General features: G+C 43.1%; 6 protein-coding genes and 1 long non-coding RNA gene across 8 annotated transcripts in view; 3 read left to right on the top strand and 4 right to left on the bottom strand.

Annotated features, from left to right (window-relative positions):
* Window positions 1-4,174, top strand: part of ppm1na (protein phosphatase, Mg2+/Mn2+ dependent, 1Na (putative)) — an 11,188-nt gene extending 7,014 nt beyond the window's left edge. The window contains exons 3-6 of the mRNA XM_042063161.1: window positions 2,531-2,648; window positions 2,740-2,854; window positions 3,047-3,110; window positions 3,279-4,174. Of these exons, the coding sequence (XP_041919095.1) occupies window positions 2,531-2,648; window positions 2,740-2,854; window positions 3,047-3,110; window positions 3,279-3,317 (336 nt within the window). The 3' untranslated portion in view covers window positions 3,318-4,174. The remainder of the gene's footprint in view (window positions 1-2,530; window positions 2,649-2,739; window positions 2,855-3,046; window positions 3,111-3,278) is intronic.
* Window positions 4,175-7,415: 3,241 nt separating this feature from the next.
* LOC121683520 (4F2 cell-surface antigen heavy chain) lies at window positions 7,416-16,655 on the top strand. The gene is given in 11 exon segments (XM_042063156.1): window positions 7,416-7,568; window positions 7,881-8,298; window positions 8,622-8,786; window positions 12,214-12,311; window positions 12,674-12,751; window positions 13,272-13,327; window positions 13,534-13,729; window positions 14,179-14,286; window positions 14,482-14,523; window positions 16,158-16,291; window positions 16,293-16,655. Coding segments are annotated over 10 exon segments (1,608 nt in total). The 5' UTR covers window positions 7,416-7,568; window positions 7,881-7,889; the 3' UTR covers window positions 16,615-16,655.
* An 18,633-nt stretch (window positions 16,656-35,288) lies between these two features.
* On the bottom strand, window positions 35,289-44,296 carry LOC121683536. Its single transcript, XR_006022817.1, has 3 exons — window positions 44,286-44,296; window positions 42,344-42,350; window positions 35,289-35,359 (listed from the first exon to the last, which is right to left on the bottom strand). It is a non-coding gene; the product is annotated as an uncharacterized LOC121683536 (long non-coding RNA).
* Window positions 44,297-50,808: 6,512 nt separating this feature from the next.
* ptgir (prostaglandin I2 receptor) lies at window positions 50,809-96,631 on the top strand. Of its 2 annotated transcripts, XM_042063164.1 has the most exons (3): window positions 50,809-51,178; window positions 51,292-52,424; window positions 92,594-96,631. In XM_042063164.1, exons 2-3 carry the CDS (start codon window positions 51,585-51,587, stop codon window positions 92,879-92,881), a joined length of 1,128 nt encoding a protein of 375 aa, XP_041919098.1. In that variant the 5' UTR covers window positions 50,809-51,178; window positions 51,292-51,584; the 3' UTR covers window positions 92,882-96,631. The 2 variants fall into 2 exon arrangements, with proteins under 2 accessions (XP_041919098.1, XP_041919097.1); XM_042063163.1 differs by having other exon boundaries at window positions 50,809-52,424.
* A 6,697-nt stretch (window positions 96,632-103,328) lies between these two features.
* On the bottom strand, window positions 103,329-113,105 carry calm3a (calmodulin 3a (phosphorylase kinase, delta)). The gene is made up of 6 exons (XM_042063171.1): window positions 112,937-113,105; window positions 109,890-109,920; window positions 108,312-108,455; window positions 107,259-107,365; window positions 105,406-105,541; window positions 103,329-105,184 (listed from the first exon to the last, which is right to left on the bottom strand). The coding sequence occupies exons 1-6, from the start codon at window positions 112,937-112,939 to the stop codon at window positions 105,156-105,158; spliced, it is 450 nt and encodes a 149-aa protein (XP_041919105.1). The 5' UTR covers window positions 112,940-113,105; the 3' UTR covers window positions 103,329-105,155.
* Window positions 113,106-114,037: 932 nt separating this feature from the next.
* si:ch211-261a10.5 (potassium channel subfamily K member 13) lies at window positions 114,038-116,825 on the bottom strand. The gene is given in 3 exon segments (XM_042063107.1): window positions 114,038-114,669; window positions 114,672-115,094; window positions 116,441-116,825. Coding segments are annotated over 3 exon segments (1,440 nt in total).
* A 1,929-nt stretch (window positions 116,826-118,754) lies between these two features.
* On the bottom strand, window positions 118,755-141,067 carry si:ch211-136a13.1 (HHIP-like protein 1). Its single transcript, XM_042063143.1, has 9 exons — window positions 140,656-141,067; window positions 131,588-132,237; window positions 130,917-131,060; window positions 124,266-124,594; window positions 123,395-123,521; window positions 122,965-123,110; window positions 122,133-122,214; window positions 121,402-121,484; window positions 118,755-121,148 (listed from the first exon to the last, which is right to left on the bottom strand). The coding sequence occupies exons 1-9, from the start codon at window positions 140,947-140,949 to the stop codon at window positions 120,160-120,162; spliced, it is 2,844 nt and encodes a 947-aa protein (XP_041919077.1). The 5' UTR covers window positions 140,950-141,067; the 3' UTR covers window positions 118,755-120,159.
* Between the last annotated feature and the right edge of the window lie 3,112 nt (window positions 141,068-144,179).

Raw genomic sequence — 144,179 nt, 5'->3', positions numbered from 1 at the left:
TTGTGAAAAATATCATATTGTTCTCTAATGATTGCACAAAGTAATTGAATCAATATGTCATGTTTTAAGAAGGGCTGTCAAAATAACTGATTCATTTCGATTAATTAATTTGAGAAAAAATAACTGATTAAAAAACATAGCGCAGATTAATCGATTCTGTATGACCTTTGACCCCGAGCCGTTCTAGTCAGTAACCATTAGACTGTAAATAGAAGGAGAGAGAAGAAAATGTGCTGCCTAGATCTTTCGAACATTTACTTTTAAAAAACGGCCTGATGGTGCTGATAAAAATAAAGTGTTGATTAAAATAAAGTCCTCTGCAATGTCTGCAGCAAGGAATTTGCATATCACCGGACTTCATCAACTCTAGTCTAAAGTCGCACATCAATGCAAAGAAATAGTGTTGACATTGAGGGGAGTGTTACAGTTTTTCTCAGTCGCTTTGCTGCTTTTCTCAGATCAGAATGAAAATTCTCATAACTATTAGTTCAACCTCCACAACATTTAGTCATTTGTGCACATCATAGTAGCAATTTCTCTTTCCTCTGAACAAATTGCAAATGCTTTTGAACATGAATCAGTTGCTTTGTCATGTTAGTCAAAATGAACTCTACTTATGGATGCTGAATAGTCGTTTCCTATAAAACTAATTTCATTGCTTGAGTCATTACATACAAAATTGGTGAGCTAGTTATCAAATTCTGTCACAATGCTGTAGAATTGCAAAGAGCATATACAGTAAAACTGTGAAACGTACAAATTCAGTGTCTTGTACTCACTTACTCCCCTAACTACAGCAATTTGTAACCATACTGTAGTTTTCAAATGGCTGTACAAGTACTGTATAGTGTTGTCTTGAGCATTTTCAGGTAGTGTCACCGAGTTCTGACCTTTTTTTGCATGGGAAAACACTGAGAGCATAAACTGTCGTAATGAAAACATGACAAAGCCATTTGACTATCTTGTTCATAAACGATGGTGTCAAGACTTCTCATTTTGATGACACTGGCAGTTTCATTGACATAAATACTTGCTTTTGAGGAATGGACTATCCATTTAGAGCAAGTGGCATGCTTTTGCAGGTTATCCACTAGGTTTTGCAGTTTGCACTAATTGTTTTGAGAAATGCACTAACTGCTGTGCAAATGTTAATAGTGATGTGAGAAAAGCACCAAAGCGACTGAGAAAAACTGTAATTTATTTTCATTGTGTCCCCTAGGTTATATCTGTGGCCTGAAATGCCTTGTATGTGAAAAAAAAAACTTCTTCCCGAAGCACTTTTGAATTTATTTCCTCAGCATGTTAGGTCATATCATAGATTATTATGGCCATTATTTGAACAGTGAAAATAATAATAAAAGAGTTTTTGAACTTTAATGTCACTAATGCTGATTATTCAATGATTCATTTGAATTTAAATATTTAAAATACTTTCACAGCAAAAATTATATATGTGATTACAGAGTATGTAATTAATTCGATTACATTTTTTAATCGATTGGCAGCCCTAGTTTTAAGAATATCTACAAAGAGATGGAGGTCTACTACGATGTTGAAATGATCTCACATTGTGCAACCCATTATTAACCCAAGTGTAAAAAACAGCAGCCTGATTATCTCTCTCTTTCTTGAACATTACTATCAACATTATAAATAGTGTTATGAAACCATGAAACAGGATTATTTGATTGACTTGGTTGATAGACTGATGATTGTTTTATTGATTAATGGGTCCTTGAAATAGGATGAAATGAAACCACTTATAACCCAAAATGTGACCTCATTATGTCAGTGGGGTATACTACGAAGCACGTTAGACATATCTAGGCTATGTAGACATATCGAGGCTTGACAAAGCCTTGACTCAGGGGTATACGTTAAGTGATACTACGATTGCAGTTATGTGATATATTTGTCAAACTAGGCTTTCAGCTCAGATCTGTGCGCGTTCTCGTTGGGATGACGTTGGCCAATCGTGAAACGTGGAGACCCACAAGACCGCCTCTATTTAAAAACAATTACTTCCGCATTCATGAGCGATAGCTTAATCTACACTGCGGTAATTTTTTGTGTCTAACCTATAACATCAAATAAATCAATTGTCATCAGTTGTTGTATGGTATGCACGTCCATAGTGGGATATTTGCACGCACAGCAATATTAAAGCACATTCGAGATCCAAAATGTTAGTAGAGGCGGAGCTCCACCTGTCAGATATATGACAGAATCCTACACGTGAGAGAACTTTGTTTTTAAGACAATTGATTGGTCAGTGTGCGGTAGATTACACGATTTGAGCTATAACTTAGCACATAACCTCCTCCCGACCAGGTTTGGTTGACAGCATAAGATACCATGGTGATATAGCGACACTAAAACAGATCCACTTTCGTGTCACAGCATAGCCTGGCTTTGAGCGCAACATACCTCGCTAACCCACTAATAGAGATTCGTAGTACACCCCACAGGAGAGCTGGTAAACAGCATAACAGAACAAATGTGACTAACCTCTCTTTGTCTCCCCCTACAGGGCAGTCTGGATAACATGAGCATCATTATCATCAGCCTCCCTGGCGCCCCCCATGTTTCACAAGATGCACTGCAGCGTGAGGCCGAGATGGAACAAATCATTGATGTGAAAGTGGGAGGTCAGTTTGTCATGACAACAAGAGTCATTAAATAAAAAAATGATAGTGTTTATGCGGCATGAATGGACTATTTGTCTCCCTATCTGAGTAGAGGCTATCCAGCTCCTTCAGTCCAGAGATGAGGAACCTGATCTGCTCTTTGTCATGAAGTTCCTGACGGCCGAATACATCCAAGGGCTGCCACCAGGGGGAGGCATCACATGCAAGTAAGGGTGGCAGTGCCATGCTGTGCTTAAGTTACACAATAAAAAAACATCACAAGCAAGTAAGGTTGGCAGTGCCATGCTGTGCTTAAGTTACACAATAAAACACATCACAGACAGAATGGACACAGACAACGGGAGATATAGAGATGAAACATCAAAGCTGAAATGTTTTTGTTTCCCTCTTTCTAACAGGAGAGACTGCATAATAGCTTCGTATCAGAAACACGCGGCCGCATGCAAGGCTCAAGAGCCCATGGTGAGTGCTCAGAGCATACGTCATTATTAAGAAAACGAATTTAAGATTTCTGGAGAGAATCGAGTCCTTATAAAGACCTTGGTGTTCAAATAATGACAGGACTGACCACAAACATATTTTTTTATATGAGGCTATTTTTATGTGACGATGTCACTTTTGTCATTCCAGGACACTGGAGGCTCCGATGATTCCAACCAGAGCAACTAGAGGCAGTTCCCCTGGAAACAGGATCAGAGGCATCATGTTTCCATGGCGACATTTTCTATGCTGTTAATCCACAGATTTTCAGCTGACACCAGAAAAAAATTCTCCAAAAAAAAAAAAAAGAAACAAAAAATAAAGAGCAGCCAACTTGTACCAGAGAGCGACATTGCCAACAAACCACTGATACCACTGGTGCATCCACTTCACACATAACACTGGGCCTCCCCACAGCCTCGCACTCCAATAGAAGACTAACCTGTCTTAAAGCTCAGTGCCTGTTTAGTAGTAGGTCTGTGACCACCGCAGACATAACACACACACACACACATAACACACAAACATAACACACACAGATAACACACACACACACACACACACACACACACACACACACACACATAACCACCACCTGTAGTCTGTCAGCACACTGCTGTGCTTTGTCTCTGTAAAAGCACCTCTGATCTGAACCCCTCACACTGGCCCCATCCTGCTACAGCTAACGCTTCAACCAAAGGACTATTGAGCAGCACAGTCTTGCGTCCTCAGACATACAGTAGGAGGGAGACGTGCTACTACTGTAGCAAGACAGCTTAGACCCCTGGGAGCTCTTAACACTCTCCTAAGGTGCAGGAGAGGTGGTGCAGCTACTCCTGCAGAGCTTGACCGGTGCCTGTTTAGCACCATTACACGTACACACACTCAACAAATTAATCTACACTTAACTTTGACACCAAGCTGCGATGTTTGGAGATAGAGTAACAGACTAGCACACATGTTATAGGGGTAATGGGGTGGGGGGATAATTACGTTTAAAGCCTCACACAGGGTAAACACTTTGCTGGGCCATGTGGACATGAGAAGGCGGGGGGGGGTTGGGGCAGGCGTCACTTTGCACATGTGCCCAGGTATAACAAGCCAGGGCTGGAGATTGAGGAGGGTTTGAGGAGGGGTTGTGAATGGTGTGTACTTTGTTCCTTTTATTGTTTGTTTGATTAATTGTTTGTTTTCAGTTCCTAATGTTCTTCTCTGCTTCATTTGTAAATTTTCTTGTTTCCTAAACTGTAGAAAAGAAAGAAAAAATATAAAATATTTATTTATTAATACATGTTTAATGAATAAAATATTTTAGTAATGGACTCTTTGAAATTGAGCTCTTTGTTTCAATCACTTCAAAGTGCTATTGTCTGACATCATCTGACACTTTCAGACACATCCTCCGCGGATCTTTGTCAAACGGAGGTCCGACCCTTCGGGTGATTCAGATATGGTGCTTACATGCGGACATTATGCGTGAACGACACCGACGCACATGAACAGAATCTCCGCGTGGTTGAACACGCACATGAACAGAATCTCCGCGTGGTTGAACACGCATGAACAGAATCTCTGCTTGGTTGAACACGCACATGAACAGAATCTCTGCTTGGTTGAACACGCACATGAACAGAATCTCCGCATATTCTTCGCTTACATAATGTCTGTCCGAAATACTAGGAGGGGAGTAGTGTAAGATCCTGGTCGGATTTCCAAATGTCTGGTTTGTTGTTCAGATATATAGCCCCACCGCTTGACATCCGCAAAACATGCGGACTTACTTTTCATGCAGATCTTTCGTTCATTTTAGAACTAGTGCAGTGCCCGTTCAAACATGCTATTCCTGTAGCCCAATTACATGCCTGCAGGTAAGCCTGCTTTGAAAATAGGATAGGGAAAAACATAATTCCAGGTAGGCCTAAGCATTCAATAATGAATAGGCCTACAGATAATATAATAATATAATAAATGTGAAGTGAGCAGAATTTCACATCACACTCTGTCTACCACTCGTTGCTTGTCGCTTTGCATGTGTGGCATTCTGATACGTTCTTTAATTCGGGACCATCATCGCTCGTTTCAATTTAGAAACCTTGCAGTTGGAACTTTGCTCGTTTGCTTATTCAAAGTCTAAAGACAGTCCAAAGTAGCCTGGGCTAATCATATAGCATCACACTCTGTCTGCCACTCGTTGCTTGTCGCTGGTTATGCTTTGCATGTGTGGCATTCTGAGACGTTCTTTAATTCGGGACTATCATCGCTTGTTTCAATTTAAGCCCTTGAAGTTGGAAATGTCGTTTGCTTATTCAAAGTTTAAAGACAGTCTAAAGTAGCCTGGGCTATTCGAAGTGTCCATTTCGGGCCCCTGGGCCCAGATGTATTAAAGGCCCCCCACTTATTGTCGTATATGTGGGAGGGGGGTTTGGGGGTCCTCCCCCAGAAATTTTTCAATTTTTTTGATGTGATTTCCTGGTGCATTTTGGGGATGGCCAATACTAAATTTAATCAGATTCATAGCCTTCATCCTGATTTGTTGATATTGAGCCAATGATTCCATGCAAAGGCTTGGGCTCCAGGGCCCCCTGACCCCTTGGGCCCCTGGGCCTGGGCCCGGTAGCCCGTGCAGTAATCCATCCCTGCCTACTGGTCGGGGTTCGAACCGGCAACCCTCCGGTTACAGGTCCGAAGTGCTAACCAGTAGGCCACAGCTGCCCCTCGCCCTGGGCAAACAACCTTCTTGATCATTGTATCACACCTGCCAGGTAAGATCAGACATGTTAAGTTTTTAACCGTGTAACCTACACTGATCCAGCTCTGCCAAAATCCTCACTGGTAGCTTACAGTACAGTGGTGTGTGGGAGGGGGAGTGGCTAGCTGCGAAAGCCAATGTGCTTCTTTTACCGATATATTTAACGATATCTTTTGCATTTCTTATTCAAACAACGTCAAATTTGGCACTGCACTTACTCATGGCCATAGCAAGACCCCTGCCAAATTTCCCTCACGGGATCAAAAAAGTATATATACTTATACTATATACTTATACTGCCAAGTTTGAAATCAGTCTGACAAACGGTCAGCGAGATATGCGTGCCACAGACACACAGACATCCAGACACACAGACGCTTCTTGCATTACAGATAGATGTAGAACACACATAAGATGTGGGATATAGAATGCAGTATTTACAGTACAACAAGTAAATAACATACAACATGAAACCTCTGTATAGGTTTGCTCTATATTAAATGCCTATAGATATAAAATCTTGGATGTGAATGAACATACAGCATTAAATGTATGTTGACCTATAATGAGAACAGTGTCTGTGTTAAAGTTGGCCAGGCTGGAGACATACAGTCTAGCAGTAATATGTCCAGAATGTGAGAGCTGTGTGTGGATCCTGCCAGCACCTCTTCACTAATTGGCCCAGTCACATTTTCACACAGTTTCTAAACCTGTTACTGCTTTACATGCAAACACACAGTTTAGAGGAACGGACTGCACTGCGTAACTGTTCAAGGAGTCTATAGGCTAGAGTTGGGACAAAGACTGCAAGGAGAGGAACAGTCTTACATACTTATCAGGTGAGTTATGAGTTTGGAGTAGGCTAGTTATGGGAGATGCATTTGACCTGTTTGTTGTTAAAAAAGCTTTTAGAACAATGGTAGCTTTGCTTAATGCGACATGAAAATAAATAGTTTTAAATTTGTTGCACGGTCAAACGATTGTTTACTATTATTTGTTATGTAGCCTATTTAAGTTATCTAAGTAGCTTGATAAACAGAATAAATTGGCAAATCAACAAAACATAATCATCCTGTAATGATTAATGTGTTGATGACTGTGCTAACATTAAGATAAACTCTGTTCTTTTCAAAATGAGAAATAGCTTGTCAATTGTCATATTTTGTCTGAGACTTAAATAGGCCAGCAACAATCTGGTACTTTTATAACTTGGAACGTAGCAAAACGGTCCACATTTGCCATGTTATGTTGAGGTAGCCAGAACTTTCCTGAAACGTTACATGAAAGTCTCGAGTGCAACGTAATTATGGGACTATTGATAAACGATTACCAAACGTCCACTAAAGGTGGACAAAATGTAACTCCATTTACGTCATGTGTTAGTAGGGATGTCGCCTAGAATTTAATAGAATAGAATAGGCCTATCCTAAATGTTCACACATGACATTCAAAATCTCAGAAGAAAGAAGAGGTTAGTGTACCATTCTGACGTGTCCTAGTTAGGATTTTGGACCCACATTTTTGTGGAGGCACTTGGCTACTGAGTGAGGGGATAGGTCTAGGCCTATATTGTCGGCTAATTGCTACGGCTGCTACGCGCAGGGCGTTGAACAACACACACCTGTGTTCAGACTCAGAGCAGAACGACTACCAGCTGGCCTAGACAACCTCGACTCCCGCAGCACCCGAATGTAGGCCTAATTTTTTTGCCTTCTGAAAACTGTCTTTCCCTTTTCCTACGGTCAATTCGCACGTCTCGTGTGATTTCGATAGTTATTTATTTCCAACAAGTCCATAGAATTGCCATGTATGCTACACTTAGGCTGCGTTTTAAAATGAAGTAGGCCTAGGCATGCTTCAGAGAGGTAATCGTAACCTAATGAATTCGCACAGGAAAGGTTAATTTGAACTTCAACTAAACCTAGCTTACTATCTAGGGCCACTCTCGCTTTGCTTTGTAACCTTTGTAACTTTCCATCAAAACCTCACTCTGAAACGCGCAGCTGGACAGCATGCCTCTCAACGCGGATGGTGACGTGGGCTACGGCAGCGTGAGTGCTGGGCCGGGGACGGTAGGCCTACCAGGGCTGGCGGGCAACATGGGTGGCACGGAGACGGTCCCCTTGCTCATGCCGGAGCCGGAGCCGGAGCCGGAGCCCGAACCGTACAGGTGGAAACCCCTAAGCAAGGAGGAGTTGGAGATTACCGCGGGCAGTCCGGGTTGGAAGAAATTCCGCTCCCGCCTGGTGATCCTGTTCTGGCTCACCTGGCTGGCCATGCTCGGTGCCTCCATCGCCATCATCGTGCAGAGCCCTCGCCCGGTGGCTCCCAAGCTGCGCTGGTGGCAGAAGGTGGTCTTCTACCGGCTGCAGCCGGCATTGCTCATGGACTCCGAGGGCGGCGCTGTCGGCGGATTTGAGGGTGAGAGAACCAGCGTGCTGGGTCTTCAGTCGGAGAAACTGATGTGTTCATGGATAAATGAGAGCAATTAACTTAAAAATGTACAATTGCTTTAATATGTAGAGTGTGTTAAAATGGTAAGAGTTGGAACACAAACCCAACATACTGTATGATTCAACAACTGGTCCAGAATATAATTTGGTTTGAATTAGACCCCAATTGATGCACCCTTTTTAAATAAATAAATAAATAAATGTACATTGTATTACCTGAATAATACAAATTAGTAGGTTAGGTGTTTTTATGGATAAGTAACTTTTCTTCCTGCATCTACCCACATGTAGTGATGCGTGAGCGGCTCCCGTATCTGAAGTCGGTGGGGGTTGGAGCGCTGATTCTGGAGGGGGTTTTCCCCAAGAGCATCTCCCCCTCCAACCTGACTGAGCTCAGTCACAACATCGGCACCATGCCCCAGTTCCAGCAGCTGCTCAAGGAGGGACACCATGCAGGTGTGTGGCTTATAGCCTGAACCGGCCCCTACAGTATAGACCCTTTCAACAAGAAAAACAAAAACAATGCTTGAACATTCTATTTTGTTCCCAATCTACTTCCGCTTCATTAAGATAACATATGCAACTGAAGCCTTGTGGGAACAACTATGATGCTGATAATGGAACTCTCTTGAAACGGTCTATACCTACCCAGGGATGGGAAGGTGATTTGGCCCTATTCCAGCCCAAATACTGGCTACAGATGATAAAGTGATAGCAGCCAGTCACCAGAGGTGGAAAAAGTATGAAAATATTGTACTCAAGTAAAAGTACCAATACCTTGATGAAATATTACTCAAGTACAAGTTAAAATACCGATCTGAAAATGTACTCAAATAAAAGTAAAAAGTAGTTAATTTAAAATGTACTTTAAGTAAAAGTTACTTTAAAAGTTTTTTTTTTTTTTGGGGGGGGGGGGGGGGGGGTGGGGACCAGAACAACCAGTTTTACCAAAGACTTTCTAATGAGGAGATGCAGCACTCAAAAAATCCTCCATAGTAAAAATCCTCCATAGTAATACATGGGGTTAGTTTGTAACGCCAATATGGCAGTTGTCTACACATCATATGTCTACACGTATCACAACCCTTCCGCGGCAAAACGTCGACATGTGAATACATTGAGCCAATCATGTGGTGTGTTGTAAAATACATTGAGCCAATCATGTGGTGTGCTGTGAAGACATCGTGCCAATCATCTGTTGCGATCTCGCTGCTGGAGCAAGATTGGTGTCGTAAAGCCTTACGCACACGCATTTCTGCTGAAATAGATGCACGATAAGTGCCCAAAAACTGTTGCAATATGGCCGCCGAGTGGAGGTACTTGCGTGAAAAGGACGTTGAGAAATGGAGATCTATGTGAAAAATCACCGGAGTTCTCCTTTAAGTTTGAGCAGTTGCACTCATCCTTGGGTCATTTGCACTCATCCTTGGGTCGCTTTGCAGTGAACAGTAATCCAGCACAACTGAAAAGCCCCTCACAGGCAGCTGAGGCAGGCAGGCCAATATTGAGTTGCAGAGTTTTTTTTATATTTGGAAACGAGCAGAAGGTTCAGCAGATTAAAGGGCGTCGTACTGGGGGGGGGAAGTGGGAAGTATAGGGCCCCAATGGAGGAGAGGGCCCGTGAAAATACAGGAATACAGGGGGCACAACTTTTTCACCAGGCATTAGTAATAACTCAGGTAATCCACACATAAAAACAAACAACTCCATAAGTAGAGTCATGTAATGAAGTGGAATAACACAGGGGAAAAGTATTAAACACGCTAAGAAAAAGCACTAAGGCAAGGAAAGGGAAGGAACGAGCTGGAATCTGTATAGAGAGTAGTTATCCTTCTCCTAGGCCTGAATCTATCTGTGCAAATTAATATAAGCTTGGTTAGTAGCCTACATATTGATGGGCTATAAAAAGGTTTTTCATTACCAAGGTGTCACACAAGAAACATTTCATGATGGATAAAAGCAAAAAGCTCTCCCAAGACCTTTGCAACCTTATTGTTGCAAAACATATCAATGAAACTGGTTACAGATGCATTTCAAAACATCAGAATCTTCCAGTAAGCAGCATGGGAGCCATTATCTGCAAGTGGAAGAAACATCACTGCATCATCAACCGGCCATGCACAGGATCTCGTAATATTTCTGACCAGGGAGTCAGAAGGATGGTCAATTCTAAGAGCCAAGGACCACTCGGAGAAAGCTTCAGAAAGACTTGAAGGCAGCCAATTCAATTAAATAGTTCTGGAAGTAACTAAAGATCAGGATTCACAAGAGGGACCCCTGGAATCTGTTTAGAACAATGGGCCAAAATCAGACCTGATACTGCGACTAATAAGTTTTGTCATACAGGAAATGTCTTGAAGCTGTCTTTACAAACAGGCTTTTCCACAAAGTATTGAAGAAATTTCAGTAGGCACGTTCAATCCTTTTTTTCTGTGTCATTCCACTTTAATACACAAAACTCTTATGTTTGGATTTTTTATATGTGTGTTAATATAATGTGTGGTGAAAATTTCGAATAGACTCACTGGAAGTTTAGGCTAATTACTGAAAAAAAATAAGCGTTCAATACTTATTTCCACCATATATTTATTTTACCTGAATATTTTAACTTCCAAATTAAGTGTCAAAATGAATGTCAGACGAAATTTAAAGTTTGACTGTTTTGTATACAAAATCCAGTCAGTGAAAACTGTGTAAGGTCACTCTCACTCTCCCTTGCTAAAGAGCTAAATGGTTTAGTCCGCCTGCACGATTCAGAAGGTAGTCTATCTTTTGTTTATTTAGTTGAGCATAGCTAGTGGACCACTAATTGTTTTGCTGCTGGTGCAATGTCTTTCTCCAAGAAAGCCAAGTCAGGTTACTAAAAACAGGAAAAAGAGAGACATCAAAATGAGGGGAAACAACTGCTAATAAACTTCTTTCCAAAGAAAGGTGAGCACAAACGTCAAAACACGAAATCCCATGGTGTTTGCTTAAATATCTCCGCAATCATTAGTGCTAAAACGAACCGAGACAACCGATTGGAATAGGGGAAAATACACTTTCATAGGTTAGGCTAATCTGATGCATTTTGTGATCCAGTCTCCATCACTTTCAGAAAGACTGCATGGCGCCAGCTTAATTCATGTCCTGTTGTAGGCTACATGCTGATCATTATCACTAGGCTAGTGGTTTAGCGCGCGATTTTTTTTTTTTATTATTTTTTTTTTCTCTCTCCCTTTCCGTTTTCGTTAGTCTGTTTTTTTTTTGTTACTGTTGTTTTTGCTACTGTTTTTTGTAATGGATGGGATTTTTGATGTAGCGAAGTACAATACTTCACTCAAAATGTAATCAAGTAAAATTTAAAATACCGATTTTATAAACTACTTAATAAATACAAAATACACAGAAAAACTACTCAATACAGTAACGTGAGAATGTATTTCGTTACTTTCCACCTCTGCCAGTCACTATAAGCCAATGAAGGGGGTGTATTTGGGGCTGTATAAGCTTTGTGATGGGAGATTAATTTGGGTCTATACCAGCCCTTATAGACTGGTTTCTTATTTACCAACATTACTAGATGCACACTTGCTGGTCACATTATAAACTTAAAACTAATAGGTTAGGGGGCCAGAGCCTCATGGAGAGATTTGTCATTAGAGGGCAAATTGGGCACTTGCCTGCCTCAAGAAGAACTTCTATGTTTGTTTCCTTTTACATGAAGTGAATTTGAATGTGAAATGCTTAAAAATGAGGATGAAAAAAGTTGTTTTAAATTAAAACAATAGGACCTTCATACATGCTCACACATGCACAAATATTAACATGCACTATAGGCCTACTTGTGATCAAAAGTAAAGTAAAATGTAGGGTATATTTGTCTTTGTGCATGTGTGTGCAGGTATGAAGTTCCTATTGGACCTGTGTGATGTGGAGGTACTTGAACAGGAACCAGCAAACACATCGGAGGGCCTTTCTGACTCCTCAGGATACGTACAGGTGTGTGCAACTTGGATAACCTCTTCCCATGTGTACCTGGCCATGGATCTATGGTTTCGTTATAAAGTTTCTTCGTGTGTACCTGGCCAAAGATCTATGGTTTCATTATAAACTTTCCTCATATACCTTGCCAAGATATTTGGTTTCATTTGGGAAATGTCAGTCAGATGTATGAAACTGAGAATCAGGAACTGAATCAAATTAAATTACAAGCAAATTAACTAGCAAACAGATGGAAATACCTAGGCAAATAGCATTAACTGCTTCTTTTGAAAGGAGCGATTAGCCTGAATCCAGCTGTGGTGATGTCCAATCTGATGTGAATGCTAACCCTAGTGATGTAACTCTTTCTTTTGGTCTAGTACTCTTTGAAGTTTTGGCTGGAGCAGGGTGTCTCCGGTTTGGCAATATGCGATACAGATGCTGCCTACTCGGAGAAGGTAAAACCTCACTTCACATTACACATTTAGATGTGCAGTGAAAGAAAATGGTATCCAGTCTTTTTGCTCTTAGCACTTTATTTAGGCATGTTTTAGGCAAGCTTCCATTGACATTCATGAGCTACATGAATGTAGCTTGAATTCTTAATCCAAGATGGCGGCATGTGCAAAACGCAAAGCTCAACGTCTCTCCACTGCATTTCATTGGCTCTGTACCTGTACTCTGTTAAATGACAATAAAGTTGAATCTAATCTAATCTAATCTAATCTAATGTTCTGAGCCAGATTTGGGCCAGGTCTCTTATTAACTAAAGTAACATGACTGTTATTTAGCAGACACATTTATCCAAAGTAACATGGACTCGCAACGGTGGGTTTGGGATGCCAAACTGGGCTGCCTGATTGCCCAGCTGTTCCGCCACGGCTCCCGCATGCCTTCACCTCTTCTGATGAGATGCTGGGTGGGTGGGAGAGGCCTACTGTATGCAATGACTGTGCTGTGATTTATCCTGCCTGTTAGACTCTGATGGAGTGGAAGGCCTTGCTGCAGCAGTTCAGTGAGCAAGACAACGAACGGTACTTATTTCACCTCTATGGAGACACTCGAGTGTGTGTGTGTGTGTGTGTGTGTCCGTGTCCTCTGCATAACTTCCGAACTCTTTGTCCAAACGACAGAGCACAAGTGAGGGCCTTGTTGGGTTTGACGTGAAAAATCAAGGATTAAAAACAATCTCTGTGTTGTGTGGATCTCTCAACCTCACTTGTGTCTCTCCACATGGAAGAGTTCTGGTGGTGAGGGAAACGATGGACAGCTTTGTGGCGTCGAACGTGTCCAGTGGGGGGGTGAACGCGTCGCTGGTGGAGCTGACAACCAGGCCACTGCTGCCCCCCTCCGCCCACCCCCTCTCAGCCGCCGAGGTGGCCAGCGCGGTGGAGGAGGGCCTGCAGACCCCCCGGACAGAGTGGCCCAGCTGGACGGTGGGTAGTGGTCGAGAAAATAACAGTAACACAAGATGTTAATATGTAAATAGCAAATACACTAATATAAATATATATGTAAATATATTAATTAATATGTAAATAGCAAGTATGTATGTATACGTATGTATATGATGAAAATAATAATAAAAAAAACAGTAACAGAGTTGTGTTCAGATATGGCAGAGGAACATTCTTGTTGATTGCCTGGTTGCTCGACATGTTTATTAAATGTTTTTACCAAATTAACATACCGTACACATTCAAGTTCAAAGAAGAACAGGAACCAGGAATATTCACCAGTGGCAAAATGTTAGGCTAAACATAACACAAAGGGGGATTAGTTGTATCATGGGGTATCTGATCTCATGTTATTCACATTATGGAGAGGTTGTGTCCTAATTTAGGCTCTATCACTGTGTGTTTTTGTGTGTGTGTGTGTGTGTTAGGTGGGAGGGCCTGTGTCTCCAGAGCTGCAGAGGATCTCCATGGTGCTGTTGATGACCCTGCCAGGAACCCCGGTGGTCAGTGATGGTGAGGAGGTCACCCCAGCAGAGGTGAGTCACCCACTTTCCTCAAATAGTCTGGTTGCCCCCTACAGGCCAAAATGAGTAATGCAACATGTGCAAAGCGATTCAGTGAGAAGTGGGAGTTTTCTGTGGGGGCTTCAGAGGCTGGGATGCTGTGATAGTTTTGAGAGAGTCTCAAATGTAATGTGCTATTTCTCCCTCTCCCACCCCATCCCCCTCCAGAACACCACAGTGAATGCCATTGGAGATGAGATTTTCATACAGGTGAGTTCACGACTTCAGTTGCAGGTAAGAGGCCAGTGCGGAGTGATCCTGCGGACTTAGCTATAAGTCAGCATATGCTTAAAGCAAAATCAGTCAACTTTGCCTGGACTGTCTGAAAGCATTTTTGCCAAGCATCACACTAAGCTTCTCATCCCCCCCCCCTTCTGTTGAGAAAAAAAAGTATGTTGTCCTGTGCAGCCTTTTAATGGCTGTGTGAAGATGCACCCAAAACAAGTAAACGATTATTAAATGTACAGAAGGGAAACGCAGACAAAACCCCACCTGTCCCGACAGCTGTCAAGTTAAGACCATGTTTGTGCTGTCAGCATCTACCATATCTACTCTCTGGCTTTCCCAGGTGTGCAGGTGTGTTTACCTTTCTGTTTAGCCCAGGATTATGGGCCTGGTGTCATGAACAGGACGGCTGTACAGACCCTTTCATCAATAAAAACAATGCTTGAATGTTCTATTTGGGCCCCAATCTACTTCCTCTGCATTAAGATAACATATGGAATGTTAAAACGGAAGTCTTGTGGGGCCAACTATGATGCTGATAATGGAACTCTCTTGAAAGGGTCCACAAGTGCAGTGTTTGTCAGTGGTTGCCCCAAGGGCAATATGTCTGGCGTATGTTTAGCTTTTCGTTCAGCTGCAACCCCAGAGAAATGAGAAATGGAGAAAGGCTCTTTTCACCAAAACAAAACAAAAACAAAACCAGCTGGCAGAGCGAGTACTGTGTTATCAGACTCTCTTTTGCAAGCAACCAAGAGACCCCCTTAGTGAGATTCCAGTTTTTGTCTTGACATGAGAACCCAAGAGTGAAGAATTGGCTGCCCTCCTAGTCCTCATGTTGTGAGTGACCTAAATAAAAGATAACGACAAACATTCAAAGTCGTAAGCACATTAATTAGATTGCATCAATGTCTCTCATGGCCTCCAAACTCTGCACCCACAGTCTGTTACCCTGGAAATCCAGAGTTCTCGCGAGAGCACAATGGAATTGTCTCTGTGAGACACTCTGGCAATGAGCAATGATGCACGTTACTTTTTCCCCTTGCATTCCGGGGAACCAGCTAAACTGATGAAGACGGCGCTGCAACGTTGGAGACAGTACACATTGGTCGTAGTGTTATCCCATTGCATGCAGTGAGATTTTTAAATGCATACTTGTTGCCGCCCCTCGAGTTGGGCCATTACATTGTTCATGGCCAGGACGCTTAATCTTTCTAGATTATCAGGGTCTGGATTTTCCAGCCTACTGGTCTGTATGGTTTATCACATTTAGTGTGATCCCCACTCTGCACCCACAGTACTAGTCTGTTTGGTTTCCCACTCTGCACCCACAGTACTAGTCTGTATGGTTCATCACATTTAGTGTGATCCCCAGAAACCATTTCTTTTCCTTTTCCTCCTGGCTCGTCATCATGAGGAGGGGCAAATAATGTTTTGAAAAGCATCTGACTTTCTTCTTTCTATATTTCTATCCGATTCTTTCTTTCATGTATTTGTTTGCTCTCTCTCTCTCTCTCTCTCTCTCTCTCCTCTCTCTCTCTCTCTCTCTCTCTCTCTCTCTCTCTCTCTCTCTCTCTCTCTCCTCTCTCTCTCTCTCTCTCTCTCTCTCTCTCTCTCTCTAGGATGAAGGGAAGAAATGGCGTTCCGCGATTGGTCTGTTCCAGTCCCTGAGTGAAATGCGTGCTCGGGAGGAGGCTCTCCTGTTCGGCAGCTTCACCTTCCTCTCCTTCAACGCCTCCACCTCTACCTCGCCCACCGCCCCCGCTGGCCTTCCTGCGCTCGTGGGGCTGCGTCCACTTCCTGGTTCTGCTCAACCTGGGCACCGAGCCCCACGCGCTTTCTCCTGATTGGGCACCCAGCCTGCCCGAGGGCGGGGTGTTTGTCACCAGCACCGGAATGGACCGCTTGGGCGCCGTCTCCCTGGAGACGCTGAGCTTGCGGCCTCATGAGGCCATTGTGATTAAACTGTTTGAGGGGCGGGAGCTACTCCTAAAAGCCTGCCCTGTGATTGGTGGAGACGAGGCACAAGATTTATTTAAAATACAATTATTGGACACATGGTGTGGGGAAATGCATTGAAGAGATTCTAAAGTGAAATAAAGTGTGCATTGCACTGGTAACATCTCAGTGTGCTTTTGACATTATCCAGCAGGTGGCGCCAAACATGCTTTTATTGCCAAGAGGCTGCACTTGCAACGTGTGAGTGTGTGTGTGTGTGTGTGAGAAGAAAAAAAAACATTTTGAAGAAAAGCATCTGGCTTTCTTCTTTCTATATTTCTATTCTTTCATTTATTAATTCATTTTAGCTGTTAATGATGTACTTTCATTTAAGTGTGTGTGTGTGTGTGTGTGTGTGTGTGTGTGTGTGTGAAATACCTGACAGTGATTGTGAAATATGTCTGAGGGCTAACTGGTACTGAGGTAAATGGGAGCATGTGGACACTTGCTGCATATCAGTGATGTGATGCTGTCCCATGTGAACTCCACACAGAATCTTATTTCAAAACATTTGGCGGAAGTCCTCTATGCTTCAAGGGCTTGATGATGGATGTTCCTCTAGCACTGCTTGCTACATGTTTTGTACAAAGCAGACAATTGTGTGTTTGAGAGGTAGGGGTGGGGGTGGGATCTCTTTGGCATTTGTGTGTGTGTGGGGGTGGACAGGCTACATTAAATCTGTCAACTAATTTTCCACTCGCGCGCCGCGCACACTCACACACATGTTGAGCATTGTTCATCCAAGGTCTTTGGCCTCCTCTTATCTTACCGCAGCCAATCACCTGGACTGAGCAGCTCATGTCCAACTGTAACAAACAAACACACACTCCCGGACAGGCTCTCAGAGCTGACAGTCATGGCAAAACTCTTTCACAGGTGCTCCCTGCATGTGTATGATATGGCGCATCAGAGGACAGGGTTTACAGATTATAGCCGTGGAGAGGAGATCAAAGACAGATGGTCACTGAGGTTATCGCAAGTCAAGGACCAGAAATAAACTTGTATCAAACGTTATTTGATGAACATTATATGCTTGAACGTGTAATTGAAATTGGGAAAAGGAGTGTGTTATAGAACTAAATTGCCTGTTGTGGTGTCTTCAATATAGAACTCAAGTCTGTCTCGGTCTGTAACCGTCTGTGTTTTCAATTGTGTCTCCTTATTTGTAAGCTATATGCTTATTTTGCATGAACATGGATACACCATATTAGCCTAACAGTTAATGGTTAAAGAATTTTGAAACATAAAAAAAAAAAATGAAAAGGTTATTATGAACTTCACCTTAATGTGGGAATAACTGGTGGGAAGTGGGGGGAAGAGTTTGCTAACAGAACTGCCCAGTTGTGGGCTTGTCACAACGTTGTAGTTCATTTGTTTATATCCAAAAATGTTAATGTGAACTTAGGAATTTGCCGTTATTGTCACTTGAAAGCAGCAAATGCAGTAGTTTATTTAAGAATATAGTGAGCGTATGTTTTAACCTTTGTTGTGCCATCCATGTTTTTCACACATCCCGACGGCAAAGCACATGAAAGCTCACAGTCGGAAAAACGACTCAATCACGCAACTACAGTACGAGTGCATAACTAAGCATGTCTAACATGGGTGATGTGGCCTTGCAGTGAGGAGGGGGTGACCTTTATTGAGAAATAGAACATACATGAGAATGACCATAAAATAGACAAGATATCGATAGAAAAATATTATTTGATGAATTCTCTGCTTTTATTTGTAGATGAAACATTTTGGGAAAAGGAGTGTTTTATAGAAATAAATTGCATGTTGTGGGCTGCCACATTACATGAGATCAGATCCCTGATAGGACACTTAGAGCAGTTTTAAGCTTGTCTGAAAGATGGGAAGTGATGAGGCTTGTTGAGATATCTGGTGACCGCACACTGGTGATGGGTGGGCTAAAGCAGTTCATGTGTTGGTCATGTCATTATGTTTCATGAAGCATTTTAGCAAACTTGTGTAAGTCGCTAATTTCTGCGCCACCTCCAGAGTAATTTTGATGCTCATATTAGGGGAGATGAATTTCTCCCCCTTGGTCTTCCTACTAGCTCCAACTACTCACCAGTATCACGGGAGGACACTTTTTAGAAGTGTTTGTTTTTAGGATCTTTTTCCACAGCAATGAAAACACAGGGGGCTTTTGAGAGGTTGTGACAGTGAATTACACAACTATACTACTATAGGCCTAGTAGTAGTAGTAGCAAAAGTAGTACAAAAACCTTTAGGTTCTCCCAGTCTGCTGTTTCATGGCTGCTGCTGATATGGTAGCCCCTTTGAACCCCAATAATCTGATCCACTGGTCTCCCCCATGCCCAGTTATCTGGTGGCCTTATCACACTTCACACTGGGACCAGTCTGAGTGCTTTTCTTGGACAGCATTGTCAGTAAAACACCTCAGAGTTGTGCTTTTATCTCAGACTGTCCTGAGACCCCCCCACAATTTACCTCGGCCCTGATTTAACACCAGGGTCAGACTGACGTACACAGCTGTCTGTCTGAGGCATTCCCTGGACACCAGGGTTTTACCGGAGAAGCACTGTGGCTATGTGTTCGCCAGGGGCCAGAAAAAAATGTATTGTATGTGACATAATAATTGCATGTTGTACTGTCTGCCTCCTCTATGAAATCGAAAAGCAGCCGCTAATGGTGTGCATGTGTGTGTGTGTGTGTGTGTGTGTGTGTGTGTGTGTGTGTGTGTATTAGTGCTTGTGTGTGCGAGGGGCAGTCTTAATGCATCACAGCGAAGTGGACCAGTATTCAGTCTCCACGTCTGCCCTTCTGAGGAACTTCCCTAGTCAGCAGCTTCCCAGCAGCCCAGCATGATGGAGACTTCCGCCCAGCATGTCATTGGACCTCAGTGTCTTTTCACCCAGCTTTCACCCCTTCACACACACACACACACACACACACACGTACACTCATACAAACATGCATACACTTGCACAATTGTGGCGTGCTCGCTGTGACTCACCGTGAGTGCTGCTTTCACCCCTCTTTCCCAATGGACACATTCCCATACATTACAGATCTGGGAACTTTTGCTACAAAGTTGTGAATTTGTTACACGTACGTGGCGCGCCTCCTTTTCGGGGAAAGCAGACCCTGACTGCGAGCCGTCTTTCCCATCGGAATCAATTATATGATGCTAGTTTGCTTTCCCATCGGAATATGATGCCAGCCGTCTTTCCCATCGGAATCAATGATATGATGCTAGTTTGCTTTCCCATCGGATTCAATTCAATGATATGATGCTAGTTTGCTTTCCCATCGGATTCAATGATATGATGCTAGCTTGCTTTCCCATTGGAATCAATGATATGATGCTAGCTTGCTTTCCCCGAAAAAGGGGTGTATTGCAGAGAAATGTCTATGTATGACGATGTGCCGGTTGGACTTTGAGGGGTTTGTCTATTCACTCCTATGCATTCTCCTGTTTCCCAACATACACATTCTCATCGTCCCTTTCCCAACATTCAGCGATTCACCACCAACATTCTCAATCTGAACGGAGAAAGAAAACATTCCTTCTCTTTTTATCTTTTTGTTTTCTCTCATTTTCTCGTTTTCTCTCAGGGAGAGGGTGGTGTACAGGTCAGGGTTGACATTTACAACAGTGCAGTGAACCAGAGAAGTGCTTCCACATGTTCCACAAAGCCCCCCAACACACAAATATGAACACAAACACAAGACACAGACACACACACACACACACATGCAAATCTACCCTTACTCTACCCCCCCCCCCCCCTCTCTCTCTCACACACACACACACTCACACTTCTCTCTCTCTTTATATATATCTGTCTCTCTGTGTATTGGCCATTCCATGTCTCTTTTGTAGTGTCTCTTTTCTACCCCCTCCCCCATTTCCACATTCAAATACATCAGCTCCCTTTTCCTCTTCATCCCACTCTTCCTCTTCCCCTCTCCCTGCCAGACGAACATGACTGGAAAGGCGAATTACGCGGTAACTTACCGGTTGGCACTAGTTCCCCTGTGACGTGCATTTAATCAGTGCACCAGGTCCCATTCATCAACACATCAACACGAGAGTGAGAATGAGGGCAAGCAGGGAACACTCTGCATAGTCTGTCTGCCTCTTCACCCCCTCCATGTTTGGATACTGTCTGTCCACTAGTCACTTTTTACCACTTTCTGCCTCACTGTTTGCATGCTATATTAGCACATTAGCACATGCATAACCCCTCCCTCCATGCCACAGCCGAACTGTGGCCACACTTATACCTTTTCTTAAAATGGTTATATAGGCCTATATAGATATATAAATGTATAGACTTGGACTTACTCACCCTGCTGGCATTTCAACATTGATTCAACGGTTAATAACAGTTATAAACGTTTAAAAAAAAAATGTTATAACGGGTGAATCAACGTTGAATTATGTGTTGGATTTGCAAATTGAATCAACGTTGATATCGCAACATTATTTCAACATCCGCCATTTCAACATTGGTGCTGATTTCCTTGATTTCTTATTTTACAACCATTTGTCAACATTTTACAATTAGCATTAAAACAGTGTTTCAACATTGACACAACAACTGACATTATTTCACCTATAATTCAACATTGATTTTCTTGACCTTTTTACAACCAACGTTGTTTCAATGTTTGTCTACATACCCTTTTACAACCATTTAGCATTAAACATTGTTTCAACATGGTTTCAACATTGACGCAACAACTGACGTTATTTCCCCTATATTTCAACGTTGAAGGTCGGTCGTGTGCCGGCTGGGCATTTGCACTATCACCATGACCACTATCACCATTGCACTATCACCGTGACACTCACTCACACAGAGCACCTTACCTTACCTTACTATGCACAGAGAATCACAGGCTCAGTCCCTGCCTCAGTCATTGCAAGCGCCTCTTGATTGATTAATCACCACTATGTGGATACTGTTTTTAGAATTGATTTAGATTAAGTGTTAGTTAGTATAATTTGTATTTTAGTATATTTAGTATATGCTTTATCTTCTACTGTCCTTATTGCTTGGTTGTGTTTTTATATTATATACTTTTAATTACTTTTTCTGCTGTTAGTGAATGTGTGTGTGTTGTCTGTATGGTACTGAGACCTTGAATTTCCCCTGGGGATAAATAATGTATCAATCTATCTATCTATCATACACACATGCATACACTTGCACAATTGTGGCGTGCTTGCTGTGAGTCACTGTGAGTGCTGCACCACTGGAGTTCATCTGCACTAACTGTTCACCACAATGTGCTGTTTAGTGTTGCCATTCATTTGTGAAATCCATATGTTTCACAAAGGTCCATAATGGTAAAGTAAATTCATTGGAAAGGCGAAGCACTTCATTGAACCATCAGGGTCATCTGCCAACATGTGGCAACATGCAGCAGACATCATTTAAAATACTTTGGAAAGACTTGTTGAACTGCTGTCTTACTGTAAGAGGCAGCTCATGCATTTCTCAGTTCATGCAACAGTTCATGCATTTCTCAAAACAAAGCAAAATGCACCACATAGTGTGTTATACCTGCAAAAGTGTGTATCTTGCTCAGAATGTTGAGTCAATGCCTTAAAATCAAGTATTTATACCATTGCCTCTCACACTTTTTCAGACCAAGGACCACTTTGCATACAGGTTGGTTCAATATTGCAAACAACTCATCTATATTATATTTTACCACGTCTGCTCGCCAACCACTTGGGATAGCTTGTGGACCACCAGTGGTCCCCAGACCACACTTTGAGAAACACTGAATTATACCAATGAAACTGTCAATGCAATCAAAATCTGTACACCATTGGTTTTGAACAAGATAGTCAAACTACTTTGTCATGTTGTCAATATGTCACAGTCTACAGTCTACTCTGTAAGTATTTTCTAATGAACAATGCTCAAGGCAGCACTATTTTCTGTGTAGCATAGCTATTTTATAGCTAAAAAGTTGATTGCAAGAGAGTGGATGTGTTTCATACTGCTGATATGTTTTTACTGTTGACAAACATTAGAGTATAAAGAAAACAAAGGCTTTGGCAGCATTGTGCAAAGGGGACATGACAGTAAATCACCCATTCAGGTAAGAGCTGTGCACTACTGTAAGCCAGATTTAGTATATAAATAATTCTTGTTATACATTCTGACGTTCCTGTTTGTCAGGTCACATACTGTTTATGTAGACAAACTATGACAACAGGTTATGACAGCTACTGTAGTTCAACATGTCATGTTAGTTTTTCATGTCATGACTCAAGCGATGAAATAAGGATTATTTATTTTATGGGGTAGGACTATTCAGTCTTTGCTTATCTTCAGCATGGTCGCATAGGCAACGACACAACAGCTCTACACTTAGTTATTTAGTTATTTTCACTATTAACTGAGAAGGGGTTACAATAGAAAACATAGCCTAAAAAGCAACTCTTACCCTAATAATGTCAAAATTACTGAATTTCCCTCACGGAATCAAAAGAGTATATATACTTATAACAATCCTATTAGAATGTATTCGAATTTCAGCCCAGAGTTGGATAACATGTAGAAATTCGCTGCAATTTCAAAACCCGATAACTTGGGATCGGCTTACTGTACAGAGGAATGCTTATATCTGTTTATTTTGATGGTTTGTTGACTAAAGTGTTCATGAGATATACCAATGAGAGTAATAAGTGTGGAAATGGAAATATGATTTAATTTAATGTATATCCAACGTCAATTTTCTCACAAACCGTTTATCACAACACCTAGCCGCTAATATCATGGTAAAGCTCAGGTTCCGCTCTTCCACGTGATATGTGTATATATGTGTGATAAGTATACTCCGTGAGCAATTCAACAGAGAATAATGGGTGTGAATTTCGACACATTTTGCGTCCGTTGGCCACATAGCCAGGGGTGGCCAGAGTTTATGTTGTGGTGGCCGCAGCAACCCCTGGTCACCCCTTGGTGGCGCCCCTGGTGACAGTGTGTCTTAAAAATAGCTGTGCTTTATATGCACCTTGCGCCTTAGACCAGTTTTTTTTTTTTTTATCAGCGGCGTTATGATTTGTAGTGGTTGTAAGATAGCGATTCAGCGATAGTGACCATGCACCTGACAAAAAACATTTAATTCAATTGACACGCCCGTGGGCACAATGTTAATTGATCTGGAGCGCATGGCGAAAAATTCATAACTGCTATGGGTGTAAGGTAGGAACAAGCCTTGGGTCACGCTTGGCACCGATTGTAAGATAGAGCCCATGATGTGCACTTCATTTAATTTAATTTAATTTATTTATTTAAAGGACAGTGCACATTAATCAACATTTCTGTAAATGTGCCAGTGTTAGCCAGCAGGCTAATTTTCAACTGTAGTCCATTGGCAAGATGTTATACTAGGCACATGGCGGCTAAAAAAAAGAACATATTAAATCACACAGCAATTGATATACAACAATAAAACATAGGACTGGCTCAATTAAAACACATGCACAAGTGAGGAGATGATATGGTGTTTGAACGAACAGCTTTGAGAATTTCAATTCTAATCTGAGAATTGCACCAAAGCATTTGGTCTCTCATTCTCATTGTTCATTTCTCCTGGATGTCGGGAGATGCTTTATGCTTGTTTGCCTGGAGACATCTTTGTGTTTGGACACCACTGCATATTAACTTACTGTATATACAAGGTTAGGTCACTCAAATGAAAGAGTCCAAAGGCCAGGACATGTGAATCACATTGAATGATTAAACAATCGGGTATAGAAGCTCCTGTATATTTTGACAACGGAGACACCGTACTCCACCCCTGAAGAGTATTTCAAATGTATTTAAAAGCTCATGAGGCTGGGTATTGGTAACCTGACTCTCACCAGATGAATTTCGTTCCGCCTAGCTCCACTCATCCATCTGGGATCGATCCATTGGAGTGGTGCTTCAGAAGGCTTGTCCGTCATCTATTGACGTGCTACTTCAACCACTCACATCAAAGCCAACCCGTGACGCTGAGAACAGTCTCACAGTCGCTTTTACGCTACGTCACATCTATGAAACTCCCGCCCTGCGTCCTGATTGGCTCTACCATACAATCTCGTGCTGAAATCACTCTCAACGGAACCGATCCCAGATGGATGTGAGTGCTAGGCGGAACGAAATTCATCTGGCGAGATTCAGGTTAGGGTATTGGTGAACAAGCCCTCACATGTTGCCCCACATCTGTCTTTTGTCCACACATCCATTCAGAAACACACATATCTGTGACATTGGTTTCTACAGGATTTGTGAATGTAATTGTTGACTGATGGCTTTAGAGGGGTAAAAACAGTTTGGTGTATACAGTATAGTATGGTAGCATTGTAAAGGAGTGCACCCGAGTGGGTGGTTGGTCAGAACTGACCAAATGGGACAAAATTAATTCAAAATGTTTTGAAATTGAAATTTTCTTAGACTACCGGCAGGTTTATACAGTACAAAACAAAAACAATGATAACCAAAACAATGATAACAAATCAAATAAACAAAGAAAATACAGAGTCAAAACAGGAAATACACGCAGGATGCCCAGCATTGCCCACACATAACTAGGCCCTCTGAGGTCTTTTGGCATGACCTCTCACTATAGAGGAATCTCTCGTTTGAGCTATGCAGCCACCATTTAAACCACAGGTCTCAACCATGCATAGACACAAATCAAGTAATGTGTTTGCACAATATTTCAGTTATTGCACCACATAAGCTATCAAACATACAGTGCGCGAAATGAGTGCAGAAAAGTTCTCTGTGCCCTGCACCCAAGTTTACCCCTCATGTACCCAGAAGCACAGCCAACAGGTAAGTATGTTCATACACACATCCATACATACCTTTCATTTTCGTAACAAAACAATGGCATAGGGCTCTTGTGTCATGAGCATTCTCTCTCCCTGGTAACAACCTTAATTGAATTCTATTCTCTGCCACTCTGCTCACTCTCTCTACTCTGCCTAACGAGCTCCACCTGGCTCCGCCCTGCTCTGCTCTAATTACTCTGCCAGCTGCACTGCATTTCTCCACTAACCTCTCCCAGTATATAAAGCCCTGTTTTTCAGCCAAGCCCTGTCAGATCGTCTTCAAACCTGGACCAGTAACCTGCCTGCCTGCCTGCCTGCCTGCCTGCCTGCCTGCCTGCCTGCCTGCCTGCCTGTCTACTCTCTGACTCCTACCTGTGATTCGGTTCCATTCTTGACTGCCTCCCTGTTCTACTGCCCCGGTTATCCCGACCTGCCTTCCGGATCTTCTCGATTACTCTCCGATCTTCAGCTCGAATCTGCCTTCTGTCTCACCACGTTTAGTGCCTAGCCCTGGTCTGTACTACTGCCTGCTGTTCATCTTGCTGTTGTGTGTGTGTTCCCCCAGGCCTCCGACCACCAGACGAGCGAGCCCAGACGCGTCACCACCCTCAGCCCGAGACGCCGCTCGATCACTGGGGGACACACACACTCAGCACCCTGGACTGGAACCCCCCGGAAACTTGGTGACCCCCGGAGCCCAGGTAACCCACAGGACCCTGAAAAACCCCAGAGCCCCGAGAACCCCTGGAACCCCTGACACCCCTGGCACTCCTAGCACCCCTGGAACCGGAACCTCCAAGACCTCACGATTCTCTCACTCCTCTTCCCCCCTGAACCCTTCAATAAAAAGACTCTGAATTTGAACTTGCGCTCTTGGGTCGTCTTCTGTCCGTGACATCTTGTTATAGAAGGTTTATCACTTATTCTGAGTTAACTTACCCAGGTTTGTCACTAAACCACATACTTGGAATTAGCCCTGTCTGACCCCTCAGGTCAACACCAACACTACAATATCATGGCCCACTTAACATTACAGCATGATTACATACTGCAGTACTTGGTTTCAAATCAGTTTGTAAAAGTCATTGTCTTTTACAACGGGAAAGCCCCCTTTTTCCATGGATGACAGATGCGCTGCACTCTGTCACGATCACATATACACAGCTGCGCTTATAAATCAAGACAATACTGAAAATGATGAAACAGTCTTTTCAAAAGGCATGTCTGTTTATTTTTAAAGAAGAGGAACTAAAAAGAACTAACATGCCCTATTACCCACAAGGGCTTGCATGACTGTTGATGAGTGTTCAGGGAGAAACACAAGAATGTCTGTGCACAAGAATGAATACGTGCAGTCTAACAGCAGGCCTGTCTGTTTCTACTGCAGGGATGAACGCCTGAATAGTCACTAAAGCCTGACACAGTCACAAAACGCCTGACACAGTCACAAAAGCCTCCATATGGTCATACTTACACATGCTTGGACTGTATGAGTAAAAATAAAACACTGCAAAAAACAAATCTAACCAAGTATTTTTGAAGTCAAAAATATCTCTTTTTGAGTCAAATATATCTCATTACATTTAATATATAAGACATTATCATCCAACAAGCAAGCTATATATAGGACATGTTTTTAGACAGACCAGACCAGCAACATCTTCAATACACACACACACTCTCTCTCTCTCTCTCTCTCTCTCTCTCTCTCTCTCTCTCTCTCTCTCTCTCACACACACACACACACACACACACACACTTTAACCACATGTTCATCTTGTGAGGTCTTCTTTGTTATAGATGCAGGTTTGGATATAGCATTACACATTATACCAGTAAAATAAATTGCCTTTTGTTTATTCAAACTCCCACAAGCTCACTGACTTATTCATGGCATACTCAAAGTACTCTCCTTTCTCAAACACAGGCTGAGAATACCACAATCACTGATCCTATTATTTGCCTGTCAACACACCTCTGGCACTGGCCTGGCATAGCTCTGTGTCAGGCTCACCCGTGGTGTTGCAGTTTTTTTTTTACAGCTGTTTTTACAAATGTTTCAAAACTCTTTGTCTATTTTTTAAAACTCTACACACAAATCCCACTATTGCTCACACAAAATGCAAAATGCCTCAAATCTCCAGCAAAATGACACACAACATTCAAAATGTCAAACACATCTCTAAAGCAAGCATTCACCTTACATTATAAACACTTTTGTCATATGACATTTTGGATACATTATGCACCTAAAGCTCTTCTGTCTTTCATGGGCTTCTATATTTCAATACAAGAATGAAAGTCATCTACAGAGAGAAGTTGAAATACACAGTAAACATGTAAGCAATTTTGACACCAAAAATAGTGATTTTTCACAAATAATCTGCTGTTGGGATTACAGTATTTTTCAGCCAACAAGAACAAAACAAAGCAAAATACAGTGACCGCCGGATGTACTGTATGGAGTTTTGAAGCTTTGAAAAAGCTGATTTTGACTACTATTGAATTACTTAGTTTGTGTGTGTGTGTGTGTGTGTGTGTGTGTGTGTGTGTGTGTGTGTGTGTGTGTGTGTGTGTGTGTGTGTGTGTGCGTGTGTGTGATGGTGGGGGGGCAGTTGGGCGTGTATGAATGCATAGACCTATACATTGTACATTGAGGACTGAGAGTGAATAAGTGGCGAATAAGTGTGGCATTTTGATGGGTTGTGTTGCTAGATTTTTGTGTTAGGTAGCGAATTGTGTGTGGTGTTTTGCAAAAAGTGTTTTAGAAAATTGAAAACTGAGTCAAACACTGAGAATTAGTGTATGGTTTTGGAGATTTGGTGTGGGGTTATGTAAACATGTTTGAAACACATGTTTAGAAATTTGTGTGACAAGCAAAGATTTGGTTTGTAAGCAGTTAAAAAAACTGTAATCCACTGTGACCAAGCTGAGTGTTGATACTTGTGCTGAAAAGATGATGAACTGCTTTGAGTTATTCAGTAACTAATTTTGTTGATACAGTTTGACGCACGGCGTGATAACATGTTAGACCCTATATTTCACAAACACCATAACGACTAATATTCCACCCTTTTGATGTGACATGACATGACCTCTTTATATACTGACTGCATACAAGCAACAAGGTCAGAGGCACAACATGTGGGCCAAACGTGAAAAGACCAATAAAAGAGGTCATGTACCCAATTCCCACTTGGTTAACCCCACAACTGCATCTGGCAAATAACTAAAAGAGGCTTTTACTTGGAACTCAGAGGGGAAAAGTATGCTGTGTGCGACCACAATCACTATGTTTTTGTTTTCTGTGTGAAGATGATGTGTGGGATGATAATTCTAGATCATCGTGACTCACAGAGCTAATAACCTTGATTATTTTCCCAGGAGTTGGCGAAGGTCACATCTCCAGTCTCGTGTTCCATCTGACACTCTGCTTTAGATTAACTTTTGAAGGGAAATGGATAAAAAAGAATGAGACAATTTCACTCGTAAATCAATTCTGCATTATCACCAGACCGCAAAATTGCTCTGGAAGACACGTGGAGCATTTATCACAAGTTCATGAAACATTTCATGCTGTTTACTTTAAGTCATAAGCTGAAGGGTTGACACTCTCAGGCATCTAATCATAGCACTTATGAAGAATTAGAACTGCTTTACAGTAATATGACACAATAATCACCCGCATTTTTCCAAAGACAGGTTGGACTTTGCATGCTTCAACTAGTTTGCATATCTTTCCCAATGAGCAAGTCTGGCGTTCATCACACATCAGCAAAATATTTACATGTAACACACATCCCACAATAGCAACAACAATATTCCAAACCTTAGATACAGTATAAAAACCTCTACTTCTGCTACCAAGCGGTTTTATCCCAGGTGCATCGCCTTGGATAATATCAGATGTGATGTTGATGAAAACAGATCGCAGAGATTAGATACAGTAATTTTGTGCTTTTTTAGTCCCCCCCCCCCCCCTTTTTTATCTGGGCTTTTTGCTGTTTTTTTTGTTTTGTTCAGAATGCTCTTGTGTGTTTCATGGATATTTTTTTCACTGTAAGCAATACTGTAAAACTTTTTCTGTTCTGTAAACAGTATTTCTACTGAACCTCCTGTAGTAAACAGTAAAGGGAAAAAAAAATGATTTGCTTTTTACTGAAATGCTTTTGAATGTGAACATTACATGTGGACATACAGTTCCCAACCAAGAAATTTAGTGTAAAAATGGTGGATTGCATGTTTTGCATGCAAATACATGTGAAACTGAAACATAAAAGTCTATGCAGTTTTTGTAATGTCAACAATAGCCAGTATGTTGAAACCTGGTGTACTTTGATTGACTGCATGTAGCTTGTGAAGTGAAAACAAGTGTTATTCTTTCATTTAACTTTCATTCACTTAATTTCATTTTGAGTCTATTTTCCAGTGTTTTGGTAAAGTTTGTGTGTATATGTGTTAGTATATATTTAACAAAATGTGTTTTTGAGAAGAAAATGATCCAAATGGCCAGTTGTGTTTTGTAGGTGTGAGTCTGTGTTAAGAGTTTAGAAAAAGTATGGATAGGCGCTTGTTAGCGATTGAAAAAAACATAACGTAATGATTTTAACATAATTATATGAATTAAATTTAAAAAATGTGAATGAAATTTAATTGTGAATTAATTGTGAATAAATATATTCATTGTTGAAACACTGTTAATGTTTTTGAGAAAATATATGTCCATTGTTTTTAGAATGAAATGTCCCACTCTTTCCTGAGCAGTTGTTTAACTAGACAAATCTAGACTGAGGTCTGTTTTGTTGTGTGTTTCATGATTAATCAAATGTGACATGTCTGGACTGCAGGCAGTCCAAACTGATATATCTACTGAAAATAATCAGAAATGTAGAACTGACGTGTGTGAATAATTATGTGCCAATGAAATGACTGAAAACAGCCGTTATGAGCACCCTGCTTGATCCAGCAACAACTGTAAGTACTCTTTCCAAAGCACACACACACCCACGTACACATATATACCCCCCCCCCCCCCCCCCCCCCCACACACACACACAAACACACACACACTCCCGCAGGACTCCAGCCTCCTCCTCCTTCACAGTGGACACAGATCAGTTGATCTGACATTCTTTCCATCAGCTCTTTGCCCTCAAAGACAGTCCAGCATCATTACGAGAGGACTCGCGCAATCCCTGGCCCTGCGCCAGCGGACCCAAAATAGACCAGGGCCCCTGACCTGGTGCCGGGTCCGGCCCAGAACTGTGTCAGATATGAGGTGTGGAATGGCCAGTTCATCCTGACGTGCGGACGTGAGTTCCTATTCTCCCTGGTCGAGTGTGTTTACCGGAGTAAGGTGAAGTGGAAGGCGCCGCAGGAGGAAAACAGATGTGCTCTGACGGCAAAGCTACAGGCGGCTCGCTCGCTCGCTCTTGGTTTTCCTCTTTTCCTCCAGCAGCATGTGCTGATGTTTCTGATACGGAGGCCATTGTCCAGGACTCGCCCACGGGAGAATTTAAACAGAACAATTCGCCTCTCAAGTCTCTCTCAGGCTTGCATGCACACACACACACACACACACACACACACACACACACACACACAAACACACTCTCTCTCTCTCTCACACACATACAAACACTCTCTCTCTCTCACACACACACACAAACACTCTCTCTCTCTCACACACACACAAAAACACACACTCTCTCTCTCTCTCTCACACACACACACACAAACATACTTACAAAGCAGGCTATGTAGTAAAGAGTTGTCTTCATGCAGATGGTATTTCTATATAAAAACACCTCCACTGACCCTTGTGTCAGTGCCACGCACCCTGGCCTCTGCCATTCCCAGGATGCTGCTCAGGGTGCCAGTCAATGTGCCCATCATTCAACATGCCCATCACACACTGTGCCCACCTCAGTCATCCCAGCATGATGTTCAGGATGCCAGTCAATGTTCCCATCACACACTGTGCCCACCTCATCCATTCCCAAGATGCCATAGAGCATAGGTTCTCAAAGTGCGGCCCGGGGGCCAATGGCGGCCCGCGGAAACATTTCTGGCGGCCCGCGATAACATCTGATAACATCTGTAACACTGTTAAAACTGTACAACTGTACTGTGTGCTTTGAAAAGAATGAATCTCCGTTTAGTGGCCGTCAGGTTTTCCTGTGGTGCTTTGGTAGCTGGAATTGGCCCTGAATAAGGCCTATGCTGATAAAAAGCAAGGCCCACTGAGACTGTTTGTTCTAAATAAGCTTGTACTTAAAATGGACTGCACACAGGACTGTTATATCCCACATTAGTCTGTTGAGGGTAGAGATTGTGTGTGCATTGCAATTTTTCTTAAGATTTTCACAAGTATTGCCAGGTTTAGCCTCAGTTATGAATTAAAATGTGTTTAATGCAATAAATATAAACTGTAGAGATTTTTTTTCTCCCCCCACCCCCACCCCTTTGGCGGCCCTCAGTTCAATGTTGGGTTCCTGAATTGGCCCTCATCAATCAAAACTTTGAGAACCCCTGCACTAGAGTCAACTGAGGCCAGTCGGGCATCTGTTATTGTGATTTATGGTTATATATTCTGGTTTATGTACATATCATGATGGTGTACATTCTGGTTTATGAGCATATTATATTCTACATTGCGTTTTATGGGAATAATGTCCCATGGTGTATGGTTTATGAGTATATTACAGGTGTGCTGATGTGTAGGCTACCATCTGTGTAATCATTGGTCACTTATTAGATTGGGCTGCTGAACACGGAGACCACTGACCCAGTAGAGACGTGAAGTGTGGGGGTGGAGGAGAACCTTAACTTGGCTCAGACGCCACTACTGAAACTCACTACTGATTAATAATACTAATACTACTAATACAGTTTTTTTCAGTCGCTAACAAGCGTTTGTCCAACCAGTTGTCACATTTTCAAAACTCTAAATACAGTGTTTTGTGGCCATACCATTCACACATTTCATGTCGTTTTCACACGATATGCAGTCAGTGAACACCTTTCCACAATGCTTACATTTTCTTAACAAACAAGCTATACCTCCCAACAAAATTATGGATTGTTTTTGCAGTATTTACGAATGTTGACACACAACATCCCACAATAGCAAAGACAATATTCCAAACCTTAGATACAGTATAAAAACCTCTGCTTCTGCAATGATATCAGTTCAAAAACAATATATCTCAGCTGATAATAAACAAACAATTGAATAATTGACACACAACTGATTTATGTTGGGTAAATTGGGCCAACCACAGCTGATTCCAGTCTGGCTTAGACTCAGTGGCAGGGGTTATTTTTTTCTATTACATTGACACTTACAGTATACAGTAAAAGGAGGACTTTGAGGTAGAAACAGAAAAAGAAAAAGACAAACACTGTAATGTCTGGACGAGGAAGAGGAAGAGCAAGGGGCCCAGGGAGAAGAGCAGGCCCAGTGAGCATTCCAAAGGCTGCAAGAACAGTTATCAGTAATGAAATTCGTGCCACTATCATTGACCATGTAATCAATGCGATGTTGATGAAAACATTTGGCCTAACCCTGAAGATCGCAGAGATTAGATACAATAATCTTGTGCTTTTTTTTTTAGTTCCCCCCCTTTTTATCTGGCTTTTTTGCTGTTGTTTTTTTGTTCAGAATGCTCTTGTGTGTTTCATTTATATTTTGTTGTTCACTGTAAGCAATACTGTAAAACTTTTTCTGTTCTATCATACTGTAAACAGTATTTCTACTGTACCTCCTGTAGTAAACAGTAAAGGAAAAAATAAACTGATTTGATTTTTACTGGAATGCTTTTGAATGTGGACATTACATGTGGACATACAGTTCCCAACCAAGACATTTAGTGTAAATATTGCATGCAAATACCTGTAAAACTGAAACATAAAAGTCTATGCAGTTTTTGTAATGTCAACAATAGCCAGTATTTTGAAACCTGGTGTACTTTGATTGAATGCATGTACCTTGTGAAGTGAAAACAAGTGTCATTCTTTGACAGAATAATTTCATTTTGAGTCAGATTTCCAGTGTTTTGGTAAAGTTAGTGTGTGCAGAGAAATATGTGTTAGTAATATATTTAACAAAATGTGTTTTTGAGAAGAAAATTATCCATTTGGCCAATTGTGTTTTGTAGGTGTGAGTCTGTGTTAAGAGTTTAGAAAAAGTATCTGAAGTATGGGTAAGCGCTTGTTAGCGATTGAAAAAAACTGTAATAATCATTATAATAATAAGCTGTATCTGTATAGCACCTTTCATACACAGAATGCAGCTCAAAGTGCTTTACATTTGGAGCATTTAACACAAAAATAGAGAGAAAAGAGGTTCTGCTGTGGCTGTGGATGTGAACTACTGTGGATGGGACAAAATACTGCTAAAAGTCACAGATATAAATCATAATAATAATAATAATACTAATACTACATGTAATATCAAAATAACTTTTCTGGAGGGCTACAAGCATGTGAATGAGGTTTCCTAAAACAGCGCTGAGATTACAGAAACTTCAATGTGAACTACCGCAGGGGAACTCCAACCCAGTCCAGTTTCAGAAATAAAAACATCTTTAGAGCTCCTAAAAGCACCGGGGTGGAGACCCTTGGTGGCTGCTTACCCTGAGACTTGGAGGGAAATGTGTTGTCAATGGCAACACAATGGGTCCGGTGGGACAGTCTCTGGGCACACAGCGGTCAGGGCTCAATTTAGTATGCAGACATTTTTATTTTCTCTTTTATCTTTTTTATCAACATCTCACCAGTGCCACGACCTGTAACTGTATTAAATCTGTAGTGAGCACTGTGTGTGTGTGTGTGTGTGTGTGTGTGTGTGTGTGTGTGTGTGTGTGTGTGTGTGTGTGTGTGTGTGTGTGTGTGTGTGTCTGTGTATGTGTGTGTGCATATGTGTGTGTGTGTGTGTGTGTGTGTGTGTGTGTGTGTTTGTGTGTGTGTCTGTGTGTGTGTGCGTGTGTGTGTGTGTCTGTGTGTCTGTGTACCTGTATTGCGTGTTACATTTGAGACTGTCTTAAAACTACCACAACAATCACATTCTCTGAAAGCCCACAGGGAAATCCCCAAGTTCCACTGAATCACCTTGACAGCGTTCTGATCTATTAATCCGACTGCCATGCATGCAGCACAACCACACTCATCTCACTGAGCCGAACACCTTCTCAGTCATTACATTACATTACATTACATTACATCACATTTGGCTGATGCATTTTTAACCAAAGCGACTAACAACATGGTAAACAGTTTAAGTTTTGAAGCAATTCTCTCAACAATTTTAGGACAATTTAAAAACGGTAGAGTACAGTAAGAATAAAAGCATCAGTGAGAGCTGTTTTTAAACAGTTGAGTGTCAGTTCAAGACAGGTAAGTGCTAGGATCAGCAAGACTTGTAAGTAGTGCTATGAGAGGAGATGTTCTCTAAAGAGCTGGGTCTTCAGGAGTTTTTTGAAAATGGAGAGGGATGTCCCTGCCCTTGTAGGAACTGGCAGTGTGTTCCACCAACGAAGAACAACAGATGAGAAAAGTTTGGATTGGCCTGAGCGTACCGGTGGTAGAGCTAGACGTCGTTCGTCTGAGAAGCGCAACGGTCTGGAGTTAGCGTATGTCTGTATGAGGGCATTCAAGTAGGTGGGAGCAGAACCGGAGACAGTCAGCCGAGTACCGGCCCCAACGTGGGCCAGCCCTGGCCCTGCTCTGACACATCCAACACTTACATGTGAAGAATTCAGATGCAAAATAAAACCCTCTAAATCCATCTGACCACTTTTCTTTTATTTATTTTTTTATTATCAGGCTCCTATAGGTTTTTGCCTACAAATTGATATTTCAGACCAGGAATGGATTGGTGTTTAGCGGGTTTTGAAGTGAAATTATTTGATTAACATTTGCTGGTGTGTGGAACATGTGTGGAAAGCATTCACTCACCATGGTTATCTAATTTTTGACGGAGGTAGCGTTTAGAGGCTTTTGCATCTTCATTTATTCACTTTGATCCACAATGACTAGTGCCACTTAACAATTACTACTATATTCAGATGAGAGTGCAGAAGTTGCAAGTACTACTAGTCAAAGTGTAGTCAAAGGAGAATGTGGTAGAAGAAGACAGGGGTAGAGGAGGAAATGGAAGTGCTTGGGAAGTGCATGTTAAGTGTAGTAAAAAAGCTATCGAGTTAGAGTGCTGCCTGGAACGATAAGTTGTTGAGATGGTGATCTTAGGTTGAGGGCTTGATAAATTGTAAAAATAAGAAGATACCTAGGCACTCATCAAGTGAAAACATTTAAAATGCCTTTATTTCATGGGCAGATCAATATTACAAAAACACTTTGACGCGTTTTGGCACAAAAGCCTACGTCAGAAAGTGAGAATCCCATCCCAATGAAGGATTTTGAGCTGCAACGCGTCAAAGTGTTATAAAGGCATTTTAAACTTTTTCACTTGATGAGTGCCTAGGTATCTTCTTATCTTTGCATGTTAAGTGTGTTGGGTTCCATTTGGAACAAGAAAATATAAAAAACTTCAGGCATCAGTGAGGAATATGAAGCCTGTAGTGGTTAATATGTGTGAGCTTCTGGTTGTTGGTGCATAGGTAGACAAAAGCCAGTCATAACAGAGTGAGTTTGGAGTATGTATGCAGTGTAATTACATGTACAGACGAGAATGATTGTGTGTGTGTGTGTGTGTGTGTGTGTGTGTGTGGTACAGTGCGAAGGAGAAAGTGCGTCAGCAGAGGCGTCTGAGTGACTGTTGGGATGTCTGAGTGTGTCTGGTAAAGGAAAGATGCTCTGGCCTGTAGCCTACAACCCATTCCCATTCCTGAGTAGATTGTTAACACTAATAATTACACTCTCAATGCATGGGCACGATGAAGACTGCAGGGGGCGCTAAGGGTCATTATACAATGATGCATCAACATCATACAGTAACTTGTAAAGTGTAAACTGTTATGCTGCATGCGTGAGTGTTTGTGTGTGTGTGTGTGTGTGTGTGTGTGGGGGGGGGGGGGGGGGTCCTATCCTATGCAGAGAGGAGAGTTAACACATACAGTACACAAATGTATGAAATGTATGAAATTTGAACACACACACACACACACACACGCACGCATGCACGCACGCACGCGCATACACACACACGCATACACACACACACACACACACACACACACACGCACAGACTGCATGTGTGTGCCAATGTGTGATTGGTAACATTAAGGTGGCGTGGTAAGTTGACTCACAGAGGCAGGTTGACTCCTTAAGCTCCGGCTCTGTGGGAAGACAGTTTCATTTCCTTAAGTCAAGCTAAATAAGGAACAAGAAGAACAGCCTCCTTTCCCGAAAAGGGAGTCCAAAAACAGATCAATGTCAGTGATCAATTTGACCTCTGCTTCAGCAAGCCCGTGTGAAACATACAGGAGCCAAGGTCTTATCGGATTTTGTCACTTATGATTTATCAAAATCATTCTCCCACATATTACTTCGATAAAAGGCCTCTGAAATGGCCATCCAGCAGACTGCAGTAAATCCACTACATGACAATTATGTAATGTTTAGATCGTCAGCGTGTGTGGATGGTGGTTGTGTATATATCACACCCTCTCCCTCTCCTTCCTCTGTGAGCTGGTACAAGGCCCTGAGTCATGCCGTATCTGTCTGAATGTCTGGGTATTTATTTGAAGCTTTCCACTGTGTTTGGACCAGAGGGCTGAGCGGGTGCAAACCACAGCAGCTATCTTTTGTGCCAAACGCAGGACATGTGCGACCTCTCTCTCTCTCCCTCTCTCCCTCTCTCTCTCTCTGCTTCTCTTCTCCTTCTTTCTTCTAACCGTTTGATCCTGACAATGTATTCATGTTGTATATGAACAGTAGCAGACAATCCAAGGCATGCATACACAAATATTTGCTTATGTCACATGTGTTATGATTTTCCGTTTATGTTATTCTCCGGACCTTGTTATGATAAAGACCAAGTATTTACGCATACTGAGTACATTGTGTCAAATGTGTTTTGGTCTTAGACCCATTTGCTAACAGACATACTGCTTCTGTTTAATCTATCTGATTCTGATTGTGTGCATGTACATAGCCAACCCCAGCACTGTAATGGATGACACCAAACCTGATTATGTTTTGTCTGCTTAACAGAGGCTCTGTACATTTTAAATGGATTCCCTAATTTCTCAATATATTGAGTATGAGGTCAAATATGTCAATAAATTGTCAGTGGACTCTGGCCCAAGATTCAAGCAACCGTTTATTGAAGAAGTGGAGGACAGACATTCTCATCTTCGCTCTCCATTCACGTTCCTGGGCTCAGAGCACCAGTGGGCTGGTCTGTATGTAAATTTTGAGGCGTGACAAATGTACAGGCCAGAGCCAAATAAGGTACCACCTGCGAGTTTGCGTAAACTCGGAGCTTCGTTGGGATTCGCCCGTTTTATGGCGGGAGTTTCGAATTGTGGGATTTGCATAGAAAGGAGGTGTCGATGGGGTTTTGAAGTTCTCTGTATGTCCATTTCACCCACTGAACTATCGCTATTCATCTATGACAAGGTAAACTCGGTTTTGCATTCTATGACCCCTTTAAGTGAAACACAAAGGTAGCCACAATCATGCACGCAACACACAGTAAGGGTAATCACACACCAACACCAGATAATTCGAGGCACTACCAAAGACTACACACGCTGTCCAATACATGACATGATAAAAATGCAAATGCAACCCAGTACACAACTAATTAGACATCACACACCCGGGAATACACCCGCATGGCATTCTGGGTACCTAGCACAGTCACTAAAGCCACCTTCGTTACTATATTGAATGTATGGTTTTGGGGCTTGTGAAAAAGTGTCCATAGTCTTGCATTTTTAAAAGACAAAAACTTTCAAGATATTGTTTCACAGAAAACGTTCTCTTTTTTTAATCAAACTGAACAAAAATGGACACCACACAAAACCCCCAGCAATATGGCGGCCACATTCTAGTATGCCACCTAATAGAACTTGATGGACAATGCAGTATCTAGCTTTCTAACACTTATGGCTTCAAGCGCAGATAAAAAAAGTCATTAGTGCTTTAAAAGATTAGTTTTCTCAGGTGACTGCCATCACTCCTTCTTGGCCCAATACTGCACTCTTTGCAGTGCACAGTCAACCTGAGACTTCCTCATCCAGGCCTCCTCAAACCTCTCAGGCCACGTCTACACGAAACCAACGGGTGTATTTATTTTTCTTACCGCTTTCACATCTCTAATGATACTAGTAAAGAAAAAACTTGCAAGCACACACAGAGGTAAAAGCGGCTAAACGTGCTGTAGTGCTTATGCCAGACCAGTCGATGGTGCCGTGATGGTGCAGAGGCTTCACATTTAATTTGTGTAGAAGACAAAACATTATTGTTAAATCAGTCACATGAAATAAGAAGACTAGAAAATTCAGTTTTCAATTCAACTGTTAAACTAATAAAGTTCATTTTCAAGGTATGTGACTGCTATGTGGAATTTGAAATGCTTTTACATTTTACATTAAGTCTGGTATAGAGCATGTTACACTGGATAAAACATTAACATGCGTTAGTCATAGGTTGTAATTAAGCTAATGTTTAAGCAAGCTAAGCTAAAGGTGTGCCTCTAACTTAGCCACAAAAGGCTGATACCTTGTGCACATTAATCATGACAGGGAAAGGAAAAAAAAACATTTTAATATGACAAACAAATAGTTTGGTTTGTTCTGACAAGCAGCGTGTCAGGTCGAGTGCAGTGGCTGAGTTGAGGGGTGGGGCTATGACATCATAAAATTGCTGGCTTTTCTGTCGACACGGCAAAAGTTAACCGGCGGTTTCAAAAAATCCCACTTCGGAACCTGGTTTCAAGAAGTGAACAGTTACAGCCTCCTAAAATGCCGGGGTCGTGTAGATGCAAGGCCTAACCGATAATTAAATCTCCGGTTAAAAAAAAAAAAAAAAACAGCATTGTGTAGACGGGCCCTTAGTCCTCTACAATTGACCGATCCCTAGCCCGGCCCATCAAATGCAAATGAGCCAATTGCAGTTTAGCACCAGCCACAGAAGCTCAGATTTCAGCCTTTTAGATAGCTAGCAGCTAATTGCATGCTAACATTGGACCAGGGAGGTTTGTGTAGAGAAGTCTAATATCTATTTACTTTAAGTTAACAAAGTTGGAGAGGCACTGAGATGTAGTCTATGTTTTCTTGTTTATTTGCATTATTGTAATATTGCATATGCATACAAACCTATCTAACATAACCTCAATATCAGAATACCTGTCAATTTGTCATTCAACAAAGTTAAATTTGAATTTTGTACACATCCCTCCATGAGACACTGAAGTCCTGATGGATACTAAACGGAATTAGATCCTTAAGTCTCCAAAAGTGCATCTTGAGCGTTGTTTTTTTCCAGACATGCTGACAGCTCCCATTGCAGTTCTAGCAAGCTCTAGTAATGTTTGACCAACCTAGCAACAATAGTAACAATGGGAGGCGGGGCTTGGGATTGGTCAATACCAGTAGACACCATGGCCTCCGAGAACCGGCCTAATTCCCAAGGACACAGGCTAGTCGGCCATTGGATTTCCTCAGGAAGTCCTCGGCCACTGCTGCCCTCTTAGGTTTGGCAATAGCCACCCACAAGGCTCACGTCAGCAACAGGGAGTTCCCGAGCTATTCCTCCTTCAGGCTCAGGCCAACCTAACAGGACAGCAGTTCAACTCGTCCAGTGATCGCTTTGTCCCAGCAGGTCTCTTCATCAGCCTGCACATCCTCTTCTGCAGTGCACCTTGAAGCTCAAATGTTTTGAAATGTGGGTCCTCTCCACACAACTACAGGGGCATGTCCCACTGCTGCCACCAAAATGTGAAAGTGTCCATAGTCTTACATTTTTAAAAGGCAAAAATGTTCAAGATATGGGCTCTATGCACTCCATTTTGGATTTGCTTCCTACTGGGCAATCAACTTCCTGTTTACACTGTACACAGTAAGCTATGACAGAAGATGGTAGATTACTGGCCTGTCAGTTTTAATACAGTTGCTAGTTGAACAACATAGCTAAAGCTATCTAACCAGTTCAGTAACATCAGTTGTTGATTATGGTTAAGAACATTTTAAACCCTTTTCCCGTTTGCTGGAGGGAGTGGCACACAAGATTTTCACAAAGTTGGTCTACATTACTGCGAGACAAGGTCCTGAAGACAATGACTATAGAAAAAAGCCATATTTCCCAATGTAAACAAGTTGATATGCCAGTTCAAACCATTGTCTATTGTTTCATAGAAAACATTTATCTTTTTCAATTACCAAACTGTTTAAAAATGGACATCACACAACAACTTGCACATCTCAATTGATCTCTCACACACCAAAACCCTAGCCCTTTTAAAGTGCACCAGAGTGGGTGTGGCCCAATTAACCAATTATCTCCACCTGTAGACAGGGATGGATTACTGCACGGGCCTACCGGGCCCAGGCCCAGGGGTACCAAGGAGTCAGGGGGCCCTGAAGCCCAAGCCTTTGCATGGAATCATTGCCTCATTATTAACAAATCAGGATGTAGGCTATGAATCTGATTTAATTTAGTATCGGCCATCCCCAAAATGCACCAGAATACAGGAAATCACATCAAACAAATTAAAAAAATTCTGGGGGAGGACCCCCAAACCCCCCCTCCCACATATACGACAATAAGTGGGGGGCCCTTAATACATCTGGGCCCAGGGCCCCAAAAGTTCATAATCCGCCCATGCCTGTAGACTATTACACAGCTAATAGCCTGACAGGTACATGTGCAAAAGAGCATTCAATTAAAACAGTGTCCTAAAACAGGGAACAGCAACACTTGTGGTTAACAGCAAATGGCAATATGTCTTAAAATTAGATACTGATAAAGTTGGACATAAAATAAATAAGAATGGATAAAGAAAAGTTGGAATCTATATTATTTATTTTGTGTTGCTGGGTTGCTGCGGAGAGAGAATGAAGAGACTGAGGGCCAGATGTACTAACGCGTTTGCGCCCACTTCAGGTGTATTTGTTTCGCAACGTGCGTGTAAAATCATTGCAAGGTATGTACAAACAGGCCGCAATGATGTAAAAGTGCAAACTGCCTGTCGCAGGAGCTGAACATGGCTAATTGTGTTTTTCGTGTCATGCATATGCATTCATGGGAGGATCCAGGGGAAAGTGGGAGTATAGTGTAAAAAGATGGGAGGGGAAGCGTAAAGAGCGCTTAATTATGTATTCCGCGGTATGTAAATAGAGTGCTCCTGAAAGCGCACGTCTATTCTGCGCCTAAATACTTCCACCTTGTAAAAGCAGGTGTTAATCCAAATTGCAGTTCAATGCGTCAATAAGACAACAGAATCGCTATTTAGAGCACCAGTTTTGTAAGTATTTGTACTATCAAAAGCAAACTTAACTTTCGTTGGCCTTTTGAATGTCTTACTTTCACTTTCACGCCATTCACTTAAACTTTCCTACTTGCTAGATTTGACCAATTTTCCATAGCCTACGTGCAAAAGTACTTTGAGTACTACTACTGACCTTCATTATCTCCCTGCTTGTTGACATCTTATCATGTATGGTATAATTTCATGATCGCTAAATGTTTGATTCTTTTTAATGTTATCATCAGTTAACCTCATTCAACTGCGCTTGTATAAGCTCTGCCATTCAGTTGTGGACGTTCGTAAATTGCGTTTATGGGCAGAGAAAGGCAGAGATAGGCGCAGTTTACACTAGTTTTATAAATACGACGGAAACTTGGGTCTGACAGCGTTCGCAATTTGCGGTTTGTCCATGACGCTGATAACGCTACGTTCGCAAATGTACGTACATCTGGCCCTGAGATGTTAGAATTCTGGGTAACACTTTACTTGACAGCATCAACAAAAGAGTGACATGACACTGTCATGAACAAATGGCACTGTCATGACACATGAACCTTAACCCTAATCCTAGCCCTAAACCTAACCCTAATCCTAACACTAACTTGTTATGACAAAAACCGAATGACACTTAATAACAGAAGCGTTATGTCATAAACGTTTATGACTTGTTTATGACACATTCATGACAGTGTCATGTCACTCTTATGTCGATATTGTCAAGTAAAGTGTAATCGAATTCTGTTAAATGAACGTTTGACTTACGTGTCCGGTTTGTGTCCAGTGTTAGCTTTGCTGTTTGTGTTATGTGTCATTTTAATGCCTTCGTTTAGCACCTTAGCAGTCTTTAAATTAGACCTGTTTGTTATTTACCTGTATGTACCAATGTGTTTGCTATCTGTATGTGTGTGTTGAAATTAAAGACTTTGACCAAAACAAACTCTTGTAAGCTGCCCCCTTACTGACATGAAACCAACATGTCCTGGCACATTAGTCTTCATCAGGGTTGGCCTTGGCTATTATACAATGAAAGTGCCTTGGGGAGGACGATTCAGTGTGCAAAGAATGTATGGCAGGTTTACACACTGCCAAGGTCATATAAATAATTAGCATTGGAGTCTGTCACTGTTTCTTTATGTGAGTGTGTGTGTGTGTGTGAATGGTGTGTGTGTGTGTGTGTGTGTGTGTGTGTGTGTGTGTAAAAGAGGCCCAGAGAAACCGACCAGACAGAGGTAGGGATACCAAACAAGCACCTGGGACTGAGTCACACATATAAACACTCACACACATGCACTCACACACACACACACACACACAGCAAACACAACAAACAGAGAGAGAGAGAGAGAGAATTTATACACCCTTACACAAGCATTCACTTGTACAATACACTTGTACAAACCCCCATATACCCCCCCCCCCCCCACCCCACACACACACACACACTTATCTACAAGACAGACAGTCAATAATCACCAACATATACAGCCACAATTAAACAAAATATGGTACAAAATATGACCGCCGCCCAGTCCAGCACATTTTTTCCACAAAAAGAAATCACGCTGAAAGGCCTATATGATTCTAACTGTCTCACTAAATTGCATTATCCACACTCAATTCTCACTGGTATCTGCTAGACAACAAGTACCATACCATGATTAGTTCATAGATTTCACATGTAAAATTATTTTTATACAACCCCACCTCCATCTTGCCTGTTCATAATTCTGAGAAATTCTTGATTGTTTGTGTTATGTTTATGTTATGTGTATGGGTGTGTGTGTGTGTGTGTGTGTGTGTGTGTGTGTGTGCGTGCTTGTGTGTGTGCCTGTATATGTGCCTGTGCATGCAAGCGTACATATGTCTACTGTGTGAGTATGTGTCATACGTATGATTACTGTGAATGTATGTGTGTGTGTGTGTGTGTGTATCTGTTTGTGCACATGTGTGCACATGAAATGGGTTAACATGACCCCTGGAGGCAAACATACGGAAAAAAATGGTCATCCTAGGCCCTACAGTTCTCAAGATATTCACAGAGAACTGTGTCTGTCCTACCCTCCTTTCGGGGGGTCCAGTCCAGCGGGGGGGCATGCATTCGGAGGGTGTCATAATGATCCTACACTTTTAATTTCGTGCAGTTTTGACCTTGTCAGCCAGAGATATTGTGATGAAAACACCTAATTTTTTGCTTTTTAATTTTTAACTAAGTGGCGCTATACATGAAACAAGTGGTAATGGGATGGGTTGACATGCCCCCTTAAGACCAACATACATAAAAAAGGTGGACCTCCTAGGCCCTACGGTTCTCGAGATATTCACAGAAAACTGTATCCGGCCACCTACAGGCCAGTTGGTGTATAGTAATATAAATTCATTTATTGTCTGGCCCCCCATGAACGGAATTCCACAAAACTTGGCGTGCATACAGAGGGTGTCATAATGATCCTACACTTCCAATTTCGTGCAGTTTTGACTATGTTAGGTCACAGATACCTTCAATTACAACACCTCATTTTTACTTTTTTGTGTTTAACTAGGTGGCGCTATACATGAAATGAGTGGTTATGGAATGGGTTGACATGGCCCCTTGAGATCAACATACAAAAAAAATGGTCCTCCTAAACCCTACGGTTTTCGAGATATTCACAGAAAACTGTGTCTGCCCTACCCTCCTTTCGGGGGGTCCAGTCCAGCGGGGGGCTACAGATCAAAACGAAAAACGATGGTTCCATGCTATCCATGTGGGGTTACATGCCCACCAAGTTTCGTGTACCCCGGTCTTTCAGTGTCATCATTGACGGAAATTTGGTCATGCGAAGAAAAAAAAAAAAAAAGTCTGGAAAGTAGCACCCCCCTACCCTCCTAACCTAACCCTAACCCCCCCCCCCAAGTCTGACTCTGACTCGGGCTGCTCCCCCCCATGTTCAAATATTGTCTATTGGGGAGGTGCAGTGGGGCTAAAGATGCATGGCTAAATAAGGACACATCTGGGCTCTGCGCTGCATGGGAGCCAGTGAACACGCTGTTTTGAAAGCAGTTACAAAATAGGCCTAATTGTGGAAAAACAAAACAAAAACAAAATAATGAATACATCTCTCTCTCTCGCATACACACACACTTTCTCTCCCCTCTCTCTCTCTCTCTCTCTCACACACACACACACACACACACTATCTCTCTCTCACAATCTCTCTCTCTCTCTCTGTTTGATATGTGTTCATTCAATGACTTGCAGATATTACAACAATCTGTTAAAAAAATTGTGGTCATTGTACTGTTCATTCTGCAGAAAAATGTGAGGAGGGACACATACAAATCCCTATAGAAGTGTATTATTGATAGATAGTTCAGATATCTACACTGAATCTGCATCAGAATCACACTAGACAAAATTGCTATCGTCATTACTCTTTAGCAGAATTAGATGAAATTGGGTGGAATGGAATGTGTTTTGGCATCACTACTTGACCCCTCTGTGATCGGTAGGGCTTTCATCCACATAGAAATGACACAGCATCTTGAAATGCCTTGATGGCATAGTCCGTGAGCAAAACACTTTAAACCACCCCCAACCTGTTTCCCATTGAAATGCAATGTAGCATAAATCCCCGTGGAGATCTAGTGAAAGTCCCAGCCAATTACCTTAATAGCTCTAATAGATGACAAATTGGTCAAGATCTACTCAGTCTCAGTCAATATGTTAGTCAATGAAGTGAGCTCGAGGGCATCTTGACCTGAGATGACAAACCACCCAAAAAGCACACACACACACACACCACTGAGGAGCGTAGGCTGAGAGGTACTCTATCAGGTGAAAATAAAATAAAAATAAAAAAGTAAACAAGTAAACGAGGTGATATGGTTTAATGCTCCCACAGAGTTCCGGGGTTCTCGTAAGTCTACCGTTCCGCTATCTGAGGCATTTACAGTAGGTCACATGTGAGGTGACCAGTCCGTGACCTTGCTCCGTCCTGATGTCAAGGCTCTTATGAATAGCGGTGTGAAATAACTGTCATATCTGCGCAGCTGTCTGACCGCACTTATTCAAACATCATTCAAAGGTGTTAAAATTGACATATCAGTCCAATGAGATAAGGTTCCTCTCTCTATGCTCAAAGCCCACCATAAAAGGTAGATGAGTAAAGCGCTCATGCTTCATGACATAATACACTACAATTATTGTAGTCTCAACCCTTCAAGTAGCCTTGTAGGCCTACACGAGTTCTCAAACTTTTACAACCCCAAAACATTGTAGTAGGCTAGTACCATTGTAGTAGGCCTACTACTATGCATGTTGGTGCACTGACTCCTCTTCAGTTTCCACACATTTCGTTCAATTTCCATCCTTAGGCTACTTGGAATAAGTTCAGTGTTATGTGAAACAATGTCAAATAGTCTATTATCAAAGTTGTGAAATTGTCTGCCCAATTTTGCACACAGACACACACACACACACACACACACACATCCTGCTTTAAACACGTGTTCACGGTTGTGGCATTGTAAGCACGATCGGTTTGGAAAAGCCTGCACTGCACAAGTGACCTACCGAAATAAATTCTAATGCGGATCCGAGAATTTGAGGATATTGAGAGAAGTTGTATGTTCCATTGCAGACAAATGGACCCATAACACCGTGGACGTCAATTCCGATGTCAACATAACCTACCCCAGATAGTGCAAATAACTCAAGTAGTTATATTGTAGACTATTTGTGGAGGTTTCTTTATTTGGAAAGTGAAATCCGCGTCTTCCTCTCGAGTTAAACTCATGCTTGTCTGTGTCAAGGCTGTGTAGGCATATTGGTGTTGTGTTGTGGCTATATTGTAAGAATGTAAAATTAATATAACGAGGCTTTTGCGCAATATGTGTAGAAGAGCAGAAAGATGAACAATGTGCCTACTGTACCACTTAAAGTTTATGAGATGGAAACAAAAGGGAACAAAGTTTAAGATGTCCATTTAAATTGTAGTCGGAACTCTTGTGTGTTTTAAATCCGAAATATGGTGGAATGTGAGATGACTGCTATTAACTATAAAGAATGCATCTGCACTGGAAACAGGAAACTCAATCGTAACACTGCTAAGGTCAGGCAGAAGCAGCAAATGTACATCTTATCTGCTGAAGTCATTCATTTTTCACAAGATAAACAGAGTAAGCAAGTAACAAAGTAATTTACATTTCAGTAATTGTAACTGCATTACTTGATTTAAAAAAAGACTTTATTACATGTTCCTTACTGCTAAAAGTAGTGGAATTACAGTAACGTGTTACTTTGCACTGGTTATGACCGAAAGAACAAAACAACATTCAAGCCTCTGTAACTCTTTGCCAGTACATCACACAGTCACTTTGTTTCTCAGAATTATGCAGGGTCTGAGCTTTCAAAAGAGGTCAAGCATTTGATAATGGGCCAAAGTATGTGGGAACAGTGCCCTCCTAAGGTGATGTGTAAACGGACCAAATAAATTAAAATGTGGCCTGATTAAGTAACCTGACTCTCCTCAGATGAATTTCGTTACGCCTAGCTCCACTCACATCCATCTGGGTTCCATTGAGAGTGATTTCAGCATGAGATTGTATGGTAGAGCCAATCAGGACGCAGGGCGGGAGTTTCATAGATGTGACGTAGCGTAAAAGCGACTGTGATTCAGGCACTCAGGGTGCATTCAGGTGCATTCAGGGCATTTCAGAATGACAAGGACCGCCCCCATGGCTACTTTGTTTTTCCGACAGTAAGTGTTCATGTGCTTTGACGTCGGAATGTGTGACAAACACGGATGCCACAACAAAGGTTAAAACATACACTCACTAATCCTAAACAAACAACTGTATTTGCTTAAAATATAGTGTAAGATGCTTGTGAAAGAAAGATATGCAGCTTTCAAGTGACAAAAACGGCAAATTCCCAAGTTCACATTAAAACTGTAGGACATGAAAGGCCACATGGACTACAAACGAACTACAACGTGACGACAAAAGTGATGACGAGCCCCTAACTGGGCAACTCTGTTAGCAAAATCTAGCCCCAGTTTCCGACCTCTGACTCACACATTATGTGACGTGATTGACGCGGAATGATGATGTTTTCACTCGGAAAAAGATTTTTTCCGAAGCCCATGAACGCTAGGTGAGACTGTCAGCGTCACGGGTTGGCTTCGATGTGAGTGGTTGAAGTCATGGAGGTATTATATATAACTGGAGAGAGTGACTAAGTCCCGCCCTCCATACAAATGAATGGCAGAGGCTAGGCTAGTAAATCCGGCCAATTCATAGTCAACGCCATATTGGACACTGAGGCTCGGATCCAGTCGGCTCTGACCATGCGCCAAGTTCTAAAGCTGGAAATGACGCATGAACCAACGTCGATTTTTATTGGATATTCTGTAAAAAGAGAGTCGTCCTCCAGTAAGAGGGTGGCGATAATGCACATACTTTGCTTGCCACGTAACAAGAAGAAGAAAAAGTTGCTCGGGAACGCGCGTGGAGTCCAGTGGAGTCGCCCTGATGCGCAACTGAATGTCATTGGATAACAGCGGCTCTATCTAAGAGCGGTCTGCCTGACGTCCTGCTGCTGCAAATATGCATTCGAACATGACATGAAATATCCGTTGTCGAACTATAAATAAACTATTTGGTTTTTAGTGCCATGTGTAGCGCATTTTTACAGTCTATGATTGTTGTTTTTTATTTTATTGTTTGCCAGCATGAGTGGACAATTACGTCCCCAAACTCATCTAAAATGTGGTGTCTGGAAATACTTTGGGTTGTACACCGCAGATGGTAAAGTAACGTTAAAGAGAATGTTGTCTGCATATATGATATCCAATCTTCGCGCTCACCTGTCGAGTTAGGCTACCATCCAAATGAGGCAGCGGAGTCAGAGGCACAGTAGACGGCCAGCATCGCCAGGCGTCCAACATCGTATGATTGCATACTTTCCGTAAATCCTACATTATGTCCGGGGTCTGCTATTTAGCCTACTTAGGCTTCGCAAAGCACAGGTATTTATTTGGGGTAGGCTTATTCGAGGCAGAACTTTATTTCTTACATTGTGCGTTTTATTGTGAGACATGCGTTTTGTTTGGAGCGGCATACTAGGCTATCAAAAGCAGACGATTTTCGGTTTTGGTATGGGATTTAATTTACTTTTGGACTTTTAATATATAGTTAAATGTTGAGACTGATGGGCACTTAAATCTACGGGGTATTTGATGATCACTGTAAAGTTTCGTGTAGTTGAAAAAGTGTTGGAATTTCCAGCTGTTTATTGCGAGACAAGGCCTTTCCTTCATTCATTGAACGTGCGCTGTGCTCTAATGGAAACCTTATTGCATAGCGAAGTAGCCTAAATTGAGTTTTTTTTTTAATTATGCATGGTTTACTTTTTATTAAATTCGTAGGCTGGAATGCCTCGCGGCAATAATTGTGTTTAAATGCAGTAGCCTAGTGCTTCAGCCTCTGGCAAGCTCCAAAGGGGGCGGCTATAGGTTGAGAGCAACGTGTTGGAGACCCATGGTGTAACGAGACAAGGTCTTTATGCCGCTGTTGTGTAATTTATTGTCTTTAATCATGTTTAGGCTATGTTTGTTCGGGACAAACAACAACGAAACAAGATCAATACAATTTTCTTTATTTGTCATATGATGGATAAACAACCACAATATGCACGTCTTCTCATAGGCTCCTCAAGAAATACGCACTGAATAACGTTTGGCTGTAGCCGCCGGATAGGTACCCGCCCACCAACATGTACGCGCATGAGAGCTCGTGCCCAACACGGATTTTCGTGCATGGAGCTGGTTCCAAATGCTCCATGCAGCGCCATATTTGAAAATGGCGTATGCTAACATGCCGAAGCTAATCTGCACGCTCTTGACCCCCTGGTTGAAGTAGCACGTCAATAGATGACGGACAAGTGGCTTATCCAATCTTATGCAAGGATTTTTTAATAAGGCCCAGCCTTCTGAAGCACCACTCCAATGGATCAATCCCAGATGGATGAGTGGAGCTAGGCGGCACGAAATTCATCTGGCAAGAGTCAGGTTACTGATCAAGTATTTGAGTTGCTAAAATGCCATGCGGTTCTGAAGTAGCCTACAAAGGTTCCCTATGTCCATATCCTCTCCTCTGCCACGTGTTTCGAGGCACCGGTTTTTCCTTTTCAAAGGTGCACTTGCGCAAGGCAGTTGGATTGTTTGTGCCGCAGCCACACTGTCTTTCTTCGATCCACAAATCAAGTGTGGGATCTATTTTGCCTTGAGATTTGCTTAATCGCTTTGAAAGAATACCTGTACAACGTTGAAAGAGAGCGTTGAAAGAGAGAGAGAGAGAGAGAGCACTATTTTGTGCTTGATTGTCATCATGCTTACACACACACACACACACACACACACACACTTACATAGCGCTGCTATCGGGTGAAAACCTATGTCCAATCCATTAGCTTTCAGGAAATTGAAAAAAAAAAAAAACATTAATTAAGAACATATTTCAACATTGCGCCGTCAAAAAACAAACAAACAAAAAACTAATATGGAGTTAAGAGGTTTCCAGAAGTGATGGGCTATAACCATAACCTAACACCTACAGTACTTGACAATGATATGGTAAGCGAGAGTAGACTGTATTCCCTACCCACCATATACAGCGTTGGCCACTGATACGCTACATGCAGGTTATCCCCTGACCGTAAATTAGATAATATCATTTAAGCAATGATATAGCATCCATCTGGTTCAGACAATGAATTGTTGTGTGTCTGCGCAACTTTCCCTCATTACACAAACCTGGTCAGGTCACTGCCAGATTTGGAAAGTATGACACAGAATTACATATTTAGACAGTGTTTTCTGCTAAAGTACAGGTAGGTTGTTCATAAAATATTGCTGATGAAAGGGATTATAACCATGCTTGTCAGCCACATGCAAGACAAGCCGTGAATGACGTGAATCTTAAAGTCGAAGTGTGACGCGCACGTCCCCACCCTCAGACATGCGAGAGCTGGCAAATTGAATCCAACGTGGAGGAATCAGAAGCATTCTGAGCGTGGAGTTAGTCCGGTAAACAAACGCACAAAACTCGTGACAAGTTTAATTTCCTTCTATCATATTATTCGATTATTAAACAGAAACCTTCATTTGATTGGCTAAAAACTTTACAATTAGGAAAACAAGCGGGAGAAGTTGACATCAATTTGACAACTTGAACGAGAGAAAAGGAAGCGGCTATAGGACTCAACGCGTGATTTACAGCTCATGTGTCAACATCTGGTTTTAAGGACTGAGAACTAAAGACAATCTCTTCAATCCCGACCATCTCGAGCTGCCGACGTTCTTGGACATTATTGCGAACAAGATGATGGCATTAAGAGACAGCACACTAAGGTGACTGACCTCTTTTTAAATTGATAATTTCGTAATTAATATCTGATCAGAACCACTTTTACTGCGCAATAGAAAATTAGCTGATAAGTTACTCATGCTTTCTACCTCAACAGCTGGGTGAGCCGTGGAAATGCATCTGTTTCGAGATGAAAGTTAGTCTATCTGTCCGGATGCAAGGGTGCTATTTTCCCACTCGCAACCATGGTGGAGTTTAGTATCCAGAAAGACGCAGCACCGTGATTCACTGCGAATTTGAGACAGCGCTTTACTATGATCTGACTTTTCCTTTTAAAATTTGGACGGGACTCTCGCGTTTTTCTCCACCCCTTCCGGACCATTCCTCAAGGGAAGATGCTTTTTATTTAAACTCTCCCTTTGTCCTCGCTCCCAGCGCACACAAGAGATCATGCACAGCAACCAGTCGTGCGAAAAAATCACCAGCATCACCGTGGACGGGAGCCCCGTGGTGAGCACGCTCATGTTCATCGCGGGTGTGGTGGGCAACCTGATGGCCCTGGGCATCCTCGGCGTCCACCGCAAGGAGCACCGCGCAAAATCGTCCGTCTTCTGCATCCTAGTAACGGGACTCGCGGTGACCGACCTGCTTGGCACGTGCTTCCTGAGCCCACTGGTCTTCGTGTGTTACGCTCGCAGCTCCTCGCTGCTGGGCCTGACCGGCGGCAGCCGGCACCTGTGCGTCTTGTTCGCCTTCGCCATGACGTTCTTCGGGCTGGCGTCCATGCTCATCCTGTGCGCCATGGCCGTGGAACGCTGCCTGGCCATCAGCCACCCGTACTTCTACTCCAAACACGTGCGCCGTAGCTTCGCCAAGCTGGTGCTGCCGCTCATCTACCTGGTCACCTGCGCCTTCTGCCTCCTGCCTTTCTTTGGCTACGGACAGCACAAGCAGTACTGCCCCGGCACGTGGTGCTTCATCAAGATGGAGGTGGACGGGGACGGCGAGGGTGGCCTGATGGACGGTGACCGGCACACGCTGGCCTTCTCGCTGTCCTACGCCACGCTGATGGCGCTGCTGGTGGCCGCTGTGTTCCTGTGCAACGGCTCGGTCATCATCAGCCTGTGCCGCATGCACCGGAGCCAGATGTCGCGACGAGGCTCGGTGCTGTCGGCCGGACGCAAGCGCAAGATCATGGTGTTCGGGGGACAGGGCGACGAGGAAGTGGAGCACCTGGTGCTGCTGGCCTCCATGACGGTCATCTTTGTCATCTGCTCGCTGCCCCTTACGGTGAGTACTGACTGCTGCACTGGATGTCACTGTCACACACACACACACACATACACACACACATACACACACACACACACACACACACACACACACACACACAGTTGTGATCTACTTGTTGCCCCTTACGATGAGTAGCCACTGCAGCACTGGAGGTCACACACGCACACACACACAGACACACACACACACACGCGCACACACACATGTACACTCATACACATGCATACACTTGCACAATTGTGGCGTGCTCGCTGTGCCTCACTGTGAGTTCTGCACAGACACCAGCAGCTGGGACAGGAATGGGGACGATTCAGTTCCAAAGCCATGAACTCAGGAGTCAATTGCCTTCTGGGAACGTCTCAACACACCACACACACACACACACACACACACGCACACACGCACACACACACACACACAGAAATATGTGCACACACGCACAGCATGATAAGTGGTGTTCTTATTCAAATGCTGTAATGGTGGCAGTGGGGAATATTTAACTTATCTAGAACTGTGATCTTAGTAACTGCACAACCACACACACACATTACACACTACACACACACACACACACACACACACACACACCACACCTGCTACGTGCTCAATTTTGTCCAGTTCCTCTGCTGAACTTCTTCTTCAGTACTTCTGACTGTGTGCGAGTAGATAGATAGATAGATACTTTATTGATCCCCAGGGGAAATTCAAGAGTATGCAATGTAATGAAATACAAGCTGTATAAACTGTGTACAAGATGTACATAAACACAGGCTTTAAGTGGCGATCTGCAGCTGTCGCTGCACTGCAGGGCCGAGGCCAGTGTATGTTAGTCAGCATGCATGTCAGCTCAGCATGACAAATCATACGGGTGAGACAGTGCAGTTCTCCTTTTTCTGCGAAACTTTTTTTCCCCCCTTGAAATAGGGAGCCATCTACTATTTTTAACAACATCCTGTTGAAGTTTCACAAAGACGCCTGAAAAAGGAAAACGGCTCTGTGACATCAGTCATTGGAGTGGAATTGGGCCTTTACCACTCTGTGATGTGTGATTTCCTACACCCACCCACCCACACACAAGCAGTTTTCACGTTTGTTTTTACAGTAAGCGTTCGCCACCTTCGTCTTTCCATTCGTTCTAATGTGCTCTCAGATTGAGGTGGCGTGTGGCGGCCGCAGGCATTTCACACTCGTACGGGGGTGCGTTGCACTCAGCGGAGTTAGAGGTGGTTAGCAGGAGGGCATGCTACCAGCACGGTCTTTGAGAAAGTGATTTTCCCATAGCCTGGGGATTGCAGGTGCTTGTGTTTGGGAGCTGTGGTGCCTTGGAGCGCACATGTGTGTGTGTGTGTGTGTGTGTGTGTGCGTCTGTGTGTGTGTGTGTGTGTGTTCAGCGACGGTTGGAGTGTGGGTGTGTCAGAGGAGCCTTGAGGGCGTCTGCTGGGACAGTTCTGCTTTTTAGCAAGGTTGCATAACAAGCGCCTTGTATTTGGACAGGCAGTCTGCTGCACCCTCTCCTCTCTTTGTCCCTCTCTCTCTATCTATTCCCTTCTCTCTCTCTCTCTCTCTCTCTCTCTTTCTTTCTCTCTCACTTCCCTTACCTGTATTGTTTTTCTCTAGCTCACAAACGTCTGGTTTCAATTACTAATGATGGTAATCTGAGCTTTTTTCCCTTGGTGTTGGTGTGGTTTGGGGGTTTTATAGCCATCCTTGGTCCATTTGGTTCAAAGGATTTATAAAAGTAAATATGTCTCCCTCTCTTTTGCTCTGTCGCATCCTCCTCTCTTCCTCCTCTCTTTTGCTCTGTCGCATCCTCCTCTCTTCCTCCTCTCTTTTTCTGTGTCTCTTCTTCCTCCCTCTCTCTTTCCATTGCATCCTGTCTCCTGCTATATTGAAATGGTGTTCAGGGTTTCCCGCAGCACATCCTGTCTCCTGCTATATTGAAATGGTGTTCAGGGTTTCCCGCAGCACTTTGCAGGCAAGGCGGCCGCCTTGGCACAACAAGCCTACTTTGTCCTGTTTTCTCCCTTTCATTCCAGACCGTGACCAACGCCAATCTCCCTTCTCCGCAGAACGCATTAAAAAATAAGAAAAGTGTCATGAATCGAAAAATAATTAGATTTTATAATCTTTACATATGTGATATGCCTCCGAATCAGAGCTAGTGAGCGGAGCTGAGCGGTGCAAATATCTCGCTCCTCGTTCTCAAGAATCAGTCAAATCGCGAACAGCCACAGCTCCGTTTAATTGTCAGGTGTGATGAAATGCGTTCATATTCCACTTTTTATGTCATAAACGTTGCAGGCCTATGGAAAGGTTTAGTGGTAGGGTTGTCCAATGATCAAGTTGTTGCTTCAATTTGTGTTTTAATTTATGCGACGCACCGATGCTGGGTTCATCCGTTTGGCGCAAGTTTAAAATATTTAGCCGACTGCGTGATTTGTCATTTTCGTTCTTTTGGCAATTAATCCAAGCTTGTTTGTTGTTGCACTATCAGTGTTGCAGTCTTTTAAAATAAATGTTCTGAGTGAAATATATTGCCGTTGCTCTTAGTTCTTTGGGACCTGGGAGCTAAATTGACCTGACGCGAATTTGACCGGAGAAGCGGCCGAGTAAACAGTCACCTGCTCTCAGCACAGTGTTGACTGACAGTGACAATAGACGGGCCTAGGCCCGTCCAGGCCCATCCGTGCCTACGCATATGCTTTCTTAATTGTTTAGCTAACTCCATCCCATCAACGAACTTAGGCTATATGGCCAATATCTTTGAAATGTAACGGTCTTGGTTTTATTAGTGGGCCTGCCTCAGACTCGTGGTGTGAGCGGTATGGGAGCGGAACAGAGCGGCCACGCCGGCCTCTAAATTAAAAAGCGCTCCGCACTCAAATTTCATCCATATTACACAAGACTATAAAATGATCTAAACTTTTAGACTTGCGGAACAGGCTGCAGGTCTGACAGCCTGCATGAAGATAAGCATTAATGGTCCAATAGTAAAACAGTGCAATTACCAAAGGGCCCTTGAAATGATATTTTTAAAGCCAAGGAGGATGGCTTGTAACAATGCTAGTCTTTGTTAAAATTGCACAAATTACACAAATACTTTGAAATATTTGTATACTGTTGTATAGTTTGTTTGGTGTTGTTACTTTGTTCTTTGGTAACTGTTATTTTGAGAAGCTGGTTATTTATTTATAATGTAGTGTTTAATAAATAATTGTTAAATATACAGAGTATGTAGTGTATCGCACAAACAAGACGCCTTCTCTCAACACTTTCTCTCAACACCTTCTCTCTCTTTTTCTCTCTCTATCGCTCTCTCTCCATCTATCTCCCTCTCCCTCCCTCTCTCTCTCACTCCCTCTCTATCTATCTATCTATCTATCTATCTATCTATCTATTATCAATCTACTCCTCCCCTTGCTCCCTCTCTCTCTCTCTCTTTCTCTCTCTCTCTCTCTCTTTCACTCTCCCTTTCTAACCACTAGAAAACCTGTTTGCCCCGGTTGACTGGATCGAGATTAACACAGCTCCTCCCACTCTAAGGCACCCTACACTCAGTGTGTGTTTGTGTGTGTGTGTGTGTGTGTGTGTGTGTGTGTGTGTGTGCGTGTTCTTCTGTCACGGAAGATGCACACACACAATATCTACAACACACACCAAACCGCAGTGGATCTCTTAACTGTTGTTGGTAAGTACCAGCGAGGTGATGGGCTGGGAATATTTTGCAAAAGAAAAAGAGAAAAGAATCAAAAACAAAAGAAAACTTCACAGTACACACACACACACACACACACACACACACACACACACACACACACACACACACACACACATGCAGTGATCTCGAGTCTCCTGTAGGGTCCAGCCTAACTTACATGCACACTTACGCACCCTTACACACAAAAACACAGACATACACACACACACACAGTCCAGACTAAGAGTGTATCAGGGCCACTCAGAGGAGGACTCTGACTCATGGGCTTTTGACTCCTGGGGATGTAGTGGTGACTAGTTATTATATCAAACGCTGGAGCATGTGCTGTTGTTGTGATGAAGAGCTTATTAAACACAGCTGCACTGAGAGATGCACTATAAAAGCTGAGATAACTGATGAGGGAAAAGCCACTTGGACTTAGTTTACAGGGACAGTGTTGCAACATCTCTTTCAAAGGCACAGCATTTACTGGAAAAAGTTGCAATAACATTGAACGCTTAAAGTCCATTACACTGTTTTATCAAATTATCCTCCCAGTCCTCTTAGTGTGCGTCTAGTGTGTGCTCTCAAAAACACTCAGGGGTTTCACACACAGGGAGCAAATTAAGAGGTTCAGTCGGAGACGTACTGTACATTATTCCAAAAATATTCACATCGTTTGGCAACACAGAAGGGAGGGAACGGTGTAATTTGTTTGGTTATTGAAGTCAGATATCAACAGCTTTTCACCAGAACAAAACGTTCTCCCCCTACACAGCATTCTCAGTAAAGTGCTACACCAACATTAGCCAAAACAAGATTCCTACATGCTAAGTGACATGATATGACATGATATGACTACAATTTGACTCAAACCCTAGAGTTTCACTCACCTCCAGAGATATGGCTTTCACTAACTATAACGGGTTACACTAAGGTTATAGCCTCAGAAAACTGCCAAACACGACATAGTTGACTCATTTGTGGAAAAAAAACTTCTTCCAATGATTGATCAGTCATTAGGCAGCTGCATACGTAAGAATCCTATTCCACAGCAACATTCATTTTAAAGCAATAAACTAGCGTTAAACAAATACTCTGCCATAGATGTAGGATTTTACAATAAGCTGTTAAGCTGATGTTAAACAAGACTTTCACAGTTTGTACAGTATTTTAAGGTTAAATAAACATCAGCCAAAACTCTGTAGATTTTTACAATGAAGGGTTTAAGTAATTTGAACAGAACTCTTGCATGGATAAAGCATGGCAGTCCACAGGTGCAGTATTTGACTAAGAACTAAGACTGCTCAAAAAATTCCTCCAGATTTCCCGCTCGGAGAGGGAAGCGCTCAGTCAACCAGCACCTCTCCTCCCACCGCAGCATGGGTGCAAATCGACCTTTGGTCAATACATGGAGCAACCTAAAAACTTCTCAATTACCAAACACATCTACACACACACACCACACACACACACACGCACACACCCACAAACACACACACACTGAGAGGGAGAGAGGGAGGGCGGGAGAGAGAGTGAGAGTGTGTTCTCTGTCAAACACTGCCAACCAGGCATTTCTGTATGGATTGCACGCACACCAGATTACTTGATGTAACAGAACACCAACTGTACACAATAACAGTCCAGATATTAGCTCTCTCTATCTCTTTCTCTCTCTCTCTCTCTCTCTCTCTCTCACACACACACACACACACACACACACACACACACACACACACACACACACACAATACCACTCCAGTCTGGTTGACTGATGTAATTGTTCCTAAGCTGTCATGGGTCTATATAATACCTTTTCCCCATGAGCGTGACTCATAGTTCAACCAGTTACAACACAGTCCGGGAACACGATAAGGAAGATTTCAAAGCAAAACCAGGAAGACAAGAAAATGGCCAGTGTAATCACGGAAGCTTTCTGCTATCTTTGTGCAGTTTGGTCCATTATAAGATTACTAAAAAGGGAAACGGGCGGCCTCACTACAGGTGATGGTTGGAGTTCTGACAGAGCAGCGTTCCCAGAAACACAAATGCAGAGTGCGAGAGAGAGAGGCCCGCCGACAAAGTACAGGGCTGTTTGCCTAGCAAACATAGAGGAGGAAGAACTGTAAGATTTTTTCTTCAGCTAGTTAATTTCTCTCTCTCTTTTTCTCACTCTCCATACTCTCTCTCTCTCTCTCTCTCCATACTCTCACTGTTCTCTGTACTCTCACACGTTGGGTAAACTTCTCTCACCTGTCGGCCATTGTGCAGTTGAATGCGGCGCTGACGCGTCACGCCAGCAGCGAAACACGCCAGAGTACACGTCACCTCACGTCACGCCAGGGCTTTCCTGTCGCCCTCGTCTGAGGCCTGGGAGTTATTTTTGGTGTAAATTAGAGGCGTAATTTCGTCAGGTTGATTCTATGGAGCAGGCGAGGACCATGCAGTGAGGGAAGCAGCTTGTTAAGGCTGACGGGTATTGAAAAGGCCCAGGGCCGTGTTTGTCAGCGGTCAGTAATTCCCCTGGCAGCCAGCGCTAGGCTGGAAGTGTACGCAAGAGCGACGTCATCAGAAGCCAACGAGAGGAACTGCGGGGGCTGCAGCCCACACGTTCTATCAAACTCTGGTCCAAAAACCCCACACCCATTTGGATGTGCACACGCTCAAACACACACACACACACACACACACACACACACACACACACATGGTAATGCACGTACACACACTCTCACACAGAGGATTAATCACAGAATATCACCTCAATGGACATTTGAATTTTGACCTTTTCTGATGAGGCTTTTTTTTTAATGAGCACAGCATATGATTTAGGTATTTTTAAAACGTTGAAAACGTAGCTTTTTCTATGCATTTTGGCATTTCTCCCACATGCATATTCCATTTTGGGTAGTTGAAAACGAATCTTTTGCAAAACGCCTTCAAAGGTTAAGAATCTCAGAGAAAGGTATTTTTGGTTTGTAACATCACACCTTTATCTCCTTTGCTTAAAGTTCTTTCAGGCTTTTGATTGGCTAGCATGGCTTTATGGTTCGGGTTACATGATGTTAAGTCACATTCTTATTTTCCTTCTTCATTATTACCATGTCATTCTTTTTTCAAGATTGGTAAAGAATGTGATCACTTTAAATCCCTGATCAGATACTATGGCTATAGTTTAAATGTGAACACCCCTGAGAGTTGTTCTTGCTGAAAATACTCCTGAAGTTCTTCTAAACCCTAAATTGGTGGTGAAGATTAGGGCTTAAAGCAGCATCTCCGCCCCCCTGTCACACACACATATTAGAAAAGCTGTATTGGGTTGATACGCCTGCATAACAGCACGTTAACACTGCATCCGTGGTTTTGTGTCATATAACCGCACTGTCAAACACCCTCATGCAAACAGAAAGGGCTGAGATGATGGATAGAGAGGTTAGTGTGGGTGCTCCAGATAAAGATGCCCTGTTTAGATGGGTCACATTTGTGTATGTGTATGGGTGAGAGAAGTATGTTATTATTAAACCTTGAGCATGAATACAAATAGAATATTAAAGAAAGAAAGAAAGAAAGAGTCTGAAGAGAATGATGTGTGTGTGTGTGTGAGAGAGAGAGAGAGAGAGAGAGAGAGAGAGAGAGAGAGAGAGAGAGAGAGAGAGAGCTATGTGTTTCTCTGAAAAGTGCTTCTCTGAAAAGTGCTTGGGGAATAAGAAATGGTAATAGTCATCACCTCATTTGGTGGTATATTTCTGGATGCACTAATAGCAGATGATGAGGTGACATATCTCATATTGTGGTATTATCCATGTATGGGTATTGATGTGCTGTCGCTTAGTCTTATCAGAATAATCTGATATCCTGAAGGAAATGACTGTCTGTCTGCCTTGTGCGTGTGTGTCTGTGTCAGTTTGTTGATTTTTAGAAGAGTGACATGTAGTCAATTTCTCTCCATCTCCCCTCTGCGTCTGGCTGGACTCTGAGGATGCTTGAGCTGTCCAGAACTCATCAGCTCTAAGACGCGGCCCCCGGGGGCTCTCACACTTGATTTCACAGAATGTGAAAGTGAGCTACAGATACATCCTTTGTCTCTTTCTCACTTCTCTCTTTCTGTGTGTCCCTCCCTCTCTTTCTCTATCTCTATTTCTCCCTCCCTTTTTCTCTTTCTTTTTCTCCACCTGCATCTCTCTCTCTCTTTCAGTCTCTCTCTTTCTCATCTCTCCCTCCATCCCTCCATCTCTGTCGCTGCTTCACTGTCCACCCCCCCCCTGCCTCCCTCATCATCTGCCCTGTGTTGTTTGTGTGGAACTGTCAATTTGCCTGTGGTCAATGGAGCGATCGATAGCCAAGGATATCAGAGGCTCTTCAGTTCAGACCTCACAGAAAAGGAGTCTGCCGCCTCAGGACCGGACACGGCCCGGAGTGGGCCCAGACCTGGTCCAGACAATCTGGGGTTAACACTTCACTTGACAGTATTGACATACAAGTGACATGCCACTGTCATGAACGTGTCATAAAGAAGTCATAAACGTTTATGACATTCGGTTTTTGTCATAACAAGTTAGGGTTTGGATTAGGATTAGGATTAGGGTTAGGTTTAGGGTTAGAGTTAGGGTTAGGGTAAGGATTAAGGTTAGAGGTTAGAATTAGGGTTATGGTTCATGTGTCATGAATTTGAACACACCTTGTGTGTGTGTGTGTGTGTGTGGAAGTAGGTTGCTGTTTTGATTAATGTCTAGAGGAGGCTTACTTAACAAAGCTAGTAAAATATCACCCTCTTGTACAGCAAATAACTGGCCTTGGCTACAAATGTCAATATCTGGTGCTTATCTTCGGCAGCCTGGGCCATGTGCATAGGCTTGTAATTAGGGAACCTAATAGTTAGTTGGCTTTACAAAAGCAAGGGCAAAGCAAATTGCCAAATACTGCTCAATATCCTCCATTATTGGAAGTCGCCATATATGGAGAAGAAGGTGTTGTGCGGACATAAATAAAGTATTTAAAATGTGTGTGTGTGTGTGTGTGTGTGTTTGCATGTGTCTCAGCGGAGGATTATTTGTTATGAGATCCCCCAGCAGCCTGGGCAGTGGACAAATGAAAACATAGATTCCCCAGTGTGCTGCTCACTCACTCACACACACCTGCACCTACACCTATAGCTCTGGCCGTCGCCATAGCCGCTTTATTAAGGGGTTAGGCTCTCAGCTGGCTGGGTCTGGATCGATAGGGACGGTCCAGTACTGGCGCTGAGAGACCTGTGTCGAGGGAGGAGGATAAGTAACGACATAAGCGCATCCGGTGGCCTAATCATCAAGGCAACGAAAAGGTTAGCCTTTTGTTAGGGCTCCTCCAGGGTCATCGTGCTTCACGGGCTCCACAATTAAGGGTGGGGCTGGAAGGATTTCTATTTGACAGGAAGTTGTCATGGTTGTTGCGGGAGCTAACCCAGGGGAGCTAACCCGGGTGAACTAACCCAAGAGAAATGAAAACCCTGCTGCAGTTGGTCTCAGTTCCCTCGGCCGTGTCTCTATAATGCACCTCATTCAGAGGTGGCCCTTGCTAGTAGGCTCTTGCCCATTGGTTGGTGTTGCTTGGAGGACAGACAGGGAGATGTTTTAGCTGTTGAGCGGGTTTAGTCTGTGTTTGGCTTGTATTGTCACCCAGCCCAAGCACCTTACAAAAGGAAGCATCGGTGAGTACTCACCACAATGCACTGCAAGGCAAGGCATATTTGTTTATATAGTGCATTTCATACACTGGGGTAATATGCTTTACATAAATAAAAGCAAAAAATCAGTTTTTATAAAAAGTATAATAGGGTAAGAGTTAAGAATGTTTATGTAATACAGATTACACAGTCACAAGAACTTAGAAAAACTGTATTGGGTTGATACACCTGCATAATAGCACTTTAACACTCCCCTGTAGTCCCATACAAGTTCACTGACGGTATACAAGTCCTTTCCCTTTCTTGTTTCGCCCTGAAGGGACTTATTTTCCCATAATGACCGGCGTTCTATACATTATCCCGCTTATTATACGGCTACTTGCCAAAACGAAAAAATAAACTCCATGATATGTCTCTTTACACTTATTTGTTACCGTTTCGTTGTGGCTTTTGCTGAGAAACAAATAGTTCGCAACACACGCTGAACTTGAATCAAACATTCTTTAGAACACAGCTGATCAACCGTCTGCTTTCACTTTTGAATGAAGTTCCAAGCACAAACTCCGTTGCCATTGACAGCGGTCATTCTTGTTTTCAGAGGTCCTTTCCCAAGAAATAATGACCGCTAGAACTTTGGGAAATCCCATTCAAGTCAATGGAGCATTCTACTTGCATTGTGAAGAGCCGTATAATAAATCCAGTTAATCAGCAAGCAGAATTAAAACATCATTTGGGAAAGAAATGGACTGGATTATCTAGATGCATCAGTCCTTTCTGTGTAATATACTCTAGATCAGCATTCAGATTTAATTCAGACTATGAATACATTAGATTAGATCAAAGCTATAATTAACGTAAGTAAGTAAGTAACGTAAGCTTGTTAATAAGGCAGTAATCAAAATGACCCCTAAACTAATATTATGCTATGTCCTCAGAGCTGGGCTGCTGCTATGCTTCATGGGGCTGATTACCTACCCTAAAAAATGTAATTATTAGAAACAGCTTTGGGACACTCAGCTTTTGACAGAATAAGTTCTTTCACATTGAGAAACATAATAATTTAATTACACTTTGATTTCGTATTGTGGGGGATCATGAACCCTACCCTGTTAACAGTCTGAGGAAAAGCAGCTTTGGGGAGAAGGTGTTGTACGGGAGAAACAAAAAGAAGTCCGAGGAGGTTAGACTGCTCTTGGTGCCTGGGGGTTATGTTCGTGTGGAGAGAGAGTACGAGAGTGAAGGCCAACAAGGGTTTGTCAGTAACACTGTGTGCAGTTACACTGGAACTTGGATGTGAATTTAGCACAGGGAGGCAGTCTTCCCACCACCCAGCCTTAAATCCTACAGGTCTACGAGGTAACAAACATTTGTGTGTGTGTGTGTGTGTGTGTGTGCATGCGTGTGTGTGCATGCATGTGTGTGTGTGTGTGTAAATATATGTTTGTACATGTATTGTAGATGTGATGATGTGATGGACTGTGAGAGGAGTTTATTGTAACATACTGTACAACACTGGACACTGCCCAGAAAGCAGATAATTGTCCACTCAGGGGGAGTGTAAGAAGAGATTTAAAGAAACCGTATGTAAGATTGTGGCCAAAACTGGTATTGCAATCACTTTCAAAATACTGTAGAGCGGTGTATCCCCTCCCCCTCCCCCCTGACTCGAGGTTGCCAACCCGGATGCCGAAACACGAGTGACTTTGTGATTAGTAGATAGGTAGAGGGTGGCGCATCAGGCCAAAACACAATATCAACATCAGTTGAGGGCTGCAACTTCACTTTTTAAAAGACAATATCCTGGCCGGACTACTGTTGTCAGTGATATAAGTATTTGAAGTGAACATGATTTCTTAATGTCTAGTGACATATCAGGGCCATTTTATGATTAATTGAAATACATTTCTTACGGTTCCTTTAAACCAGTAGAGACAAACACTGCATGACTGATTTGGCTCAGATCATGATTTGACTGATTTGAGCTCAGATCATGATTTGACTGATTTGAGCTCAGATCATGTTTAGATCATGGTGATTTGGAATTTCAATTTAATTTCACTTATGCAGTAGAGCGCCAAAACATTACACATGTCACATGGCGCTTTACAGAATGTTAGACAATCAGAGAAAAGAAAAGAAAAATAATTGAATTGAATCCAAGCCATGAGTCCAGCTTCATGCCACAATAATGTTTCTTTGTGTTTCCTCGCTGTCAGGGTTGAGTTGTTTATGGTATGGTAATTTATGGTGAACCATCTACAGTAGTGGGATCCATTAGTCTGGCTTTAACGATCACAGACACAATTAACCCCAGGATAAGTCAGCCTTCTGAAGGTTTGCATCAATCCATGCTACTGTGGATTCTGTTTGTTTCTGTCTTCATGCTCCAACCTGGTCAGGATTAGAAAGGTCAGAGAGATAGATTGTACAGTCATATCACACAGGATGTCACTTTTATAAACCAGCATTCTTCAGCGTGATCCTTCCCTTTGTGGCTTCGATGAAAAAGCTGTTTGTTGACAAGGCAGTAGAAATGCTTCACAGAACTACAGTCTTCAGTCACGGGTTGCATTGTGCAAGAGCCATTGTGGCAACTCATCTCCGACCGAATAAACATTTTTACTTCCGACTGGTTTCATGTTGAAGGTTGTTGTGGGAAAGAAGAAGAGAATGCAGCAAGTGTTGGTTGGGAATACTAAAATAAAGGAGAAATCATGTGCTCTCTGGAGTCTCTTGGTTTCCTAGTGTGTTAATCTCATACAGTGCAAGGGAACTTTCCTCTTTGTCTTGGTGAAGGTAGTACATGTAGGTCAATGATTCTGCTAAATGCTATGCATTGGTGTATAGTCACAGTCACACACTTTTTCATGGCATCTATTTCCTTGTGGCAGCTAGACCATTAAATCTGTCATAGTCTACATGCACAAAACATTCAAGACATTATTACCATGAACTGTTTTCCTGATGAAGTAATAGCTTGGTAAGCTATTCATATGGTTAGCCTTCATACATATGACCCTCAGTATAAGTATAGTATATACTCTTTTGATCCCGTGAGGGAAATTTGGTCTCTGCATTTATCCCAATTCGTGAATTAGTGAAACACACTCAGCACACAGTGTACACACAGTGAGGTGAAGCACACACTAATCCCTGCGCAGTGAGCTGCCTGCTACAGTGGCGCTCGGGGAGCAGTGAGGGGTTAGGTGCCTTGCTGAAGGGCACTTCAGTGTGCCTACTGGTCACGGCTGCCCCTGTGTGCCACCGCACATTTACTAGAGCTTTTACGGCTGATCGGGGACTCCTGCAGATGAGGAGGATGAGCTGTGAGCATGGGCGTAAAATATATATTCATATAAAATAATAATCAATATATATATTAATATAAAATAATAATCAAAATATATATTCATATAAAATAATAACTCCCCCTCAGCCCCAAATAATCATATCATCATGATGACTGAAACTGCAGTAGAGAGTGTGTGTGTGGGGGGTGCTCATTACCCCCATATTGAACTGATTACTAGGGAAAGGCAGATTCTCCACAGGAGGTTATACATTTTGTTATTTTGTTTTTGGGCTGGCTGACATAATGCTATTTGATATTGTGGTTGCCATCGACACAGTCTCATTCCCAGGAAAATGGAAGTGTTCACCTTACAATATAACCCACGGACAGAGTCGGACAACACACCAGTGTGGTTTCTGGTTTACTGAGGAAAAGCGTATTGTTTGTCAGTTGAACCAGATATTACATGGAAGCCTACCAAGGATCATGTCATGAATATGCTTCCTTCTAATTTTGGATAACGCAGAATTTTAAACTAACTCATCTCCCATGGCAGTAATGATCTGCATCATAACGGAAGGATGTTTGATATTAAGCCTGTGACTTCCAGATTGAAGCAATTACAAAAGAATCAAAAAGAGTGGTATTTGGGAGAAGCAAAGATAAGTTCATGATAGACTGCTCCTCTAGGGACAATGTGAGAACAGTTGTTTACTCTATATTTTTCATCATCTTGATAATGTTACTGAGGGTGTTGTGCACGTAGATCGGGAGGGAGTGGGGGCGTTTCAGATCATTTGTACATCCGTTACAAACACAAATAATGCAAACACAACGCAAGAGCATGACTCAAATACATTGACATTTGCTTCATTATGACTCCTGGGGCTATGTCGTCTTAGCCCATTGTGGCTCAGTGAATCAGACCAGGTGAAATCTAACAGCTGAGATTAACAACTCACCTCTGTAGCCCTTACCTGAGTAGAGCTTACCTGTACACAGCTCACCTGTGGAGAACTGAACTGCATCAGGCACACCTGCTGTATGTAAACTGGCATATTGGGTGAATTTACATAAACATAACTTCCTTGGCTGGGGCAGTAAAATAGCTTGATTGACCTGGAAAAAATGAGCTACTAACAAGGGAACAAGGCCTTAATGTACTGTATAATGTTTATAGAGAAACTTAATTATTCATATTATTCATTCTACACTGTGGTCAAGTCAAGATAGCATCCCAAACATTAGTGCTTGATGAAAGACTGAAGTGTTCAGTGAATGTATTCCTCAGGTTATTAAGACATCAGTAATTGTAATTGTCTGAATCCTTTCCCCTTTCAGTTCCTCCATATAGCGTTCCAAGAAAGACAAGTGGCCATTATTTAAACGCCTATATAATTTATTATTTATATAAGAGCAAAATCAGCTGACCCACCACTGTTTGTAAGATCTTCCTCATAGTATTACATTTGCAAATAGATTTTGCATAGTTATTAAGCAAGCTTTAGTTTTTGACTTTAGATTTCACACTTTACCCTGCATTTAGATTAGGCCTATAGCACTGCAGCTACTACAAGGAGTAGTACTACTGCTGGTACAACTACTAACAATAAGAGCTAGACTAACTTCACGTGTGTCCCCGACTGGATCTGAATCTACTGCAGGCACATTTATGAAACTTTTTGTTATTGTTCCATGCTGCCATGTTGTTATCTCATATCTCATCAGTAGTACAAATGTGTCTACTTACAGCAATCCAAAGCCTTAAAATATACTCACTCACTCACTATCACTCACTCTCTCCCCTTCTGCAGTCCCAGACCGAGGGGAAAATCTCCTTTAGATTCCAATCTGGTCATAAATCTCAACGGGCGTCCAAAATCACCATTAAGGTCTCGTCTATTCCTCCCCTGTGCCTCCCCACACAGATATGGAACTTTTATTATGTTCAGTTATTTATTATTTTTTTTAGTTTGTTTTCCACGATTGGACAACCCTTATCCCACCTCCGAAAAAAAACAACAGCCATCCATGGGTTGCGTTTCCCGAAATCTGAGAAACTGTAATTTTTCGGTGCTCTAGTTAGCATGCTGATTGTTAATGCTTTTTGTATTGAAACATGGACAATACACTTACATAACGTTTCTATCCAAATATGTATCTACTTACATATGTCAATTATACATTTATATTACAATTATATTACAGGGCCCACTGTCCCCGGAGCAACTTGGGGTTAAGTGCGTTATGGCCTCCTTACACCAAACAACTTCTATAAGATTTGGGAAACATTCTTGAAAGATTGGAGTCTTTTGAGTAAAGCTTGAATGGGGGGCATTAGTTAAAAGACTACAATCTTTCAAAAATCTTTCCCAAATCTTGTCAAAGTTGTTTGGTGTAAGGTGGCCATAACTCGAGGGCACAAGGGTGAAAGCATTGAGCCCACAACTTTTCAGGCTATTACTACAGCTCCTTAACCACTACACTACCACCGCCGGATAATTCAGTAAGACTTGACTTCAGGGTGTTAAGTGTCTCTCTGCTGGGTGGTAGCGATGATCTCTTGGAAAAAAAACCCCACAGATAAAGACATTTCTTGAGAAAAGGTGTCATAAGGGCAAGCTTCAGATTGGCTTGAGATACTGCAGCCAATGTGAGATGATAAGCATGCTGAACTGTTGGGAGGATGTCTCTCTGAAGGGTCCATCTGAAGAAGTTAAACTGGCACTGATGTGGAGGAGATTATGAGAAAAAAAGATCAAGGGTGAAAAGGAGAACTCAACACGTAGCTCTGTTGTTTGTGCTCACAGTCCCGCTACTGACAGCCCCCCGTGACCACAAACAACGTGTTGAAATGGACCGGAGTTCTCCTTTAAGCTAAGTTTCTCCTTTAACATCCAATCGAATTGCTTGCTTTCCCTCTGTGCTCCAGAGGAAATGTGCTGATTGGCTTACATTGTTCATCGAAGCCTCTATGTTTCCCATTTATGCTTATGTTTATGGTTCTCGACAGACCTTCTTAGCAGAAAAATCCTGGCCAAGAGATTGGGGAGGCTGGGGTTGGTATGACATATCCGTTGCCATTAATCATAGTACGACATGTGTGTTGCCATTAATCATGGCAGCCGAAGGAGACTTCCTGGCTATCGAATAAACTGAAAAAGTTTCTTCCTTAATTTGAGTAACAGTTCACACTTGTACTCACCAAACACAAGCTATACTTTTTTTTAATTTCACCCCTAAATAAAGTGTTTTCTCATCTCTGGGATTGCTGTGGAATCATTTAGCTTATTTCCAATGTGATCAGGCGATCAGCTGTGCCCCGAGTCGAGTGTGCTCATCAGGATAGCATCCTCCGTTGCCAACGCTGCCAAACACCACAGCTGCAGGGCATGTGTGGGCACAGGGCACACTGCGACCGCGTGCCAACTTACATTTACTATATATTCTATATACTGTACTATATTATACTATACTACTCTATATACTACTATACAGTAGAACGATTGGCACCTTTGGTAGAGTTGACTAAAAGCAAGTATATAAAACAAATGATCTTTTAGTGATTTATTGTAATCTCACAATGAAAACAATGAGGAAAAATCCACCCTTGAAGGGAAGCAAATGTATTCTGAGAAAAAGGGAAATATCATAAAGCAATAAATATTTTGTAACAAAAACACGTCACCCACAATAATTGGCACCCTGCTTGTAATTCCTTCTTAAGCCTTTACGCCTCTTAAGCCCTTTCACAAGACAGCTCGTAATATTCTCCTATGACACCCCATAAAGTTGAAGAATAGAATCAAGTGATTTAAGACCATTCACAGTCCGCCCATTGGATTGCTTAGACCGAGTGCATAGAATAGGAAGTTTGGCTTGCTAGCTGGCCATGGTCCTGGGATGCCAATAGCGGAAATCACATGCGAGTGATGTCTAACACCCCCTATATGGATGAGGGGTAATTTAGATTCTTTAATTAACGTATACTATGTGTGGAGAGCATTCACCCGCTATCATTACCTCATTTTTGGTGGTGGTGTTTAGAGGCTTTTGCATCTGAACTCTATATCTATACTGTATATGGATGCGTTTCTCTGCAATAGATTGGTTGAGTTTCTCTGCCAGTTTGGCGGTTTCTCACCATGTAAATTGGATATGTGTGCTGCTGGATTGGGTTTGTTTCTCTGCTCGTTGCTGATGTCTCCCATGTATACTGGATGTGTGTGCTACTACACTGACTTTGTTTTATCAGTTAAGATGTGTCTTCCTGCCAGCTAAGATGTGACTCAGTCAGTCTGTCTGTTCAGATGTGTCTGTATCAGCCAGTTTAGATCTGTCTCTGTACAGTCCGCCTGTTGATTTGTGGGTTTTCTGGCCATTTGGATGTGTTTCTGCACTTTATCTCTTCAATCTGTCAGCAGAGTTGGCATGGGTGCTCTTTGAGTGACCACACTCGCACATGTGGCGTTCTTAGTCAGGGAGAGAAAGAGAGAAAGAAAGAGAGAGAGAGAGAAATGAACTACTGTATATGAAGGCAGATATGTATGTCAGATAAGCATGCAAGACTAGAGAAGGACACATATAAACCTATTTCATACAGTCTGTGATATAAACACACACACACACACACTCAAACACACTCAAGTTTCACAATCAGGGTAAGCGCTTTTGTTTAGGCCTATTTATATTGAAAGATATAAATTTTGTTCCTTGATGTGTTAACCCTTAGAACCCGATTGACGCAAAGTGCGTCAAAAAACACACCCTTTCTTCTCTGTTACATTGCTCCGTAACTGTTCATCACAGCGAGATGATACCTTTATTGCGTGACAGAGCAGAAGTGAGGCTTTCCAACGAGACTACACACTTGTCTCTACGATCAAGTATGAAAATTTCCTGCGCACCCATTACTCTCGTTTGAATTACTCGCGAACCCGTGGTCGCATCGATATGGCAAGCATATCAGATGGAAGAGAGGACACAGGGCTATCCAATGGTACCATGTTTATCGATCTTTCTGGCTTAGAAAAACAGACTAAGTGACTGCAAAATAATAACGTCATGTACACAAACCAACGCTGCACACCTATTACTCTCGTTTGAATTACTCGCGGACCCGTGATCGGATAGATATGCCACGCATGTCAGATGAAAGAGGACACTCAGAGCTATTTGATACCATTTGATTGATCAGAGCATTTGATACCAAGTACATCCTTCTGGGTTATAAAACAGACGAAGTGACAGCAAAATAATAACTTCATATAGCTGGACTTACCACGTTTTTGTCTGTTCTTGTGGCAAAGCATGTTTATAATCAAACGCTATGGTGTGTTTCTCTATGGCAAAGCATGTTCATAATCCGGTTTTGAGATCCTAGCAAATTCCTGCATGGCATCCAATTCAAGGCTCACATTGCATCTCAATTTGTTCAACAAAGAAACACCTTTTTTGCCTACTTTGTTCATGGTAATCCAGTAAAAAGTTGAGAATCATTATGAGTGCATACACCAGGCAAGCAGGCTAACACGCAACCTCGGGTCAAGTCAGGTTAAATCAGTTCGTGTCACAGATATGGAGCGCAGAAAGGTCATTTTTCATCACTAAATAAAAAATGGCATTTATTTCCGTAAATCACACACCACATATTTCTGTAAATTGCTCAGCCCCAGAGTATCCCTCCAACATGGCAACTATATTGCCCGATTCAGAACAGTCTGCCCTACACACACATGAAATGCATGTAGAGCTATGAGCTTGCTGTGGTGAGATACATGTCGAAATATAAGAATGTCTATAATACGCTTTTTATATTTTAATTCTTTAAAAATCAAAATAAAATCATATAATATGTGTGTGTGGCACTTACAATAACCAGAATAAATCCTTATGAATAAAGGTAGTGAAAATGCCCTAAAACAGCTTAGGGTTCTAATGGTTAACAAACATTTTAAAACTGGTAAAACATCACACATTACTTCATATAGCATATTACTGTATGTGTTGGACAGAAAACGTTAGTGGTTAAGTTTTACAATTATATCAGTTATTATGATGTTCAAATTGTATCTGGAAATTTTGTTGATAGGCTGGCTATTACTAGGTTTTAAACATACTGTATCTGATGTATTTCTTCAGCTAAATAAATTCAACCAGATCAGCTTTTTTTATAGACTTGACGGTTGGCCAATAGTTAATTTCCTTTAAAATGGTAATAATTCTGTGCTTTTTTTACTGAGGAAGTGGTGTAGTGGTATTTTGCCATTTTTCCCCTTTTCACTGACTACTGTAGGTTTACAGATTATGAAAACTGGGTGGCTGTGCTAGTAAACACTTTTGGACAAAGGAGATGTTGGACCCATGACATCAGACTTAACAAATGAATAGTCATTTATGATAACATCCAACATAATCACATATTGTGACAATCACATTTTGAGGTAGACAGACATGTATATGGATATTGTCAAGCCCTTACCCTGACCCTGAAAACTACCCGCATACTCACACTTGCACTGTACTCTCTGTCTCTGTCTCTCTCTCTCTTTATCACACCCACACACACACACACACAGACATAATCACTCACACTCTGACACTCACACATATGGGTGGCATGACAGACTGAAATATAAAAGGTGACCAACGGAGTGCGACCGCGTGTGTGTGTGTGTGTGTGTGACTCCTTCATCACTGCCAGTCCAGCTGTTGAAGCTGTTGGGCAGAGTTTCAAAAGCAGAAAGCACCGGTCAGTCAGTCAGTCAGCCAATACATGCCAGACCTGCTCTGTCTCATTTATTACTTTCATCTGCTGAGACGTTCGCTGGCCTCGGGCCGTGCGGGGGAGAGCAGCGATCACTTCCCACGTCTGAGTGACTGACTGACTGGCTAGGCCAAGTCTGAATACTTTTGCCCTTGGTCAACGTCTTTTTGCCTGCCGACAGCAATACCATGGAAACCACAACATTTATTGTGATGTCACAATGGTGAACTGTGATGGCTGTAGTAACAGGAGCTAGCCTCAGGCTGTGCGAGTCCTGATATATGATATACAGAGAAGTCCCGGGATAAAGTCAGTGGACTGTCGAGTACCCGTGATCTGCCTGGATGTGTGTCACTCAACCAATAAGCTTCCTGCCACACACTTTACTGTGGGTAATGCATATTATAGGGATTATATAAATTATATAAACATTTTATTATATATATACATTATATAAACGCAACATGAGCCAAGTTGTGTTTATTAGTTGACTTATGGGCTTTGCTGTTACGTAAATGGTATAGTTGTACACCAGAGGTCTCAAACTTAAATTACCTATGGGCCACTTATCAGGTGGTCCTCTTATGGCAATAGAGAATGAGTAAAAAAAATCTTCTGTTTTCTCAAAATGCACATTAAGAACCCTGCTAAATATAGCTTGTTGCAAATTGCAATTTCACATTAGCCTACGACTGTGAATGAATATTCATGAAGTGAATGAATATTAGCAACTCTTGCTTAGGCACACTGTTCATCAAACATTCTGCCATTGTATTTACTTTCTAAATAGCATGCCTTTTCTGGGCAGACGGTATTTGCAACCTTGGCTTTGCTTCACTTACCATATTACCATTTTATAACTTTGCTACAGCTTCATGGCTGTATCTCATTTTTTTCAGACTCTTGGGAAAAGTTCTGCTAAAAGATGTGACCTCAAAGTTTTCTCCCCCAGGCTACTCTTGTACATGTTTGGTAGTGTAATGGTGGTTTAGATTTTCTTTTGTCTCTGGGCAAAACAGACAGGTTGCTGCCTCATTAAACGGACACCAGGCAACGTTTTCGTGTTCGAAATGACTTATCTTCGTAAGTCGGTATATGGTTAAATGACTCATTACAGGGCGAATGAAGACTTGCCAATCCCGCTTGCAAGTTCAGTGTATCGTACCCGCCAATCGAAGCAGGATCAGTTTACATCCTGCATCCACAGCACAGGCAGGCTAACGAAACGGTAGTGATTGTTGCAAATGTGTGTATAATGGCAGAGCCGGAAACCCTTGACGGAAGATGCAAAGAAAAGGAAAAGAGCTTCACACCGAACTAGGGGGAGTTTCGTAGAGAAAAAGCATCAGGCTTGCCTCGTGTCCCTTTAAACTTGATGAAGAGGAAGTCTTTGCTCACTTTATTTGAAATCAGATACCGTTGGTCAACATTTTTCTTTTACTTCAGAAAGACATATTTGCTTATGTTTATAGGAATAAACCCACAGCAGTGTCAACTGACGTTAGCCTATGCAGCTTCTGTCTGGTTACATTAGTTGAGTATTCTTCAGAAACTAATGGGGGAAAAAATGCATAATTGATGTGCAGACTGAATGTCTTTACAAATGTAAATCAACCAAGAGGATGCAAGACATTGTCTTGTGGGCCGGATTTAGCCTGTTGGCCACGAGCTTGAGACCACCAATTGTACATTAATCTGTCACAAATACCTGTCAGCAACTATGCTAGTTCTGTGGGGAAAATATTTGAGTCTTAGCTAAAAGGTCCTGCATCCTGAACAACAGCTTATTGTTCATTCTGGAGGTGTTCATTCAGCGAGTGTGTAACCCTAGATGCTACATCTAACCCTAAGCCTACCCCCTCCCAAAGCAAAGATTTACCTTTAGATGTTCCTGAACGTCAGTCAGTCTGTTGTACACACACGGAAACAGACAATGGGAAATGCCAGTGTTTTTGATGGAAAGGTAAATATATTCAAATCTGTGTTTACCTGCTGTGTGCATTGAGAGATTCTGGAGACATCGGTGTGTGAACAACATGAAGTAAATATTGCCCAAATCCTGTTTCGCAAAAGGGGACAGAGTGTCTTTTTTATAGTTTTATTATTTACTCATTAAGTTGTTCAAACAATACACAACTTTTACGACTGAACGGTTGCAGTTGCTGTGCGTTGTGCCAGGGATGTGAAGGTGATGAACCGTGTGTTTGGAGGTGTGTATGTGTGTGTGAGGGGTATTTTTCAACACCCTCCCACACACACCCTCACACGCAGAGGAGAGAGAACAATAAAGGTGTTGTCACTGTGATGTGTCTGGGATGTTTGCCGATGGCCTGGTCCTCTCTTGGCTTGCCTGTGTGCTCAACTGGCGAACTCCATCAGCCTCCTGTGTGGCCGGCCTGCCTGTGAGCGTCACCCACCTACCCACAAGCACAATCACCAGCTCGAGAACACACACACACACACACACACACACACACATAAGCACCAGCTCGAGAACACACACACACACAGGCATCAGCTTGAGAAATACCACACAGACCCAGCACACCGATTCGCTGACTGCCCTTTCTCTCAGTCTTCATTCACTTTCATTCATTTATCAGATGCTTGTATTCAAAGCCTCAGTCAGTATAAATAGTTACTCCTTTAATCAGAAAAAAAAAACAGTTATTGCTTTAATCAGATTGTTCCGCATTTGCTTCCTCTCAAGTTGGATTAGTACTCATTGTTTTCATTGTGAGATTATGATAAATCACCAAAAGATGATTTTGTATGCCACTTTTTACTCTACTTTAGCAGGGGTGCCAATAAATGTGGGGGACACTGTATCTCGCCTTGCTTGTGGATGTTGTTGTTGCCGTTTGTTTTAATTGTGTTCTAGTTCTTGGGCTGCCTTCCCGTAATGCAAATCAACTACTAATGCAAATGTTCAGGGGGCATAGGGAAATAACTGAATGTTTTATACCAAACTATAAAAACCACTGCATTAACTTATACCGTACATGATCACTCCTCTCCACTGGAGCAGAAGTAGTCTACAACCACAGAGAGACAAAAAAAAAACTACATGATCGGTGTAACAGCAACAACACAGAGATTGTGTGTGTGTGTGTCCAAAAAGCAGGATCTACTCTTTTCCCAGATGCCCAATTTTATTGCAGGAGTCTTTATAAAGATTGACGATGTGCAAACAAAAGCCAGTCCCCAATAGCACCAGAGGACTTGCTCCTCATTTGAAGCACATATGCGCGCCTGGCACACTTCAAGATGAGGAATGCGTTCTGCAGAGATTTCATCTCAGCAGCTCCATAGGCTATGATTAGAACCATGAGACCAGAGATGCTGGGCCATATGAGGCCTCTCGTGGTTCCGAATCCGGTTCCATGACCTGTGTTCTGTGCCTGTGTTTCTGTTTGTGAGGCGTAATAAGACTTTGCAGTAACGAGGATGTGGGAAACACTAGGGACTTCCCCGTTCAGCTGAGTCAACATAATTTAAGATAGTTTAAGAGATATAAATAATATATTGTGGTGCAGGATATATTGAAATTTCTGTTGTTTCATTAAACAGCTTTTTGAAGGTAAAATCAAAGAACTTAATCTAAGACGCATACTGTAGGTTGCTATGGAAACAATGGATTTGTTTTCTATGTCTAGATGTATATATTCAATTCCCAATCTGAATAAATAGGACAGCACTTTGCTGAATCAATGTTCTTTTACTTATTCTTTTACTGCATGCTTGTTTTATGAATTCAGATTTATGAGATATGAAGCATCTCATTGATGTCTGAAGTTGCCTTGTGCCCTTCCCTGGGTGCAATGTTGAAAAATCTTGCCCTCAGTTGCCCTGGTGGTGCACCCCATCCATAAAAGGGTTGTAACGTCAGATGTGCTCGGCCAGAGTTACCCAGGGATGGAGATCAATCTCGGAGCCCTCTGGCCTGTGCTGAGTGTGTGTTTGCCTTTCATGGCCTCTTGCCACGGAAACAGAAGTAAACTTGGATCGGCTGTTAGCATTGAGCACAGTGGCCGAATCAATCACATCCTGTGTGCCACTCTCCTCTCCTCCCCTCTCCCACTCCTCTTCTCTCCCTCTCTCCTCCTCTCTTTTCTCCTCTCCATCCTCTCTCCCTCTTCTCTCCATCTCCTCTCTCCTTTCCTCCCTCTCTCCTCTCCCTCTCCTCTCCCTCTTTTCTTCTCTCCTCCTCTTCCACTTTTCTCCTCTCCTTCTCCTCTCCTCTACTCTCTCTGAATCTGGTTTTTACTGACTGATAACTAGGCCTAATAGACATCCGGTGGTTTGAATGGAGGTTCTCCCAGCAGTGTTTTGCAATTTTGTTTGCTAGGAGGGGGATTTTTCCCCCTTTGTTTAAACATTGCAAAACCACTTGCACGGTTATGGTGTAAGATATTGTTAAACTGCTTAAACACACCCTGATAAGTAAATACATCTGATATGAGATGTGAAGCCACAATTGGATGTTAAGTATTACAAGCTCATCGGGATCTACGTATTTTAAACCTGTGCAACTTTTATGACATTTTGTTAGCTTTCCAGATATTTATGTCCTCTAAAGGTGTGAGTTATCTTTTTAAAGTATAATTTTTGGCCTTTTTATGCCTTTAATGATAGTGACAGTGGAGAGTGACAGGAAGCGAATGGGAGAGAGAGCAGGGGTGGGATCCGGAAAGGACCACGGGGCGGGAATCGAACCCGGGTTGCCGGCGTACGGTGCAGGTGCCCCAGCCAGTTGCGCCACAGCTGGGGCGTGAGTTGTCTTTTAAAAATTCCCATACTTTCATCTCTGAGGTAGTCTATTCTATACAAAGCATCCTCTCAATGGGGAGATCAGTGGCTTGTTGGTTGACTGTGAACAGTAAATGTGGGGTAGCTGTGTGACTGATGACTGAGCATGTTGCACTTCCTGAGAGCTAAAATAAGTGATGGCTTGCTCACTCTCTGCTCACTCTGGTTGTGACTGTGATCTACAGCTGAAACAGGTTGGTATTATTACCTTCTGTGGCATTTCCCCTCAAGAACACATTTTCTGTTTCCGGAACTGTTTTAAATTAATTATTTTTTTATTTTGTGTTTGTATAAAGTGTCCAACGTTATCTGATGCTGGGCTGTTAGCAGAATTGTTGTGACACTTTTAATTGGTTAATGTGGTATGACAATATTTTTACGGAGTAAATGTGCTTTTGTTGTCTCCAGAGACACGTTATGCTTTTAGATAATGACACAGTCATCCAACTGTGACCCATTGTAAGTGGGTCAGGGTGTCTCCAAGGACTCCACAAACACAAAAGGGGATCTTGTATACATGCCAGAGGCTTGCCTGCACTATCTGAGTAGATCTGGTCTGGTGCCATCTTGCCACAGGCTGCCATGTCATCATGAGTAGTTTGGCATGGTAACAGGTTCCTGCCAAGAACTTGTGCACTGAATGGTGAAATAGAGTGGGTCACTGATAGGGGAGATTCACTGCGAACAACCTCTGTGAGAGGGCCTAGCCACAGCCTTGCTGACAACTAGCCACAGGCTTGCTGACACAGATACTTGACAGCACTGAGAGAATGTGATGTTTTCTTTTCAGTTATTGTTGTTGATAATAGTTTTGTGTATATACTGTATGTTTTCTTAGGCTTTCTCAATAGTGATTTGTGTGTATTTAGCTTTGTGAATGCAGCACAGGTCTGAAAGTTCTTATCTCAAATAGGAACCTAATCTGGGCATGTCTTATGTGCTGTTTGGCTGGGGGCCAGTCGTGTCTTCAAGCTTCAACATGGCAAATGCAAATTCAGTTTTTGATGACCGTTTTGAGGGATTTGGTGAATATACAGTACTATACAAATAAGTACAGCGGGGAAAAAAACAATTCATTGCTTTTCATATCTAACCAGTAGCCTGGAAACAAACATAACCATATTTGCTCACCTACCTTGAACAAACTTCCCTCGCAGAGAACCTTCCGTCCAAAATGGTTCCATTGTTCTCATTGGTTGAGCTACAAAAAAGTTCTCCCTTGAAGAGAACCTTCTGACCAAACTGGTTCCATTGTCCTCATTGATCTCAGGGAGGTTGAGCTAAAAAAGTTCTCCCTCAGGATGAAAAGTTCCTATCAGTCTTCTCAGCACAAAAATGATGGAGGCTTTAGAGTAATGAAGTGGAAAGCACCAGGATGCAGCCTCGCCCGATCCCATCTTTTACGATCTGTTGGTTTGGCAGTGAGACCTGTTGGCTCCGAGCTGGCTATCCTTCACTGTGTCCTGCTTTTCAATCAGCCAGCTTGCTTTACGTTAGTCTCTCTGGCCCCAAAGACCAGGACTCTGCTCCAGCTAGGTTTAGTCAGTCATGGGCCACTTTATGAACTCCATGTGTATCAATAACCGTCCTTAATAACACACTGCTGCTCCACACCTCTCATGCGGTCCTCTGTTTGTGGCCCCTAGAGACACAGCATGCAACAACAACATCGATCACGGAACAAAAACACACAAAACCAACATCAAGAGAGCTCCTCAAACCGCTCTTTTCCTTCGCCAAGAGAAACGCGGGGAGAACTCATCAGGAATCAACAATCAGGGATGTGGACTTCTGGAGTCTGGGTCGGAAGAACCTCAACAAAGCAGTTAGTCATCAGAGAGAGAGACCGGTGGCATGTAGGGGCCTGTCCCCCTGTGCCACCCTGATGGATCCCAGAGATGCACAACTTCCCCGGCCCTCATCGCATCACTTGCATGCACAACCGCCAACCGCCAGGCAAATTAACCTGTGCCAGTGGCGAGGAGTTGCCAATTCTAAAGGTGAAACAAAACAAACAGAAACTCCTCCAGCAGTGCTGCAGTTGGGGCTCTCTCTATCTAGGCTGCAGTTGGGGCTCTCTCTATCTGGGCTGCAGTTGGGGCTCTCTCTATCTGGGCTGCAGTTGGGGCTCTCTATCTGGGCTGCAGTTGGGGCTCTCTCTATCTAGGCTGCCATTAGCCACAGAGCAGGGTTTGGTGTGATGAGTGGTGGCGTGTGGATCCTGTTCTGCTGGGCTCTACAAGCCAGTAACATTGGTGCCAAACCCCAAGCCTCAACAATTACCCAGCCATCCCTCCTCCTCCTTCTCATCCCTTCTTCCGCTTGTTCCCTCTCTTCTATCCTCCCTTCCTCTGGAAGCCATTTTCTGGCGCGGGCGCACCACTCCCTCCCAATTATGCGTTTCCCCCGAGGGACATACAGGGCTTGACTGCTGCAGTCCCGTTTCTGTGGCGACCTCGAACCAAAACGTTGTGCAGTCACGCTGGAACGGAAAGATGGTGCTGTCTGGTTGGACCGATGTGTCTCCTTCTCTGCTTTTATCTGCCTCAGGGGATAATGAGTCGATCTGTCATTTTTCAGGCTCTTCCTGGTAGCAGCAGCAGAGTGTTTAAAGCTGGTGGCGGCCATGATTGATTATGTGGGACCCAGATGGCTGGTTTGTTTTTAAAGGCAGACCATCCTGAAATGATCAAGAGACACTTGTTACCAGCAAGGATAACCGATGTTCCCATCCAGAGTGATGCAACTAGGCCGACCAGACACATGATGTATGGCGAAGCACTCCCACTACAAAAAAAAAAAAAAAAAAAAATAGCTCATAGACTTTCCGCATGTTGCAACACTCAATAGATCTCCCTCCCTTTCTACAAGGAGCTCCGTGGACCTACCCGGTCAGTTTGATCATCTCTTAGACTTGAGCAGCTGTGGGTCACGGATGAGTAATCAATGAGTGTGTGGGTTGGCTGCGGGGGTCGGTCCGGAGGCGAAGAAGGAGTGCGGGTGGAGGCATCGGAAGGGAGAGACGGAACAGTCATCCAGGCACATGCTGACTCCAAAACACATCTGGAATCTGGATTGGAATGGTGGTGATGATGATCAGCCATCGTGTTATAGTCAATGCAAAGATGACTCAAAACACACAAACAAACACACACACACACACACAGAGGAGTGTTCCGCCATGTTAAGTGAGAATGAGAAGCAGAAATAATGTGTCAACCTCAGCATGACATGTGGGAGTTGAATGGGTGAATTACCACAGTGTGTGTGTCACCATGCATCTGCACTGGTGTGAGTGTGTTTGAAGGCTAATGAGAGAAATGCTGCCAAGAACAACAACGATGACAGGACTAGTTTGCTGTAGAGAATAGCAGTTAGACCATTGATTCCCAAAGACTGGGTCGCGACACACAGGTGGGTCGTAGGGGATTTTTTTTGGGTCGCCAGCATAGCTTAGTGAAAATTTATGTTGTGTAATACCCCTATCTTATACCTTATATAGCTTAGGAAAGGTAACAGCTTTCCGTTAGGATCTAGTTTGTTAACTACCACAGTCACGAGTTGGGTCGCGATAGTCTGTCATTTTTAAAAAATGGGTCCCCAGAAAGTTAGACTATCCCACAAACGTTAAAGAAAAAACAGGCCAAATGCCAAAATGAATGACACACTCCATACATTCTCAATCCACCCCCCAACAGTCTCTTGCATAATTGAAACTAAGGCGAAACTAGGGACACACTCCTCGTAGCAATGTTGTGCTGTAGGTAGATGTGGATGTGGTCGCAATAACATTCTCTCCCTCTCACCCTCTTTGTCTTCCATACTCACAAGGGCTGATCTTGCTGACCACCCACATCTACAATACTGGGAGAACATCTCAAGAGTGTGTTGGCTTCTGACATCAGCACCTTGTCTTGGCATGAATACTTTTCTGCCAGTCAAAACACAGCAATCTAAGGAAGTGAAGCAAGCAAGCGTATCAGTACATGATTTTAATTGGAAAACTGTAATTACATGTCTACTTGCTGCACAAACAGAGTTATGGGTTGAAGACAGCTGACAAATTAGAGACAAATTGCAAACTTGTAAAACGATTGGTATTACCAAAAGTATGAAAGAAGTAGGCGACAGATCTCAAGCATATCCGTGACAGAATAGCTAGGTTTTGGACACTTGTGCTTGATCATCTGAGTGATATATGGTCTTTTGGGCCTCCATCGTCGACTTCAAGGCAGTGCTGCCTGGAAGGCACTAGAGTTAGGGTCAGGGTTAGGGTCAAGCAAGGCAGCACTGCCTGGAAGGCGCTAGGGTCAGGGTCAGGGTAAGGTTTAGGAAATTTAAAAGGGTTAGGGTCAGGGTTAGGCAAGACAGCACTGCCTGGAAGTCAACAGTGGGGGCCCAAAACGCCATCAAGCCATCTGAGAGTGTACTGCAGTGATAAGTGGTCATGGTCTGTGGTGGCTCCCCTCATCAGAGTACTAAGGAGTACCGTCACACCGGTGTGACGGGAATGTTGGGAAATTAACATTCTAAAGAATATCTGGGTTCATTGAATTCAACATAGAATTTTAGAACCTTCAATTGTTGCGGAACTTAGAATGTTCAAAAACCTACACCTTTAAGGGTTAACTGAATGCTCTTTGCAGACAGCCACTGAGAGTGGCTGGTAGATTTCAGACACAAAGTAATATTGTAATGTTAAGTGGCTGGTGAATTTGACCAACAATCTGCTAGTGGATGGTAGATGTTTTCAAAAGTTTGGATTGGATGTCTGATATTTATATGTACCTTCTGCTCCAGTGTTGGGTTGTGTTAGTGTAGTGGCTAAGGAGCTGGGCTAGCAAGTAGTAGCCCACACAAAATGTGGGTTTGTTTCCCAACGGCCATTGTTGTGCCCTTGAGCAAGGCACTTAACCCCGGGTTGCTCCAGGGCCCCTGAAGTTGGGATCTTTAAGTCGCTTTGGATAAACTTGTCAGCTTAATGCATAACTAATAAATAACTGTCAGTACAGATGAGTCTCAGACCGTGTTTAACGTCACTGCTTGAGAGATGCTGATGCATAAATGATCTTTCTCTGAGGCACTCTCACACTTGTCTAGTCACTTATACTGTTTTTGTTTTATTTCTGTTTGCTGTTTTATTCTAGGCTGTCTTTTAAAGAACTGGCTAGGGACAACGGATGGAAATTAGCACTCACAAGCTAACTCCGGCTCACTTACAGCTTGTCTGTTAATTAATAAGCATTGTCCTAATATATAAACAAATAAAATGAAATACATTTCTGAGGGGTCGGTGGACTTGCGTCTCGGTCCAAAGCAGACTGCTGGAGCCCTACAGCTCTAGTCTGACAGCATGATCAATAATAGTGGTTTGCTTTCCCCATATAGTGCCCCTGAAATGATGTCGAGCTATTTTAAGTGTTGTGGTTTGAATGCAGCATGATGCATTACCACTGTGCTGGGATCAGTTTTCACCCTTAAGTTTTGTAACAAATGACTTCAGGATATGAGCGGGAAGAGAGTAATCCCAGATAAGCTCTTCCTCCAGAAGTTCTGTGTGTGAATGTTTATCCAGCGCCTAATGTCTCTCAATCACCTTATAATTCCTGTTTCAATTTTTTTCCTTTCTTTATTATATCCTATTTTTTTCTCTCTCTCTCTCTCTCTCTCTCTCTCTCTCACACACACACACACACTACCCTTTTAGAGTCTACAGTGTGAGTGCAAGTCAGACCCCCTTTTAGCAAAGGAAGCAAATGCGGTAATGCATCTACATCCGATAAACTTGTGTTTGTGTGTGCCAGCACCCTAGCCTAAGTGAGACCTGATCATGTTTTGTTCTTGAGAGGAAAGAAGGGTCTGTGGTTGTGTGTGTATGTATGTGTGTGTGTGTGTGTGTGTGTGTGTTGTGTGTGTGTGCATGGTCAGGGGGTGTACAGTAAGTATTATTGATTAGTCTTCCATGACTCTTTCGAGACGCCCGTCTGGCTCCACAGTGCAACACTCTCTGGCATCCTGGCTCCCTAAAAATGCATTCCAAGTGTTTTTGTTCCAAGTGTTCTTTTATTTTTTTTTTAAACAGATGCATGTGATTATACACCATTCAGATATTTACTTCTAAATATATATTTAAAGTATATTTATATGTTTTATTATATACCACTAGTTTCCTTGAAAATATACAGTACCATATAGGAAATGGTTAAACAAATATTAGGGCTACATACAGCAATTAATTTAATCAATACAATTTCACCATCCTCAAATTGGTCATGGTCTCATGGTGGTCTGACTCACACGCTCAAAGCCTTTGGCCTGTTTTAATAAGTTAAGAACAGCATCATCTCGACTAAGCCTCGGAATAGTAGTAATCGTTGTTTTGTTATTAGTGTAGGGACCTTGGGATATCTGTGGGCAGATGTAGAGGATTCACGCCTCCGCAGTACTCTGTAAAATCCATTACAGTTCATTAGAACACGTGTGTGTGTGTGTGTGTGTGTGTGTGTGTCTGTGCGTGTGTGTACGTGCGTGTGTGTGTGTGTGTGTGTGTGTGTGTGAGAGAGAAAGAGGGAGAGATAGCGTGACTACAGTATTATAGACAGGAAAAAAAGAAATATGGCAAGACAAGAGGAGTGGGCTTTGAGTTTCTATGTCAGATGTGGGACAGAGAATGTGATATTAGTTGTGACATACGATGGGCCAGAAACAGAGAACCAGTGAGTGGGAGAGAGAGAGAAATCTCTCAGAGACAAGAACACACACCATCAGTGAGTGGGAGAGAGAGAGAAATCTCTCAGAGACAAACGTACAAGAACAAACACCATCAGTTTATTATTCATCTGTGTCCAAACCTGGAAATAGTTTCCAGTCATTATTCTGTTTTGCGTAACGCGAAACCCTCGTGTCCCATCACTTGATAGGAATTTCTGGTAAATTCGCCAACGCAAGGCCTTCCAAGTATACTCTGTCCTCTACATGCCACATACAGTACACGCAAAATCACCTATTCATTCATTAACATTGTCACACAAGTCCAGAACAAAAGACTATGGTAATGTGCAGTTCATAGCCACCATCATTCTTCCAGTTCCTCTTGTTTTCGTGCAGGTTGCCATGGATGGCCAGCCAATCTATTGAGAGACAAAACCATTATCTGATCTGCCAATAGGGAGTAATTGACTGCTAGCAGAGTACCGATCTATGGGATCATAGCGATCTATGGGATTTCTCTTTCTCTGGGTAGGGGTCATCAGGTCTGCGTTATTATTATAACCAGCCCGTGGGTGGCCACAATATTGGACCACTTCATAGAAGGGCACGACCCCAGATGTTGTGACTTTAAACTGACCTCTCACGGCATCAATGAAGGATCAATCTATAGTTTCAGTGTGGTAATCACTTATCCCTGATGAAGTTCTGGGGACTGGTCAGAGACTCTTGAGAAAAGGCATTGAGCCTATACTGGATAGCAAGAGCTTGTGGGCGAGGTTGAGAGTGGATCTGGCATGTCTGACCTTGTCCAGACACACACAGCTGTTATCTGGGATTCCATTTGGCGACATCCTCAAACACTCGGGTGATATTTCACACACCTTTTTCCATGGTCTTTCTTCTGTTTGACCGTGTGACAAATAAGAGTACCCAGCTCTGTCTCTCCGTCTCTGCCCGATCTAACCCCTCATCCAGCACCGCAGCACACAGCGTACACGCGGTCAGTTTTTCCAGCCCACCGAGCCAAAGCCGATTCCTCAGGTGACCACAGTCACCAGCTCCTCCCATTTACTGAAACACTTCCACCTAATCAGCCACCACCCGGCGCCGAGCTCCGTCACTTCCCGACTTCCCCAAACATGGGGGAAGCTCTTGCCAAGGCTAGGCTTGCTTCAGCATAGCAGCCATGCCAGAAGTCTTCCACAGAAGTACAAGTGCAGGACACCAACTATGTGCTCTCTAACTATTTTAAAATTAATGAGCTTTACTGGCAAAAACATTTAACGGAACATTTAACAAATGCAGGATGTGTTCAGATTCCAAAAGTGTGTCTGTTCTTAAAAGTGCAAGTTTGAAAGTGTGTGTGTGTGTCTAAAAAGTGTGTATCTTCTCTGTGTGTATCTTTGTATCTGTGTGTGTAAGTGTGTGCAGCTTGCCCTCCCTGGACGGCTAGGTGAGACTGATAGACAGTGGACAGCTCCAGTGGCTGTTGCTCTTAACCCTTAAAGGTGTAGGTTTTTGAACATTCTAAGTTCTGCAACAATTGAAGGTTCTAAAATTCTATGTTGAATTCAATGAACCCAGATATTCTTTAGAATGTTAATTTCCCAACATTCCCGTCACACCGGTGTGACGGTACTCCTTTAAGGGTTAAATGTGTTTACCTGTCTGTTAGGCCGAGAGGCGCTTGCTCCCCTGGGCCCTGGACGCGTGATTTGTGCCCTGCTGTCGGGAGAGAACACCACACCAGGCCCATATGAGGAGGTGGTAAAGGGGATAGAAAGAGAGGGAGAGAGAGAGAAACAGAGGGAGAGAGGAAGAGAGAGAGAGGGGGGTTCTTGGTTCATCTATTGGTGGGTTTCAGCTCCACTTGCAGCAGTAGATGACAAACAGTAAGAGTCATTATACATAAGGAGAGGGAAACAGAGGGCAAGGGGGGACTGGGAGGTGTGAGGTATGCGTGATCAACGTGAAGAACGTGATGGCTCAGTTGGCGGCTGTTTTGGCCACATGGCATGACTGGCGGGACAGAGACGGCAGGTGAAGTCCTCCAGATGTGTTCCACAGAGGAAGGCATGCGACGGGCACAGCCTGGGCATCCACAGACCGCAGAGAGGCCCGATGGGCATCCCACAAGATGGTTAAAGTTACGGGGGAATATTGAAATGGCGGCTGGAACTATCGCACAAATCTACTCCTGATGCCATATTATGTGACTTCACGCTTTAGACATCTCCCTCTCTTTCTAATCGGTCACACTAAGGGGTCTGTCTGTCTCTGTCTTATTTCTGCATGCTCATAACGTTGCTGTTGCTTTGTGGACAATAACAACAGTTTCTGCAGAGGAATATCTTGCAGTGAGCCAGTTTTGTCTATTTTATGCGTTTGTTTTGCACGCATAAGAATGACAAAGGCTGCACTGAATTAGCAAGTACTGCACGGAAATAGAAAGTTGTGGGGGAGACTCTGACAGCAGTATTCCTAGTGGACTCTCAGAAACACTTGTCCTCCATCTGTGTCCCATCAGGGCCACATTAACTCATACATGTTAAGTAGTAAACATGTTCTGGTTGGCTGACGGGCTATTGATTCTGTATATCGGGACCCCCCGGCAGCCGATGTCCCTTACTTACGGGTCTTTTTGCTTACTTGCCACACCAGGACACAGGGCTTGCTTATTCAGCAACGTTGGTAGGATTTACAGGTACAGGTACTGGTGCTGGCAGTACTTTACTTGTAGCACGTGCAACCTGCACATAGCTGACGAAGCACTAAATAAAGTGAAGAATTATACTAACGTCAGCAGCTGGGACTGAAATATCAGAGCCACGCTCTGTGTGTGTGTGTGTCGGTTACTCTCGGCAACTAACATGATTCTGCTGCAGAATCAGTGCACGTGCTACGTCCTACTGATGAAGATTTAATAAATAAAAACAAATCAGGTCAGTGCCGTTTTACAAAGCACCATGACTTACAGTATGACTGTCCCACTGTGCCATATTGTACAGATTTATAATAGCACTAGCAGAAGACTTGGCCAGTTCTAGCCCAATCAGTTGCCCTGAGTTTGCATAGTGCTTCTGCAGAGGCACTGATAAAACTGGTGTTGTTTTGAGGGTCAAGTGTTGGTCCTTGAGAGTGCTGCTGATGGGATGTTTTTCCACACTTAATGCTGTGGATGAGGAAGGCTCTGTTAAATAACTCCATGTAATGTAAATGTTAGGGTAGCTCTTTCCAGTCCAGCCAAAACACAGTCACATGATCTATGGCCTTTGGCTCAATAGCCTGGTCTAGTTCGATGACAATTATCAGGGACATAAATAAACCACGGAGCTGTGTTCTTTTAATCCTCTCTGTTATCTCCCTCCGTTTTTTTTTTCATCTTGGCGTCCGTGAAGAGGAAAGGATGACATGGTTGTCAGATAGCTTGTGAAGGTGCTACATGACTTCCTAATTTAGTCATGGCCATGACTGAACGGAGTGTTGGGCCTGATATGGGGCTATATCTGTTGCACGCTGTACAGAACCTTCCCATGGGTTTCCAGTTTTCAGTGCGTCCAGCTCTTGTTTTTCATAACACACACGCCCCCCCCCCCCCCCTCTGCACCCCACCTCCTCTGTGGTAGTGTGGTGGTGGTGACGTACTTTCTGCAGAACCGGGTCATGTTTGCCCTCTGACCGGTAACTGCACAGGGTGCTGGTAAATTCCCCTCTAACATCACACTGCTCTGAACTGTGGAAAGAATCATGGTCCCAGTTTTTTTTTTTTGCCCCGGGGCCAAATGCCGCATCAGCGCCAGGTCCGGCGCTGAACCTGGCCAGTGGGTCTGCGTGCATCTCCCCTCGTGCTGGACCGCTGGCAGGGCAGGCGGGAGAGAAACAAACAGTGGCGCGGTAGCCTGTGGCGCGTGCCAGCAGGGGCGATAAACAGTGCACTGCTGACAGGTGAGGGTAAACAGCTGGACAAATGACAGACACAGAGGCTAATGAGTGTGTCAACGCTGGGGCATAAAGAAGCCTTGTCATGCACGCTAGACACACACACACACACACACACACACACTCATTACAATTTATAGATACACATTCATTAGCATGCTGCTCCTGGGCATGTGCACACACACACACACACACACACACACAGAAAAACACAGACATACGCACACACAAACACACTGGCGCACATCCTGGGTTGTATATGGTGTACATGGTTGTAGCACGTGTAAGAACTGCATACATAAAGCACTGTCTATAGTACGGTGGAGGCAGGGTCGCGTTTGATATGGAACAAGACCTCCGCTGCGCGTCGGGGTCCGGTTCGCCCTGTCGGGACTTATTTTCCCAATAATAAAAGGCGTCTGCCAAATCCAAATCCATAACCATAACCATGATATCCGATGGCTGTGTCCTGTTTAATACAATGCATTATTACACGGCTCTTTATAATGCTACAGAATGTTCCATTCACTTGAATGGGCCTTCCCAACGTTCGGTGGTCTGCTAATTCTCAATAACAGACCGTTGCTAAGTATAACAGACCGCTGTCAAGGAAAATGGGCTTTTTGCTTCTATTTCACGTCTTTCATATCACTATGCAAGGACTGGAACTTCATTCAAAAGTGAAAGCAGATGGTTGATCAGCTGTGTTCTAAAGAATGTTTGATTCAAGTTCAGCGTGTGCTGTTGTCGAACTATTTGTTTCTCACCAAAAGCCACGATGAAACGGTAACAAATAGGCTATAGCCTAGGCTACAGTATGTAGGCTAAAGAGTCACATTGTGGGGACCGGTTCGCCCCCTGTCGGGACTTATTATGACCGCCGCGCCGCGCACCTATATAAGTCATATAGGTTTAGTCAGATTTTTTTTCTTTTTTTCTTTTTCGCATGGCCAAATTTCCATCATGGATTCCCGGGACACTGAAAGACCGGGGTACACGAAACTTGGTGGGCATGTAACCCCACATGGATAGCATGGAACCATCATTTTTCGTTTTGATCTGTAGCCCCCCCGCTGGACTGGACCCTCGAAAGGAGGGTAGGGCAGACACAGTTTTCTGTGAATATCTCGAGGACCGTAGGGTTTAGGAGGAGGACCACCTTTTTTTTGTATGTTGATCTCAAGAGGCCATGTCAACCCATTCCATAACCACTCATTTCATGTATAGCGCCACCTAGTTAAACACAAAAAAGTAAAAATGAGGTGTTGTAATTGCAGGTATCTGTGACCTAACATAGTCAAAACTGCACGAAATTGCAATGTAGGATCGTTATGACACCCTCTGAATGCACACCAAGTTTCGTGGAATTCCGTTCATGGGGGGCCACACAATAAATTAATTTATGTTACTATACACCAACTGGCCTGTAGGTGGCCGGAGTCAGTTTTCGGTGAATATCTCGAGAACCGCAGGGCCTAGGAGGACCACCTTTTTTTTGTATGTTGGTCTTGAGGGGCCATGTCAACCCATCCCATTACCATTTATTTTATCTATAGCGCCACCTAGTTAAAAATTAAAAAGCAAAAAATTAGGTGTTTTCATCACAATATCTCTGGCTGACATGGTCAAAACTGTACGAAATTGAAAGTGTAGGATCATTATGAGACCCTCTGAATGCATGCCAAGTTTCGTGAACTTTTATGTGTACATTTAGTGACCGTACACCAACAGAGTTTTCTGTGAATATCTTGAGAACCGTAGGGCCTAGGATGACCAATTTTTTGCGTATGTTTGCCTCCAGGGTCATGTTAACCCATTCCATATGCACACATGTGCATAAACAGATACACACGCACACACATACATTCACAGTAATCATACGTATGACACATATGTACGCATGCATGCACATGCACAAACACAGGCACATACGCAGGCACACACACAAGCACGCACACACACACACACACACCCACACACATAAACATAAAGATGTGCACGCACACATGCACACAATTCAAGAATTTCTCAGAATTATGAACAGGCAACATGGAGCTGGGATTGTATAAAATTAATTTTACATGTGAAATCTATGAACTAATCATGTTTTGGTACTTGTTGTCTAGCAGATACCAGTGAGAATTGAGTGTGCATAATGCAATTTAGTGAGACAGTTAGAATTATATATGCCTTTCAGCGTGATTTATTTTTGTGGAAAAAATGTGCTGGACCGTTCTGCGGTACATCTAGTTTTCCCAATAATGACCGGCCTTCTATACATTATCCCTTACTTATACGTCTTCCCCTGCTTCTATGCTAGAGACCTTGAGTCCTTATGTCATGCATCTTGGGATTGGAGTTTGCCAACTTGTGTTGTGTAAATGTTAAAGCATTTGTTTTCACCACATGCCCTTAAGATCAGGCCACGTAGTCAAGAGTCATTTAGTAGTAATTTGTGTCAAACTGTTTAATAAGCTTGCCTAATGCTTTCCTTTCACTGAGATAAGATGACTCATGTCATACACCATGTATAATATTAAGCACGTTATAGAATTAGTCTGTGGGTTTACTTTAAAACACACCACGTCTCCTCTGGGATATCCCAGCATGCTCTCTGGTCTTCCATGTCCGTAAATATCTTTGTCTTGTGCTGTGTATGTGGTGCTAAGTCAGGACTGCTGACTCTCAGTCAGGACCAAAGATTCTAGAGCTTTGCTCTGTTCTAGAATCTTTGGTCAGGACTAACCATTGGCTCTACTCGAGCTCTGGCTTGGACCAATCAAGTGTTGCCTGGGTGCTCAAATGGGGAAAAAGCCTGTAAAAACATATAGGAATTACACTTGCCATGTAAACTACTTGCATAACAAATGTGTGGTCATTATCTTGCATATACAATCAGTGGTTTGCGTATTGGGTTTCATACTGAAATGGCATAATGGCCTTCAAAGAGCAGGTTAGGTCATACATAAAACGTATTATGAAATGTTATTATGTTTATTATGAAACATATTATGTTTTATGTAGGCCATAATTATGTTTTCGTTGACATATTTTTTTTTTTTGTTATTGCACATTCTGACTAAGCTCACACATTTGCAAATGTCATATGGGAAACATGCCCTTTACAATAACACCACTCTGCACCAAAAACTTCCGTCACCAGGGGTGGAGTAGGGCACGAAATATTACTGGAACATTTCAACTTCCCACGGCTTCCCTCGGGGGAAGTCCAGGGCTACTTAAAACATGCCATGGCCACTAATCTAAAGTCTTCAGTGGTCTGTACCCATTTCATACCTGTATGTCAGGTCATCATAGTGATCACCACATTATTACCAGGGCTGTGGGGAGGGGCCCCAGGGAGTGAGAGAGAGGGTCTGCAATCGCACCGTCCAGGCTGCTGTAAGAATTTATACTAACAGTGATGTCCATGTCCAAGGTCACAGTAATCAGTCCAACCTCAAAAACGTTACTAGTCGACCTGGAATTCTCTCGATTACCATTCCGCTAATGCCTGTGACAGTATGGCGTGTTTTGCGTAAGACCAAAAACAGACACAAACTTCCAGACAAAAACGATATATATATTGCCAGAAAACGGCTTTTAATTGCGTAGCACATGTTCAGTGTCTTCTCTGTCGTTGACACTCTGGTAACCACAGGGTGGGACGGCAAAGTCTTTCTGTATGAGGCAGGAGGGCAAGGTCTTCCCAAGCTTTCCCCACTAAATGGAGATGCTGACGTTAAGCTGGGCGAGGTGTCTATGGGATGGATGGCGAGGTCATTCTCTCTAGGTCAGAAAAAAACACTCCGGAGGTGCCATGTTCTTTATATGTGCCAGAGCTCGTCCACTCTCACCCTACCCTGCTGCCCGTGAGTGTTTGTGTGTGAGTGTGTCACATCCCAGCCTTCTGTCATTCATCATCCTCCAGATCTCGTAGCAACCCAGAAACAACACCCGGCAAGTGTGTGTGTGTGTATGTTTCCTTAATTGCGAGAGCGGCTGTTTAAAAAGTCTCTGTTAGGAAATTGACCGGGCCTGGGGAATTGCCTCTCGCCGGCCGACCATTGGGCGCTGATGACAGACCCGGAGATGTAAGAACTTGGCCTGAGTTGGTGAAAGAACATTTTCCTTGTTGTTAATAACTGGTAAAAAAGAGCAGATTTTTGAGGAGGAAAGCTCTAATTCTAGCCTAACAGCCTAAATGGTGGCTGGATTGAGAGTGTGCTAACATCCTCCCTTACGGTCTGCATCAACATGCACCATCACGCCACCGCCACAGTTTTTCCCCCCAAGCAATAGCCCTCCTAAATAACTCTTAAACTTGGACTTCATTGCACTTTATTTTTTATTTAACACAGCACTATCTACATGCCTATTAATTTATTGCTCATAATGGTTCTTTGTCCTTGTATCGTGTTTTTGTCTTTGTTTTTTGACTTTCTGTTTTACTGTGTGTTGCCTGCATGGAGAAGACCAAATCAAATTCCTAGTATCTGTATACATGGTGAAATAAAGTTGAATTGAATTGAATTGTTAGGAAGACCATGCGAGGGACACAGGCGCACAATGGCAGCGTTTGGAGTGTAGTCGCTGGGGAGTAGTCGCTGTATCAGTACCGAGTGGTCCCCCTCCCAAACAGCCTGGGTCTGTGGGCATGGTGTTTCCGTCTTTCGCAGTACTGTATGTCCCCTTGAGGACTCAGCGATTTAAGAGCTCTCTCCATGCGTATCATGTGTCCCTGTTCATCTCCCACCCCAGCACTTCATCCACCCTCTGCAGACTCCAGGAACAGAGCCTCTTCAGCTCCCCCACTGATAACTATGTTCCTGTTCCTTACTGAAAACTCTTCAGCTCCCCCACTGATAACTATGCTCCTGTTCCTTACTGAAAACTCTTGATTGCAATTCAAAACTCTGAACATTATAACATATTAAGGCAGTTTTCCCTGCCTCCTAGTATAAAATCACCCATGCTGTCATGATGTCAAGGTCACATGTTACATGATGTCAAAGTTACGTTTACACAGAAGTGCTGTAAAATGGTGCAAACCAATTTAAAATCTAGAACCAAGTTCTCCGTTTGTAACAGTTTTGCTGCCTCGTACGATGTGTCCCTTTGCCCGCGTTTGTTGTAGCATTTGTCACACATCTCTTCACTTCAACCTTCATCTTGTGTCTCTTTTCATCAGTCTGTTGAAATCTAACCATTCTCTGTGTCTCTGTTCATCAGTCTGTTGAACCTAACCATTCTCTGTGTCTCTCTGTGCTGCTATGTCCCTCCCTCACAGATCTGTGGCTACGTCAGCGCCATCTCGCCGACCGGCAACGACAACCTCAACTTGATCTCCTTCCGCTTCTCGGCGCTCAACCCCATCGTGGACCCGTGGATTTTCATCCTCTTCCGCAAGGCCGTCTTCCGCCACTTGCGGCAGCTGCTGCGCTGCCGTTTCCCCGGCAACGCCGTCAAGGCCACCGCGCACACCGCCCTGTCACTGCCCCTGGAGGTCAGCGAGGCCAGCGCACCCATCGGCGCCGCCCTGCAGGCCAAAGCCTATGCCAGCCTCCCCCAGCAGTGAGGGCAGAAGACACCCAGGTCAGGGGACAAGGTTCAAAGGGGACGGGTGACACCTACAAACTGCTACTGGCAGCCATTTTAGAAATTCTCCCTAAATGGGCCCAGGGCATGTAGATGAGGACCAGTGAATGTGCTGGTGCCACCTGTGGCATCTTGACCTATCCAAAACAAAACAGATTCTGTGATTCTGGACTAAATGACAAGGAATGTATAGTGAGAACAAAAGGCCCCAGACATGGACCAAAGGCCAAAGGGCACGGTTGCATATTACTACTACTGTTTTTAGGGCTGTAGAACAAGGTTGCTAACCTTTGTACTGAATGCACTGATGAGATGCACTGCTAATCATTCATCGGTTTTGTAGTCTGATTCAAAAAACGACTGATTCCCATGTCCTCAAACAACTAAAAGATCTACTCCTTGGGAAGCCCAGGAATTAATCCAAACTCCCAGGGACACAAAGGACTGTGGAGAGAGGTCTTCTGACAGGGCCAAAGGTCCAGAGCTTTCAAACAGCATCGTCTGACTGGCCAGAGTGTATCAGCCATCCTTGAACTAACATGGTTGGGGCCGACACGCAAGCTTTCGCTCGCAGTGCATAGCACTGTATGTGTGTGTGTGTGCGTGTGCGTGTGTAAAATTACAGGAAGAAGGTTGAGGATTTTTTGCTGGTCAAACTGCAGTAACTGTCGGTTGCTTGCTGACCTGGCGACTGGCCCAGACTACCACCTCACCTGCTTCAGAGTGTGGTGCTCTCAACACCAAATACAAATGTGGACCATTTGGGATTTTTGGCACGTCATTCTAGAATTCCACTGTGCAGATCTAGAACTCACATTGACATCATGCAAGTACATGACATCAAATAGAATCCTTGGTTAGGGACAATCTAATGACATATGACCGCACTCCCAAAGAACACCTACTCATCTTCAGGTTGACCATACCAGACAGTGTATGCTCTGAGCTGTTTACAGACCAAACTTGGCAAAAGTGAATATGTGTGTATCAGAATGCATTTCATGGTTCAGTCCATTGTGTGTGAATAGAAAGAGAGATCAAAGTTATTTAAAAGCAATGCCATGTTCAAACTGTTTTCAAAGAGTGAGTCCACTGATAAAAAACAAGCAAACAAACAAAACATTAATGTAACTGTATTTTTACCACTAGTTGTGAGGATGTTGCTTGGCGGCATTTGCTTTTCCTGCACTGTAAAAGAAAGTTTAGTCCTGAAAAATTATACTGCGGCAAGCTGGATGAAATGAAACACAGTTGTTTTTATTCTGTCTCATTTTGTTTCTAAAAATTGCTAAATTTTGACATGAAAAAAAAAAAAACAAGCAAGATCCTAAATGCAAATATTGATGGGTCAGCTTCATGCCCTCACATCCCACATAATAACTTAAGTTTATGCTCGAGACACTTTGCTCTGACTTTTCACTTTGTTATTTAAATTGGAGCCCATATTGTGCAATTGTCTTTTAGACGTTTTTTTTATTATTATTATTATTTAAAATGTATGCTTTAGTGATGTGATTCCCTGTGCTATGACTCTTGTGACTGGATTGTAAGAAAACTATATGTCATCCATATGATCATTGACACACACATGTGTGTGTGTCAAAAGTCCACATAAGCAGCTGTCACTCAAACGACCACAGCTAAACATGACTAACAGAGACCTATGTGCATGTTCTTCAGAGATTACTGTTAGCCTTCTGCAGCTGACAGATTAGGTTTTAGCTTTTTTTTGTTCCATCTGGTAGTCTGGAAACAAACTAAACAGAACATTTTAAATTCCAATCTGCCAGAGTGATACATGGAAAGGTGAATGTCACCACTCCATTACAGTCACCCTGAGGTCACAGAGGGCCCTGCATGTCGGACTGTTTCTTCAAAGTGATTAATAGAAGAAATCTCTATTTTTTCCGTCATAGCTTTACCGATGCACATAGTTTGGACGGGACATTGGGGGTTTAGGTGCCAGATTTAGAAACAACTGGTAGATTCCAATCCAAGCCATTTGGCTGTTTTGCTAACAGAACAAAGAAACAGAATGGTGACAGGGACAAAAGTAATTAAACTAGGGTCAATACCACCAGGCAAGATGTGAGAATAGGTTATATTGCAGTATAATCTGAACGCAAGAGGGGAGAATAGGTTATATTGCAGTATAATCTGAAGGCAGCTTGACAGACAGACAAACAAGCACATAGATTTGAGATATGGTGTATCAGCAGTTCAGGTCCCCTAACATTTAGATACGTTTAATTTAATACATAGGGCTCTAATTAAATGCGGGGCAAAGTGCTAAGTCTAAAGTCGAATAAAGTTTGCTTAATAACTACGCAAAATTGCAAATTTAATACCACGAGAAAGATCCGAAGCACAAACATCTAGAGTGAAACGGCTAAAAGCCAAATGATGTCGTTAGTTCATGCACAAGAACTTTGTTCACAGACTGACTTTGCACGTTGCCCTGCATTCAAATGAGGGCCCATAGATGTGAAGCACTTATAGCCTTCCATCCCTTCAAACGCTACATGTTGTGATTTGTGTCTGTTTGTGTAGCCCATGTGGTTCCATGTGCTTGTCATGATAACTTGTGAGCTTCTGTCTGTGTGCAGTGTGCTGTGGTGACTGTGCTGACATTAGTTTAGGACTCTGCATGATGTTACTTAGTGCCCGTCGCTAGTGTGCGCTGAAGCTGAACATGGCCGACCTGGTGACCAGCGCTATGACTTCAGCTCCATTAAGGGGCATTCTCTGGCAGGTAGAGCAGTTAGCTTGTTGCTTTAGTGTCTGAACAAATAAACAGATCATAAAGAGGGATTAGCAGTACTAATCCAGCGGCGGCTAGGTGTATCTGTTTTAGGTAAACTGATGTGATTTGGCAGGACAGTGGGTTTTCCTCATTAAACATACTGTACACATTGTAGAGTCTGTACTTTATTTTCTCTCCGGAGCAGTCTGATCATTCCTCCTTACTCGCACTCTCTCTCTCTTGATCGAGACCACCGGTTAGCGCTGTTTTTAATGGCGACACTGATGCGAGCTCCGAGATTGATTGCACATGCCTTCGCAGATCTTTAAATAAATAAATAGCTGTGTTCAAAAGGCAAGGAGAAGACAAATGTGTCCTGAGAAGATTTGTCCAAATAAACGATCTGGATCCTGCTACTGTAGTGTCATCTATCAACTCACCCCACGGTCACATGTTTCAGCACCCAGATGGGATACATTCCCTGCAGTTTATGGAGAACCTTGCGCCATAACTGAACTGTATGGAGTGAGAGACACTCTATAGACACAATCATATCAATGTTTTTGGTCTTTCAACATTTCAAAACAAATGCATACTCACAAATGTATTTTCAACTGCATTCAGTATGCCATTGGGTGAGTCTATCTTTTTGTTATTCTGTGGACCAATGGCAGTGAAAAATTATTTCCAGACCAAGGCGGAGAAGAAAAAGCATGTTTTCTTGTATTCTACAATTCCCCAGATATTTTTCTTGCTCAAAAATCAACACCATTATGTTAAATATCGTCCAGGATAATTTGCAAAGGTCAGAGATACAACTCTATAAAATGCCTTGCAGTTCATAGAACAGTGACTGTTTATTAATAATTCTTTTCTGATTAATGTGTATTTTGGAGTTGATTATAGTGTCAAAACACTGGCGTACTTGTGCAAATGTTACAACTTTCTGACTCTGTGAATAAATGTTCCCACCATTGTAGAACATTGCTGAATGCCTCCTGACTGCTTCATCATAAAAACCTAAATACATTCACCGTAGAGAAGAACTGGACACTTAAGTATCCATGTTACAAAAGTCTTGTCTTCTGACTTATTTAAAAAGGGCAGCCAAAAGAAAACTTCCAGATAAACAGGAACTCAGGTTTGTTGTGGCCTTTATTGCTGTCCTAGTTGTGCAGATGACAATACAAATAGGCTACAAAACTATGACAGCTTTTGGGGACAAAATGCATTCTCACACAATGACTGTGGATTACACAATTATGGTGGATGTGGTTGCTAACTCGTAAATATTGACAGAGTAGGGACATTCAGCTGTGGTTGGCCACCGGGTCCTGGAGATGGATCAAATCAAATAAATACTCAATTATGAGTTGAATTGTTTTGCAGAGCTCAATAATCATCAGTAATTATCAGTGGCAATGGACCAACATCTAGCTCACGTGAACCACAAGCATGTCAGAAACACAATCTGTTCAGTGTTCTCTGTCTGTTTCACAATCTTTTCAGAGCTAACTAGCATCCACTGGATCTATCTGATTTGTTTAGATTGTGCCTAGGCCCTGGAACATGAATTCTGAATTCAGTAATTCATCATGCACTTATTTTGCAGCTGGGAGACTCAGATATCCCAAATTACTGATAAAGAAAAGAAGACTGTGTCAAATTGTCATCTCTTTCTTAATGAGCTATTACTGCTTTCTTTGAGGCATGGTTGATTGATTCAGGGTTGCAGGTTAACAGTGAACCAGAAATCATAACATCCTGCATATATTGAGAATAGAAGGATCAAGCTAAAGTTTCCCATCTAACAGAGAGCAATACAGGTCACAGTTGCCTCCTACAAACATGCGCTTCCATCTTGTATCACTGTCATTGCACTACGTGCTATTCTGCTATACATATCACAATCACCAAATACAACATCAGACGGACGTGCTACTTTATCAAGCAGAGTTAATTCTATTGTCGCAATGGAGTATATCAAGTGTTGCACTGCATCTGTAGAGTACTAATTTTTACAGTAAAAGCACTTACATTTTTACCCCCCCCCCCAAATGTCCACTAATTTGCCATTCTAGTAAACAAAAAAGATTGCAATTCATAAATATTTCATCAACCTTAAAGAAATGGCAATGGTCTCACCACATTTTCCTTTGCTGGAGTAATTTCTCGTTTCTCCCAGAGGTTACAATATTAAATGCACTGCATGAAATGATTGACAACAATATGCTTAGACAGACACAATAAGGCTCAACTAAGGTAATGTTACTGTCAGGATGACGTGGTTTAAAGCCTAAAACTACAGTAGGGTCTGTTGATTTGGCCACTTTTCCCCCCTCTTCATTACAGCAGACTTATGGGAAGTGAAGATTATGATGTTAGTTAGTGATTTGTTAGTGATTTTATCAGGGAAATGAGATAATCAATAATGATGAGATGGCCAGGGAAAGGAGATGACCCAATTTAACATCAATTTGAGAGGGCTGTTTCGAGTCAATGTTCTTGTTGTTTTAGTTAACTTCGGTAGGTCAACTACTTGCAAGCCGGCATCTTCACAGGGCTCTTGAAGGTATCCATTCTCTGTAAGTTTCAGCAATACAGGCGCGCTCACTCACGTACTTATTGAAGTATTTTGGGTGCGAGTTAAAAATGTCAATCTGGAAGTGGAGGAAACCGCACTCTCTTGTATGTTACTTTTTAAAAGGATTTATTGCACCATGCCCTTGAGTACAGACGCGTTTCGCCATCCGTTCTGTGTGACACTCTGTGCTAACTGCATGCGATGTGAGTGAGTGTTAGTGACAAAATCAGTTTGATTACAAACTTGAATTGGAATGTCCTATAACTGGATGCGATGCAACACAGTGCTGTGCAGCGCGGTGCAGTGCAACAAACTTTTGTCAGACGCCCCGTTTCTATTTTCTTTCTATGTGTTCAAACTTTCATGACAGGTCAGTACTGTAGGTGGCAAAAAAAAAAACGAAATCGGAATGCGATTCTTAGGTATGAACGGACGACAAGGTTGAATTGCTATTAAATAACACGTTACAGTAAGCTACAAAACGTCAAAAGTCCAGGAGGGTATAGCCAAAGATCCTTAATTACTGCTCCCCTTTATCCCCCTCTGGTACAGCCTACTGACTGGAAGTCAGTACACCAAGTTATCCCCAGACATTCACGTCATCATTTATAAAAAATCTCTGTTTTGCATGTCCACGGATCCAAGGAAACCGATGTTTAAGAAAATCTTCACTTTACAAAGCGTTTATAAAAATATCAGTTTTGAGTGAGCTAAAACACCGTTTACATGCAAACAAAAGGCCCAAACGCATAAAAAAAATTTCAGCTTTAAAAAATATCCGGGTACATGTGTACAGGGTCTAAGACTAAGTATCCAATGCCACAGAGTTGATGGTGCGTCCTGTTACTGTACAGGCCTCTCTAGACAGGAGTCACTGGGTTCGAGACAATTAGGAGACACAGGACGACCTTAGGTGCTCCCCCAGGAGTCATCAGAGATTGGATTGGAAGCATGGACGCAGGAGCCCAGAGCGACTGTGTACATTAACCTATGGCCATATGGTCGGGTTAAGTATTTTATTAGCCGGCGTGCGGCGACTGATGGCACCATCCTCCAGATGTCCGCTGCTGCCTCTCTTCAGGCGGAAGCAATGTGGCCGCTGGGAACGCAGTATTGACCCTTTCATCAATAAAAACAAAATCAATGCTTGAACGTTCTATTTGGGCCCCAATCTACTTCCTCTGCATTAAGATAACATATGGAATGTTAAAACGGAAGTCTTGTGGGGCCAACTATGATGCTGATAATGGAACTCTCTTGCAAGGGTCCATTGATCACAATGTGTGCATGTGAAAATGGTGAGGGCTGTGTGTATGGAAGGCCTGCAACCCTACGTCAGATGAGATGAGAGCGGGAGATCTTTTTCTCCTTCATTAGAGCGTGCATCGATAACGGCAGAAGGGTAATTACTCCGCGGTATGGACCACACAAACGTATTTTCCAGCACGAGGGTTGAGCAAGCGCGGGGGTGGGCTGCTTGTTAACGCACCCGCTCGCTCGCTAGTTCTCGCTCTCCATATTTTCCATTGCGTCTGCTGCTCGACAGAGAGGAATGAGCAACAACGAGTTTGCTCATTAAGATTTACGCGTGCTGCCTCATACAGACAGCCCATTCTGACCTGCTGCAACTCCCAGGAACATAAATGGGCACATGGTGGGAAAGGCCATGCATGCCATGAGGGCACTGCTATGGCATGACAACAATAAGCTGATAAAAGTCTGTGTGAGTGAATAATGAGTGAGGGCCTTTTCCTGTGCACTCACTTCATCAGATAAGACCAGGCAGTATCAGAAGCAAAGAATTGTTTTCATCTGAAAATGTATCTAATGGTTTACTATTTGATCTCTCAGACATACTTGTGCCCAGGTAAAAGCAAAACACTTTGCTTATATCAGATAAACAAATAATGCAGACAATAAGTGCTAATATGTAAGGTCAATAAGATGAGATAAAATAAGATAGCCAGAGGTGTAGAGATTTTTCCGGCAATTTCTCACATGGATCTGTTTCTTGAGGTCACCGACTGAGTACTGAGGGTACAAGAAAAAACGGTTCTAAAAACGTACAAGAACAATCAGTTATCTTGTGTTGCTGCAGCCAGAGCTTCCAGGCAGCTTAGCATGAACATATGGGCTCAAAATTGCCGGAATTCTCCTTTAAGGCCAACATTTTGCTTTGATAGCCATGGAGTAAAAACAAAATACTGTAGGTACACAGGCTCCAGGTCCGTCCTCAATAGATGACCCTGTGTGTCCACAGGTTCTCACACCAAAGTCCAACCAGTACAAGTCATAGAGAAACATGATAGAAAACAGGACTGAAAGCCAAAAAGAAACAGGGAGGCTGGATATGATCAGGCACTCTGGCACATGATGATCTCCAGTGGAGAGCCAATGAATTTCTCTGAAAAAAATAAAATAAAAAATGTTATCGGTCTACACAAATAAATAGTTCCTGCTAGTACTGAGGTCACCCGAGTACCATCTACCATATACCAGTCCTTGCCAAAGCAGATGGCAAACAGCTGTTCAAAATAACAGACACATAAGAAAAAATAAATAAAAATAGATCTTAAAATAACACCATGCCTATAAAACTTTTCTGATATGAATCTGTCCCCTCACAACTGAATAAAGCACTACAACATTGTAATTCTGTCTTTATCTATATATCTGATCTATATCAGTGGTTCTCAAAGTGGGGTCCGCGACCCATAGTCAGGGGGTCCACAAAATAATTAGCTTGAAATTCTAAAGTTTAGTTTTATCATTTTAAAACAGATGATGTCTACGGATGATGCCCCTTTTCACCCATAAAACAAGCAAATTGTGTCTATTTGATCCTACCCACATTTAACTTCACTTAGGCCATGAATAACCATTCCTACTACTGCTTAGCTTGGCTTATTTGTTAGCTAGCTAGCTAATAAATGTGTAGAAATGTTTGAGTCAGTCCATGTTGTCAAGTGACGGAAAAGCCAAAACTGACAAAAGACGAAGTTGCACATCTGCCAAAAAGGTTCCTTGGAACCAAAAACATTGAGAACCCCTGTTCTATATGACACATAAATACACAGACCAATGGGAGGCAACATATACACCAGTGGTTCTCAAACTGGGGTCCGCAACCCATAGCTAAGGGGTCCAAAAAATTAATTTGCTCTAAATTATGAAGTTATGGTTTATCATTTTAAAAAAATCATATGATAGCCCTTTTCAAATTGTGTCTATTTACTCCTACCCACATTAACATTTAAATTGAATCAGTTAACAAAGATCCATTCCTACTGCTGATTAGATGGTTTATTTGCCAACTAGCTATCTGAAGAATGTGCAAAAATGTCAGATCATGTCAGGTGATGCAAAATCTGAAGTTCACAAAAGACAGATCAAGATACACATTTGCCAGAAAACACAGTGAACTTGGCCACAACTTCAGAGAATACGAATGGCTTATGCTTCATTTTTACGATTATGAGGGCGTCCTTGGAATATTTTCTCTTGTCAGGGGGTCCTTGGAACCACGCAATTTGAGAACACCTGTTTTAACACTATTGATACTATTCCTGTAGTGTAGCACTGATAAGCAAGGATGGGTGCTGGTTGACTTTCAGCCACAGGGGGCCCCCTAGTGTTCATCTGACAATACTACAACTCCAGGCAATTGCTGGAATTTACCCCCGGTGCACTTATCTACTCATGGCTGGGTAATCACAAGCCCATTACACTCACTTAAATAAGACCCATTCAGACAACGCTCTGCAGTTACCACTAAATAACAAGGTTCAAGAGACTGCTGAGGTAGTCCTCTGGACTAATGCACAGAGGCAAGCACATCCACAGGAATACCCGGCTCCCTGTTTCCAATCCTGTGCCTACAAGCTACTTAACATGGCAGGTGATTAGCGAAAGCCCATTCATTTGACGAGCCTCTCTTAGGGAAGCATCTTTTCCACAGCCTGAAACAGGGTGGCACACACTGACGAAAGCCTCTCACCCTTCAATACACATCAAACACAATATCCATCTCTCTCACACACACTCTCTCTCTCTCTCTGAGTCACCATCCAGATAGTAACTTGCACTGATAGAGATCTGGTGAGTGGTCCTGTTTATCTTATGTGGGCCGCATCTAAACCACAGGTGCTCTCTCTCTCTCTCAGAGTGAGCAAGTGAGTCACTGAGATTCTGTTCCTCACCCCACAAGGGCGGATTCGTGTCCCAGACACCCATGCTGACCTGACATAGGGTCAGCACAACCCGATTAAGAAGGATTACTCAAGACATACCACGTGTGTGTGTGAGAGAGGAAGTAACGCCCATGAAAGAGGGAGGTTCACTGCACACACACACAAACGCCATTTGGACCGAAGTTCATGTTAGTTCACATGGAGTTGTAACATGTGATAATGTGGGTCCATGTAGGCCCAAAAGCTTTCATTGCTTAAATATCAATATTTTAAATTTGGGGGAAAGGGGTTGGGGTGGCAAGGGATTACATATCAAGGCTGCAGAGGTAACACCTGTTGCAATTATATATAACATAAGTCAGAGAACTGTCCAAATGTGGCACAAAGATATGGTAAAAACTGGTGACTGTGTTAAAGGGACACCAGGCAAGCCTGATGTTTTTTCTCTACGAAACTCCCCCTCGCTCGGTCTGAAGGTTTTTTCCTTTTCTTTGCATCTTCCGTCAAGGGTTTTCGCTGCTTCTTCGCCGGCTCTGCCATTATACACACGTTTGCAACAATCACTAGCGTTTCGTTAGTCTGCCTCTGTGCTGTGGATGCAGGATGGAAACTGAAACTGCTTCGGTCGCCGGGTACGATACACTGAACTTGCAAGCGGGATATTCTTCCTACAGGCAGTAGGGGCGGGCGAGAGAGTCTTCATTCGCCCTGTAATGAGTCATTTAACCATATATCGACTTACGAAGATGAGTAATTAACACGAAAACGTTGCCTGGTGTCCCTTTAACTAGGCTACACAAAGGACTGAAATGTTGCCTCCTGAATTCCCGCAGAATATTAATAGAGTGGTTCCAACCAGTCACACAAGCATGCAAATAAATGCAAATAGAAAGGCCAATGAACAAGTCAGTTTCCGAACATTAATATACTTTTTATTGCAAAACAATATTTTATTCCACACATTATTTGCAGATAGTTCTACATGTTTTAACAGTCCACATTCCTGCAACCTCCATTTGTACACCTGAAACAAAGGCCAGTGTGAGACACCTGACCACAGAGATCAAACACATTGCGCTCTTCTACTCCAACGTTGCCAAAAGGTCACGCCACGAGAACCAAACCGCACCACGTCCGAGAGTATAAACTCTGTCCCTCGCCTCAAGTTCTCCACATCTGAAATCCATTCGAGGTTTGCCTTGTGTTTGAGACGTACTAAGCAGGCAGTTCATATTTAAATGCTCAGTCACAGAGCAAAGCGGTGAGGTGGACGAGCTGCAGAAGCAGCTGGCAGACTGGGAGGGGCTGAATTACCTCACAATTGCAAAAGACAAATGAGTTGTAGCGGTAGCAGCGACAGCAAAATTTTGGTTCCTCGTTGGTGACTTAACATGTTACGGTTCACACAAGAGTGCAAATATAGATATATATTTATATTTATATGTGTATGTAAATGTAGATATAGATATATAATTTAAATGTATATGTATTTATGTATGTTTGAATATATATTATAATAATTACTACAAGTCATCTTGCAAGTGAGTTTGAGGCTTGAGATTCTTATGGCACATTTATAAAACTGTGGACACAACTTTAAATAAAAAATAGAATAAAAGGGAAAAGAAAAATCACAGGTCATACTAAACTGCAGTAACAATAGGCAATGCAAGGTTCAACAGACATTAATATGTAATGATGCACAACTTGTATTATTTTTTAACTTGTATCTGTTAAGTAAGCATAAGCATAACATACTGGTATTTGCACCACATTTAACCTGTAGATTATTTAACTGTACATTTACATTGTTGTCTTGCAACTTGCTCACACTGTCCACACACAACCATGCATTCCTTTAGTGGTAGCTGCAGGTATGCCCACAGAACTGTCTACAGGACAGACAGACTGATTTACACACGGCAGGAAGCCCCAGTGGCACTGACCAATACCACTGGACGGCCGGAATTCATCTGCAGTTCTACGTCAACAACGTAATGTAGTTGGCTTTCACTACGTGCAAGTCAACTTTCTTAGGTGGACACTAACTTTTTTTTCGTTGATGGTTTTTTTTTTTGTTATTTTCTTTTGGTTGTTGTCATTTGTTTTTTTCTTCTCAAATATATGTAGATTTATATTCATATATTACACACATCTAGCTTTGTACACGGCCCAGATCTCCATGGTGGTAACAAGCTTTTCAACTGCAACTGGATGGGGGCCACAGACAATCCAAAGCTTTTGCCCGAGTTCAGGCAACCAAACTCTAATGGTCCAATCAAATTCTGTTTACGTCAACTGGAATTTGGAATTACTTTTTACAGGGACAACGGTAGCCAATAGGAGAGCTTTTTTTTTCAGCTAGACAGGAAGGAATAAGCTAGCGCCCTCAAAGCCGATCAAACCATCCTTTCAGAAGCTAATCAGCTGAATACTTTACGGTGAGGATCTCTGTAAGACTCTCATAAAGAAGAAGGATCACATGCTTGAGAAGGCCTCCGTACTCCTTCTTTGCGCAGAGGCTGAAGGGGCCAGGAGGTTTTGACCAGACCAGACCAGACCAGTTATTGAATTTTAACACTCAATAGTTTGTGAGTTTAAGATTTTGGTTGGATTGTTATGGATGTTGGTAGGTTTTTTTCTTCACGGTTATTACTTTTATTATTATTATTATTTTTAAGACAAGAGTGATCTTAGTCAGTCATGTTATGCGAGGGATGTGGAGGGGACACCTGCTTCACTTTGCAGTCATCATCTGCACAAACTCTGCAAGGAAGAACACACAAAAATGGAAACATATTAGCATAGAGAAAGAGACATAATTTAGCCAGGAATGAGTCGTTTGTTGCCAACCGATCGATTTGTAGTAGTTCCAGTATATACCCATGCAATTTAAAACAACAGGTTTTTAAGTGTTTACTGTATCTAGGCCATGCAAAACCTCATCAGGTACTTGAGGCTTTTGTTATTCGCTCACACACACGCACCTTCGTAGTTGACCTGTCCATCTCCGTCAATGTCGGCCTCGCGAATCATCTCATCTACTTCCTCGTCTGTGAGCTTCTCTCCCAGGTTGGTCATGACATGGCGCAGCTCCGCAGCACTGATGTAACCATTACCGTCCTGCAGGGCATGAACAGAGGGGGATCAGAGAGAGAAAGAAAGAAAGAAAGAAAGATGTGGAAGCAGACAGGGAAAGGAGAGTATGGTGTCAGGTAGGATGGAATGAGGGAGAGAGAAAGAGAGGGAGGGAAAGAGACATGGAAGAGAAGGAAAGAAAAAAAGAACAACGGAACAGGTAGAATGAAAGTAACGAGGCAGAGAAAAGGGGGGGGGGGTTCGAGAGTGATAGAAAACCAAAGATGAAGGTATGGATGTATGGAGAGAAAAATGGAGGGAGGGATGTGAGAAAGAGATAAAGTAGGAGGAGAGAGACAGACCGACAAGGAGAAACGGAGACACCCGTATGGAGAGAGAATGAGACAGACAGACGCATGGCGGGAGAAACAGACGTGCAGAGGGAGAATGAGACGTGTAGAGGGAGAATTAAATGAGACGTGTAGAGGGAGAATGAGACGTGTAGAGGGAGAATTAAATGAGACGTGTAGAGGGAGAATGGGACAGACAGACGCATGGCGGGAGAAACAGAGACGTGTAGAGGGAGAATGAGACGTGTAGAGGGAGAATTAAATGAGACGTGTAGAGGGAGAATGGGACAGACAGACGCATGGCGGGAGAAACAGAGACGTGTAGAGGGAGAATGAGACGTGTAGAGGGAGAAACAGAACTCCAGCATAGAAACTGCTTCTGTGCTGTGAGCAATGAACCATCAGTTTATTTAGACACGCCCTTCCATAAGGCTAGGTAAAGGCCAGTGAACACACCAATCTGGTTGCTATAGTGACAGAAAAAAAAAAAAAAAAAACATAAGCCCAACGGCACCATGGCCCAAACCTATTACTCCTCTTAATGCTAACTTGATTATGTTGGCCGAGACGTCTACACTTGTTTGTTCAAACTGAGGTGGTGAAAGAAAGCAGGCCTGGTAATGGATGATGGCTGACTGCAAGGCAACGTCAGCAGGTTCAACCCCACAGCCTTCACTTTACCCTCCCCTATTAAAGTCTTCACCTGGCATGACCACCGACTGTCTTTTGTCTTAGCGCTGACACGCCCTTTCTAGCAATCAGTTATTGTGTGTGTGTGTCTGTGTGTGAGACAATCATTGGCTTCTATCCAACCTGTGCGATCTAGGCCACTCCTTAGATGTTGCTACATTTATGTAGCAATGCAAAGTAACCTATTGGCTTCATCACTATGAACTCTGGATGACACCAATTGGATCTAATTCTATTTATATTTCATCCAGCAGGCCTACTCGCTCTATGTCTGACTGGCTGCAAGTGCATGTTAACCAATCACGCTTTCTGAACCCATTGTTAACATATATATCTATCAAGACAGTAAATATGCTTTCATCTGAAGCAACACTACACTACATTGTGGATACACAATCAGATCGGGATGTTCCGTGAATGACCTATGACCTCAGCTGAACAATGACCTCTGCTGAAGAAAAACCCATGACCTCTACTGAACAAAGACCCATGACCTCTACTGAATGATGACCCATGACCTGTTGGTTGATTAATACAATGGTAAAAAGGTGGCTGATATTTAGCAGGCGCTTTTGGCTGAAGTGACTCGAAACAGGGATTTGATTCCCATACCCAGACAGTGACTGTTAGGTGATGTCAGTACCACAGGTACACCACGGCCACAGTAATGATGACCTCTGTTGTTAGCACCCTTCTGGACCATATTCAGTAACTATTCTTACCTTGTCGAACACTCGGAAGGCTTCCCGGATCTCCTCCTCACTGTCTGTGTCCTTCATCTTTCGCGCCATCATAGTGAGGAATTCTGGGAAATCGATGGTGCCATTTCCTGTTGGGAGCAGAAGGGTTTTTGTGTCTTTTAATAATTAATTTATAATTACTATTATAAATAATTACTATTATAAATAATTACTTTAAATCATTAATGGAGGAGCAGGGTGGGCTTCAGGGGACTTATCTGGGAGGGTGGGGCAGATTAAGGAAAGAAAGAGAGACAAATACTGTACTAGAGACGTGCTCTCCTCTCACTACAAATCACACACACACACACACACACACACACACACACACCAGAAAGAGCATGCATGCACATACACACACACATACCAGAAAGAGCAAGCGTGCACACGCGCACATATTCACGCATGCACGCACACACAAGAAAGAGTACGCACACGCACACACACACACACACACACAACACAGAAAGAGCAGTCTCAAACTAAAACTGAACACACACAAAGTGTGTGTGTGTGTATGTGTGTGTGTGTGCGTGTGCGTGTGCGTGTGCGTGTGCGTGTGCGTGTGCGTGTGCGTGTGCGTGTGCGTGTGCGTGTGTGTGTGCGCGCGCGAGTGTATGTGAGTGTGTAAGGGGGCATTTGGCAGGCTGGTGGGAGGGTGATGAGAGAGAGCATTTCTGGCAGCTAATGACCGCAGGCCTCCTCTACATCATTACATCAAGACGTGGGACCAAAATGGATCTGGACTACGGTCCAGAATAATGACTTACTGGAAATCAATGGGGGTGAGTAAGCAGCACAAGCACTGAGAATTATGGAGTTGTCATTGATTAACCTTGGTTTACAATACTGAGAGATAGTCAACATGTAAAATTATATCAGTGAAATTATTTTTTTATTAAGTTGTGTGTGTAAATGTACATGTGTGTTTGTAGTATGTGTGTGTGTATATGTGTGTTTTGATTTGTGTGTGTGTGTATATATGTGTATGTGTGTGTACAGTATATGTGTGTGTGTGTGTGTGTCCGTGCTCACCGTCGGCATCCACCTCGTTGATCATGTCCTGCAGCTCGGCCTCAGTGGGGTTCTGTCCCAGCGAGCGCATGACCGTGCCCAGCTCTTTGGTGGTGATGGTGCCGTCGCCGTCCTTATCAAACAGGGAGAACGCCTCTTTGAACTCTGCCAAGAGGAGGACACAGCCACTAGTGAGACAACACACACACTACAATACACAAACACACTACAACACACATACACTACAACACATAGATGCACTACAACACACATGCACTACAACAGGCACACACACACACACACACTACACTTCAACCTAATACTATCAACCTAATAAAATACACAGGGATGCAAACAGTTGAGAATGGGGCCGTGGGTAGTGCTCCTCGGACCTGCACAAATCTAGTAGGTGACCTATTTTGATATCAAAAAGGTGAGCCTCACCTAAGAAGGGAGTTTGCATCTATAAATACTGTTTACACCTCATTACCACACCTAGTGTGTACTGTGCCTCACTTGATAATGTCTGCTCCATCAACATGGCCTTCATCTAAATGTAGGGGCTAGAGGTGTTCAACGTTTTCTTTGAGCTTTGTGCGTGTTTTCTATTTGAAGATGTGAAGTTGTTTGACAATATGTATAAACATCTAATAGAGCAAAGTACAGACAGTACCAAGCTCATGGGCTTAACACCAAGGCAGCACACAGGCTGATTAATGTATTCTTTCTTCTGCTGCAAGTTGCTTTGCATACGAGCAACTGCTGTATGAAGAAATGCAAATAGCTACAAACTGATGAAGATTAATGGGAGTAAGAAAATGACTTCATCCTTAAGATTTATCCTGTTAAAAGAAAACTGTGTCAGCTGCTATCCGGGATGAGATCATTACCACGTGCACTATGTATATGAGAAGTGATGACTGGCAGGAAGGGTGACCAAATGATTCCATTTCCTATTGTCTGTGACTTAATGTGATTGCTGAGAGCAACTTTGTGGTTTTGGAGAGGACTCAAACTCATTTAGCTAAATTGCCAGACAGACACTGGGGTGTAGAATACATAAATATATATATATATATCTGGCTTTGTTTTTTCATCACTGAGCATTCAGATAAGCAAAGTAAGGGTGTGTAAAAACATGTTTTTAAGACTTTTAATCCTTCCTCTAACCTCCACAAGTCTGACAAATGTTGTTTTCCTTTCTTAAAGCTTTTTTCAAAAGTGATGTGGTTTTACTGTGAGTGACTGGCTCAACACCAGCCTAATTTCTGTGAGGTGCAGATCAGCAATAAGTGCATTCTAACAAATTGGCAGCTGGCCTAGTTTCAACATCTACACAACATGTTGTACTATCAAAATAACAGTTTCATAAGATCTGAAGTAGGCCAACAAGTTGATTACTGAGCTACATGATAATAGTAAAAGGCCCAGTACCTCATCCGTAAAAAAAAAAAAAAGATTCACACACCACATTGTTGGCTTTGCCTTAATCACTTAATTGATGACAACCAGGATGTGGACTTGGTTATATAAACAACGCACTGGTAATCACATAGCCCAGACTTCCCACAGCAGTCAAAGCCGCTGCTGCTCACTCACCTGCAATCTGCTCCTCGGTTAGCTGGTCTGCCTGTGGACAGATGGAGAGAGGGAGAGATGGGAGAGAGAGACGTCAGCGTATAATAACAGTTAATTAGCCTATGACTTATGAAGACAGCTGACAGAGGGCATAAAAGGCAGGCAGACAGGCAGGCAGGCAGGCAGACACAGGTAGACAGGCAGACAGACAGACACAGGTAAACAGACAGACAGAGAAGGGAATGCACCACAGTGAGCTGCCCCACCATAAATATAAAAATGTGTAGAGTATGAGAGTATTGAAATCAGAATCCATGCAGGGATTCAATTCTGTTTCCCACAGAATTGAATTCTATTTGTGGTGGTAGGTTTGCAAAATTAACTTGAATTTTTAACAGTTTTTAACAAATTAGCGCAGCGTGGTTATGATGCTAACCAGATTTAAGCACAATTTAGTACAGCCTGGAAAAGCATTGTGTGGTGGTCAATGTTGATATTGTGGTGGGCCGCCACAAGTAAGTCAAAGTATGGGAAACACTGCATGTCTTCTCACCATGGAAATACAACCAGGCCCCACTTTCACTGTCTAATGCTAGAGAGAGAGTGTGTGTGTGGGGTGGGGGGGGGGGGGGGGGGGTGGGGGGGGCTCTCCAGTGGCTGTGTGTAGACTAGAGTGGACAGTAAAGGCAGGTGGCGATGCAATGTGAAGGACGTGTATAAATACTTCACATCACCTTTAAATACGCACACAGAATATAATTAGCAAATGCACTAACAGGGTCAGCAATGTAGCACACCGCATATTAAAATCCCTTTAGCACACCTCTCTGTCTCGGTGTCTCTCTCGGCTGAGAGACACACTTGGGGGATGAGGAGGTAGTCACACTGGGACTGTTCAGGACACACTAATCATATGATGTGGCAGTCATGGGAGGTGAGGTGAGGTGAGGTACAGTAACCACTGATAGTCAAAGTAGAATGTGATCTGTGGTTGGAGAGCAGCAGGTTGTTCAGGTATACATATCATGCACTTCACAAGCACAAGGAGGAGGAATTGAACATCTTGTCCCGTGCATGACTGAAAAGGTGAACATCTAGGTTAATAAAGCAGGAATTACAAAGTCCCAACTGCTGCGCTGTAAGCATTATAGATGAACTCGCAGACATAATCTTACCCGTCACCCTAGTGTAGCCTATACAATTCTTGTTTTATGCAAGCGATGCATAGCTTATAGCAATGTGTGATCATGAATCATCAAATGACTGCACTTCTATGCATAAAGAGCAACAGCACGTTTACCATAGATTTCAGGGAACGTGTGGATTGCTTTATAAGGATCCAAGAAGCATCATCATGATGACAGGCTGCAGCAATGCTAACAGCTTTGAAGCAAACCAGAAAATAGACGAATAGTAACGCCACGGAAATTAGGCTTTTTTACTCTGCCTGTCTAAGCACAATCTCTCCTCATTTGCATAAAGATGCTCTAGGCTGAGGGCGCGATGAGCTAAATTATACACTGTGCGCGGCAGACGGAGCTCTGCGAGCGCAACAGGGAGTCGACGCTGTGCCAGAGACGGGGCAGGTGTTTGGGGTCGAGCCGCACACTGGCTATGCCACACAACCCGAGTGCCGCTCAACGAGCCTCATGCTTCACACATCCTAGTCCGTTTAACACACAGATACGACTGACAGAAGAGGCTTGAATGCAGAACGACCGCCGACAAAATCCCACGTAACGTTGCGATCCTCGTTACGTTGTTTTAGTACGTGGTGCCTTACAGGGTGTACTGCAGAGCCCCTGTCAACCCGGTCCTGCACCAGCAATGATTTGGTTCAATGCGGGAAGGGAGGGTGGCGGCTAGGATCATTCTCTCTCTCTCTCACACACACACACACACACACACACACACACACACACAGTGCTGCAGCTCACTGTGGTGCAGTACGCAGCATCACAATCCCAGCTGCAGTTTGTTAACGTTAACTGCCATTGCCCTCATGCGCAATATAACTGATGCATGAAATATCCTCCCCCCCCAAAGTGAGGATAATTCGGTTGGCGCATGCATGAAGTATAGATGCAAACCATCGCTTTCCTTTTGCAAGTGGCGAAATGTAGCGGACTAACGCGAGTAAAAGTTACATAACCTGACAACCCCTTACAACATGTGGTAAGATCAAAAACATGCAATATGCTAAGTGACCCGGAATCTAATTTATTTTAACGTTACTCATATGGCTTCAACTTTTCAGGACAGGCCGCATTCAACACGGCGTGGTTAACACGCCCACCTCGTCGCATTTGCGCACTACGAGCAATTAATTTACTGAGCTAAAATTATTTTCTCGTAAATTAGCTGGGGGATAATGATTAAGTTATCAATTAGCACAACTACCCGCCTACAGTGTTAGCTAGTATGTATCCTAAATTGTCCTTGTCAGGATTATGTGCGATGTGCAAGTGTGTAATCCTGCGAGGGCCAAATTAGGACACACCTTCATCTCCAACGCTAGCCACAGCTTTACTAAGGTGCTAACGTTAGCATAGTAATCTATCGTTACCTAGCTACCTGTCTACTTTGGCTGAGTAACCCCATTCTATAAACATTAACGCTGTTGGCCTAAATGATTTGTTAAACCTATCAATCCTACACATATACAAACATGTATGTGTTTGTACATAGCCATTACTCCAAATGACTGTCATCAGTCAGTGGTGATGCTTGGGCATCAATGGCAGTTCCAACATAACGTAGCTAACGTTAACGTTTAACGTTAGCTAACGTAGACATCTTAATATATTCAGTATCGCGTATAGCCCGTTTTTCAGATGGACAACGCATTATGATCAATCACAATCGGACTGACAAGAGATATTGTCACACACTAGAGTTAGCTAGCTAACGTTAACCAACCAGCTAACGTTAACGTGAATCCAGACAAGTTAGCATAGCCCGCTATGTCATTCCACTAGCATTCGCTTAGTTTTCCATTCATTCGCTCGTCTTCCTGCTAGTAGGTTGCACTGTCAGTGCTTTGACGTTAAAACGGAAGGAATACTTACCATTTTGTATACAAGACTTTGGTCTTAATTTAGTCCAACACGAGACTCCTTTCTGGTTCTGTTTACCCTAGTACGTTATTAATAATTCAAAGAAGGAATTCGGCCAGTCAAGTTACTCAGCGTAGACAAGCTTGCCAGACCTGAAGTCGCCCGGAAATTACTCCTCTTCACTGACAGTTGAATATTCTCATATCCATCCGCTATGACATCATTGGCTTCCTACTTACCAAATCAAGATTCATCCTGCCTGCACTTTTGGGTGTGATGGTATGTGTATGATATTCTCGATTTGTTTGATTAGGCTTTTCATTAGTTTAATTTATTATTGATAAAACCCTAGATACAATAAGACAGCAGTGATCTACTTAACAAACCCGCGGAGGGATATCGGACTTCACAGACTGACAACTCAGCTCAAGCACCTGCAGAGTATGAGACGTCTATTTGACAAAGTTGTACAAAAATCCCTATCCTAACCCTTGTGTATAGGATTGTAATTTACATGTGCGTGTTTTAATAATAATTTAAAGTTCATAGTTTGTATTGCAGTAGCCGTAAAATTACCAAAACGCACTCAGTTTGTCTAATAGAGACAAAATTAGAACTTGGCCTACAGGATGGACTGCTTGGGCCAAGGCCTTTCAAATGCATCCTAATAAGGCTAACAGTCGTTTGTTCTCTCAGTTCTCTCTTCTCTCATTATGAGTCATTTTTGTAATAGAGCATGAACACTGCACTGCAGAAGGCCTGCACTGCACAGAAATATGCCATCTTTATGGACCTTTATGCATCTTTATGCTGACTTACATTGTATACCACATTGCACTTTCTTGGTTGCAAACTGCATTTAGTTGTCTTTGTACTTGTAGGTATACTCTGCATAATGACAATAAAGTTTAATCTAATTGAATCTAATCTTATCATTTGTCTGAAGGAAAAAGCCAGGGGAGAAGAGGCCCTGTCATGAACTAGATTTCCATACCTTGGTTATTTTGTAATTAAAATGAAATCAAAATGCCAATAGAGGTAATTCATTTTATTCGCATACAGAAATGATGTACCACTTGCATCCATCATCCACCCACCACCCCCTCTGTGGATTTACATATTGATTCTGGTCTCCTGTAGTCGATTATTGAGCATGGCGATTGCTCCAACTCCCTTAGGTGAGCTGTTTTGCCGTGCAAAGGTGCGAGAGCACCTGTCGCTCACAGGTGTATGGAGATTTAGTGGACCAGTTCCTGATGTCACCACCTCCCCAGGTCGCTTGCACCTTTGGGCCTCTATGTTCCTCTCTGCTGCGTCCCTCCTCTCCTCTACCTTACACACCGTCTCCACCACCGAGCTATTGCACCAGCACTTGCCTCCAGGGGTGGCAGAAGCTGCAAACCGGACCACGCTGAAGCTCCATCGCCTCCCGTGCCGTGTTGCGGTCAGCCGGAGCTGGGTCCTCAGCGAGGCCTGGCCCTGGACGGCGTCGTGGCTCACGCCCGGGCAGCAGCAGTAGCAGCAGCAGCAGAAGACCCCTCGGGGCCCCTCATCGTCGTCATCGTCGACGTCTGCGTCTCCGTCGCCCCGTGTCCCCCCCGAGCACGCACCGCCACAGCCCCTCCTCAGACGCAGCATCTGGGCCAGCATCCAGTTGAGCGCCTGCTTGATGATGATGGACATGATGTTGAAGAGCGAGTAGGTACAGCAGACGCCCAGCAGGATCACCAGGCTGTTGCCCACTGGTAGAAATAGCGAGCGGTGTACCACTCCCGCTGCCCGCTCACCAGGTCCCCGAAGCCCATGGTGCTGAACGTCACGAAGCAGAAGTACATGGACTCGAAGTAGCCCCAGCACTCCACTGCCGAGTATAGACCTGAGGCGGCGAGGAACACCAGCAGAGCCAGGGCACCCAGGATGAGGGTGACGTAGTACACAGACGGCTTCCACTCCTCTTCCTCCTCTTCCTCTCCTCCTTCCCCTGATCTTCTCATGCTGGCCTTCGTCCTCCTCCGTCTCCTGTGACAGATGTCCATGAGGAAGGAGATGAGGGTGATGGCTCGCTCCAGGAAGAGATTGAAGAAGAGGATGGTGGCAGCGCAGCCGAACAGCCCGTAAGGGATGAGGAAGATCTTCCCGCAGGCGGTGCAGGGCGCGGTCATGCCGAAGCCTGTTCAGAAGCAAACGAGAGGTGACAGGAAGGTGTTACAGTACACACCTCAGGCAGTGGTATACACAGACTCTTTTGCCTGAATTTGGCAGATGTTTGCTCAGATAACAGTTTGGAAATGTACATTTGAGAACATGTACATTTGAGTTGAGAATATTTCCTGATATAAGTGTGAAAAAAATCTAACACAATGTACTGCCTGTTAGATTGGGTGCTGAATCCTCCAGGTGACGGATATAAAGTTTTTAAATCAGGGACAGCACTCAACAGTAGCTGAGTTAACTCAACAGTAAACAGTTATCTGAGGCAATTAAATCCTTGATTTAAAAATCTGATATAAGTGTGGAAAGGATAAGGAGATGGGAAGTTCCTCGACTTCCCCTCAGTGAGATATGGGGAGTGGACGATCTAAACCCTGTCAATGTAATACCACTCAATGTCAGTGCAACTAATATAACACTGTTGGCAACGCATACTGCAGCCGCTGAAATCCTACATCTCTTTGGAAGATGTCCAGACCACAGTTATCACAGTAAATTATGGGACCTGCAGACACCAGACTAGTTCTCTGCCAACTTGTATCATGGGTTCATTTATCATTCTGTCAGTGATTTATTAGGCCTCTATAGTATGAAAGACTGATTATCATTTGCTGACAGTGAGTGACAACATCCTAAAAAAAAGTAATGTTCGAAATTCACAGCTCCTTTACCTCCAAATGTCTTTAAATAGCCTACTCCCAGTGCTACGAAAATGATTAAATGTCTGACTTCACTTCACCAGTCATATTGTATGTCTCCGCCACCTGTTAATTGATTCTCACTATCTTCGCCTTCTATTTTCTACTCATGGAAATGTTGATTCAGGAGGAGATAACGATATGTGGCTGTAAAGTCTTATGGTCCTCCTGTTGGCCCACTGTCAATACTCCATGCTATCCTTAAGTAATTAGATAGGCCATCAGGAATCCCAGCAACAGTAATTGACTGTGCAAATATTTATAGGTGCGAGGGCACTGCTGACTGTGCAAATATACCTACGACACGGTCAATCAATACCTCTTTGTTTGGATGACTGAGTGCAATTGCTATGTTCAGACAAGTTTCATATACAGCATGTGTTGAGTTCCCTATAGTTTCTACTAGAAAACATGAACAATGTTATATTGAGATGTATTTCAGTTATGCAGTAGCTGGAGGAGTAGGAGTACATAAAGGTCACAGTAGAAATAAATATATCATAAATATATCATATCATCTGTCTATCTATCTGTCTATCTTTCCTCATTTCTCCATTATTAATTGCTCAGACCCATAGATACACATCCATAGAAATAGTCTCTGTACCTATAGTGGAGACCACCGTGGCCACAAAGTAGAAGGATCCAGAGAAGTCCCATCGGGGTCGGCGTGGGTCTACCCTCACTCCAGCAGAGTTGGCCTCCTCGTACTGCTTGAGCAGTGTGCGGAGGTCCCCCGGGCTCACCTGGTGCTGGCGGACAAACTCGGCTACCTGTGAGTCCCAGCGGCTCTGAGCCTTGAGCTCCTCGGGCCGCTCCAGTGCCGAGAAGACGGCCGCGCCAAACAGCATGTAGAGGGCAATGAGCGTCCACAGGAGGCAGATGCGGGCGAGGTCCGTGTTGACCCAGCCACAACCGCCACAGCTGCCGCCGCCACGGCCAGAGGGGGCATCTCCACGACGATGCACACTGTACTGACCCTCGGTACCCATGACTGAAGATTCTAATACTATTTCCGACGAGATGATTGAAAACAGCAGGTAAGATGTTTCCTGTTGTTTCTGGGTCTGCTCTCATAGATTCCCTGCACCTCACTACCCAGTGTCCAAACGAGCCGACCCAACAAAATGAACACCTGTAATCCACATGTTAAATGGGAGAGATATGAAAGTTAGACTTTAAAAGACCTCACCTTCAAAACCTGGCCTTTACATGGCAGCTACCAACAACTGATGCAGCGGAGAGACGGATTAACTGTATTGACTTTTTTTTCCCCTTTACCTACCTTATTTCATAACATTTATGGCCTGCATGGTTGACACAGCTTATCATGATGGTGTCTATCTGAAGTTTGAGCATGGTTATTGTCTCATGACTTTACGGCTATTTGCAACATTAAAACCCAATATATAAAAACCCCAAGTACTGCATCTGCAATTAAATTATTTCCATGATGTAAGCAAGCAGTGTTATCAAGAAATTTACACAGCTTAGCGAGTGGGCTATTTGACATTTGAACAGATTTACAGCATGTAAGTTAATAATGAAGAAACATTTGCACCCTTGGATTTGAATTGAATGTGCATGTGTAAAATTGTCTAGGTCTGTCAGAGCCTCGTCAGTTTTTGAGATGATCAGGTGAGAAGCATTCCCTCTGCCTTGAACATGAAGATAAAAATGTTTCAAGTCATTAGGCCTATGTTCACTCATAATGAGTTTAAACAACACAGTGGATTGAACATATAAAGTATTAACATGGGGTTGTGCCTATGATTTACTTGAGCACCAGATTTGCAATCGTATCTGTACACACAGGCACTAACTGGCCCTTTTGTCAGGCAGAGCTCTAAAACCCTGTGTTAATACCTTGAATAGTGTGTGAACCAAACTACCAGTGACCACTAGATTTTTATTTATTCATTCTCAAAGGATATTTAATGAGTACTTTTAAACACCAGGGGGTGACATTGCAACATTACTGTTTGATCAAAATCTCAATCTACATGCTCTACCCAGAGTCCATTAGGTGCATGTTTGACATCCTGACTGACATTAGTCAGAAGTTACTTACTGTAGTGTTCATGAAACCATTGTTAAACACTCAATGCACAGTAATTATATCTAAGTGAAATAACTACTGGCTGAATGGTCGCCTGTTAAAGATTAATATTCTTCTGTATTGGTCATCATGTAAAACTGCTTTAAAGGTGCCTCATGTAGTTGTTTTTGATTTAGTTAAAGGAACCATATGTAAGATTGTGGCCAAAACTGGTACTGCAATCATTTTCAAATTACTGTAGAGCGGTGTATCCCAACAGGTTGCCAACCCCGATGCCGAAACACTATGACTATGCACTATGACACACTGACTTTGTGATTAGTAGATAGGTGGAGGGTGGCGCATCAGGCCAAAACACAACATGACATGACAAAACACAACATCAACATCAGTTGAGGGCTGCAACTTCACTTTTTAAATGACAATATCCTGGCCGGACTACTGTTGTCAGTGATATAAGCATTTGAAATGAACATGATTTCTTAATGTCTAGTGACATATCAGGGCCATTTTATGATTAATTGAAATACATTTCTTACATACGGTTCCTTTATGGACCAGTAGGCGCGGCTGAAGTTCCCTTGAGCAAGGCACCTAACCCATCACTGCTCCCCGAGCGCCGCTGTTGTTGCAGGCAGCTCACTGCGCCGGGATTAGTGTGTGCTTCACTTCACTGTGTGCTGAGTGTGTTTCACTAATTCACGGATTGGGTTAAATGCAGAGACCAAATTTCCCTCACGGGATCAAAAAAGTATATATACTTATACTTTAGTTGTGGCCACTTTACCACAATGAACACACAATAATGTTATGTTACATAATGCATGGAAGACAATAATAAACTCTATAAAGACGATCTTAGTTGGGGACACATATTCCATGTTTATTTATACACACATTCTCTTTTTTCACAACAAATCAAAGAATGTCCAGCATTTCATTTAATAATAAAATCCTTTTAGAAATGTAAAATGTACATAAGCCTGGGTTCATAATGGGTACTAAATTCATAGAAAAAATATTTTCAAGACTTTAAAAACAAACAAACAGATAAAAACACACCTTTGCATTGTTTGGGTTATAAGGATGGTTTATCATTCCCATGATTGACACCAACTATAAATCAACTTGCATCTCATTGCCACCAGGGGGCATAATTGCACAGTTCTCCTCTCTGTTTGACTACAATGCATTGTTGTCCTCCACTCGAGGATCACTGAATTGAACTGAATTGAAAAAATGAGCATTTGATATCAAACTACCTCACATGACCCTAATACACAGATGTGCACAGTCTGTGTTCTCAAGGCCAATAAACACAGCTCTCTCTCTCTCTGTGTGTGTGTGCGCGCGCGCGTGTGTGTGTGTGTGTGTCTGTGTGTGTGTGTGTAAATTAATTGTACAGCTGGTTAAACGCCCAAGAGAGTTAAAGTACTGTGTGGTTGAGCCAAGATGTAACATAACTCACAGTGCCCAAAATAAAGAGATGATCAACACCTCAGGCGGAGCTCTTGAGACATGGTGACAGTTTTACAAGCAATGCATGCACCAATTTCTTGGGCTTCCTATTCCGCATCATTTCAACAATTGGTTATATTTGAATTAAAAAATGAAATGTTGCTTAAAGTTGGAGTTGACTTGAAATAGAATGAGGCCAGGTTTGTAAGGGTGATTTAGTGCGGGCTTTAAACAATTGGACAGAGAAGGTGCACTGTGTACATATTCGATTTCAAGACAAGCTAAGAGCACACCAGGTGTGCTGTGGTGTGGGCCGGACAGCCGAGATCTACTACAGAAAGGAATCTGTGAGGAATACTTGTGTAGACTTTGTAGTTTGAAATGTTCTAATAGAACCTAGAAATAGCAACAGAATGTGAAAAAATAACCATTTTGAAGTCATTTGAAGGCATGCTAACCTATTACCACCTGAAGGTTTTACCTGAAGAGGCGCTGTATTGAATACACGCAAAGCCAGTGGAATCATGGACGCAATGGTGTGTTCAGGACTACTAAACTTCCATACATAGCCCATTTAGGCCCGAGTATCACAGCAGTATTCTGCCATTGACCCTGATCCTTTGAAACAAACAAACAAACAAACAAACAAACAAACAAACAACGAACGATTTTGCATCTAAAGTCTACAGCAACAGTTTCTCCTTTCTCCACAGCCACACCTTGGGCAGGTACATCTAGAAATCCAGCACTGTTGTAGTCTTTTGCCCCAGACTACCCCTTGCCCACTTCCGCCCCCCAGCGTCGGCAGGCTACTGTTCGCTGTGCCCACACACCACGCCGACGTCCTCCTGGTGTGAGCAGTTGTTCTTGCCCACGCGGGCGTGTCGGCAGTCCAGCAGCGTCTTCTCGGTGCCGTCGCACTCCACATCGTCCAGCAGGATACGCACGTCGGCAGCAGCCGCGCCAAGCTCTGCCCGTTTGGCAACGCGCAGTGCGTACGGGAATCCTAGCTGCTGGCACACCACGGCGGCTGCCTTGCTGTCGAACAGGTCGTCACACACCGTGCCCCATTCCCCACGCACAAAGATCTCCACGCGCCCACGGTCCGTGTGCTGGTCCCCGGCCTCACTGATCAGCCTCACCCGACCGGACCGAGACCGGCGCCGGCCGTTCTTGCGCTGCTTATGGCCTCGCCGGCCGTTCTTGCGTCGCGGTTTCTGGACCTGGTTCTCCCCCTCCTTTTCGACCCGGCCATCCTGGCTCTGACCCTTCCCAGATGACTTGGACAGGGTGAAGTTGGGTCCCTGGGCTTTGGAGGTGGGCTTCGGGGCAGGGGTCCAGTACGGTGGCCGGGGGGTGGTTCTGATGTTCGGACTGGCTGTGGGCTGAGGCGGCCTGGAGGTTGGGTGTGGCCGGGGGGTGGTGAGCGGTGCCCGGGGCCTAGCAGTGGGGACAGTTCTGGGCCTGGAGCTTGCAGTGACCCGTGCTCTAGGTGTTGGAGTGGGTCTCGTGAGAGGAACATTTGGCATATGTCCAGATCTCGCAGTAGTGGTGCCGTAATGTGGCCGAGGGGTCGTGACACTCTGAGCCGGGGGTGGCGAGGTCCGTGGTCCTCTCGTGGTGGTTAGGGGTGGAGTGGTGACGGGTCTCGGCGTGGTCCTCGGACCCCCAGCGGATGGAGGCCTCTTGGGGGTTCTAGCGGCAGCAGGACGGGCCGTTGTGGTTGGAGGTTGTGTTGTTACAGGCTTAGTGGTCAGAGGAGGCGCTGTGGTTGTTGGCTTCTTGTCAATCACAAACTCTGCAAAGAAACAATGTTAATTAGCAGCCTGCGATATCACTGTAGTTTTAGAGCAGAAAAGAGCCAAACAAAATAAAACTAATCAGGGCCCGCTGCTCCAGCAACAGTGGTGAGTAAAAACCGCCTGGAAGGAGAGAGAGAGAGAGAGAGAGAGAGAGAGAGAGAGAGAGAGAGAGAGAGATAGAGAGAGAGAGAGAGAGAGAGAGAAACAGGGTAATTAGTGTGATTAGTGTGTGTTTTGATTGGTGCTTACCCTCCTTGGGGTGGAAGGGAATCAGCTTGCCCTTTATCTGGACAGGGGTGGGCTTATAGTGGCACTTGCCTGGAGGAGCTCTCCTATATGGGAGATGGAAAAAAGCACACGCACACATCACAACACGTCTAGTGCAAGTACTGCACAGCTCCCAAATCTGCACATCCTCTGCTGAAACTATATAGAAAAGGCATGTCATATAAAAACTGACACAGGTCTTACAGTATAAAACAAACTGTGACCTCTTTTTCTAATAAAGATCTTTTTTTTTTATTATTTTCAGCGTAGTGACCCTCCATTTATTCAAAATGACATGACACATTCCTTGTGGGTGCACAACCTTTATATTAGACACACTAATCAGTATATATCAACAAAAAGTTTCAACAAACCGTAACTCCAGTTACATTCCAATGCAAAATGTATCGGTAACACTTTACTTGACGGTATCTACATAAGAGTGACCTGACACATGAACCCTAACCATAACCCTAACCTCTAACCCTAACCCTAACCCTAAGCCTAACTTGTCAAAACGAATGACACTTAATAACAGAGCGTTATTAACAGAAGCGTTTATAATATTTATGACAGGTTCATGACAGTGTCATGTCACTCTTATGTAGATACTGTCAAATAATGTGTAACCAATGTATCATATGCAGTCCACTGTATTTCCAGTCATAACACATTTCTCTGTACGTTGTGAAAGTTCGGTGCATGGTCCATACCTGGATGGGTCCACTATCTTATAGACAACTCCGGCACGGGAATGGGCACTAGGGACCCCGGTGGCCAAGAAGTACAGCTCCCCTAAAACAGACCGGAGTAATCAGCAACAGATTCAGAGTCATCAGACTCAATCAATTATCAGCAGATTCATCAAACTAGACAAATAATCCGAGAAGATGCTGCTCAGAAAGACTGGGTTTGGAACATTCCTTAAACAATAATACAAGTATACCTTCAAAAGCTGACAGAGACTCCATAAAAAGAATCATTCACTCAATCAATCAAAACTTCAAAACTATGCAAACAGAGCCTTCAAATCTGAAACCTTTGGATATTTTTAAAACTTTTCGTGAAAAAGGAGTTTTGTGATGAAACGCAAAGTAGACAAACTCCTTAGTTTACAGTCTACAAATGAGACAGGTTCTCTACACCCTCAGAAGTGCTTCAGGCATCACAGGAAACAGGAAAGCAGACTTTAATTAGTGACTCTTCATCTTTCTGCTGAAAACAGAGGAAATCCCCCCAACCCCCCCCCCCCCCCCCCCCCCCCGCTTCTCTTACACACTAAAATATTCATGCGCTGGAGTCGACATGGGCAGACATTGGCATCCTATCCCCCCACAGAAAACACTCTGGGCCTTGTAATGGCATTTTCTTGTCAAATCTGCAATTTGTGAGAAAGAGAGAGAAGGACAAAGAAAGGAAGAAAGAGAGAGAGAGAGAGAGAGAGAGAGAGAGAGAGAGAGAGAGAGAGAGAGAGAGAGAGAGAGAGAGAGAGAGAGAGAGAGAGAGAGAGAGGGAGGGAGAGAGAGATGTAGCGCTCTGGATTACCGGCCTCGTCCTCGGCGAAGGAGATGATATACTTGTAGTAGCTGTTGATGAGCTTGGGGAAGCTGCAGGTCTTGTCACTGCCCATGCAGACCTCTGTGTAGTCCCATTTCCCTGTATTGAGATTCTCCCTTAGAGACATCAGACGCCTGGTGCGGACAAACACACACACACACACACACACACACACACACACACACACACACACACACACACTGCATTTAATGTGATAGTTGTGAATGACATCAGATCCTATGGTTAGATGTTGTGGTGCCACAGATATGAAATATCTTCTTTAAGTTTGGGGTTTGTACTTGTACAAAAACATGTATAAGTTAAATGAGTTTTCCCTTTCTCTATATCTATTATAATGTTTTGGTTTTGTACTTTTGTACTTTGTACGTGTACATGTTGGGAGTTTCAAAGTACAGACCCACTCATGAAATCGCCAAAGATGTATCGGCCATTTAGATTGGGCATCTGGCACCCTCGGTAGACATAGCCCCCAGTCACAGATTTGCCCAGCTTGTGTGGGTAGGCGAAAATAGGGAGGATGTCATCTAAGGAGACAGGGTTCAAAATGACAAAAATAAACAGCAATCAAACATGAATAAAATAATAGAAAAGATGTCAGACAGCCCTGCTAACTGCTGGCCTTTTAGTTGAACCTCAATTTAACCTCGAACACTGGAAGCTAGTTCATCATCAGGGAGAACATGTGTTTAAGTAAGTATAAGTATAAGTATATACTGTATACTCTTTTGATCCCGTGAGGGAAATTTGGTCTCTGCATTTATCCCAATCCGTGAATTAGTGAAACACATTCAGCACACAGTGAACACACAGTGAGATCAAGCACAAACTAATTCCGACGCAGTGAGCTGCCTGCTACAGCGGTGCTCGGGGAGCAGTGAGGGGTTAGGGGCCTTGCTCAAGGGCACTTCAGCCGTTCCTACTGTGCTAACCAGTAGGCCACGGCTGCCCCCGCTATATATTGCACTCCATTGTTTGCAATAGAGTGAAAGTGATATAAAATGAGAATACATGTCGGAATTGAAACCTCTGGAACCTTTTTTTATGTCTTTGTTGTGTAGTTATATCCTCTATTGTGGATGTAAATCTGGGTATTATTGTGTATGAACGACTGCTTTAATCAGCTAGATGATTGCTCACACACAGAATTCATACTTTTTAAGCATGGAAGCAGTGTCTTTGATTGATGTGAGTGGTCAGTGTCACACGATTCGCTGGCTAAGTTACCCGTGACGGTCAAGTCAAGGTCAAGAGAGGTTAAGTGTTCTCACCGAGTGAGGAGTTGAGACAGAGCCTCTTATCGTAACAGGAGAACCCCTCCTTGGCCCTCCAGCCGTAGTTGCCTCCCTTGGCGATAATGTCCACCTCCTCGAACTTGTTCTGGCCCACGTCCCCGCAAAACAGGCGTCCTCTCCCTTGCCCCGTGATGGGGTCGCCGCGGTCGATGGAGCAGCGCCACATGTTGCGTACGCCGTAGGCGTAGACCTCGGGGCGCGCGCCCTTCTCCCCCAGGAAGGGGTTGTCCGAGGGGATGCTGTAGGGGGCGCCGTCGTCGTTGTTGTCCACGTCCACCCGAAGCACTTTTCCCAAGAGGGCTGACCTGCAGAAGTGAACCAGTGGCAGAGAGTGAGTCTGGCAGATAGTGGGAGCATCAGCATCAGGCGGGTGTTAGGTCTGGATGTCTGCCTCTTTTAAGCTTCCAATTGGTTATGGCCTCTGCTTTTCTATCTCTCTCTCTTTTTACCCTATACATACACACACACACACACACACATTTTCACACGCATACAGTACACATGCATAGCACTGAAACTGCTCTTATCAGGGTAACCAATGATCTACTAATGGCAGCTGATTCTGGTGAGCACTCTGTTTTGGTGTTGCTGGATCTCACCGCTGCTTTTGATACCATTGATCATGCTATTTTAATTAGAAGACTAAGAGAATGGGTTGGCATAATGGGTCCTGCTTTGGACTGGTTCATATCCTATTTATCCAACAGGACATTTTTTGTTTCAATAGGTAATTTTACTTCCTCTACCTCAGCTATTACTTGCGGTGTTCCCCAAGGTTCAATTTTAGGACCAATATTGTTTTCCCTGTATATGTTACCTCTAGGCCACATAATTCACCGCCATAACATATCATTTCACTGCTATGCTGATGACACACAGCTGTACCTCTCAGTCAAACCAAACATGCTTAACAAGCTAACTCTACTGCAGGATTGCATAGCTGATGTGAAAGACTGGATGTCTCAGAATTTCCTACAGCTTAACTCTGAAAGTCCTTTTCATTGGCCCTGACAAAGTCTATAATCAAGCTAAGACTTTTCTTGGAAATTTAGCCTCAAATAACAAGACTACTTCTAGAAACGTAGGGGTTTTATTTGATACAGATTTAAAATTTGACCAACATGTAAAACTCCTTGTGCAGTCCTGTTATTATCAACTGAGAAACATTTCCAAAATCAGATCAATGCTTTCTTTAAAGGACACAGAGAGAATTATACATGCATTTGTCTCATCTAGACTTAATTACTGCAACGCCTTATTCACCTGTTTAAATCGTCATTCCATCTCTCGTTTACAAACTGTTCAGAATTCAGCAGCATCAACACATAGCCCCAGTTCTGGCCAATCTTCACTGGTTGCCAGTGAGTTTTAGGATTGATTTTAAAATCCTCCTTATTACCTATAAAGCATTACATGGTTTGGCACCTGACAGATTTATTAACCCCCTACTGTCCAGCTCGGCCCCTCAGATCCTCCAGCCTGGGACTTTTAGTTGTTCCAGAAAGTAAACTGTCAACTAGGGGTGACCGATCATTTGCTGTTAGAGCACCCAAGCTTTGGAACAGCCTCCCTTATAACATCAAATCTGCACCATCTGTGGCTGTTTTCAAATCTAGTCTAAAGACCCACTTATAAAATTGCTTTCCTTAAATAGTGAATGATTCCACTCATGTCTCTGCTAATTTATTATCATTTTTATCATTTCTGTTTGTTTATTTTGTCTTGGGTACTATACTGTATACCTTTTCTATTTTCTTTTTTTATATATATTTAGTTAAGTTTGTGTTTGTAGTTTGGTAGTTTACTATTTTATCATTTTATTATTATTATTATTACTATTATTATTATTATTGTTATCATTACTATTGTTTTGTTTTTTGCTTTGTTTTGTTTGTTTGTTTGTCTGTAGAGCACTTTGTGCTTTGTGCTTGAAAAGTGCTATATAAATACATTTTATTATTATTATTATTATTATTATTATTATTATTATTATTATTATTACACACATCTGCACTTGCATGCATATTCACATCCACTAATGCATTTACACTTTCACACATTGCATACACACACACACTCATACAAAGACTCTGCACACGCATCCACACATCAGCACACACACATGCACATACACACAGACACACATCAGCACACACACATGCACACATGGCATAAAGACGTATGAAATGTAAGATGTTCTCTTAAGATCATTAGTGTTTGTGTGAAAAACAACATCAGTTGCAACAAACAATCTGGCAACAATCTGTTGTACTCTCTGAACCCTTTATGTGGTGGTGTGTGTGTGTGTGTGTGTGTGTGTGTGTGTGTGTGTGTGTGTGTGTGTGTGTATGTGTGTGTGTGCCCCTCTTTCTCTCACTTATGTAAAGTGCTTGGCAGTGAGCGTGTAAGAACGTCCATTAAAGAAATGTGTATGACGCCTCTGTCTCTAGGCACACAGCTCAAACTTACAATTAGCGTCGCTGCTGAACGCCTTGAGATCAACAACTGGGTGACACATTAAACATAACCCATTAAAGCACTCAAGGTCCACTTTGGTGTTAACCGCCGTGAACAGAGGACTTTGGAATTGTACACTGAGGATGTGAACAATGTCCATGTAACAGGCTGGAAAGTGAAGATGTGTGAATGAGCCGGCCATCTGTCTTGGTACAGTGTGGGCTGAATTATAAGGACAATGTGAAGCTGATGAGAGTTTAAATAGGGAGAGCCCATTGCCAAGCCCAATGGATTACAATGCAGTGGGTGTAAATTTGTTTTTTACAAGTTGGTGGTTGGCAAATGAATCCAAATAAAGCTCTCTGGAGTCTCTTTACAGCCACATGGGAACGTCTGGAGGAGAACAGAGCTATTCATTTTTCATGGATAGTCGGACAACAGCCATGAGTGTGTGTGTGTGTGTGTGTGTGTGTATGTGTGTGTGTGTGTTTTGTGCCTAGTTTACTTATCTGTAGAGAATGTGTGTTCTATCACAGTGAATTGTAAGTCCCTTGTAAGTGTGTGTGTGTGTGTGTGTGTGTGTGTGTGTGCGCGTGTGTGTGCGCACATGTGGGAATATGTGTGCGTAAATGTGTATATGTGCGTGCAGGCCCTGTATACCACGTCACTCGTGAGAGTATATGTGGGTGGATGAGTATTATGGAGTGTGACACCCCCCCCCCCCTTTCCTCGCTCTCTCTCTCTCTCTTCGCTATGCCAGCATGCATCCCACGATGCCCCTGTGTCAATATTAGCCTTGGCTTGGCTGGGCTGCAGGGGCTGTCTCTGTCAGTGCCTGTCAAAAATGCCTTACTCTCTCCACTGCATGCCACTTCCCCTGGGGACCACATGCACAACTGCCTTCACTTCCTGCCGTCCACATCATGACGTTTCACCCAGTTCTTCTCTGAGTGACAGGATTAGTTAAAGTACCAGCTCTATGAAAATCACATATACGGTGGGCAAAAATAACTCATCTGACAGACCCACAACTGTTGGGATGTAAGACGTGCTATAATGCACTGTGTGTGTGTGTGTGTGTGTGTGTGTGTGTGTGTGTGTGTGTGTGTTATATACTGCACTTTTTGAAAGACTACTTAGGGATGTACCGTATGCCAATAGCTAAACTCTAAACTCTGAAACAACAGGTAGAGGGAACATAAAAAGAGTGAGAGTGGAATTCTCCTCTGTCCATAAAAGAAAAGTACCCAGGACAGGGATCCAGAGGGATGCTGGGTTTAGCACAACTGACGATTTGCCTGGACAGCACCGTGTCACATGAACTGGGCCGTAAGTGGCGTACGCTGGCTGGGAAACAGGCTGTTTTTATCGTGTCGGCTCCAACAGAAGACGTGGCTGCAAGTGCCATTCCTGTCTTGTCAGTCATTTGATTTAACATTAAAAAAAAAAGTGTGTATCCGAGGTGCTGCTAGAAACTGTGGACCTTTTGAAAGAATATCTTGGAACCCCCCAATGATAATAATGTTGGTCATTATGTTCTATGAGGGTCTCCTGTAACACTTCATTTTACTTCTTATTTCCCTCATTACAGTTTTAAATGATCAAAATGGTTGTTATGAAAAACAGCTTAACAGAATGAAAGTGCTTGTCATGGCTCATTGGGACAAACATATTTGTGCAGATTCACCAGGAGTCCAATATTACCACTGGCTCATTATGCAGAGGAGCGCTCCAGTTTGGCCGCAAACCCAAACCACTCCAGGGACTCTCTCCACCCCGAGCACTCCATTTATTTACATGTACATTTACTCATTTAGCAGACGCTTTTATCCAAAGCGACTTACAAAATGAGGAATAACATTCAAGCTACAATGCAAAGGAGATCTTAAGTAAAAATAAATACTGCTACAATAGATAATACTATGCAGAGGAGATCTAGGCAACAATGAATACTACAAAAATAAGTACTACCAGAGGATGAGAGGCGATCTCCTGGGTTACTGCGCGGTGGCCGTGATTTGTTCAAGTAAGAGTTGTTCCTGGACCAACATTCTAAAGACGGTCCTGGACCAACAACTCTTTAACCAATCACAGCCTTGTGATGTCATCAATGTGAGTCTTCTGCTTCTCCCATTGCCATTTTGAAATTTCCCTCCAGAAACAACCAGTGGATCACCAACTTGTATCTCAATAAAGGTACTTCAACTACTGTATCCCTTCAAAATAAGTTATTTAAAAGATGCATAGCCACTGAATTACCTATTATGAAGCTAATGTATTACAGTAAATGTATGGTCCCTAGCCTGGCAGCTAACATTAGACAAACATGGAACCAAGTCAACTAAAACGAAAATAAAAAAAATCTAAGATGCATATATTCAGATTCCACTCGGAATCACTTTATTTTACAACTATTTTACACACAGATATGCAAGGACCTACCTTTATTGAGATACAAGTTGGTGATCCACTGGTTGTTTCTGGAGGGAAATTTCAAAATGGCAATGGGAGAAGCAGAAGACTCACATTGATGACATCACAAGGCTGTGATTGGTTAAAGAGTTGTTGGTCCAGCACCGTCTTTAGAATGTTGGTCCAGGAACAAATCTTACTTGAACAAATCACGGTCACCGTTACGGCGCAACCTGAGGAGGACAGAGTTCTGTAAGTACGCAGAAGCGTAGAAGCAGAAGCGTCCCAAGAGCAGCATTGTAGCGTCCCAAGAGCAGCGACCCACAGCAGCACTTTGCCACGTACTGACTCTCTGCTCTGCCAGGTCGTCCCCTTCAGCAGTGTGTGTACGTGCTCTCACTCTGTTCTCTCCTTCTATGCTGGGTGTTTCATTTCATTTTATTTCATTTCATATTTATTATACAGGAAAGTATTAAAAGTAACAAAGTTACAGTTTAAAACGGGTCTGACTCAGTAAAAAACTGATTTCCAGCACGTTCCTGGGTGTGTGATGGGCTCAGCTGAGGCGGCGGCCATCTTGTGGCGTAAGTAAACGAGGAGCGTCCCTTCAGCGGGTCTGGGCACTGGGTTCTGCCTGGCACGGTGCCACCCTGTAGGTTCAACTGGGCACTGTTATGTCCAGTGGTGTCCAAGAGGGGAAGTCTGCGGAGCCGTGCCAATGTTAATATTTTGAGCCAGTGTGTGGCTGTCTGGTTGGCCCGTCCCTGGGCTGTCCCCACATGGCCAAATGTCTGCTGGACTGCTGCAGTAGGATGCCACTGAGCAAAGGTCACATGTTGCTGTTTATACTGGTCAGAAACAAGATCGCCATTGCAGCTTTCTCCATGTCATAGTACTCAAGTGAAGTACTGCAGCTCCATTTGAGAGCCAGTCTGTACTGACATGTAAGTGTGATACGTCCAGTATACATGTTGTGTGTCCAATATAAACAACCATGGACACTGAAATAGATAGACAGAACTCAATACTTGAGTCATAGTTGTTTAACATCAGCCTGACAGATCTTTCAGAGAAAACATGGTTACTGACTTACATGTAATCAGTATCTGGATCTGTATCTGGAACACATAGAAGGCAGAAAGTTTAGCCTTATAAATCTTTAAAATGAAATAAAACTATTTTATCTATAAGTGGATTGATGATGTCGGCATGAATAGATAGATGTTTTTCATTTATTATGCCACTTAAAATGTTCTTTTTCTTCTCAGGGGGCATTTTAACCCAGACTTCACTGAATTTTCCGCAGTGTTAACCTCTTCCGACATACATTTCTTGACAACGCTCATTTGACTAATGTGCATTAGTCAACCCCAGACAGCCTGTAGAACCCTCTGTGCAGCAGAAAAGCAGTTTTCTGTGTGTGAGATGAGTCAGATACACAGAAGGGACTGAGCATGCCCACAAGCCTCAGATGTACTCATCTATAGCTCTCAGGATAAACAAGTGATGTCATTCCATGTGAAGACGTCCAGCCATCAAGGCTATGATCGATAGCACATTCCCTTTTAAATGACAGAGGGGGGGGGGGGAAACACACACACACCACACAGCCCACCACAAACTAGCGCAGCAGCAGTTAGTAATCAACTTGTCATCTCTCCAGTGCCCTGAGCTGTTGAAATAATTGCCATGTCTTGCTGAGCAGATGATTTATTGCGGTGGACAGTTGGGGTAAATGGTGGGGAAAATGGGACTTACTTGTTCTGAGAGTTGCCGAATTTGCCAAAGGGGTCGCCGGCTCTCCCACCATCTCCAGTGAAGATGTAGAGATAGCCGTCGTGTCCGAAGAGAAGCTGGCCGCCATTGTGATTGGACGCTGGCTCTCTAACCTCCAGAAGAACTCTACACGCCAGAACAAAAGCCCAGTTGGGATTTAGTCCAGTAGTTACATTCCTGCCACAACTAGAAACACCCAGGCTCTGTTGAAAGACATTGGACGTTAAAGAAACACTAAGCCGTCTCTCCATGTTACGTAAAATAACAACTTCAATCTCATTTTGATGGTACACTGACTTGTTGTCTCTTTCCCAGTTAATACACACCCAGAATGCCTCCTGTTACATTATGTATATCTAAAGTTGTAGATTGGCGTTAGGTCAACGCACGCCTTTGTATCACTGTGTTTGTGTGTGTCCCTACCAGGGGATGGGCAGTATTTCTGATACATGGAAGGTTTCCCCTTGTGAAGTGATCCCTTGAAAAAAGTATTTTGAGTATTTTCAAAATGCAAAAATACATTTGATTCGATACATGGACTGGCTACTGTATACAGTATTGTATTTTATTTTGATAGACTTAAAATTAGGTTTCATTTTATTTTATTTAATAACATATTTTGATGTATTTTCCAACATCTGGTCCCTTCCTACCTCTCCGAGGTGTGGTCCAGCATGTTCATGTCCGCGACCGACAGGGTGAACTCGCTGATCCGGATCCTCTCCTCCTTCCCCACCTTGACGGAGTAGTAGACGTAGGCCTTCCGCACGGTGGTGAAGCGTGGGTGGAGGGCCATGCAGAGGAAGCCCCTCTCGTCGCCCGTCCACGGGGACGTCAGCACGGCCTTGGTGAGGTTGAGGAAAGGCCTGTCGATGCGCGAGCCGTTGGGCAGGTACGTCCACACGTAGCCCAGCTGCTCGGCCACCCAGAAGCGGTGCGTGCCGTCGTCCGCGTGTATCATGGCGACGGGGTTGCGCAGCCCGTTGGCCACTTCCTGCAGGCACAGCTGCAGACAGCCCTCCGGGTCCTCCTGCAGGTCCCCCAGGTTGCTATTGAGATCGGCGTTGGAGAGCACACTCGGGTAGCAGTACTGGGGGTCCTTCAGCACCAGGTAGTCGCAGAACTTGTTGCGGTCGTCCTCGATGCCCGCGGTGAGGTTGTAGTTGTCAATGAGCAGGCTCAGGGTGTAGCGACATTGGCGCCAGTAGTCGGAGCAGTATTCACCACACAGGCCTGGCAACTGCCGCATGGGTGTGTTGGCATCCTCGGCGTCGTACAGGTGGGCAGCGTACGGAGAACATTCCTGATGGACAAAGCATGTTCGGTCAAACAATGTTTCTGAAATCCGCATCTATGCTTACTCCAACTTCCCAAAATATTTCTTTTTAATAGTGCCTTGTCTGATTAAAGCTACAGTTGGCAAGTCTGACAGATTGAGGGGACTTTTTGAATGTTTACAACTCTCATGCCCCTCCCCCAGTACCACCGAGCACCCTCTCATCGAATTCATGCTTGTCAGTGCGCACCAGACTGTGATTGACAGTCAGATCTCACACAGCCCTGCTCTGATTGGACCAGAAGAACCAGGAGCTGTGGATTTTTGCAAAACAAATAACAGGCTAGGTGGAGGTAGAAGTGCAGGTTTTTTTTCTAAAACCGGCTGATTTATGTTGTTCTGTTGGAGCATAGTGTCGGTTTCAGTGAATATGATCAAAATAATCTTGCCAACTGCAGCTTTAAATCATACCACTTCCAAAGGTAGGTATATGTCAACCTCATGTCAAATTTGATTGACTTTTGTCATATCTTCAGGCAGGCCATAAGGTGAGGACTCCTAATGGAGAGAGATACAATGCTTGTCAGGACTGGAACTCGGACAAATTTACATTAAGCCCTCTGTCATTTTTCATCAACCCATTTCCATTGAAAACACAACTAGTCCTGCATTTGTTGACTTTATGACATCTTTAATTTATACACACACACATACCATGGACTTCTCTCTCTTCCATCCTCTACATCCTCCTCCTATCACACTTTGAGTAGTATGTATAATGTCTGCACTCCTATCCTCTAGTAATAGTATAGACCCTTTCAACAATAAAAACAAAAACAATGCTTGAACGTTCTATTTGGTTCCCAATCTACTTCCTCTGCATTAAGATAACATATGGAATGTTAAAACGGAAGCCTTGTGGGGCCAACTATGATGCTGATAATGGAACTCTCTTGAAAGGTTCTATTGACGGACGCAGTAGTAATTCCTTCCTAATGTCTCCTCCGCACTGTAGCTTGAATGTCCCTCATTCTGTAGTTTGATTTAAATAAAAGCGTCTTCTGTATGAATAAATGTAAATGTTAATACAGAACGGTCATCCACATGTGATTAGACATCAATCCTGTTAATGCGGAAACCCTACAGCGCATGACTGATGATCTATCTATCTCCATGCACACTTGCCATATCCAAAGCAGACTACAGTCTACCATATAGACTGATATAATTTCAATGCCTTCATTAGCATTACTCGTGCGATGGTAAAACACAACATAAACATCTGTAATAAACATAAACATCTGTAACATCCATAAGTTGCAATAAATCAAACCCACAGGGCCTGCAAACAGCCCAGCATGAATATTTGTGCCTGGTTGTCATAACAGAATAGCCGTTCCTCGTCTTTGATGCCAACATTAGAAGTATGAGTGTGGGAGATTTGAACTGTGAGATCCTGGAGCTGGTTTAAAAAGCAAATCATTAAAAGTCCTTGTCTTACTGTATAGGCTTTTGGTGTAAGTGTGCTCCAATAAAACAGATATGACGTGACTCAATCCATGGGTTAGGTTGGAGACTGTAATCTATTCTGTTTGTCTGTTAGCTCTGATCATAATGCTAATGATGGTCTTTAACATCATTGTGCATTTGTTTAGTTGTGCATATCCTGTGATGGGGGAGATCTTGTTCATTTTGGTAAACCATTCCAATGTCTGACATTTGCTGTTGTTATGAGTTCTTCCCAATGTTAGGAGTCTCTTTTAAAGATAATGTAAGATAAGTCCTTGATTTCAGGTCACTTTGCCCTTCATGGAGTCTCTGTGTCTGGCCTTGCTTGAACCGATAATGAAACTATCTGAAGAACGGTTGAAAAATGCACTACTGGAAAATATGCCTGAAATCTCAAAGGCAGCTTGAATACTATGCAAAACAAACATGTTACCTCCCAATTTTTGGTAAATGTTAAACTAAGTTATTGTTAAATAGATCATACTGTACCTATCCAACAGCAATTAGCATTAACAGTTAAAAAGAAATTATAGTGTCTTAAAGTTGCAACTGATGGTTTGAAGAAAAGCATTGTGCCAGTTATCCTGAGGCCCTATTTGTTATTTATTTACTGTAGTCTACTTGTCTTATTAGTTACCCAGTTACATTTTTTATTCAATTTTATTTATTTATATATAACCCAAACACAATAAGAATGGTCTCACAGCCTCCTGTTAGCCTGAGGCCTAAGCAATCCGTTTTATGAGTCAACTTTGGGCAGAAAACCAGCTTCAAGGAAGTTATAGCAACATACTGTATCTGAGATGATTTGTTTTAGAGCTCATTCCAGGATTATTCTATTCAGATCTTAGGGTCAGTTTACATCTGTTTTTAGAACGTGTTTTGCATAACCTGATCACAAGTTGACAGCTGAGATACACATCGCCGTTTGTTTGAAAGCCGTGTATCCAAGGTCTGTAAAGCCAGAGACATCTAAAGCCAGAGAGGGTTGAAATCACCAAAGATCTTAGCCTAGACTGACTGCCATTTAAAATTGGTGTGTTGGAGCATTGGGCAGGGTGGAGCAGTGGCAACGTCACCCACTGACAATCAATTGATCTGGGTTCCATCCCCGCTGTTACAAGTCCACTAAATATCAGTTGACTTTAACTTTAACCGGTAACACTTTACTTGACAGTATCGACATAAGAGTGATATGACACTGTCATGACACATGAACCCTAGCCCTAACCCTAATCCTAACCACTAACCTTTAACTCCAGTCCTAACCCTAACCCTAACCCTAATTTGTTATGACAAAAACCGAATGTGAGAATAACAGAAGCGTTACGTCATAAATGTTAATGACTTGTTTATGACACATTCATGACAGTGTCATGTCACTCTTATGTCGATACTGTCAAGTAAAGTGTAACCACTTTAACTTTAAAATGGCCCCTTGAGTTTATTATAACATCGTCAAATGGAGCTTTCTGTTGGGACAGTGAAAGTAAGATGAAGTGAAAAGCAGGGAAGGAAGTCAATGACCCTGTTTAGATTTGTTTTTAAAATGTGTCATAGTGGATCAGATCACAAGCGGTCAGTTCTAAATGCAAGTGCAACCACCAAGTTGCATTGTGATCCGATCACTCGCTCATACCACTTGCCGAGGTGGTTTGTTTTTTATAGAGGACTACAATGGGAATGAATTTGATGTTGAAACTTGGCAGTAACGTAATATAAGCACAGATGGTCAGCAACATCTCTGGCTGGACACCGTGTATATGTGTAAACAGAAATGGGTTGTGGCTAACCACTTTTTTGTAGTTATTTTTGCTATATATAAGTCTGAGTAATGTGAAATGATACAAGTCAAAATACATTTCTATTAATTACCCCTTAATCACAACAAATAAAGGGAACCCCTGACTTGATACCTTAATTGTAGATTAAGGGGTCACACCTTAAAATGGCATTTTAAGGTAAAATGAAGGGCCTGTTTTACAAATTAAGGACTACTTAATATAAATTGAGTGGTTTTGGTATGTTTTCAGGGGTAATTTAAGGTAAATTTGAGTACATCACGTTTCGTAGTGAGTTCAGTCTCAGTAAATAAATCCCGAAATTGATATAACAAGATTACTATTCTGAATTCAAGAGAGTTACACTAGTTAAGATTTGGATTTTCTGCAGTGGAGATCTCTGTTTGTTATATAATAGCTCCGAAACACTTGGCACAATGTTACAAGTACTAATTCATCTGAAGATTTCCTTTAACAATATTATATCTGTTAAGGTAAAGTCTTTTGAAGTCTAAGTTTGTCCTCTTCAAAGCCGCTGTTGATGCCAACTCCCCTGGATCTGTTGTAATAAGCTGTGTCGCTGGTTCCGGTCCACTGTACTCGTCACCAAGCTGGCTAATGGGTAGCTGTTAAACTATAAATACTGCCATTGATAGGCATCTTGGAAAGTCCAATCCATCATTAAGTTCAAGCCGCACACGTACACACCCACCGTGACCAGGAAGTGCATCGTAACAACATGCGCAAGATGCAACCCGCAGAGGAAGTCAATCGTATGACTCATTTAAACTACCGACAGGCACAAACAGTATCTCAAGGGATGTTTGGAACAAGCTGTAAACTCCGAAGTCTGCTTAGCTATCGCCATGCCCTTTAAGAAGCAGACTATGAGTCTGCAAAGTTTGGATTCCAACACAAACATTGAGCTGTCTTTGGCATTTGTAATGTACTCAAATTAGACATTACACCTCCAACAACAAGCCCAACAACGAGATGTCACGTCTATTTTATTAGCCTGTCTTCTTCTTTTTAAGGGAAAACCAGGGAAACTATTTGAACTGTGAGTGTGACGCAATGACAAGCTAAACCTATGTTGAACAAGAGACTGAAAGTACACAGCTGTCCAACACATGTATAGGGAAACCAAAGGGATTACACTAACTTTAAACATCACACACACACACACACACACACAGTGAGAGAGTTGGGGGGTCAATACTAACATGATTGACCCAGGTGAAGAGTAGTGATGCTTATATTTTTATTTTTATTTTTTGTATTATTTTTTTCTCTTGTGGGGTGCTGTTTATACAAGCAGGTATTACTGTTCCTTTGGAGCATTATAGAGGTGTAATGGAGGTGTTATACAACTACGTGTTATAAAATAAAATACATGTACAAATATCACTGAAGATTTTCAGTGTCAACTGAAATATAACCCAAATTCAAGGCAAGTCTTTCACATTAGACATCTGAAAGCTTTTTTCTCTCTCCCCTCTTTTTGGCCTGGAGTGAAGCGCATCTTTGTTTTCATTAGGATCTGAAGCAATATTCCAGCTCTTCATCACAGGACAGCTCTCTCTCTCTCTCTCTTTCTCTGTCTCCCCCTCTTTACAGTGCACTTTCCTTCTTTCTTTCTTTCCCCTAACTGTTCCTCTCTCTCTCTCTCTCTCTCTCTCTCTCTCTCTCTCTCTCTCTCCGCTACATTAGTTTTGGTTGGCCTCAGTGTCTCGTGCTTTGTTTTATCATGTATCCTGTGCATCCACATGAAGTTAACTTTTAAAAACACATTTGCAAAACACAACACGTTACAACACATTTTCATTGTGTCACTGCTTCTGCAGTCCTTACCCACTATACACACACACACACACACACACACACACACGGTTTTTGAATTGATCCAAAATCTAGAATAATTAATCCATTTATTGATTTATGTCCGCAAAAACAACAGGACTTAAAAACAACTCTCTTACTTTGGCTGCTAAATTCACTTAATTATGTGTTGTCAAGTGCTGCATGCTATCCAATGATAGGTTAATGTCTTCAGTCAAGCAGCGCAAGGAAGAGTCCATTCCACATTGACCTCATCACTCCGTCAATGCTCTAATTTGCAGTGATAAACAGTGCAGTAACAGCCCAAACAATGTTATAAATACAGCCCCGTTTAGGTTGTTTTTCAACTGGCTGAACCACTTTTCAGTCTCACTTATTCTTTGAACTTCTGTAATTGCCCAAAGAACATGCAGAGAGAACAGAAGAGGAGAGGAGAAGAGAGAGAAGAACAAAGGGACTTTAAGGTGAGGACGGAGATATCATAATATTGAAACTGAGAAGGTGGCAGTGTGCCATACAAAAAGATAGATAAAAAAGCAGAATGAGAGAGAGAGAGGGAGAGAGAGAAGAAAGTGGAAGAAGCCGCTTGAAAGAGAGCACAAGAGAAAGAGAAAGTCAAAGATAAGATAGTCAGCGGCAGCAGTAAATCTGAGCTGTCCTTGGCTGAAAACCCAAAATGTAGTGCGCACCCACAATCATCCTTTTCCCTGCTCACTCCAACCAAACAACAGCTCAAGCAGCATCTCTGCCTGCCGAGGTGTTGAGCATGTTATGGAGATTGATTGCCTAACTCCAGCAATCATTGTGTCCTGAAGCCTGTGGGCACACTAAAGACAATCAGTGTGGGTGGCCCAATGATGTTTTACTGCCCCTTCTGGCCAACGGAATTGTTTGGATTGCTTCCTCTGTGTCTTTTTCAGCTTACACTGGCTTTTCGTAATGAGGGACACACAAGTTATAGTAACCCCATGGCTGTGAATATGTGTCAGTGGATGAAACTTTATAGGGCTAGCAGTTTTTTAAACGCAAATGAATTTGTGAAACGCAAAAGTGTTGACTTTCAAAAGTGGTAGAAATTAGTAAGTTTTTCAATCCAAAAGCAAGATTTTTGTTTTCAGGTTTTTGCTTACAGTTATATTTATTTGTTTGCTCAATAATGAAACAAATGTCATTCCATAGCACTGAAGGAAAAGTAGCCAATAGCAATGTCTGTGTCAGTGGGTGAAGTATTATGGGATTGATACATTGGTCTGAGGGAGTTGTGTGGCAGATGAAATGTTACGTGTATTAGCATAATTTTATGGGGCTAGCATAGCTGTAGACACAGGTACCTAAAGCAATGAACTTGCGTCAGTGAACAAAGCTTTATGGGTTAGCTTTTAAACTCTTACTCTTTTATTCATGCATAATTCTAATGTCAATTTAAATGTTCTTGACTGTAAAACACTTTGGGGTCGACTCCTGTTGTTGTCCTGTTGTTTGACTTGGCTTTTGAATAGAATACAACACCGGAGAGACAGTAACGTGTAGCAGTGAATGGGTCTCACAGCCTGAGGCTTTATGGGGTTAAATTTGTGCTCAGTGTGTGTCTCGGTTCCCCCTGTGAGTCAACAGAAATACCCTCAAAGGAACCTCAACGACTCAAAGAGGGCTGTTGCGCTACGAAAGAGGGTAGCCAATAAAACCAGAGGAAGAGAAGGGAAGAAAGGAGAAGAAAAAAAAGGTTCTTGGCCACATCTGAGAGCGACAGGCTGTCTCTCTCTCTCTCTCTCTCTCTCTCTCTCACACACACACACACACACACACAGCGTCACCCTCACCCTAAACTTCATATTGACATCTCTTTCTAAAGAGAGAGAGAGAGAGAGAGAGAGATTTTAATCAGTGCTTTTTTCATTAATGTTGCTTTGGCAACACTGCACACAAACAGTCATGCCAATAAAGATACATGAGTCTGAATTTGAAGTGGAGAGAACACAAAGTCAGGGAGAATTAGATATCTGACTTGGTCCATTTTACCCATGCAGTTCAGGAGGGGTCAGGATGTGTTGCGGTTGGTCTGGTGTAGCCTACTCACTGCACTGGCGCCAGGGAAGCACATGTCAGAGGTAGTAAATATTTACAACCTCATCTGCTGCTTTGTCAGTTCTCACTCAGACTGTGTGTTTCTGTGTTTATATGATTCAGCTCTTTACCTTTCCCACAAAAACTCAACTCTACTCTTGCTCTTTCTCTCTCTCTCCCTCTCTCTCCCCTTCTCTCTCTCTTCCTCACATGCTCTCATTCTCTCTCTCTCTCTCTTTCTCTCTCTCTCTAATCTCTCTCTCTCATACACAAGCATGCACTCTATCCCTTTCTCTAAGATGGGGATACACACTACATCCTGTCCCTCCTACCTGGAGAGGAAGTGGATGATTTCCTGGTCAGTGCGGGCCTCTGACTGATCACAAGGAGCAGCCTGTGGCAGTGATAACCGCTGGAACAAAGGCCATCATTGAGCACAGCCTCCCTCCGCTAAGTGGCTAACACCGCTCGGTGCCCCCACAGCTAAACCGCAGGCCCTGCTCTTCCCTGTGCAGCTGTAATGGAAACCCTGCACTCCTAATTCATCTGGTACAGCAGCCAAGTGCGGGTACCAAGCTGCGGGTAACGATTCGTGAGCTTTTTTTTTTCTCTCTTTTCCTCCTCTTCTGTCTATCCTTCTTTTCCTCAGGCAATGTTGTGGCTGTTGAGTTTTTTAGGGCTAAAAGAGACACAGTTGGCATGCACGTGCTATTACTCATGGTTTCAAAGACTAGTCAAGGTCTTACATAATGATATGTTTGCTGCATGGGTCTCATTTAGGTCTGTGTTTGTGCATATTCTGCAGTGGATGGGCAGACGTGTGCATGGGGGCATTTTCTGAAGGATGGGAGTGTCTGGAGATGCAGTTTAGTGAGGAGCTTTAGAGGCAGTTTAGTGAGGAGGTTTAGAGGCAGTCTCCTAAATGCTATTGCTGTACTGACTGACATCTGACAGAGACTCTGCAGAATACCCTGAATTGCACTTCTTATTTTTTCATCTTCATAACGAGGAACCTTTCCACAATGTTCGTTTTGACACTAGTGAGGTAAAATATGCTATGTTTACAAAGACATTTGATTAATTTTAGTTGAATACTGCACCATCCCAACCAACATACAGTATGTTCCTGTTCATGATTCCCATCCTGTGAAAAGGTGATCTTGATGTGTTTTCACCTACATGCTGACAATGTCAAACTTGTTACTGTATGAGGTGTGGCTAACAGAGAGAGTGCATACTATTGCTTGCTTACCTGACAGAGGATGCTCCGAATATACTTCCCACATGCAACAAATCCAGTGTAATCAAAGTAGTCCATGATCTGGTAGAACCTCTCAGATATTATATTGTCCTTTTCCAGAGTGCAGCATCCAAACTTGGCATACTCCTTGCAGAAAAACAGCGGCTCAGGAGGCTGAAATGGGGGCTTGTAGTCCAGGCACTGTGGATGGGCATCTCCTGACCAGAAGTTCACAAGTACGCTCAGAACAATCAGCATCAGCCCATTCTCAGGCATTCCAACTCCACAACAACTCACTCCACTCATGGTGGGGGCAAAGTTCCCAAGTCTCACTGGAGCCGGTAAGCTAACAGACAGTCAAGGGCCTGTTTCAATTCCCAGGAATGCCTTTTGGCTAAAGCAACCCTCTTTTCCACAGAGCTCTACTCCAGTGCTGAGCTGTGTGGGACAGATTCTGCACAGCTCTGGACATGTGCTCCGGTGCTGGAAGACCATCAGCACTGTATGGCAAGGGCCTCTTTCATTCAGTCCTAGCCACGCTTCCACTAACACTCACACACACATGCCCACACACACACACACACACACACACACACACACACACGTGTATGTGTGTATGGACAAACACACAGAGAGGCTTTCCACTCCCTCCGTTCCCTCCTCCTTAACTCTTTTCCCTGCCTCTTTCTCTCTCTCTCTCCCCTTCTCTTTCTGTCTCTCTCTCCCTCCTTCTCTCTTTCTCTCCCTCAGACACAGGCATTCCTTCCCATTGCGGCTGTTCTATATCACCCTGCTGTAGGTTCCCTCCCCCTCCACATTCCTGTCTACTCTCTCTCTCACTCTCTTTTTCTCTGTCCCTCTCTCTAACTCATTTTCTTTTTTCCCTCTTTCTCTTACTCTCTCCTTTGCTCTCTCTCTCTCTCTCTCTCTCTCTCTCTCTCTCTCTCTCTCTCTCTCTCTCTTTCTTTACCACACCTCCTTCAACCCTAGAATGGAAGAGGGAAAGAGTGGGAGGTGTGTGTGGATGTGTGTGTGTGTGTGTAAGTATCCTCCACGAGGACGTGTGTTGGACGAGGAGAGCAATGGGACCCAAATCACACTCTCCTTCGCATTCCTCTGTGAGCCCTGCTGGGACTAGCCAACCCTATGGATGCAGAAGGCCTTTTGCACTGCGCTGCAATGCACTACGTGTTGGGTCAAATCAAACTTGCATGACTTCCATCTGTCCATTGTCAGTGTGTGTCAGTTCAAAATAAACAGCGGTGATTTTAATTATCCAGCCTATAGCACTCCCCCTGAAGACCACATGTGCATTCTGAGGGGGTTATGTAACATATGAACAGTCCTGACAATACCCTTAGCGCCAACCTGGGTCTGTCTAAAAACCTCCAAGATTCATTCTCATGTTCATTTTGTACCCAGCCACTGTTCCTAAGGGGCACCACCGTTGACCAGGAGCTTTAGGCGAGGATCACATTAGCCAGCGGCAAGCGGCAGGTTTCCTATTGTTCTCTATGGTTCGGCAGCAGAACGGTGGCAATGCTGGCGTAACGCTAGCGTTGAACAAGCTGAGCGTTGGACTTGGTTCAACTTTCAAAAGCGCAACGCAAGCGTATTCAATTGACAAACCGTTTGTGTTGCTTAGGAACGAGACAAAACTTATTATGGTCTGAGCGTTGCGTTAGGTTTGCCGCTGCCGCTTGCCGCTGGCTGATGTGATTCCCGGCCTCAACCCCCCATCCCCAATCCCCCATCGCCCCTGCTGACGGCTAGTCTCTGTGGAAGCGGAGTGGTGTTAGCATCTGTCTCCTTTTTCGTCTCCTCCCGTCCACCTCAGGGCAAGCACCACTTCTCCTTCTCGTCCTCCTCTGGTCCACCACCGTGTAGGACCACTGGCGCATTCCTCTGTGTGATTTAAAGAGCCCAGTCTGAGCCAACAGTTTCACTCAGACACCACGGGAATAGATGTGGGCAAGAACTGGCAACTCCAGTCACACAGCAGCTAACACAGGACTAGATCTCAATTGAGAACTGGTCTGGAACCTCTTAGTGATTGATTGATTGATTGATTTATTTTATGTGACCATCTTGTTTTAAGACATGCTACAGCATACATCAATTTTGACTTTCAAGGAGTGAAACGAGCAGTGAAATTCAACTTAAATTTGTACATTGTACATTTGTACACTCTTGTGGAATGCTTTCGGAAGTTCAGAAAATACATCTTTCGATTTGCTTTCTTTAAAAGAAAGGTTTTAAATGCAGTTGTTTATTCATTTTCAAAGAAAATGCAGGTCTGTGTCATTTTAAACTGACAGAATCAATGCAGACATTGGTTGTACACAAAAATGGCACCAACTGTTCTCCTATCACTATATTGTAAAAAGCTCATCCCATGCTAGATAAGTGGTTGTGATTGGTTCCTGGGATTTCAGTGACTTTGGAAATCGGCTTGAATGGGGGGGGGGGGGGGTTGCCTAATGCATCTGTTAGAGCAAAGATGGATCTGAATCAAATTCAAGTGTGCTCTAAGATTCGTCTCCTCTCCATGCTACATGAGATCTGGACCAGGGAGTATACCTGGGAAGGATCTGGCAACACCACTAGGGCACCAGTGAACACGGGAACAGATCTGAGCAAGATGCAGCAAGATGTCCATTGGGTCGCTCTCAAAGTGGTGCAGAAAGTGATTTCTGTATTTCGCCATTGGTGCCACTAACTCCGAACGAGGCTTCTTGTAAACTTTCTTTATCTATTTAGACTTTATCTTTATCTATCTATTTCTTCTTGTAACTTTCTTTTTAAAGTCTTTGTTTGACTTTGACTTATTCTCAGTAATTCCTCACTCAACTATTGCTTATTTATTTTTGTTTACCACACTTTTGTCTTTCTTGTAAATTTTGCAATCCTACATCTGTTCAGAGGCGGACAGAGTACACAGCTTCATTACTTGAGTAAAAGTACAGATACCCTTTGCTAAATTTTACTCAAGTACAAGTAAAAGTACCACAGTCAGATGTCTACTTAAGTAAGGGCCAATCTCAATTCTCTGTTTTACCCCTTCCCCTATCCCTTCATCTTACCCCTAGCCCTTGTCCCTCGAAACCGAGTGGCAAGACATAGGGGTGAAGAATAGTCCCCTTGGAAATGAGATGCCAACCTTAAGGGAGAGCGGAATGATTGAAACATTTGAATTAACGTAATTTACAGAGATCGTACCACACTGAAAGCTAATCTTTTGTCACTAGCAACCTGTCTTCTGTCAAATAGGCTATCATTGCATTTTCAGCTCGGAATAAAACCGTTCAGGAATTATTTCAACAACAGCAGAACGTGCCTATGTTCGTTCGCAGCCTACCTCCTGGTCCGGGTGAATGAAACAGGGATGGGGGACAAAATAAACATGCAGTTTGCTATGTAAACATCCCACAACTCCTTCGATATTTTACAATAATATCCAAATGGTTGTTACTTGACATCAGAAGCAATCGCTACCTGTAATAGCCTATGCGAGGAGTCGGCAGCAGTAGGCCTAT

The sequence above is a fragment of the Alosa sapidissima genome, chromosome 15 (assembly GCF_018492685.1).
Source record: "Alosa sapidissima isolate fAloSap1 chromosome 15, fAloSap1.pri, whole genome shotgun sequence".
Lineage (NCBI taxonomy): Eukaryota > Metazoa > Chordata > Actinopteri > Clupeiformes > Clupeidae > Alosa > Alosa sapidissima.
This window is presented reverse-complemented; position numbering and strand designations above follow the sequence as displayed.

Coding starts and splice junctions, on each gene's coding strand:
- calm3a (XM_042063171.1), bottom strand. Junction 108,456..109,889: donor AACCGAGGAGCAGATTGCAG/GTGAGTGAGCAG, acceptor TCCTCTTGGCAG/AGTTCAAAGAGGCGTTCTCC. Junction 107,366..108,311: donor CAACGAGGTGGATGCCGACG/GTGAGCACGGAC, acceptor TGCTCCCAACAG/GAAATGGCACCATCGATTTC.
- si:ch211-136a13.1 (XM_042063143.1), bottom strand. CDS start 140,949: ATGAGTGGAGTGAGTTGTTGTGGAGTTGGAATGCCTGAGAATGGGCTG. Junction 132,238..140,655: donor TTCGGAGCATCCTCTGTCAG/GTAAGCAAGCAA, acceptor TTTGTCCATCAG/GAATGTTCTCCGTACGCTGC. Junction 121,149..121,401: donor TCCCTTCCACCCCAAGGAGG/GTAAGCACCAAT, acceptor GTTTCTTTGCAG/AGTTTGTGATTGACAAGAAG.
- ptgir (XM_042063164.1), top strand. CDS start 51,585: ATGCACAGCAACCAGTCGTGCGAAAAAATCACCAGCATCACCGTGGAC. Junction 52,425..92,593: donor TCTGCTCGCTGCCCCTTACG/GTGAGTACTGAC, acceptor CCTCCCTCACAG/ATCTGTGGCTACGTCAGCGC.